We start from the raw sequence: 144,179 nt of genomic DNA, 5'->3' as shown, positions 1-144,179 counted from the left end.
CTGAGTGCCCATTCTCTTTCCCATAAGTACACGCCCCACTTACCTACAGGTTTCCAACATCCACAGCATTTTGCTTCTGTCATATATCTGGGGATATACGACAGGAGCATATAAGCTTCTGTTACAGGATTGCAGAGAAGCCAGCAGATGCTGCTGAAGCTCCAGACCTCCAGCTCAAAGAAGAGCATTCAATGGGGTACGTTGTGTGTCTGTGCTGTACTCGGGAGGATGCTCGAAATGCATACACTTTTTGGTGAATTGCTCACTGTACCGCTTGCGGGGGGGCGGGGGGAGTTCACACTGTACATTTACTAAGGGCTTGCCAGTTTGTCTCATGACCACCTGGTGACTATTCTCCTTGAGAGGTTAGTGAACAGCTGCACAAGTCAACTCACTATTGTAGACTTGGTACTCCAGACCTCAGCCAAGCAATACTCCAGTGCACTGTTCATGATGGACCAGGCAACAGGGCCCACTAAAAGAACCTCAAGGGGTAGACATATCAGTAGAGCTGGGATTCTTCCCACTTGGCTCCAGATAACTCTGAAAACCAATGCCCTGATGGATACATTGCTCCCAGCTGTACAAGCAGCAGGAAGATTACTCCACGACTGAGCTCCATTTTCATAGAGTCATAGAGTCATAGAGAGTCATAGAGTTATACAGCACGGATAGAGGCCCTTCGGCCCATCGTGTCCGCGCCGGCCATCAAGCCCTTCTGGACACAAATGCAATTACAAGGTATGGTCCAAAGCATTACGATTGTCCTCAGCTGAAACACAGCCTATGGTCAAATAGCCTGTCAACACTCATGGCCTAGGGGCATAAGAACATAGGAAATAGGGGCAGGAGTAGGCAATACGGTCCCTCAAACCTGCTCCACCATTCAATCAGGTCATGGTTGATCTTCGACCTCAACTCCACTTATCCGCCTGATCCCCATATCCCTTGATTCCCCTAGAGTCCAGAAATCTAACTATCTCAGCCATGAATATATTCAACGACTCAGCATTCACAGCCCTCTGGGGTAGAGAATTTCAAAGATTCACAACCCTCTGAGTGAAGAAATTCCTCATCATCTTAGTCTTAAATGGCCGACCCCTTATCCTGTGACTATGCCCTCCAGTTCAAGACTCTCCAGCCAGGGGAAACAACCTCTCAGCATCTACCCTGTCAAGTCCTCTTAGAATCTTATGTGTTTCAATGAGATCACCTCTCATTCTTCTAAACTCCAGAGAGTATAGGCCCATTCTACTCAATCTCTCCTCATAGGACAACCCTCTCATCCCAGGAATCAATCTAGTGAACCTTCGTTGCACTCCCTCTAAGGCAAGTATATCCTTCCTTAGGTAAGGAGACCAAAACTGTACATAGTACTCCAGGTGTGGTCTCACTAAAGCCCTTTACAATTGCAGCAAGATTTCCTTTCTCTTGTACTCCAACTCCAATGCAATAAAGGCCAACATACCATTTGCCTTCCTAATTGCTTGCTATACCTGCATGCTTTGAAGGATGGAAACTTAGGGAAGGGAATGGAGGATTGCCAGTGCCAATGTTGGGGGGGTGGGGGGGTGGGGGCAGTGGTGGTGAGGTTCTTCTTCCTAGCACAGGGACCCTGAGGTTGATTCTATTACCCCAACTGACTCAGCACAAATCAGTGAAGAACTCATGAGAGTCCAAACCAATGAGACTTATTTCAAAGGGAAAGGAACACATTTAATACACCGCACAGTTAATTGGGTTGACGATTCTCAAGTCTTGGTTACCTCACAGTCTGTGACTGCAGTCTGGGGTTCTTTCTTGGTTACCAATCTGAAACTCATTGGGCTTTTTTTTCCTTCACCCAGCCAAACCATTGGTATCTCAAAACAAAAAAAAATCAACCCAGTGTGGGGAAAAACTCCCATTTATACATTGAACCGTGTCGAGTCTCTGAAAGAAACGAGTAAACAGATCCAAGCGAGGCTGCCTCTTCCCGTATGTCATAAAATGTGGCCGGGCTAAGGAGCAATCCCAGGCATTTTCTAATATACACCATCTGCCTCACCTAATTGAAACCACCTTAAACTATAAAATATGAATTAAATCCAAATGGGAAACTATTGAGTTGAGATATTCTGAACCTTGTTTTAAAGAAAAATCTCAGAAGGAACGATTGTTACAAGATTTTGGTTTAATCCGATGAGTTTAGAAATTCCCTTTTCAGGTTGTAAAATATATTGTTTGAACTTTTTTTTTCTTTCTCTCATTATTATAAGAGATGTTAGTGTTGTGAAGTGGAAAACTGTCCATTTCAGCCACACAGGGCTACACAATAACACGTTGTACTCATGTCTACGTACTCACATCTACTAAAATTAGCAAACCGAGGGAAATATATCATAGTGCCAGCCAGTGAAACACTCCAAGGCCAGGAATAGAAAGGCTAGCAGCAAAGCTGCTGCCAATCTGCCCCAAGATTGTGCTGCCTCTCTCCCCATTTTGAAAAGCTTCCTAAAGACTAATTTCTTTGACCAATCTTTCAGTCACCTCCTTGACTGCTCCCCCCTTCCTGCCTGTGGTCCTCCAATCCCCTTATAAAGCACTTTGGGACACATCATTATGTAAGAGGCACTATATGAGTGCAAGTTACTTTTTTTTTAGAACTACCCAATGATAGAAAGATCCTGGAGGGGATAGGGGGGTAGGAGGGAGAGCCTGAGGATCTAATAACTGTATATTTCTCACTGTCTACTTTCTCGATTGAAGAATGGCTATTTGGGGAAAGGAATCAGAGAGAAAGAAAAATGGAAAGAATTTGCATTTATATAGCGCCTTTCAAGACCTCAGAATGTCCCAAAGCGTTTTATAGCCAATTAAGTATTTTTAAAGCATGGTCATTGTTGTAATGTGGGAAATGCGCCAGTCAATTTGAGCACAACTAGGTCCCACAAACAGCAACCAGATAATCTGTTTTATTTATGTTGGCTGAGGGATAAATATTGGCCAGGACACTGCGGGGATTTCCCCTACTTTTCTTCGAAATAGTACCATGGGATCTTTTACGCCCACCTGAGAGGGTGGACAGGGCCTTGGTTTAATGTCTCATCCAAAAGACAGCGCCTCCAACAGTGCAGTACTCCACTGGAGTGTCAGCCTAGATGTTACGCTGAAATCTCTAGACTTGAACCCCCAACTTTCTGACTCAGAAGCAAGAGTGCGACCAACTGAGCCAAGAACCATACCCTGCTCTAATTCCTTCCTTCATTGTCGCTGGGTCAAAATCCTGGAACTCCCTACCTAACAGCACTGTGGGAGCTTCTTCGCCACACGGACTGCAGCGATTAAAGAAGAAGACCCACCACCACCTTCTCAAGGGCAACTAGGGATGGGCAATAAATGCCGGTGACGCCCATAATCCCAAGAAAGAATAAAAAGGAAGCAAGAGACAGTGCTTTCAGAAGACGAGGCGGAAAATTGTGAAGAAAAAGATAGTAATGGAGTCAGATTGAGAATGCATTTGCATGAGTGGATGATGGCGTTAGCAGTGGTGAATCAGTCAGTAATACAGAACGAGCAGCCTGGAAAATTGAAACAAATTTGACAATTTGGAAAAAAAAAGAGCCACAAACTGGAAAAGAAATTCATTGGAACTTACAAATCTGATTATTCAGGATTTCCTGTACGTTTTTTCAAAAAAGATTCTATGCCCAGTTTGAATTCCCAGTGAGATATTCGACACTTACAATTAGTAATCCAGGACAACCTTGCCACCCTCCTCTGAGCTCCCAGCTGTCACTTCCTGCATCCCTTCCCTTGAGTTGTGATCATCTCCAACATATAACGTCCACTCACACGCGTTAACCATCTGTGATGTGAGGTTATGGCTGCGCAGCCATCCACCCACTGCTGTGGGGAAATGACTGGTGCAACTTAGGAAAAGTTCTGAAAATACCCCCACCACTGTGCAGGAAGGAAGCATGTATTAACCATTACATCTAGGATTAGATCGGCCACAGTCTGGCAGGATTTCCTTTTGGTTTTAAAATTTTTCCCCTTATATTTCCCAGTGTAGCGGATTACTGTACCAGGATGAGTTCAGATAATGCACAGTAAAGAGGCCTCCCCACCCCTCAGCCCCCCATAGACACACACTCACATACACACATACACACATTACCTAGCCAGTTACTTTATTACACTGATAAATAAGCAGTTTGTAGCATTTTCCCACGCTGCAAACTCTTTGCATTTATGCTTTAGTTTAGTTTTTCTGATGTGCATGAAACTGTTGAGGTGTCCACAGTTAAAGGAAAAAGACTGGAATTCATATCATGCCTTGTCAGGCCTCTCCGAAGCATTTCAAGACACTTTGCGTGTAAAGATTGCCTTTGAAGTTCAGTGGCTGTTGTTATGTAGAGAAGCACAGCAGCCTTATTTTGCATAAACCCAGATTCCACAAACAGCAGTGAGATGACTAGCCAGTTAATTTAGTTATGGTGTTGTTGATTAAGGGAGGAATGTTAACAGGACAGCCTTGTGCCCTTCTTCCAATATGGGCATGAGATTGTTAACATGAGGCTGACCAGTAGACTTCAATTTAACTTCTCACCCATATGGAATCACTCCCTTACGTCCTACACTGGAATGTCAGCCTAGAAATGCTTAATAATTAGAGTGGGTCTTGAACCCACAGGCCTAGAAATTGGATGGGGCCCAAAAAGGCCGGTGGCAGAACCACAGGAAATTGGTCCACCGGCCTCATTTGTATATTACCAGCATCCTGCGGGCACCAGTCGTGGCCTCAGAGGCAGCTGGGGGAAGTGAGATGGCACGGGAATATTCAGGTTGGGGGGTGGGGGGTGGGGTGTTGAGGCAAGAGGAAAGGGGGGAATGAGTGAGGGCTGACAGAGGCCCTCAGTTTTAACGTGGAGCCTAGAAAAGCACTCCTGCTCTTCCTGGTTCCGCATTCACACAAATATAAAATATTTCACTTACCTTATTCAGTGGCAGCCTCCAGCGGTCCCTTTAAGGACCGTTGATTAGGCATGCTGAGTTCAGTCGTGACCCAATGACACAGAGGGTCCTGAAACAGGCGATAGGGCCCTGGCTTGCCTGGGCAACGGGCCTAACGTCTGTTTTAGGCAGGCGCCCTGGACGACTAACCAATATGGCGGGGGCGCACTTCTGGTGCAGGCTGAGGGCGTATAAGATGCACGCCATATTGGACCCTTCATTGCCCATTTCTCACCTGAAAAAAGGACTCTGCTCAATCAAATTTCTAGGCCAGAATCTTCTGACCCAGAGGTAAGAGTAAGAGGCAGCGCGTGCAGGGGTTAATACTCCTGCGATTTCCTTAATGCGGCCGCGTTTGCAGCATGGCATCTCTTCATCCCCAGCATTTCGACATGTGGTAATGGATTGTGTTTAAAAGAACACACACACACACACACACACACTTAAACACAGCAGTAAGATCCATTGAAGTATTTCTGGGTATCTATCGCATCGGCAGGCTGACATTTCAAAAGGGAAGCTCAGCAGCTCCACACTGTAAATCTGATTTCCTGAACACAGGCTCCAGAGCATTGCAAGCTTCCAGTGTTACACCTCCATAGCTCTCGACAAATCATCTGACTAATAAAAATGACCACAGCATCCTCGCTTCGAAGGAACAATGTCACGGTGATTATTAAATTCATTGGGGACGGAAGAAAGGAAATTAACTGGCAAAAAGCCGCCATTTCTTGTGTATCTAATTTTTTCGAAGGAGTTCTTTCCTCTGTTTAAAGTAACCTTTCTGGTATAGCATTGACCTAACCCTTCTCCAAAAACAACGTTAAGAAGCTTATTTTTCTGGCCTGATTTTATCTTCTGCTTGTCTTCGTGTAATCACATACGATGCTTCACGTCAAGTCGATGGGATTATTTTCTATTTCTTGCTGCCACCAAGAGGGAACCCCTCGTTTCCGGGGAAGGAAGATGTGACAGTGTTGGGCTGGGACACCCCATACCTGAAGAAGCAGGAAATATAAATAAAGGGGAAGAAGCTCCCCAAAGACTTTAGGCCCGATTTTTACCCTGCCCACCCCACGGGAATGGTGCGTGCGGGAGGTTAAAATCGCTTCTGGGCACTTGGTGCACCACACCCAAATTATTCCCGCCAACGCCATTTTAACTGCAAAATATTTTGGGATTGGGGACAGGCAGTCACCCCAGGCAAGCGGGGACCTAATTAAAATGTAAAAAGTTGGGCTCCCATCACGTCATCCGGACCCGATGTGATTTTAACTGAAAATCACGGAAGCCTCACCCAGTCCCGGACTCACGAGTAAAACCTAACAGGATTGGCGTGTGAGAGCTGCTGAAACTGTATATAAATGGGCTCTCAGTTGCTGCTGACTGGATTGGAGGATCTTTTTGCTATTTGGTTATCCAGGAGAGTTTCCAGCTGCCCGATTACTTCCGTCACACTTTTTTTTTTGGCCTTGCCATCCTCAGTAAGCTTTCTGTCCTTGTTATAGTTGCATTTAGAGCTACTTTATTCTGGATGGAGGAAGGGTAGGGGGAGCAGCCTCAACAACCATCGCCACCAACACCTGGACCTCTCAGAAGACAACAGGTGAGCAGGGCACTGCATGCAGAAGGCCATACCCAGCACACAGAGTGTACCGCTCAAGAGTCACCTTCTTGGACCTATCTGCGGAGCAGTGCAGGAGGAGGCTGCGCCTGTCCAGACTTGGTTGTCACGGACCTCTGCAACCTCCTGCCTGCTAGGCCGGAAGGGGGCCGAGGCGGGGACTGGGTGAAGTGGGGGGGGCATGCTTTTCCAGTGGCTGTCAAAGTCACCACAACCCTTAGTTTTTTCACCGCTGGATTCGACAGGTGACAGGGAGGTAGGGTTGCCAACCCTCCAGGATTGTCCTGGAGTCTCCAGGGATTCAAGATTCATCTCCAGGACACTGCTGCGCGCAACCCTGGAGAAAAATCATAGGGGCATTAAGAAAAAATTGTTTTTTTTTCTCTTACTTTGAACACTTTCGTTTATTAGTTATAAAAATATTGGAGATGGATAAATAGGCTGTTTGACTAACAGCCAAGAATCAACTAATCAGGTGATGAAGATTTTGTTTGCTTCCCAATTGGCCGTAAGAAGATGGTGCGCCGTAAGGTTTGACTTGTCGGGCGACCAATGGCGGAAGCATGGGTGGGCGGGGCAGTTGAAGGGGAGGTCATGTGATGAAACCTCCTGGACTATGCCCAACCAGAGTTGGCGACCCCACAGGGAAGGCAGCCCACCAATCATATTAAAATAAGGTCCGGGTGTTAAAATGGCCCAGGTCTCACATCAAGAACGTCAAGCGGGTGTGCCGCCCATACCACTCCCCGCACGTCCGATTCACGCCCCGAGTTGAAATCAGGTCAAATTTTGCACCGAAGGTCTCAAACTGGACCAACGCTTTCAACGGGCGAGGTTTCTTCTGGGCCATTATGGAGCCAGAAGAGGACACTACTAGGCCCCTCTCAGTCCAACCGAGGCTTTCCGCTGCTATCTACCGCTACCCCTCCCCTGGTTATGGCGGTAACAGTAGTGGCTAGAAGGAAAACCGAGCGACCTGTCTAAGCTGATGAGGCTTCTTTGAGGGCGCAGCATATCTACTAATGTATGGCACAAATATAATGCTGAACAGTTTAAATGACTGCGTGATGGAGTGGGGGAGCACACAATCCTTTCATCTCTGAGGCCCAGGTTTGAATCCAATCCTGAGGCGGCCAAGTGTTCCACATTTAAGCCTGACATCCTCATCTTCCAAAAAAATCAATAAAAAAAATGCGTTTTATTTAACAAATGAAAAGTCACTGCCAAGATAAAGGCTTTGAACTTCTTTTGCTTTAAAATTTGCTTAAACGCTGGACCAGATTCTGGCCACCAATGTACCTTGCTTTCATTTGCCTTTTCAATATCATATTGCAGTGGCCGTGCAGTGAACTGAATGGGTATCTCAGATGTTGGAATATACCTCGAGGGACTATCAGGCACGGTTTCAGGTCAGCTTGAGGTTTTCACAAACTATAAAAGCTACAATAATGATTAGAAAACTGAAATTCAAGATACAGCCTTTGGATGGTGTAATGTACAAGAAACCCAGGGAGAATAAAGATCTGAATTCAGGACATACTAATGAGTGGGCTGAACTCCATATGCCACAGCTAACTGTTGTGTGCATTTATACAAGGGCTATAAACTATGTTGTAAAATCCAGCTGCTTAGTAGAGACAGCCTTTTTTAACGTCTGTTTAGTGTCACTGTCAACAGAAAATGAAGGGTTTAAGTGAGTCTTTGTTATAATGGTCACTTACTTAAGCTTTCAGCTTATTCTTTTCTACCGTCCTCCCCTCATTTCCTGAAGATGCCGACTCTTGCAATTCTTGCTGGGTACAGTTCCATAGGCATTGGCAATCCATCCGGTATCTCGCCCAAGTGAACCTAGACAGTGAACGGGTATTGGCGAGCTATTAAGATGTCAGCCTTGGCTCAGTGGTAGCACTCTCACCTCTATGTCAGAAGGTTATGGGTGTTCCAGGGACTTGACCACATAATCCAGCCTGGCACTTCAGTGCAGTACTGAGAGGGGTCCTGCACTGTTGGAGGTGCCGTTTTTCAGATGAACTGAGTTAAACCAAGGGCCCCGTCTGCCCTCTCAGGTGGAAGTAAAAAATCCCATGGCACTATTTCGAAGAAGAGCAGGAGAGTTCTCCCCGGTGTCCTGGACAATATTTATCTGTCAACCAACATCACTAAAACAGATTATCTGGTCATTATCACATTGCCGTGGGACCTTGCTGTGTACAAATTGGCTGCCGTATTTCCTACATTACAACAGTGACCACAGCTTAAAAGTAGTTATTTGCCTGTGAAGACCTTCAGGAGTTCCTGAGGTCATGAACGGTGCTATATGAATGCAAGTTCTTTCTTTCTATTTGACCATGGACGATACCACAGCTGAGTCTGAGGCTGTCCTCGTCTGACCTTCACGCATGTGCACTTTCCAGAAGGGAGTCACTGGATAGCAATCGAGAGCAGGAACACTGGATGATTTTGTTTCACCTCCCTTTCCAAGTGGCACTTGGGCAAATTGTAACACCCAATTCAGCCAACTCAACACAGACAGTGGACTGGCCATCCTGGTCTATATGACCTCATCCCACACTGTGAGGTGCATTTACCCAATAAGCCGCTGGGAGGACTAAAAATCTCATCTATTTAGTATAAGTTTAAAGAACAATGGCCACCACTTGCCTTAATTTTCTGAATTTACTATCAGAGACACAGGAGCCTCCAACTAACCATATGAGCATATCAAGTAACCTTTTGATCAAATAATAATCAATCATGGTGACCATTTAAGTTTGATTCAATAAACATCTTTCCTCATTTCAAGCGAATGATAATTTGGTCAAATTGATTCAAGGGCGGCAAGATGTCTGGGGCCGGCAAGTATGGCCTCCTGCTCACTGGGATCAGGGTGGGGAGGATTTGAGGCAGAACCAGGTTCCACCAAAGTTCCGCCCTGTTTTATTTTGGCCCCATTGGAAATCCCAGCATTTTCAGGGGCTAGTCCATAGTTTGCCCATCTACAAATGGATAGGCTTAGTTTAATGCAATGTAAACGAGGGAAATATGTGAGACAATGGGTTTCCCTCATTTCCGCCCATAGCAATACTGGATGGCAGGAATGCCTGTGAGTCCCTGGCTTCCAACATTGCATGGGCCATGGGGAGGGGTGGAATTTCTAAAATTAGCAGAGTGATTGATTGCATTGCCCAAGCCAGCACTAGAAGGAGAAGGGATCTTTATTATTATTCCCCTTCCTCCCATGAAATGCCTTGACCCCCCACCCCCCTCCCGCCCCCCCCCTCCCCCCCCCCCCCTCGCTCAGTTGGGTGCCCTAGTTGCACTGGAATGGATGCAAATATTGACTGATTTTAGGTGGGGTTAGGGATGTCATCAGTATTGGTGTGGGGAGGCAGTTTCTCCAGTACAGATAGGGCCCGACAAGGCCTGCCCACTGTACGCTGTCTTATGACGTTCGCAGAAACATCTGTGAAGTAATTCACGAGCAATGGATTACATAGGCGAATGTGGCAGCCATTTTGCACACAGTAAGATTCAACAGCAAAGAAATGTGTGAGCAGTGAATCTGTTTTTGTTGTTTGCATTGATTGAGAAAGGAAGGTTGACCAGGAAACCAAGAGAACTCCCTGCTCTTATCTGAATAGTAGCAAGTTTAACTTCAATCTGACCAAAGGAACAGACAGACGCACAGGTTAGCACCTCCAACAATGCTGCACTCCCTCAGTATCTCACTGGAGTGTCAGCCTGGTATATGCTCCTGTCACGGTGTGGAACTTGAATCTACAATCAATTAAAGAGGTGTCCTGGCTTAAAATAAGCTTCCATTTCCACATTTTATTTGGGATGGGAGAGTACTAAACATGTGCTTTGAGGCACATTTGAAGTAAGGGTTTAATGCCTCCTACATTGTCAGACCAATGCATAATCATAAATCTACCACATATACTCTGCTAAATATGAAGTTGCTGTGATTTATAGAACTATAGGGATTCATTAAGGGAGACCATGCTGCAATCACAGAAGAGTCTTAGGTTTCAAAACCAATGTATGATATTGAGAATCTACCCCAATGATTGCATTATATTTTGGAGTTGGCTTAAAGGATCAGTAGAAAATAATACATAAATGAAAGTTGCACTCTGTTCAACAACTTCAATGAGTTAGCTGGCACAAGTTAAGCCTGAATCTAAATGCATAAATGAAAAAAAATAAACAAGGGACAAGTGATTAAAAAAGTAACACATGTGCCAGGCCCTTCCAGAATGTGTATGATGTAAGGACGTTCACTGCATTGCCTCCTCCTCTGATTCATTCTTTCACAAGATCTCCCTACCTCTCTGAGTTTATCCCTTTCACCTACAACCTACAAGCTTGGTCTCACCTAATCACGACTTCAGTGCACCTTGAATCCTCACCCTGCTTTCTCAATGAACACAAAAGGATAGAATTCCTGTGGGGTTCTCTCAATCTCCTATCGTAACTTTGGCAGAAGACCAGTGGAAAACTAGGAGAGACTGCGTAAGTGGCCGTTTGCACCGTCTCTCCGGGACTCCTGCTGATCTTCTGCCAAAGTTACGTCAGGACATCAAGAGAACCCCTTCGGGACATATTAGAAGGGTTGGCCAACTGCATGGTCAAAGAGGCGGTCTTTAAATCGGGCCTTAGAGGAGGAGGGAGTGAGGTTGAGAGGTGGAAAGGTTTAGGGATGGAATTCCAAAGCATTAAGCCTTGACAGCTGATGGCATAGTTGCCAATGGTGGAATGAAAGGAGGGGGGGAATGCACAAGAGGTCAAAGTTGGGGGAACGGAGAGTTCTGGAGGGGGGGGCGTGGGTGGTATGGACGGAGGAGGTTACTGAGATAGGGAGAAGCAAGGCCATAAAGAGAATTAAAAATTTCAGAAATACCAAGCAAAAATACTTTGCAGAACAGACTCCTTATAATTTCAAATAGTAAACATCCATCCTTCGGATGAGGCATTATAGGAAGGCCCCATTTGGCTATTCCAAAATCACATGTCTCTGTTTGAAGAGCAGGGAGTACCTTAGCCAGCATACTTTCCTCAACCAACACCACTAAAACAGGTTAACTAACCTTTCATCTCATTGCTGTATGTCACTTGTTGTACACAAAACGGTTGCTGTGTTTGCCTACATAAGTAATTCACTGTATGTAAAGTGCTTTGAGCTGTTTCTGAGAGACATGATCAGGTTCTATATCGTTCTTTATTAAAGGAAACGCAGCAGCCAATTTGCACACTGGAAGCTCCCACAAACAACAATGAGATAATGACCAGATAATCTGTTTTTAGTGATGTTGATTGAGGGATAAATACTGGCTAGGATTTCAGGGAGAACTCCCCTGCTCTTCTTCGAAATAGTGCCATTAGATCTTCTATGTCCACCTGAGAGGGCTTGGTTTATTGTCTCATCTGAAAGACGGCACCTTTCCCAGTGCAGCACACCTTCAGTACTGCACTGGGAGTGGCAGCCTGGATTATGTACTCACAACCTTCTGACCCAGCGGCAAGAGTGCTACCACTGAGCCACGGCTGACACGTCAAGTCTATCAGAAGGGAGTCTGTAAAAGAATTTTTAAGAAAGATGTTGTCTGATTCATTCATTTTAGAGACTATGTTGAATAAGCCGGTCGGAAATGCCAGATACTATTGGAAATGGTGTCATAAGAGCTAACGGAAGGGGAGTCCTGCTCTTTATGTCATCAAATGAATGCAACATGATCAGCTCCAGATGCCCCCACTAATAACCACATAAAAACTGTGTGAGTTTCTTTAATCCTGACACTTCCTGAAAGCCACAAATCAAAGCTCAGTTCAGCCAGGATGTTCACTGCTGTACTCCAACATCCTGGTTGCACTTGCCTGCTGTTTGTCATCAGGAGAAGTTCCCCTTTGGGAATCTCTGTCTAATTTCACAACGCAGTGACGTTTTCTTCCTTTATTTTCTGGAGGATGTCATCTCAATTTGCTGAAAGCAATGTGAGTGATTTTGCGATTCACAGTGCCAATCTTCACCACATCCTACAAAAAGCAAATACAAATATCCTGTCGATCTGGCCATTAATCAGCCGCCTTTCGCATGACATCCTCTTTCAGTACAAACCTACTACACTGGTGCGTGGAAATAGATGCAGTGTGAACTATGAATCCCACAAGCCAGAAAATAGCCTGCAGCCCTTCCGAGAATGATACTTTCTCAGTCCTTTCTTCCTTGTTCAACCTTGAGGCTTTAAAACACAAGTTACCATCGCCTAACCATTGCCATTGTGTCAGCCGTGGCTCAGTTGGTAGCACTCTGGCCTCCAGGAGGTTGTAGGTTTAAGTCTCACTCCAGTGACTTGAGCACAGAATCCAGGCTGACACTCCAATGCAGTACTGAGGGAGTGCTGCACTGTCGGAGGTGCTGTCTTTTGGATGAGACATTAAACTGAAGTCCCGGCTTCCCTCGCAGGTGGACGTAAAAGATCCCATGGCACTATTTCGAAGAAGAGCGGGGGAGTTCTTCCCGGTTTCCTGGCCAATATTTATCCCTCAACCAATGCCTAAAAGCAGATTGTCTGGTTATTATCTCATTGCTATTTCAGGGAACTTGCTGTGCACAAATTGGCTGCTGCATTTTCTACATTACAACAGTGAATACACTTCAAAAGTACTTAATTGGCAGTAAAGTATTTTGGGCGTCCTGAGTTTGTGAAAGGCGCTATGTAAATACAAGTCTTTCTTTCTTTCTTTCCTCCTAATTTACCTTATCTTCTCTCCTACTCTTTTCAACCCTGCTAATAGCATGCATTATGCTTTTTGCCACTTCACCTCCATTTCTCAATTAAAACAAAGCACTTGCAAGTGGGTTAACTTAAGGCCCTGCTTCTTTTGTGTGTCCCTGTGCATAGTACACATTGACAGAAGGTTGCTACTTGATATCGTGCATGTGGCAGCATCAACTTCCACATGGTGTCAATTATGGCGAAATTTGACACTTCACCCTCAGTGTGAATAGGGCCTAGAGTCTAGTGGGCCTACATAAGGCAACCAGATGGATGTTTGATATGTCGTCCCACAAAAACAGTAAGTGCCACACATTCAGCATCCCTTATGCACAGCATAGGTAGAAAATATTTTATTCATGGAATATAAAACACTTGTGTTGCATCGTAATCAGTACGACTGCCAATATTTTTGCAGAGGGAGAAAAAAGAATAATGTTATATTGTTTAGGATCTTGTTTCAATTTAATTTGCATCTATATTCTGAATCCCCATTCCCTTCTCTTATGTCACACAAAGCTTATCCCTTCACCCTCACAGCCCTCGAGCCACTGAATAAGCTAAGGGTAAACAAACTGGCACTGCCAATGTTCATGAAGGTCTACCATGGGAACATTCCTATTTTCTTATTTGAGGGAGGAATCGTGGAATTAAAGAATGTTCCAACGCAGAAGGAGACTATTTGAAGTCTTAAGCCTGTGTTGGTGTTTTTCTCCACATGAGCTATTTAGTTTAATCCTATTCTCCTGCTCACTTCCCATACCCTTTAATATTCCTATTCTTCAAGCAATCAATTCCCCTTTAAAAGAATTTACAAATTTCACTGTAACAACAGTTTGTGGCTGAGAATTCCAAATTCTAATTAAGGGAGATGAGGAGTTCCACAGTTTTGAGGTGCTGGGAAAGAATAAATTTGAGTTTCTAACTTCTATTTTAATTATTTTTGTGATTAACTTAAATTTGTCCCTCTTGATACCGTCTTGTCAAGCAGTGAAAGAAAGAAAGAACTTGCATTTATGTGGCGCCTTTTACGGCTTCAAGATGTCCCAAAGCGCTTTACAGCCAATGAAGTACTTCTGAAATGTATGCACTGTTGTAATGTAGGGAAAGACGGCAGTCAATTTGCTCACTGCAAGCTCCCACAAACAGAAATATGATAATGACCAGATAACCTGTTTTTTAATGACGTTGGTTGAGGGATAAATATTGACCAGAACAATGGGGAGAACTCCCCTGCCCTTCTTCGAAATAGTGCCATGGGATCTTTTACGTCCACCTGAGAGGACAGACGGGGCCTTGGTTTAACATCTCATCTGAAAGAAACAATCTATCACTATTCATCTAACTATGGCCCTTTAGGACTTTTCTTTTAAATTGAGACCAAAGTCCATAGATCAAAAAGAGAAGACACATTGAATCAGTAAGTAATAATTATGTGACACCAATTCGAAGGGGTGAGGAGTTGCGTAGTCTTGAAATCCTTAGAAAGGATGAGGTCGAGTAGAAGACAATGCAATAAGTCTTGATGCCAACACAGTGAAGAAAGGCGAAGAGTACACAATAAGTAGCCAAACATGGAAGAAAATGAACAAGAGGAGAAGTGACATACACACAAACAGCATCAACAATAAGTACAAATAACAGTTACATTGGTGCAAATATAAAACAGTAAGACTAATCTCACTTAAAATAAGAAATGGAAAATTATCTATTAACCATATAATTCTGTAATGGGGAACCCACCTGTCTTATCCTATTGGAAATCTTGGATTTAGCACTGATCTCAATCAAAGGCTAATCATTTGACCCCAGACTAGGGAGGAGAAACACTGGACAGGGTTCTTTCTTGTGATCATTATTAAGTGGTGTTTGTCAGAAGTATGAGTGTGTGGATGTTGGTGAAGACCAAATTAAGCTCAGCAGCATCCATGGTCAACTAGCCTGCTGATAGTCACGGTCAAGATTGACACTTGATGAACAGCCACTTGAGGGAGGTACAAAAGGGTTTTCTGTTGCCCCCACCCTCTCTGGAACTGAAATCCCAGCAATAAGTCAATGTTTTTGGTGTGTGGAGGGAGACGGTGGCAATTCGTGGGCAAAAGCGGCAAGACAAAAGATGTCCAGGTGGCCTGTGCTGAGGTCAATACGGTGAAGTCTCCCCCCACCCCCCCCCCCCCCCACCCAATCCCTCTCTTGCCCTGCCCTTTCTCAAGGAGAATTGCCATTTGTCATGGTGCAATAAAACGGGCCAGAGGAATATTGCATTATAATTCACGCGTTTAGTTGGAATGTACCATCGCCCCCACCCAAAGCCATGTGTGGGCCCAGATAATATATTCAAAGTTACTACATATATTGATGAGGAACAATACAAAAGACCCTCCCTCCTGTGCCCAGAAGAATGAAGGAACTCTGCATCTCCCAAACCTAAGGCCTTTAAAGACTGAGAAAGAAGGTTGCCAAAGAATAGGTACTAACCACCCAGTTATCAATTTGGACAACATTTTGACCCACGCCACAAATGTGTGTGGATCTAATAGGAGGCGGGTAGCTTTCCTCAGAAATAAAAGCTCTTCAAAAGTATTATTTTTCAGTGCTTTCCAAGGACATTGCATCCGTTAGAACTGTCTTTAATGGGACCCTAGACTTCTTTGCTGACGACAGATCAACAAAAGTAAGAGCACTTTAGGAGCGAAACTAGTCAACGTGCAGCTATTTACTTCTTTGAATGCCACCGTTAATGTATCATGTCTACTTGTTGTTGGATGAAAAATGTAATTAATACCGGTTCAAGATGCCCTATTTCTCAGAACGCATGTGTCACTGTCAGACCAACCTATGGGTAACATAAGACTTGTCTCTCAACAACAAACAAAGGCAAAACCCTTCGTAACAAAAACCTGCTGTACCTCAAAAAGACTTAGTCCCACCCACATTGTCAACACTCAATACGCATTGCAATAAAAAAAACACAGCCAAAGGCCTCACTGTAAGCAGAAAGACATCAAAAACTGAGCAATGAAAGAAAAGAGGAACCAGAGAGAGAAAGAGAAAAAATATTACTTCAAAAGAAGAAAGGGGTTTCAGACCATCAGCAGTACATATATACATAAGCCACAAACCACAGGAAGCAATCTTCTACATTAATCTGGGTGCATTACATACCCCCAGTGTGTTACATACCATCAGTCCTAGAATGTAATAATGTAACCACAATTACTGCCAACGGAGGCAGCCCACAAACCACAACAAAAACACAACACAACTTGACACCCATGAAGAAAAGACCTCATACCATCAGTCTTAGATTAGGGAATCTATTAAAGTGCAAAACACAGTGATTAAGAAAACAGAGGGAAGCCATAATCTGTAGAATTAATTGAGAGTAAGTGAAGGTTTATTATCTCCATTGTGACCAAGGGCTAATAAACTCACACAAACACAGAGGGCCGCAGGATATTCTTACCCACTCAGACTCCTATCAAAGCACTAGTATTGCAAAAAAGAAAGGCACTTAATTAAAATATCCAATCAGTTGTATGCAAAAATCAGCACTTTATTATCCCTTGCACTCTTGTCTGCAAAAAAGCCCAGACCGATAAGTCGGTCAGGCTCCAGTTCGGAACTCCACTTCAGCTGTCCCAGAAGACCATAATTCTTCAATAGCAGATCATAGACTTGGCAAAACATGGATTTTGCAGGCCAAAGGGGGAAGTGACTTGGGGCCCTAGCAACGCATCCACAAATCTTTCTCCTTCCCCAGTTGTGAAGAAAATATGTGTATGTTCTTAAATTCTACCTGGAGAACAACTAGGGTGCAGGAGGCCAAGGGGAAATCCCTTTACACATAAGGCGCACTTGACTCCATCAAGTTCCCTTCTTTTTATGGTCTGTCCTGCCAACATATGAGGAAAGACTAATCTCCTGGTGTCCTTCCACTGAAACAATTTCATTTTTCTCGCCCTCTGATTAATGGCATCAGTAATTATTTTTGGACTGTTCCCTTGTGGGTGTTCACTGGCACAGAATGCAACGCACACATAAAGACTTGAACAACTGGATGAATGTCAGGTCCATTTCACTGAGAATGAATTGTCAATCATACTAATCACTTTCTTGCTCTTTGCAACACCAACAACATTTATGTTACTTCATCAACATCTGTTCTTCACATCATTGATTTTAGCTGGAAGATGAATGGTCCTTCTTTGAACTCTTTTGGTGCGTATGTAGCTATAATATACTAGCAGATCTCCTGGTAGCCCAAGACCTGGAGTGCAGTTTTTGATGTTCACCTTGGTGCTGCTGAAGTCTAAATATGACATGTAATAAATTTACCGAAGCAAATATATTGCTCCACTGACTGGAGACAAAAATATTGCATAGCTTGCTGAGACTTAATATAGGAAAATAAATACAGGAGTTGGCCATTCAGGCCCTCGAGCCTGTTCCGTCATTCAATTCGATCATGGCTGATCTGTATCTTAACTCCACCTACACACCTTGGTTCCATAGCGCCTATCACAACCTGAGGAGTCCCAAAACGCTTTACAGCCAATGAGGTACTGTGTATCACTATGCTGTTTCTACCAAGCTTCCTGTCGACTTCAGTTCATGTTCATAAATGCAAGTGAGGCAGACACTGACCTCTGCAGACAGACCCTAATTTGTAATAAAATAAAATTTCCTTTCAACAGAGAAGGAGATGGAGGTAAAGTACTGACGAGACACAAATATCTCCAGATGCGCAGGGTGGTACCCCCTTGCTAAGGATAGCATTTATAGAAAAGAGAAGTTCATTTGCTCAATACTCTTCGGTTTTCTCTCCAATACTCTTCCTTTTGTCTCCCGGAAGCACTAAGTACTGCAGAGGTGTGGGTGTTGGGTGTTGGGTGCCCTCCAATATCTCATCCAAATGGCCGTTGTTTGTGTGTAAGCCCAGACAATAGGCTGCTCTAACTTGGAGGGCATTACAGCCAAGCCCCTTTCTTGCCCTCACCCAACAACCGTGCAGGCTCACTTTACAGCATAAGTAGTCAGGAGCAGGATTCTTGGCTGATTTAAGCCCCCTCTGTAATGGTATATCAGTTTGACCATGAGCATTTAACTTAAGCATCAGTATTTTTAATGAAGCAACTAGTTAGATCCCCAAAGCACCCTTTGACTGAGAGAGTAGGCAAGAAATTACTTATCGTGGATACATAAAGCAGAAAATGCTGGAAATACACAAAAGGACCGTCGGCATCTTTAAAGAGAAAAGACAGGGGGCCGAAAATCCATGGCCCTTCTGGTGCAGTGTTGCCATAACTCCATTAAGAGAATGGTAGAACGGCCACAAATTAGGCCTGGAGCCAGATGGGCTGGGTCCTGGCCTTCTCCCGGAGTTTCCACATCACCTTGTAAGAGGTGGAGCCTCTGGCCACCCCAAACAAAGCAAAGTACTCCCAGGTCATCTGTTCCTGTATTGCCAGCAGAGTTGCAATGGCCAAAATGGGACCATATGGGGGTCCAGGCCTGGATTGTGGCCTGAATCTCCAAAGATCTTCCACAATTCGGTGAATTTTCTTCCAGCTCCTTTACAAAAGGAAAAATCCATACCGTGAGTCAAAAAGTCTGAGAAAAAAAACCAGCAGGATATATGGGCTGGTTAAGAGTTACCCCCATAAGAGTTCTGTACATGATTGCATGTAGCATAGGAAATAAAACAAGTGAGTTAGAAGCACAATTTCAGCTTAAAGGATATAATGTAGCAGATATTACAGAGATCTGGCTACAACCTGAGCATGACTGGGAGCTAAATATTCCAGGCTATAGGATCTTAGGAAGGTCAGGGAAATTGAGAAAGGAGGGGGAGTAACAATGTTGATAAAATACATAATTATCGCAGTAGGAAGAAATGATTTCAGTAAGTAATCAAACAGTGGAAACACTGTGGTTAGAATTAAGGAGTTAAGGAACAGCAAAGGATGCAAGATTCTGGTAGGAGTTGTCTACAGACCTCCTGATAGCTGTGATGTAATGGGGGGATATATAAACACGGAGATCAGGGAGGAGGGTAGCAAAAACAATGTGGTTTTAATAGGAGATTTTAATTTTCATACAGACTGGGAGAAGCAAAACGGCTCAAACAGTAAAAGCGACGGATGTCTAGAATGTGTTCAGGATAGTTTTCTTTGCTTGAGCAAAGTCCTGTACCTCCCTCATCCCCAGAATTCACTGCATTCTGTAGGCGGGCACCTGAGGTGCATCCTTATGTGCCTGGGCGCCCACACGGGATGTTTAAATTGGGTGACCTCCCCCTGACCCTTTGGCGGGGTCAGTGCCAGAGAACACCAGCGGAGCATCCTGGCACTTAAGCCGGGATTCTGGAGCTGTGGAGTTTGAGGCTCCAGGTGAGCACCCTTCATCAGAACTGGAAACAGGGAGGTAAGGGAGTCCCATAGAGGGCTGCACAAGATGAGGGGGGTATGGAGAACAACAGATACAGGGCAGCTGATTCCGATTCCAGGGAAGCAATTAGTGGATTCAGTAGTCTGTGAATAATTTTTTTTTAAGAAGCTTGAAAGAGATGAAGAAAATGCAGGACTATTCTTGCAAAGGTCATCTCAATAGACAAAAAAAAATGTTAGGTTAGATGCCAGGAAGTATTTCTTTTCCACAGGGAGTCACTGCCCTCAGGAACCGATGAACATGTGATCAGAGTGGAATTGCTTTAAATGGGAACTGGACTGAGTTAAAAAGTCATGTCCAGTTATAAGTTAGGATTTTTTATAATGTGATTGACACCGGCAAGGCAGCATGTATCACCCAACCTTAGTAGCCCTGAGAGGATTAAGAGTGAACAGCACAGGGGCAAGAGTCACATGTAGGCTCTCTTCCCTGTACAACATTAATGAGCCAATTGACTTCTAGTGATTGTTTATTTATGGATCTAGCCCACAGATTCCCATATTTATTAAATTTCGCAATGTGCAAGGGTGGGATTTGAACTCGTAACATATGGGGTGCTAGTCCAATAACAGAACCACTAGGTTATCATACCCATTGCAATTGGGAGGTATTATTGGCTACTGCCATCTCCCGAAAGTTTGATGGATTTCCCTTAGCAAGCCAGAAAGGAATTTCCAAGAGCTTTTCCTGAATATGCCGAGGGTTTTTTTGTTTGCTCTCTGTGGAGATTGTACGGTTGTGGGGTGGATGAATTGTGTAGGCAGTTGTGCTATTTCTAAGGCGGGGCAGGCTTGATGGGTCTAATGGTCTAACGGTCAGGAAAAATCAGAGAGCGAGTTATTATCTTAATGGCGAGAAACTGGAAAGTACTGCAGTACAAAGGTATCTGGGGGTCCCAGCGCAAGAAAATCAAAAAGTTAGTATGCAGGTGCAGCAGGCGATCAAGAAGGCCAACGGGGAAGTACTGAAAATAAGGCCAACAGGGAGGCATTGCTGCAGTTATATAAGGTATTGGTGAGACCGCACCTGGAATACTGCATACAGTTTTGGTGTCCATACTTAAGAAAAGACATACTTGCTCTCGAGGCAGCACAAAGAAGGTTCACTCGGTTAATCCCGGGGATGAGGGGGCGGACATATGAGGAGAGGTTGAGTAGATTGGGACTCTACTCATTGGAGTTCAGAAGAATGAGAGGCGATCTTATTGAAACATATAAGATTGTGAAGGGGCTTGATCGGGTGGATGCGGTAAGGATGTTCCCAAGGTTGGGTGAAACTAGAACTAGGGGGCATAATCTTAGAATAAGGGGCTGCTCTTTCAAAACTGAGATGAGGAGAAACTTCTTCACTCAGAGGGTGGTGGGTCTGTGGAATTTGCTGCCCCAGGAAGCTGTGGAAGCTACATCATTAAATAAATTTAAAACAGAAATAGACAGTTTCCTAGAAGTAAAGGGAATTAGGGGTTACGGGGAGCGGGCAGGAAATTGGACATGAATTTAGATTTGAGGTTAGGATCAGATCAGCCATGATCTTATTGAATGGCGCAGCAGGCTCGAGGGGCCGATTGGCCTACTCCTGCTCCTATTTCTTATGTTCTTACCCCAGTTTACTGTTGGTCGCTTGCAGGCAGTGAAGAAGCATCAGAAAAAGAAAAAGAAAGATAGACCACAGAAACAGGCAAGACAACAGAAAAGGGGGGGGGGGGGTGGGTGGGGACAGCTAAAGTCTGAAGTTATTACAGTCAATTCAGAATGCTAAGGAGGGAGATAAGATACTGATTCTTTGCATGGACTGTGTAGGAGGTCAAGTCCTAGCAATGCTGTTCTTGAGCCAACCTCTGCTGGCGATTAGTAGCAATGGGTTGCAGGCGAATTGCATTAAACAATTTGGCCTTGAAGTTACTCTGTGGGATATCAGTGCACCAACGTTCAATGCACTCATGAAATTTCGTAATCTTGGTGAAGATTCCTATGTTACAACATTGACTACACTTCAAAAGTACTTAATTAGTTGTAAAGCGCTTTGGGACGTCCTGAGGTCGTGAAATGAGCTACATAAATGTAAGTCTGTCTTTTTTTTTCTTTTTGAAGGCATCAACTTAATTATTTAAATTGGGTTAACACCTCTGCTAAAATAGTGGAGAGAGGAGTTTCAGGCAAATGAGCTAAGCTGTTTGTATTCTAGTATCCCAAGCCATGTGTTAATATAACCCTCCCCACTCCTCCAAGTTCAGATTGGGTTCAGAACAGTTGAATAGCCAAGCACAGCGTTCTCCGTAGCCATTCCCCGCTTCATGTAATACGATATAGACAGCAGATTGCTGGTAGTTTACTCTTTTAATGATACAACATGGTCTGACAGGCTTTAGATCAAATTTATATTACAGAACTGCTTCAAGTGGTTCTCTAATAGACTTGGCTGCTAGTGCTGTGGAATTAATTTCATTTACAGACAAACTGCTGCCCACACAAAGACAGGATATAAGCACTGGTTTAAAAGTCAGTCAGTATAACCTGGATGGAGGCTTAAAGGGCTCAAATGATATTTCTCTATCTGATATTTTAGCAGAGACATGAATTCATTTAAAATAAATGAGATAATGACAGTGTTAAAATGATGGACAGGCACTGAAAATAATAATATTTAGGCTTGTGACTTTCAATGCAGACATTGTAGTTAAGGAGGAGGAGTGTTAAATATTAAATGGGATAAACAGAGTGAGAGATGAAACATTAAAGGGGTTTAGCATCTTTGAAAGTAGATAAATCGCCAGGCCCGGATGAAATGTATCCCAGGCTGTTAAGAGATGCAAGGGAGCAAATAGTGGAGGCTCTGACCATCATTTTCTGGCTACAGGTGTGGTGCTGGAGGATTGGAGGACTGCTAACGTTGTATTGTTGTTTAAAAAGGGAGAAAGGGATAGACCGAGTAATTACAGGCCAGTCAGCCTAACCTCGGTGGTGGGCAAATTATTGGAAACAATTCTGAGGGACAGTATTAATCGTCATTTAGAAAGGCACAGATTAATCAAGGACAGTCAGCATGGATTTGTTAAGGGAAGGTCGTTTCTCGCTAACTTGATTGAATTTTTTGAGGAGGTAACAAGGAGGGTTGATGAGGGTAGCGCATTTGATGCAGTGTACATGGATTTTAGCAAAGCTTTTGACAAGGTCCCACATGGCAGACTGGTCAGGAAAGTAAAAGCCCATGAGATCTTAGGGAAAGTGGCAAGTTGGATCCAAAATTGGCTCAGTGGCAGGAGGCAAAGGGTAATGGTCGATGGGTGTTTTTGTGACTGGAAGGCTGTTTCCAGTGGGGTTCAGCAGGGCTCAGCACTAGGACCCTTGCTTTTTGTGGCATAATCAATGATTTAGACTTAAATGTATGGGGCATGATTAAAAAGTTTGCAGATCATACAAAAATTGGTTGATAGTGAGGAAGAAAGCTGTAGACTGCAGGAAGATATCAATGGACTGGTCAGGTGGGCAGAAAAGCAGCAAATGCAATTCAATCCAGAGGAGTGTGAGGTAATGCATTTGGGGAGGACAAACATGGCAAGAGAATACACAATAAATTGTAGGATACTGAATAGTGTAGAGGAACAGAGAGACCTTGGAGTGCATGTCCACAGATCCCTGTAGGTAGCAGGACAGGTAGATAAGAAGGCATAAAGGATACTTTCCTTCATTAGCCGAGGCATAGAATATAAGAGCAGGGGGTTGTTCTCTTTGGAACAGAAGAGGCTGAGGGGAAATTTAATTGAGGTGTATAAAATTATGAGGGGCCTAGATAGAGTGGATAGGAAGGACATTTTTCCCTTAGCAGAGAGGCCAATAACCAGGGGGCATAGGTTTAAAGTGATTGGTAGAAAGATTAGAGGGGAGCTGAAGAGAATTTTTTTCACCCAGAGGGTGGTGGGGATCTGGAACTCACTGCCTGAAAGGGCGTAGAGGTAGAAACCCTCGTGGCATTTAAAAAGTACTTGGATATGCATTTGAAGTGCCATAGCCTACAGGGCTACGGATCAAGTGCTGGAAAGTGGGATTAGGCTGGATAGCTCTTTTTCAGCCAGCACAGACACGATAGGCCAAATGGCCTCCTTCTGTGCCATAGATTTCGATGATTCTATGATTGGGCCTTCCCCAATGTAGGTCTGTACAGGCAGTGATGGATCAGTCCATTGCTGGTCCGTACAGGCAGTGATGGGACATTCCATGGCTGGTCTGTACAGGCAGTGATGGGACATTCCATGGCTGGCCCGAACAGGCAGTGATGGGACATTCCATTGCTGGTCCGTACAGGCAGTGATGGGACATTCCATGGCTGGCCCAAACAGGCAGTGATGGGACATTCCATGGCTGGTCTGTACAGGCAGTGATGGGACATTCCATGGCTGGTCTGTACAGGCAGTGATGGGACATTCCATGGCTGGCCTATACAGGCAGTGATGGGACATTCCATGGCTGGTCTGTACAGGCAGTGATGGGACATTCCATGGCTGGTCTGTACAGGCAGTGATGGGACATTCCATGGCTGGTCTGTACAGGCAGTGATGGGACATTCCATAGCTGGTCTGTACAGGCAGTGATGGGACAGTCCATGGCTGGTCTGTACAGGCAGTGATGGGACATTCCATGGCTGGTCTGTACAGGCAGTGATGGGACAGTCCATGGCTGGTCTGTACAGGCAGTGATGGGACATTCCATGGCTGGTCTGTACAGGCGGTGGGGGCCAAGTTGGACACATAAAGGTGAAATATATAAGGTGAATGCTTGAACAGCCTTGTTACAGGAAGGAGGTACACTGGAGCATCTCAGCGTGATTCAACCTTTGACTTTTCTCTTCCTCTCTCTGTCAGGAGGGGTGGGACTGACAGGGTCTTGTCATTCTTCATCCTGTCTCCACTCCAAAGCTGTCCAGGACAGAGAAAGCACCACCTTGAAGAATGGCAGACTCCCACCGTACCATGGCACAGTGCAAGAGTCCACCGATATAGCGCACACTGGGATCACCAACACACTGATAGAAGAAGAGAAGATATAAGAAGAATCGTTTATAGATTGGGCACTGGCCTAGATGTGGAATGAGAACGTGTAATGCGTTATTGGCAGTTTCCACCTGTTCTTTGTGAATTTTTGTAGTCCTCATGTGAAGAATGTGAGTGGATGGGAACGAAACACTTTCCATTTCAGGCGCCAGCATCTTTACCAAGCTGCTCACAGTTAGATGCAGAGCGAAGCCCTCTGTACTCTGTCCCAACAAGGTGCTGTAGAAGAACAGCCCCGTTCTGCACCAGTGTGGCATTTTTCTATTTTCCACGCAGCTATGTCCACAGCATCTCTGACTGAGATAGCCAATTTAGTGTTAATTAGAATCATAGAAAATTTACAGCACGGAAGGAGGCCATTCGGCCCATCGTGTCCGCACCGGCCAAAAATGAGCTACCCAGCCTAATCCCACTTTCCAGCACTTGGTCCGTAGCCCTGTAGGTCACAGCACTTCAGGTGCACATCCAGGTACTTTTTAAATGAGTTGAGGGTTTCTGCCTCTACCACCCTCTCAGGCAGTGAGTTCCAGACCCCCACCACCCTCGGGGTGAAAAAAATCTTTCCTCAGCTCCACTCTAATCCTTCTACCAATCACTTTAAATCTATGCCCCATAGAATTCAGGGCAGGTATGTGCTGTAGGCCCACGCAGACTCAGAATCTAACTGACACTGATCAAGCTCACTTCAACATGGACGCCTAAAGCCACGAACGTTCATCCCATCAGTCGTATCAGTCGAAACCTTCACCTTATCAGTCTGGCCTAGATTTCAACCCAAGTCCTGAAGGCGAAAAAGCCAAAGTTTAACCTGTGGTAACACCAAGTCCGATGGCCGCACTCAAACCTTTGGTAGTCGGTCAGCATAACCAGGCTGGCATGGACACCACAAGCCTTGCCGTCACGGTCTCACCTGCATCATCACCCACAGCTTTCTGCCCGTTATCACAGTCCATTAGATCTTCTCATACACAGTCCCACCTTGTCAGCATGTGGTCCCTGACCGCAGTCATTAATAAAGGAATTACAACAAAATGCCCGCTCTCCCTAACACTGCCGCAAACTGTGCCTCGCTCCCAGTTTGGCTCCCAAAGACAGTGTTTGCAGTGAAATGAATTTAATATCTGCGGCTTTACCCCTCTGTAAAAATCGTGTAAAACTTCAACCCCAGCTCGACTCTCATTTGGAAAACGTGTGAAGAAGAGCATGAGGCACAACAGGAAGCAGCTGCTTCCTGGGAGCCATTCTCACAGAAATAATCTTTCATATCGGGATGTGAGGGCGGAAGCTTTTAAACTATAAATCATTTCACATACAAGATCTTGGAAACGGTTTCTATCGAACCAGCCAAAGTACACTGTGTTTTCTGTAAAAGGCAAAGACTTCTGTTAGATTATAAAACCGGGTTGCCGGTTGCCAAGATAAATCGATGCACTGCCCTAGTAAACCCAGGGAGTGAGGGGAGAGCCCTAGTAAACCCAGGGAGTGAGGGGAGAGCCCTAGTAAACCCAGGGAGTGAGAGTAGAGTCCTAATAAACCCAGGGAGTGAGGGGAGAGCCCTAGTAAACCCAGGGAGTGAGGGGAGAGCCCTAGTAAACCCAGGGAGTGAGGGGAGAGCCCTAGTAAACCCAGGGAGTGAGAGTAGAGTCCTAATAAACCCAGGGAGTGAGGGGAGAGCCCTAGTAAACCCAGGGAGTGAGGGTAGAGCCCTAGTAAACCCAGGGAGTGAGGGGAGAGCCCTAGTAAACCCAGGGAGTGAGGGTAGAGCCCTAGTAAACCCAGGGAGTGAGGGGAGAGCATCAATAAACCCAGGGAGTGAGGGTAGAGCCCTAGTAAACCCAGGGAGTGAGGGGAGAGCCCTAATAAACCCAGGGAGTGAGAGTAGAACCCTAATAAACCCAGGGAGTGAGGGTAGAGCCCTAGTAAACCCAGGGAGTGAGGGGAGAGCCCTAGTAAACCCAGGGAGTGAGGGGAGAGCCCTAATAAACCCAGGGAGTGAGAGTAGAGCCTCAATAAACCCAGGGAGTGAGGGTAGAGCCCTAGTAAACCCAGGGAGTGAGGGGAGAGCCTCAATAAACCCAGGGAGTGAGGGTAGAGCCCTAATAAACCCAGGGAGTGAGGGGAGAGCCCTAGTAAACCCAGGGAGTGAGGGGAGAGCCCTAGTAAACTCAGGGAGTGAGAGTAGAGTCCTAATAAACCCAGGGAGTGAGGGTAGAGCCCTAGTAAACCCAGGGAGTGAGGGTAGAGCCTTAATAAACCCAGGGAGTGAGGGTAGAGCCCGAATAAATCCAGGGAGTGAGGGGAGAGCCCAAGTAAACCCAGGGAGTGAGGGTAGAGCCTTAATAAACCCAGGGAGTAAGGGTAGAGCCCTAATAAACCCAGGGAGTGAGGGTAGAGCCCCAGTAAACCCAGGGAGTAAGGGTAGAGCCCTAATAAACCCAGGGAGTGAGGGTAGAGCCCTAATAAACCCAGGGAGTGAGGGTAGAGCCCCAGTAAATCCAGGGAGTGAGGGTAGAGCCCTAGTAAACCCAGGGAGTAAGGGTAGAGCCCTAATAAACCCAGGGAGTGAGGGGAGAGCCCTAGTAAACCCAGGGAGTGAGGGTAGAGCCCTAGTAAACCCAGGGAGTGAGGGGAGAGCATCAATAAACCCAGGGAGTGAGGGTAGAGCCCTAGTAAACCCAGGGAGTGAGGGGAGAGCCCTAATAAACCCAGGGAGTGAGAGTAGAACCCTAATAAACCCAGGGAGTGAGGGTAGAGCCCTAGTAAACCCAGGGAGTGAGGGGAGAGCCCTAGTAAACCCAGGGAGTGAGGGGAGAGCCCTAATAAACCCAGGGAGTGAGAGTAGAGCCTCAATAAACCCAGGGAGTGAGGGTAGAGCCCTAGTAAACCCAGGGAGTGAGGGGAGAGCCTCAATAAACCCAGGGAGTGAGGGTAGAGCCCTAATAAACCCAGGGAGTGAGGGGAGAGCCCTAGTAAACCCAGGGAGTGAGGGGAGAGCCCTAGTAAACTCAGGGAGTGAGAGTAGAGTCCTAATAAACCCAGGGAGTGAGGGTAGAGCCCTAGTAAACCCAGGGAGTGAGGGTAGAGCCTTAATAAACCCAGGGAGTAAGGGTAGAGCCCTAATAAACCCAGCGAGTAAGGGTAGAGCCCGAATAAATCCAGGGAGTGAGGGGAGAGCCCAAGTAAACCCAGGGAGTGAGGGTAGAGCCTTAATAAACCCAGGGAGTAAGGGTAGAGCCCTAATAAACCCAGGGAGTGAGGGTAGAGCCCCAGTAAACCCAGGGAGTAAGGGTAGAGCCCTAATAAACCCAGGGAGTGAGGGTAGAGCCCTAATAAACCCAGGGAGTGAGGGTAGAGCCCCAGTAAATCCAGGGAGTGAGGGTAGAGCCCTAGTAAACCCAGGGAGTAAGGGTAGAGCCCTAATAAACCCAGGGAGTGAGGGGAGAGCCCTAGTAAACCCAGGGAGTGAGGGTAGAGCCCCAGTAAACCCAGGGAGTGAGGGTAGAGCCCTAGTAAACCCAGGGAGTAAGGGTAGAGCCCTAATAAACCCAGGGACTGAGGGTAGAGCCCTAATAAACCCAGGGAGTGAGGGTAGAGCCCTAGTAAACCCAGGGAGTGAGGGTAGAGCCCTAGTAAACCCAGGGAGTGAGGGTAGAGCCCTAATAAACCCAGGGAGTGAGGGTAGAGCCCTAATAAACCCAGGGAGTGAGGGTAGAGCCCTAATAAACCCAGTGAGTGAGGGTAGAGCCCTAATAAACCCAGGGAGTGAGGGTAGAGCCTTAACAAACCCAGGGAGTAAGGGTAGAGCCTCATAAAACCAGGGAGTAAGGGTAGAGCCTTAATAAACCCAGGGAGTGAGGGTCGAGCCTTAATAAACCCAGGGAGTGAGGGTAGAGCTCTAATAAACCCAGGGAGTGAGGGTAGAGCCCTAGTAAACCCAGGGAGTAAGGGTAGAGCCCTAGTAAACCCAGGGAGTGAGGGGAGAGCCTTAATAAACCCAGGGAGTGACGGGAGAGCCCTAGTAAACCCAGGGAGTGAGGGGAGAGCCCTAGTAAACCCAGGGAGTAAGGGTCGAGCCCTAATAAACCCAGGGAGTGAGGGTAGAGCCCTAGTAAACCCAGGGAGTGAGGGTAGAGCCTTAATAAACCCAGGGAGTGAGGGTAGAGCCTGAATAAACCCAGGGAGTGAGGGTAGAGCCCTAGTAAACCCAGGGAGTGAGGGTAGAGCCTTAATAAACCCAGGGAGTGAGGGTAGAGCCCTAGTAAATCCAGGGAGTAAGGGTAGAGCCTCAATAAAACCAGGGAGTAAGGGTAGAGCCCTAGTAAATCCAGGGAGTGAGGGTAGAGCCCTAGTAAATCCAGGGAGTAAGGGTAGAGCCCTAGTAAATCCAGGGAGTGAGGGGAGAGCCTCAATAAAACCAGGGAGTAAGGGTAGAGCCCTAATAAACCCAGGGAGTGAGGGTAGAGCCTTAATAAACCCAGGGAGTGAGGGTAGAGCCCTAGTAAACCCAGGGAGTAAGGGTAGAGCCCCAGTAAACCCAGGGAGTGAGGGTAGAGCCTTAATAAACCCAGGGAGTGAGGGTAGAGCCCAAATAAACCCAGGGATTGAGGGTAGAGCTCTAATAAACCCAGGGAGTGAGGGTAGAGCCCTAGTAAACCCAGGGAGTGAGGGTAGAGCCTTAATAAACCCAGGGAGTGAGGGGAGAGCCCTAGTAAACCCAGGGAGTGAGGGTAGAGCCTTAATAAACCCAGGGAGTGAGGGGAGAGCCCTAGTAAACCCAGGGAGTGAGGGTAGAGCCTTAATAAACCCAGGGAGTGAGGGGAGCGCCCTAGTAAACCCAGGGAGTGAGGGTAGAGCCTTAATAAACCCAGGGAGTGAGGGGAGTGCCCTAGTAAACCCAGGGAGTGAGGGTAGAGCCCGAGTAAACCCAGGGAGTGAGGGGAGAGCCTTAGTAAACCCAGGGAGTGAGGGTAGAGCCCGAGTAAAGCCAGGGAGTGAGGGGAGAGCCCTAGTAAACCCAGGGAGTGAGGGTAGAGGCCTAGTAAACCCAGGGAGTGAGGGGAGAGCCTTAATAAACCCAGGGAGTGAGGGTAGAGCCCTAGTAAACCCAGGGAGTGAGGGTAGAGCCTTAATAAACCCAGGGAGTGAGGGTAGAGCCCTAGTAAATCCAGGGAGTAAGGGTAGAGCCTCAATAAAACCAGGGAGTAAGGGTAGAGCCTTAATAAACCCAGGGAGTGAGGGTAGAGCCTTAATAAACCCAGGGAGTGAGGGTAGAGCCCTAATAAACCCAGGGAGTGAGGGTAGAGCCTTAATAAACCCAGGGAGTGAGGGTAGAGCCTTAATAAACCCAGGGAGTGAGGGTAGAGCCTTAATAAACCCAGGGAGTGAGGGTAGAGCCCTAATAAACCCAGGGAGTGAGGGTAGAGCCTTAATAAACCCAGGGAGTGAGGGTAGAGCCCTAGTAAACCCAGGGAGTAAGGGTAGAGCCCCAGTAAACCCAGGGAGTGAGGGTAGAGCCTTAATAAACCCAGGGAGTGAGGGTAGAGCCCAAATAAACCCAGGGAGTGAGGGTAGAGCTCTAATAAACCCAGGGAGTGAGGGTAGAGCCCTAGTAAACCCAGGGAGTGAGGGTAGAGCCTTAATAAACCCAGGGAGTGAGGGGAGAGACCTAGTAAACCCAGGGAGTGAGGGTAGAGCCTTAATAAACCCAGGGAGTGAGGGGAGAGCCCTAGTAAACCCAGGGAGTGAGGGTAGAGCCTTAATAAACCCAGGGAGTGAGGGGAGAGCCCTAGTAAACCCAGGGAGTGAGGGTAGAGCCTTAATAAACCCAGGGAGTGAGGGGAGTGCCCTAGTAAACCCAGGGAGTGAGGGTAGAGCCCGAGTAAACCCAGGGAGTGAGGGGAGAGCCTTAGTAAACCCAGGGAGTGAGGGTAGAGCCCGAGTAAACCCAGGGAGTGAGGGGAGAGCCCTAGTAAACCCAGGGAGTGAGGGTAGAGCCCTAGTAAACCCAGGGAGTGAGGGGAGAGCCCTAGTAAACCCAGGGAGTGAGGGGAGAGCCCTAGTAAACCCAGGGAGTGAGGGGAGAGCCCTAGTAAACCCAGGGAGTGAGGGGAGAGCCCTAGTAAACCCAGGGAGTGAGGGGAGAGCCCTAGTAAACCCAGGGAGTGAGGGGAGAGCCCTAGTAAACCCAGGGAGTGAGGGTAGAGCCCTAGTAAACCCAGGGAGTGAGGGGAGAGCCCTAGTAAACCCAGGGAGTGAGGGTAGAGCCCTAATAAACCCAGGGAGTGAGGGTAGAGCCCTAGTAAACCCAGGGAGTGAGGGTAGAGCCCTAGTAAACCCAGGGAGTGAGTGTAGATCCCTAGTAAACCCAGGGAGTGAGGGGAGAGCCTTAATAAACCCAGGGAGTGAGGGTAGAGCCCTAATAAACCCAGGAAGTGAGGGGAGAGCCCTAATAAACCCAGGGAGTGAGGGGAGAGCCCTAGTAAACCCAGGGAGTGAGGGGAGAGCCCTAGTAAACATAGGGAGTGAGGGGAGAGCCCTAATAAACCCAGGGAGTGAGGGTAGAGCCCTAGTAAACCCAGGGAGTGAGGGTAGAGCCCTAGTAAACCCAGGGAGTGAGGGGAGAGCCCAAGTAAACCCAGGGAGTGAGGGAGAGCCCTAGTAAACCCAGGGAGTGAGGGGAGAGCCCTAGTAAACCCAGGGAGTGAGGGGAGAGCCCTAGTAAACCCAGGGAGTGAGGGTAGAGGCCTAGTAAACCCAGGGAGTGAGGGGAGAGCCCTAGTAAACCCAGGGAGTGAGGGGAGAGCCCTAGTAAACCCAGGGAGTGAGGGGAGAGCCCGAGTAAACCCAGGGAGTGAGGGTAGAGCCCTAATAAACCCAGGGAGTGAGGGGAGAGCCCTAGTAAACCCAGGGAGTGAGGGGAGATCCCTAGTAAACCCAGGGAGTGAGGGGAGAGCCCTAGTAAACCCAGAGAGTGAGGGGAGAGCCCTAGTAAACCCAGGGAGTGAGGGGAGAGCCCTAATAAACCCAGGGAGTGAGGGGAGAGCCCTAGTAAACCCAGGGAGTGAGGGGAGAGCCCTAATAAACCCAGGGAGTGAGGGGAGAGCCCTCGTAAACCCAGGGAGTGAGGGGAGAGCCCTAGTAAACCCAGGGAGTGAGGGGAGAGCCCTAGTAAACCCAGGGAGTGAGGGTAGAGCCCTAGTAAACCCAGGGAGTGAGGTGTGAGCCCTAGTAAACCCAGGGAGAGAGGGGAGAGCCCTCATAAACCCAGGGAGTGAGGGGAGAGCCCTAGTAAACCCAGGGAGTGAGGGTAGAGGCCTAGTAAACCCAGGGAGTGAGGGGAGAGCCCTAGTAAACCCAGGGAGTGAGGGTAGAGCCCTAGTAAACCCAGGGAGTGAGGGGAGAGCCCTAGTAAACCCAGGGAGTGAGGGGAGAGCCCTAGTAAACCCAGGGAGTGAGGGGAGAGCCCTAATAAACCCAGGGAGTAAGGGTAGAGCCCTAATAAACCCAGGGAGTGAGGGGAGAGCCCTAGTAAACCCAGGGAGTGAGGGGAGAGCCCTCATAAACCCAGGGAGTGAGGGGAGAGCCCTAGTAAACCCAGGGAGTGAGGGGAGAGCCCTAATAAACCCAGGGAGTGAGGGGAGAGCCCTAGTAAACCCAGGGAGTGAGGGGAGAGCCCTAATAAACCCAGGGAGTGAGGGGAGAGCCTTAATAAACCCAGGGAGTGAGGGTAGAGCCTTAATAAACCCAGGGAGTGAGGGTAGAGCCCTAGTAAATCCAGGGAGTGAGGGTAGAGCCCTAATAAACCCAGGGAGTGAGGGTAGAGCCCGAGTAAACCCAGGGAGTGAGGGTAGAGCCCTAATAAACCCAGGGAGTGAGGGGAGAGCCCGAATAAACCCAGGGAGTGAGAGTAGAGCCTTAATAAACCCAGGGAGTGAGGGTAGAGCCTTAATAAACCCAGGGAGTGAGGGTAGTGCCCTAATAAACCCAGGGAGTGAGGGTAGAGCCCTAATAAACCCAGGGAGTGAGGGGAGAGCCCGAATAAACCCAGGGAGTGAGAGTAGAGCCTTAATAAACCCAGGGAGTGAGGGTAGAGCCTTAATAAACCCAGGGAGTGAGGGTAGTGCCCTAATAAACCCAGGGAGTGAGGGTAGAGCCCTAGTAAACCCAGGGAGTGAGGGTAGAGCCCTAGTAAACCCAGGGAGTAAGGGGAGAGCCCTAGTAAACCCAGGGAGTGAGGGGAGAGCCCTAATAAACCCAGGGAGTGAGGGTAGAGCCCTAGTAAACCCAGGGAGTAAGGGGAGAGCCCTAGTAAACCCAGGGAGTGAGGGGAGAGCCCTAATAAACCCAGGGAGTGAGGGTAGAGCCTTAATAATCCCAGGGCGTGAGGGTAGAGCAATAATAAACCCAAGGAGTGAGGGTAGAGCCTTAATAAACCCAGGGAGTGAGGGTAAACTCTAATAAACCCAAGGACTGAGGGTAGAGCATTAATAAACCCAGGGAGTGAGGGTAGAGCCTTAATAAACCCAGGGAGTGAGGGTAGAGCCTTAATAAACCCAGGGAGTGATGGTAGAGCCTTAATAAACCCAAGGAGTGAGGGTAGAGCCTTAATAAACCCAAGGAGTGAAGGTAGAGCCTTAATAAACCCAGGGAGTGAGGATAACACTCTAATAAACCCAGGGAGTGAGGGTAAAGCCTTAATAAACCCAGGGAGTGAGAGGAGAGCCCTAAAAAACCCAGGGAGTGAGGGTAGAGCCTTAATAAATCCAGGGAGTGAGGGGAGAGCCCTAATATACCCAGGGAGTGAGGGTAAAGCGTTAATAAATCCAGGGAGTGAGGGGAGAGCCCTAATAAACCCAGGGAGTGAGGGTAGATCCCTAATAAACCCAGGGAGTGAGGGTAACGCTCTAATATACCCAGGGAGTGAGGGTAAAGCCTTAATAAATCCAGGGAGTGAGGGGAGAGCCCTAATAAACCCAGGGAGTGAGGGTGACGCTCCAATATACCCAGGGAGTGAGGGTAAAGCTCTAATAAACCCAGGGAGTGAGGGTAAAGCCTTAATAAACCCAGGGAGTGAGGGGAGAGCCCTAATAAACCCAGGGAGTGAGGGGAGAGCCCTAATAAACCCAGGGAGTGAGGGTAAAGCCTTAATAAACCCAGGGAGTGAGAGTATAAGGGTGTATAATTCAGCCAGGATTATGCCCAATGGCCACAGTTAAAATCGGCCTCACTGGCAAGTGCAAGGAACAAAATGCAATGAAATAATCACAGTTTTCAATTGACTTTGGGAACGATAACCTAACTTTACGAATTCGGCTTCAGAAGGCTGGACTGTGTATCGGCCGGACGCCATTCTTCTCTGAGTGAGTTGCGGACCAGGGAGGGGGGGGGGGGGGCGGAGTGTGCAACCAATCCTCATTAACATAACCCCGCCTCCCCAGGGAAGTTGATGCTGATTAACGGAGCCTCCCTTCGACCCCCCCGTTTTATGCTTGCCAGGAATTGCAGTGCACGGTGACTCTGGTGTGACCAGGGTTCCTGCTCGCAGTGAGGGCCCCCCCAACACCAATATAGAGTCCCGCGACGTCTGGACTACAGCGTGACTGGGATCGATGTTTGTTTGCTTACACTTTTGTGGCCCGTTCCTCCCAAGTCTTTTTGCTTTAACAGTTTTAACAGAACGAATCATTTAAATAAAGCATTGACTTTCATTTAAAATGACAGCACTTGACGTAACTAATCCCGACTGGTTTCAGCTGCCCTTGTGCCCTGTGGCACTGACAATTGGAATCTAACAGCAAACCATTATTACTTCGAATTTACAGCACAGAAACAGGCCGATGTTCACGCTCCACGGGAACCATTGTCTCTCTCTCTCTCTGTTCTGTAAGTAATTCATCCTTTTTCCAAACGACTGCAGGGAAATACTGAGAATATCCAGGTGGGATCTAATTGGATTCCGATCGAGTGGAACAGCACGGCGGTGGTTAAATGGAAGGAGTGCCAACACCATTGAGACCGGTGGCCGGCAGAGGACAGTCAGGCTGTGGGCTTTATTTGTTTGTGTGGTACTTTGCTACCCTCCAGTGGCCACTGATTAAAATTGCAGGTCTATGACCCAAAAACCACAGACACCGGGGGGGAGGAATCTCGCTTTGCAACAAAGCACTGATAATGTTTTAAAAAACCCAACATAACTTTCAATTAACTTTGGGAACGGGTAGCCTGACTTTTAAGACTGCAACTTCAGTCGGCCAAGCCGTGGTTTAGCCGCGCGCTATTTTATATGGGTGGGGAGTGGCCCAGGAGTAGACCGCACTCATAAAAGATAATCTGGCCATTATCACATTGCTCTTTGTGGGAGCTTGCTGTGCACAAATTGGCTGTCATGTGTCCTCCATTACAATGTGACGGAACTTTGAAAGTACTTCATTGGCTGTAAAGTGCTTTGGGACGTCCTGAGGTTGTGAATACTGTGTTCAGTTCTGGGCACCGCACCTTAGAAAGGATATATTGGCCTTGGAAGGAGTGCAGCCCAGATTCACCAGAATGTTACCAGGGCTCCAAGGGTTAAATTATGAGGAGAGATGTCATAAACTCGGCTTGTATTCCCTGGAATATAGAAAGTTAAGGGGTGATTTGACTGAGGTTTTTAGGATTTTGAAAGGAATTGATAGGGTAGTTAGAGAGAAACTTTTTCCCCTGGTGAGGGAGTCTAGGCCCAGGGGAGCTAACCTTATAATCAGAGCCAGGCCATTCAGGAGAGAAGTTAGGAAACACTTCAATAGGTTCCCACTGAAGGCCTCAGTCAGGATTGAGGCCGTTCGCAGGTAAGTGTCTGGAGCTGGCCGGAGGGAGAGGAGACTGCTACAAAGTTCGCTCACTTCACTGGGGGATTTCAGTGCCTTCCCCCTCCCCCCCCCCCCCCCCCCGCCCCCCCTTGCCTTCTACATGTTGGGCCACAGAACTGGCGGTCATCGGGTGCAGAAAGGAAGGACGTCCATCGGGGGCTCAGGTCCCGTGCCCCCGCTGCCCTTTGCGCGCAGGGGTGGTGAAGGATTGGCCAGTGGCAGCAGTGGTAAGAGCGGAGAGGGGGGGTAATCCTGATTTTGGTGGGATCACAGAGGAGAACGCCATGATTTCCCCCTCCCCAGAGCCTTGTGCACCCATTTGCCCGCCTGAATCGACTTTCAGGCGGGCCTTTAAATGGGTGCCCAGCACTCGCGCCTAATCCTGCCACACAATACCACAACATTCCACTGCTTGGCAGACATAAGCTCTGTAGAAGACTGAAGTTATTGACAGAGATGTGCGGGGCTGAGTTTTCTTGAGGATTCCCACTCTTCTACCAACTGTTTCAACAACAAGTCCCATTTCTATTGTACCTTTCAGGTGACAACATGTCCCAATGTCAGGAAGGCTTGGTTGGAGGTAGGTTTTCAGGAGGGTCCTGAAGGTGAGGAGAGAGGTCGGGAGGTAGAGTGGGCTAGCAAGGGTGTTTCAGATGCAGTTTACATAGAGAGTGAAGGCTCCGATGCAGGAGCGGAGGGATGTACAGTAGACCAGAATCGGAAGAGCAGGAGGTGTGAGCTGGGGGCATAGGACTGGGCAAGCACCTTCAACATTTCCCTCCGTGTAGATCAGTCATGAGTTTCCAAAACTACGGACCCAATGTGTTCACCTGCATAACAGTCACTGAACTTCAAAGTAATTCATTGTATGTGAAGCTCTTTGAGATGTTTCTGAGAGAAAGAAACCTGGAGACATAGGAATTGCTAGACAATAAAAGACCATCGAGCTCGTCTTCTACCATCCTGTGGTCACATAATACAATAACAGAGTTATTGATTAATGATGACAATCAATCTCTATCAATTAGTCTACAACAGACCCAGACATGAGGGGAGGAAAATCCCAGTGGTGGAGAGATTTGGGAACCATAGGTCCAAAGTCACCTGTTCCTCCCAAGCCTGTTACACTTCCCACATGTCATGACTCAAATTAATCATATCCTGTATCACAAAATGTTATTTTCTGAAAGAAATTGATCTAATGTGATAAGGTGCTGTACAAATGTGTCTTTTTTTTCTCTTTCTTTCTGTAATTAAAAAGAGCTTGCTCTCAATACCTGTGTGCAATATCACAGCCAATCATAGAACCATAGAATATTCTAGCACTGACACAGGCCATTCGATCCCTCAAGCCTGCACTGGTTTTTTTTCTCTCCACATGACCCATCTTGTCTAATCCCAATGTCCTTCTCACTCTCCTTACCCTTTAATATTCTTGATTTTTGGGCAAATATCTCATAACTTTTTTTAAAAACTTTATGGATTCTGCTTCAGTAACTGTTGGTGGCAGAGAATTCCACATTCTAAACACCCTCTACATAAAGAAGTTTTTTTCTAATCTCCCTTTTAATTCTTAAGTTTATACCCTTCCGCTACCATCACTTGGGCTGATAAATAAATGTAAACAATCTTACAACACCAAGTTATAGTCCAACAATTTTATTTGAAAATCACAAGCTTTCGGAGGCTTCCGAATAAATGAAAGTCAGCATGGATTTGTTAAAGGAAAATCGTGTTTGACAAACTTGATTGAGTTCTTTGATGAAGTAACGGAGAGGTTTGATGAGGGTAGTGCTGTTGATATTTAGTTGGAGCAAAGTTTGGTTGATGTGTATATGGACTTTCAAAAGGCATTTGATAAAGTACCACATAATAGACTTGTCAGCAAAATTAAAGCCCATGGGATTAAAGGGACAGTGGCAGCGTAGATATAAAATAAGCTAAGGGACAGAAGGCAGAGAGTAATGGTGAACGGTTGTTTTTCAGACTGTAGGGAAGTATACAGTGGTGTTCCCCAGGGGTCAGTATTAGGACCACTGCTCTTTTTGATATATATTAATGACCTGGACTTGGGTATAGAGGGTATAATTTCAAAGTTTGCAGGTGACACGAAACTCAGAAATGTAGTAAACAATGCGGAGGATAGTAATAGACATCAGTAGGACAAAGACAGACTGGTGAAATGGGCAGGTACATGGCAGATTAAATTTAACGCAGAGAAGTGTGAAGTGATATATCTTGGTAGGAAGAATGAGGAGAGACAATATAAACTAAATGGTACAATTTTAAAGGGGGTGCAGGAACAGAGAGACCTGGGGGTATATATTGACAAATCTTTGAAGGTGGCAGGACAAGTTGAGAAGGCTATTAAAAAAGCATATGGGATCCTGGGCTTTATTAATCGAGGCATAGAATACAAAGGCAAGGAAGTTACGCTAAACCTTTATAAAACACTGGTTAGGCCTCAGCTGGAGTATTGTGTTCAGTTCTGGGCACCACACTTTAGGAAGGATGTCAAGGCCTTAGAGAGGGTGCAGAAGAGATTTACTAGAATGGTGCCAGGGATGAGGGACTTCAGTTATGTGGCTAGACTGGAGAAGCCGGGATTGTTCTCCTTAGAACAGAGAAGGTTAAGGGGAGATTTGATAGAGGTGTTCAAAATCATGAACAATTTTGACAGAGTAAATAAGGAGAAACTGTTTCCAGTGGCAGAAGGGTTGGTAACCAGAGGACACAGATTCAAGGTAATCGGCAAAAGAGCCAGAGGCGACATGAGGAAATCTTTTTTTATGCAGCGAGTTGTTATGATCTGGAATACACTGTCTGAAAGGGCGGTGGAAGCAGATTCAATAGTAACTTTCAAAAGGGAATTGGATAAATAAATAAATAATAAGGGAAATAATTTTCAGGGCTATGGGGAAAGAGCAGGAGAATGGGGCTAATTGGATAGTTCTTTCAAAGACCTGGCACAGGCACGATGGGCCGAATGGCCTCCTCCTGCATTGTAACTACTATGGTACTATGGTCTCACCAATCAGTGGAAACAATCTATCTCTATTTATTTTCCTTTACCTTTCATAATCTTGAAGACCTCTGTCAGGTCGCCACTTAATCTCAGCTCCAACAAAAAGGCCCCTTGTCCCTAATAACATCCCAGTGAATCTACCCTGCATCTTTTCCATTGCTTTCCTTTCTTTCCTATGAACCATGCACAATACTCCAACTTTAATGACCCAAGTATCTGCCACCTTTAATGACCCAAGTATCTGCCACCTTTAATGGCCCAAGTATCTGCCACCTTTAATGGCCCAAGTATCTGCCACCTTTAATGATCTAAGTATCTGCCACCTTTAATGATCTAAGTATCTGCCACCTTTAATGGCCCAAGTATCTGCCAACTTTAATGACCTGAGTATCTGCCAACTTTAATGATCTGAGTATCTGCCACCTTTAATGATCCAAGTATCTGCCACCTTTAATGATCCAAGTATCTGCCACCTTTAATGACCTGAGTATCTTCCACCTTTAATGACCCAAGTATCTGCCACCTTTAAAGACCTGAGTATCTGCCACCTTTAATGATCTAAGTATCTGCCACCTTTAATGACCCAAGTATCTTCCACCTTTAATGACCCAAGTATCTGCCACCTTTAATGACCTGAGTATCTTCCACCTTTAATGACCCAAGTATCTGCCACCTTTAATGACCTGAGTATCTGCCACCTTTAATGATCTAAGTATCTGCCACCTTTAATGGCCCAAGTATCTGCCAACTTTAATGACCTGAGTATCTGCCAACTTTAATGACCTGAGTATCTGCCACCTTTAATGATCCAAGTATCTGCCACCTTTAATGATCCAAGTATCTGCCACCTTTAATGACCTGAGTATCTTCCACCTTTAATGACCCAAGTATCTGCCACCTTTAAAGACCTGAGTATCTGCCACCTTTAATGATCTAAGTATCTGCCACCTTTAATGACCCAAGTATCTTCCACCTTTAATGACCCAATTATCTGCCACCTTTAATGACCTGAGTATCTGCCACCTTTAATGGCTTGAGTATCTGCGCACTAAGGTCCGTTTGTTTGTCTACTCAATTTAAAATCTTATAATTGAACAGTGCTTCCTGTTCTATGCTTATTTCCAAAATATATTGCTTCATATTTTCTACATTGATCTGTAGCTGCTACCAACCTGCCCTTCCTGTTAGCCTATGTCCTTCTGCAGATTTTCACAGTCCTACTCACAATTTCCTTATCTAAGGAAGCATATACTTGCCTTAGAGGGGGTGTAACAAAGGTTCACTAGATTGATTCCTGGGATGAGAGGATTGTCCTATGAGGAGAGATTGAGTAAAATGTGCCTATACTTTCTGGAGTTTAGAAGAATGAGAGGCTGAGAGGCTGTTACCCCTGGCAGGTGAGTCTAGAACTCGGGGGCATAGTCTCAGGATAAGGGGTCGGCCATTTAGAACTGAGATGAGGAGGAATTTCTTCACTCAGTGGGCTGTGAATCTTTGGAATTCTCTACCCCAGAGGGCTGTGGATGCTTAGTCGTTGAGTATATTCAAGATGTGGAGATGCCGGTGATGGACTGGGGTTGACAATTGTAAACAATTTTACCAAGTATATTCAAGGCTGAGGTTGATTGATTTCTGGATTTTAGGGGAATCAAGGGATGTGGGGAGCGGGCGGGAAAGTGGAGTTGAGGTCGAAGATCAGCCATGATCTTATTGAATGGTGGAGCGGGCTCGAGGGGTCGTATGGCCTATTCCTGCTCCTATTTCTTATGTTCTTATTAATTTGTCATACCCCCAAACCCTCCCTCCACTTTGGTGTTATCTGCAAATTCCAACATTGCTCCCTCAATCCCTAACGCCAGACCATTTACGTGTAGAGTAAATAAGAAGAGTGCCGACACAGACCCACTGTGGAACGTCATTCACCTCACGGTTTCAGTCCCGCAAACAGGCAGTTACTAACTTGGCCTCAGCACTGAAGATGATACACCGATTTCCCCCGCCCAAAGAGGTGAAAGAATTATTTCCAAACCCAACACGTCATTCAGTCTCCACTGTCTCTCTGTTATTAATAAAACCCCACACATTAAAGAAAAAAAGCACGAGACTCATGAAATGTGTTTCTGATCTTTTTTGTACATTATTCACACGTATTGGATCGTGCACTGCATAAATATAGACTTGGTGTTAATGTGGAAAAATAGCAACAGCTTGGCTTCAATCCTGTAGGTGCAGCAACAGACTCATTAGTGGAGCCAAAATCATCCCCGACTCTGGGCTCCCTTTCCTCACTTCACTGATTGCTGATTTAAGCAAACACACACAGAGCCCAAGGTAGCACAGAATGGTCTGTGGACCAATACCCTTGCCAACAAGGACTCACCAATTTTTTTGTGTGTATTCATTCTCAGGATGTGGGCGTCGCTGGCCAGGCCGGCATTTATTGCCCATTTCTAATTTCCCTTGAGAAGGTGGCGGTGAGCCGCCTTCTTGAACCGCTGCAGTCCGTGTGGTGAAGGTTCTCCCACAGTGCTCTAAGGTAGGGAGTTCCAGGATTTTGACCCAGGAACGATGAAGGAACGGCCAATATATGCCCAAGTCAGGATGGCGTGTGACTTGGATGATGTTCCCATGTACCTGCTGCCCTTGTCCTAGGGGGTGGAGCTCGGGGGGTTCGGAGATTTGTTAATAGTAACAAGGTTAATATGTTGCCTTGCAATAAAAAAATGCAATAAAGGTTAATAGCCCTGAAAATCTGTAGGGGGAGGGCATCGGTGCTGATATGCACCCACCTGTGCTCTCCACCATTGACCCCCATCAAAGGTCACAGGGTGAGGGAGCGATCCACCTGGTCTATTGAGGCGTATCTAGAGCTCCCGCCATGTTACAGAGGCTGGAAAATCCTGTGGAAGTTGCCTGACTGGGGCAATTGATTAATTAACCCATTTTTAGGGGCTCTGCTCCCCTGGTACCCTGGGTTAACTGCGGGAGATGATTTCTGATAGCTTCTATATGTAGCAATGTCGTTAACAAAGATTTCTTTGTTCGCATTTGCGATTTCACCAGAGGCACTGGCCAGAGGAAAACTTCCTGGTTCCCGAATTCGTTTCCAAAGTCACTGCACGGAAATGACTGTCAACGGAGGTCGTGATTCGAAGCTTTCGAACAAGAAGAAGAAGAAGAAGAAGAAGAAGAAGAAGAAGAAGAACAACAACAACAACAACAACAACAGCTCACATTTATATAGCGCCTTTAATGTAGTAAAATGTCCCAAGGTGCTTCACAGGGGCGTAATCAGACAAAATTTGACACCGAGCCACAGAAGGAGAAATTAGATCAAAAGCAAAATACTGCAGATGCTGGAAGTCTGAAATAAAAGCAGAAAATGCTGGAGAAGCTCAGCGAACGAGGCAGCGTCTGTGGAGAAAGAAACAGAGTTAACCTTTCAGGTTGAAGACCTTTCGTCAGAACCAGAAGATGTTAAAAGAGTTTATTACTGGAGGAGACATTAGGACAGGTGACCAAAGCTTGGTCAAAGAGGTAGGTTTTAAGGAGCGATTTAAAGGAGGAGGGAGAGGTAGAGAGGAGGAGAGGTTTAGGGAGGGAATTCCAGAGCTTAGGGCCTAGGCAGCTGGAGGCACGGCCACCAATGGTGGGGATTCGCAAGAGGCAAGAATTGGAGGAGCACAGAGATCTCGGAGGATTGCAGGGCTGGAGGAGGTTACAGAGATAGGGAGGGGAGAGGCCATGGAGGGATTTAAAAACAAGGATGAGAATTTTTAAATCGAGGTGTTCTCAGACCGGGAGCCAATGTAAACAATGGCTTCGGTCTTCCCAATATTTAGTTGGAGCAAAGTTTTGTTCATCCAGTACTGGATGTCAGTCAAGCAATGTGACAAATGAGACAGTGGAGGGGTCGAGAGAGGTGGTGGTGAGGTAGAGTTGGGTGTCATTAAGTACATGAGGAACTTGGTGTTGCGTTTTCGGATGATGTCGCTGAGGGGCAGCATGTAGATGAGAAATAGGAGGGGGCCATGGATAAAAGCTTGGGGGATTCCAGAGGTAACGGTGCGGGAGTGGGAAGAGAAGCCGCTGCAGGTGATTTTCTGGCTACGACTGGAGAGATAAGAATGGAACCAGGCGAGCGCAGTCCCACCCAACTGGACGATGGAGGAGAGGCGATGGAGGAGGATGGTGTGGTCAACCGAGTCAAAGGCTGCAGACAGGTCGAGAAGGATGAGGAGGGAGAGTTTACCACGGTCACAAAGGATGTCACATTCCTGTCTCTGCTATTTTAATGAAGGCATTAACCCAACTACAGTGACCGGGGGCAGCTCCTACTGGTTCACCCTGCACTCCCCTCCCCCCAAACACGGAATGAGATCACAGTGAAAGGATAAGATATTGGAGCAGTAAAATAACCCAGAAATCAGGCTGATGCAGTGCAAATTTCAAGGCTACTCAAAAGAGAGTTGCAGTGCCTCCCATGTCAGAAGAAATAAATAAAGCTCACATTTTATGACTGAGATTGAAAGGTCCATTCACTGCTGACATTAACTGTACAGGTTAGGGAGGACCCAGGCTCACAATTTTAAATAGTTTAAGGCCAGATCTCGGTTAGATGTCAGGAGGCGGTACTTTTCCCAGAGAGTAGTGGACGCGTGGAACAGGCTGCCAGCTCGTACAGTGGAAGCCAATTCGTGAATTCCTTCGAGCGAGAGCTGGACCTGTTTCTGGCTGGGGAGGAGATCACCTCGTACACAAGGTAGGTAATTATTGGGGCCAGAGTGATCGCCTGGACTAGTTTTGATCGCCAAAGGGGGCGAGGAGGAATTTTCCAGCTTTTTTTACCCCCCCCCCCCCCCCCCCCAAATTGGCGTGGGTTTTTATCTGGGCTTTTTTTTCGCCTCTCCCAGGAGATCACATGGTTTCGGGTGGGGTGGGGTGTGTATATGCTGTGATGCAGGTAAGGTTATCACAATCGTGTGGGACAGGCTGGATGGAGCAGCGGGTCTTTTCCTGTCCGTCGTTGTTTGTATGTTGGTGTGAGTGCCAGGCTGAGCCTTAGTGAGAAACAGACAGCACTGTGTGAAGCATTGGGACACACGGCGTCAATTTTGATCGACCGACTGGTGCAGCGCGATGGTCGGCCGCCCGTTCCAGCAACAAAGAGGCCTCATTCCCCCCCCCCATTCCCCACCACCCTGCCATTTTGAGGCCACTGCCTCATTTAAACCTGGCAGGTGAGGTGCAGGGTCTCCGTGCTGTAAAACTCTCCGATACTTTGACACCGCATCGCAATATTTTGCATGTGGCGCCTCTGCCCCCTTGTGGCCTAATCCAATAACTGCAAGCAGCAAATTAGTGTTAACTTTCTTTCGCATTACTTAGAAATTTATGTTAACACTGAGTCAAAACTGCGACATCCTGAGAAAAGAGCACAATTCTTAATCATCATTTGAAGGCGTAACATGTGCTGCCTTTAACACAGCGTGAGAATGTTCAACAGTGAGGAGGCTAGAAACATTTTTTTGAAAGTCAATTTTATTTTAGTGACCAGCTGGAGACAGACCTCATTTTCTCTCTCGTACGATGGACCCGTGCAGTAGGCCTCGGAACAGGGCAATGACCCTGACCGAGGAATCATGCTCTCCCTAAACCCCTCTGCCTCATCTCTTTTAAGACCTTCCTTAAAACCCACTCCTTTGACCAAGCTTTTGGTTATCCTTCCTAATATCTCCATCTATGGCCCAATGTCCATTTTTGTCTGATTACGCCTCTGTGAAGCACCCCTTGGATATTTTTCTACATTAAAAGTGTTTTATGTATATGTAAGTTATGTTGTCAATATTTGCAGGGGGCCCCTGAGAGTGTACCAATATTTGCAGGGGGTCCCTGGGAGTGTACCAATATTTGCAGGGGGTCCCTGAGAGTGTACCAATATTTGGAGGGGGTCCCTGGGAGTGTACCAATATTTGCAGGGGGTCCCTGGCTGTGTACCAATATTTGCAGGGGACCCCTGGGAGTGTACCAATATTTGGAGGGGGTCCCTGGCTGTGTACCAATATTTGCAGGGGACCCCTGAGAGTGTACCAATATTTGCAGGGGGTCCCTGGCTGTGTACCAATATTTGCAGGGGGCCCCCTGGCTGTGTACCAATTTTTGCAGGTGGCCCCTGGGAGTGTACCAATATTTGCAGGGGGGCCCCTGGGAGTGTACCAATATTTGCAGGGGGGCCCCTGGGAGTGTACCAATATTTGCAGGGGGGCCCCTGGGAGTGTACCAATATTTGCAGGGGCCCCCTGGCTGTGTACCAATATTTGCAGGGGACCCCTGGGAGTGTACCAATATTTGCAGGGGGCCCCCCTGGGAGTGTACCAATATTTGCAGGGGGGCCCCTGGGAGTGTACCAATATTTGCAGGGGGCCCCCCTGGGAGTGTACCAATATTTGCAGGGGGTCCCTGGGAGTGTACCAATATTTGCAGGGGGCCCCTGAGAGTGCACCGATATTTGCAGGGGGTCCCTGGGAGTGTACCAGTTTTGGCAAACATCCTTACACAGAAAAGTTTGGAAATCAATGCCCTACAATCATGTCTGACGTACACTGAACCCACAACTTTACATTCTATGGAGTGGGAGATTGTTTAGTTGAATCAATAGGGATTTTTCCACTAACCACATACAAGGCTCCTTTAATTGAAAATCATTGACAGTGCAAATCAAGATAATGATTGGTGCTCATTGTTAATCATTTAAGATCCAACTCATTTACTGCTAAACCATTTCATCTTATAGAAAACACACACACATGAGTTTATTGCAATCTCAGGAAAAGCAGAATCCTTCGCTTCAAGCTTCAATGATTGATCTGATCTGGAAAATGAAAAAAGGCCTTAATTTTATATCCAATCTCCTAATTTACAAAAATAGATTAGCTTGACTATTTCCATTTGAGGGCACCGAGTGAGCAGGTAAATGCACAGACCAGGAAACTCTCAGGTTTGATCCTAAGTCTGTTTTGAGTTAGCTGATCTCAGTTGGAGAAGTAGTGAAGGTTACACAACTGGTCTTAGTATCATAGAATCCTACTGCACAGGAGGAGGCCGTTCAGCCCATCGTGCCTGTGCCGGTGTTCTTTGAAGGAGCTAGTATCTTCAGGTGGGATAGCGAGGGAGAAAGAGAGAGAGAGAGAGGGGGGGGTGAGGGCGTGTGGTATATCAGCCAGGAGTCCAGTCCCGATCGCTGTCCAGTGACCTGCAAGAAATTGTGGCCGTCAGGTGAGGGCAGGGTCTAGCTTCACTGTGATCCCTGCCCCCCCCGACACACGGTCAAGGAACCTGCCGATTCCTGCCATCCGAGCTCACACGTAAGGAATGGTCACATGGGTGAGGTGTTGGAGGGCTTTCACCATCCATGTCACCGTAACCCGGCGGGACTCAGCATCTTCAGGAGAGGAGGGAGAGACACGGAGGGTGGGGGGAGGGGAGGGGAGGGGGGAGGGGGTGGGAAACCATTGAACAAAATGATGACAATGTGAGAGAGTAGAAAATAAATTACCCAGGAATTACTTTCAATCCTTCAGCGGTACAGTCATTTCTCCACAAATGTTCTTTTTCATTAGCTGCAGTAAAATTGGAATAAAAAAAACAAGATAAAAAGGGATTTAACACAGAGATATGCACACCTGATTTAGTCAGAAAATTACTTCTTTATTGGACCGTTAATAAATAATACTTATCTTGCCTTTTATCATGTTGAAACATTTTTTAGAGGGAATTATTTACAGTGATTGTTATTATTTAGGCAAATGCGGAGTTGTTGGATGAGGAAGGACTCTGATAGAACATCAGGACAACCCCTGCCATGGGAACTTTATCATCCAATCAAACGGGCAGACACAGCCCCCATTTAACATCTCCGCAAAGGATAGCACCTCTGACAATGTAGCACTTCATCTGTGGTGCACCGCACTGTCAACCTTGACCAGGTGCTCCAGTCATGGAGTGGTGTTTGAATCCACAACTTTCTGACCCAAGGTGGGATGGTTACCAGCTGATACAAGGTATTGACTGCTGTCCTCCTTCAGCCACCTCAGTCCCCGATTTCCTCTGCAATTACTCTAATACATTAGAGTAACCAGCGAACAAGAAGGGTTTGCTGTTCACTTGTTGAATGTAGTTGATGAACTCCTGAGAGTTTTATCTCACGAGATCATAAGAAAGATATGGATGAAGGAGACCACCTTAGCTCATCTGTCCAGAAAGAAACTACAGTCACCTCATCACAACATCCAGCTGTTTCTTAAATGATCCCTGGGATTTCAACTCCACAATTCTACCTGTAAACCCATTCCATGTATTAATCATTATTTGTGTGAAAAACTTCCTGACATCAGTCCTAAATTTGCCAATTGTTAACTTGACCCTGGTTAATTCTCATCCTCACGTTCAAATCCCTCCATGGCCTCGCCCCCTCCCTATCTCTGAAACCTCCTCCAGCCATACAACCCTCCAAGATCTCTGCGCTCCTCCAATTCTGCCCTCTTGCGCATCTCCAGTTTTCATTGCTCCACCATTGACGGCCGTGCCTTCAGCTGCCTAGACGCTAAGCTCTGGAATTCCCTCCCTAAACCCTCTCCGCCTCTTCACCTCTCTCTCCTCCTTTAAGACGCTCTTTAAAACCTATCTCTTTGACCAAGCTTTTGGTCACCTGTCCTAATATCTCCTTATGTGTCTCGGTGTCAAATTATGTCTGATAATCACTCCTGTGAAGCGCCTTGGGATGTTTTACTACATTAAAGGCGCTATATAAATGCAAGTTATTGTTGTTGGTCACAGTTTAATTTAACACAGTGCTCCAGATCTATCTTTTCTATCCTGTTTACTATTCTCCTGTCATTTGGTAAGTATTTTTATGGTGAGAGCTTGCTAAAGTTGGAGGCTGGTTAGAAAACTTAAGATTTTCTTGAAGGTCGATGTGAATATGCCCAGTATTTGAGAGGGGGAGCCTGGCTCAGTAGCTTCCTTTGAGGTTACTTGTTCAGGTGAAAGCTTTTAGCAGTTACTTGCCTCCTCTGAATTAAGGCATAAAGATGAGAACTGGAACTGAGCTGTAATTTTTTTGCTCAAGCTCTCTCCCTTTTTCCTTCCTGCTGCCCTTTTTCTAAAGGATGCAGTTACATTACATTAATCTGTGACTTCAGGTGTTTTAACGTTTGATATCCACATCCTCCAGAATATATGGTCAGTCACCAACCTCCTGTCTCCCTCTAAAGTCTTCCGATTGTTTCAGGACCCAGGCAAGCTTTGTGACGGCTGCTTCCACTGTGATATCGTGTCCACGGATGACCCCAGCCATAGCCAGTTTCTGCATGAACGTACGATAGATATAATCAATATCATTAAAGTTTTGCTGTGCAGCAGGAGTGCAGGAACTAATGAGTGACATTGGGGAAAGATTTCCTCTGAATGTCCTGTGCAACAAGATCTAAACCCATTTAACAAGAATATTTTGATGACTTCAACTACAGAGGAAATCTTTCCCTATATTTGCAAAACTCTGATAACGCATGGGGGATCAAGGCAGTCGATTGTAATCAGAAGAGCCTTTTCATGGTTACAAATCAGTCATTTATTGATCCAATAAATCGTTTCATTAAGTACTGGTTCGACTAGTTATGGTGAAGCCAAGGAAACAGAATGGGAGATGGAAGCCTTAAGGGCTGTAGAGATAAATATGGAAGTTGTTCCTTGAACTTCTTCAAAGACTGTTTCTTCACGACTCTCACAAGTCTAACCAATACCTACCTTCATTTTTGACAATCTTGGCCTCACTGTCCCCTCTGTGAGCCTCTCGCATCTCCATCATTACTGAAGCTGCCTTCAAGAAGCTAAGTTTACCCTTTTGAGCCAAATGCCTCTTTTCCTTTTAGCAACCCTTAATTCTATAAAATCCAAACAATCCTTTCAGTTTCTCCCTATTGTATTGCTACTTCTGTAGTCATTCATCCCTGAACATTCCACTTTTATTTCTCCTAAACTCCATATACATATTTCTACATTTACTTCCTCCTCCACAAACTTTCAATGGACTGAAATCATTGGACCATCTCCTACTTTAATTCCTTGCTTCAAAGGACATCAAATGAATCTCTTCCCCTGGGCAGCGTCCTAGGTCCAGCTGCTTCATCAATGACCTTCTCTCCATCATAAGGTCAGAAGTGAGGCTGTTGATTGCACGGTGTTCAGCCCCATTTGCATTTGCTTAGATAATGAAGCAGTCTGTGCCCGCATGCAGAAGACCTGGACAACATCCACGCTTGGGCTGATAAGTGACAAGTAACATTCTCACCACACAAGTGCCAGGCAATGACCATCTCCAACAAGAGAGAGCCTAACCACCTCCCCTTGACAATCAATAGTATTACCATCACCTAGTCCCCCACCATCACCATTGACCAGAAACACAACTGGACCAGCCACATAAATGCTATGACTACTAGAGCAGGTCATCTCTGACTCGCCAAAGCCTCTCCACCACCTACAAGGCACAAGTTCTTTTTTTTTATTAATTGTGGGATGTGGGCGTCGCTGGCAAGGCCGGCATTTATTGCCCATCCCTAATTGCCCTTGAGAAGGTGGTGATGAGCCGCCTTCTTGAACCGCTGCAGTCCGTGTGGTGAAGGTTCTCCCACAGTGCTGTTAGGAAGGGAGTTCCAGGATTTTGACCCAGCGACAATGAAGGAACGGCGATATATTTCCAAGTCGGGATGGGACTTGGAGGGGAACGTGCAGGTGGTGTTCTTCCCATGTACCTGCTGCCCTTGTCCTTCTAGGTGGTAGAGGTCGCGGGTTTTGGAGGTGCTGTCGAAGAAGCCTTGGCAAGTTGCTGCAGTGCATCCTGTGGATGGTACACACTGCAGTCATATTGCGCCGGTGGTGAAGGGAGTGAATGTTTAGGGTGGTGGATGGGGTGCCAGTCAAGCGGGCTGCTTTGTCCTGGATGGTGTCGAGCTTCTTGAGTGTTGTTGGAGCTGCACTCATCCAGGCAAGTAGAGAATATTCCATCACACTCCCGACTTGTGCCTTGTTGATGGTGGAAAGGCTTTGGGAAGTCAAGAGGTGAGTTACTCGCCACAGAATACCCAGCCTCTGACCTGCTCTTGTAGCCACAGTATTTATGTGGCTGGTTCAGTTTAGTTTCTGATCAATGGTGACCCCCAGGATGTTGATGGTGGGGGATTCAGCGATGGTAATGCTGTTGAATGTCAAGGGGAGGTGGTTAGACTCTCTCTTGTTGGAGATGGTCATTGCCTGGCAGTTGTCTGGCGCGAATGTTACTTGCCACTTATCAGCCCAAGCCTGGATGTTGTCCAGGTCTTGTTGCATGCGGGCACGGACGATTTCATTATCTCAGGGGTTGCAAATGGAACTGAACACACATCAGCAAACATCCCCACTTCTGACTTTATGATGGAAGTAAAGTCATTGATGAAGCAACTGAAGATGGTTGGGCCTTGGACACTGCCCTGAGGAACTCCTGCAGCAATGTCCTGGGGCTGAGATGATTGGCCTCCAACAACCACTACCATCTTCCTTTGTGCTCCTTGTTCTCAGAGTGTTATAGAGGTGGAAGTGGTTACAGAAATAGGGAGGGGCAAGGCCATGGAAGGATTTAAAACAAGGAATGAGAATTTTAAATTTGAGGTGTTGCTGGACAGGGAGCCAATGTAGATCAGCGAGCACACGTGTGATGGGAGAATGGGCAATAAGGAATGGATAACAAATGGTGGGTAACAAATGGTGGGTAACAAATGGTAGTTTGCCAGTAGTGCCTGTAACCTGAAAATAAAAATTTAAAAATTCTGTGCTAATCTTTCCTGCAACTCCACGTTTGAATCTACCCAATCAAGTTTTTGCCCTGCCACAGCAGCAAAACAGTCCTAATCAAAGTCAAAAATGATTTCCTACGTCACTGCAACCTCCTCCAGTCCTACAACCCCCTCCCCAAATGCTCCATTGCTCTGACTCTGGCTGCTTGTACATCCTCCCCTCCTTTTGCCCCACCGTTGGAGGCTGTATCTTCAGCTATCCAACCCCACCCTCTAGAACTCCCTCCCCGAACCCCTCTGCTTCTCCATCACCCTCTCTTCCTTAAAGACCCTTCTTAAAACCCACCTCTTTGACCAAGCTTTGGGTCACCCACTTTGTCTCCATCAGAGTCTGCATTTTTGTCTGATTGCAGGTCTGTGAAGCGCCCTGGGACTTTTTTGGACATTAAAGACTCAGTATGTAACAGGTAAGTTCATGAAAGGTTCATTCTATTGAGAGAGAACAGGCATGAGGAAAAAATAAAGAAATACTATAACAGACAGAGATTTGTCATTCCAATGTCCCAGTGACAAGCATAAGCATCCCAGAGAGAGGTGAGGCAACTAACTGTACTGTGACGACTCAGAAAGGACAAAATTATATAAAGTCCTGGAGTCGCTGCTAAACCTGTGAGGTTACTAGCAATAAGCTGAACTAGACTTTAATATATCTAACAGACTTGCTGTCCAAAGTTGTTAACTTGTCAGCGATAAACAGATTCAAGTTTAAATTAACCTTGCTGAATTTATGTCAGTCTTGGACATTAAGTAGGACATAAGAACATGGGAACAGGAGTAGGCCATTCAGCCCCTCGTGCCTGCTCTGCCATTTGATAAGATCATGGCTGATCTGTGATCTAACTCCAAATACCTGCCTTTGGCCCATATCCCTTAATAACTTTGGTTGCCAAAAAGTATAATATCAATTTGTAATAAATGGAGCCTACCTGACGCTGAGTTACTGTGACACACCTGAACTGCCTCTGTAACCTCAGATATTAATCCCATCACTGAATGATATCTATCCAAGTACCTGAGTACTTTTAATGTTTAATATTAAGATGCTGCTAATTGTATTATCGTTAATTTGTTAATAAACATTAGTTCATGATTTCATGGTCCGATTTCCTCTATGATAACTTTGGCATGAAGAGGTTAACTCATTCACTCAGTAGTTTACATATATCCTAATAGAGTAGTATCAATATTAATCTAATTTGGACTGCTTGATCAGACATCTGGTACTTCCCTGGAAGTGGATGGTAAAGTTCCAGATGGTTTCTTGATGAGGAGTTAAAGTGAAGGGGTTAAGCATTTTGTCTGGTGTCGTCTGATTAATATTTCTTACAAGGTTTATTGGTCTACAGTTCCCCACGTTCTTACAGAATATAGTGACTGTTGTGCACTCACCTCACCATCTTCAAACACAGCGCCTCGAAAGCACTGGCTACGGTTGATAATCAAAACGCCAGACTGTGTTGCTTTTCTCAGCAAATTGATAAACCAGTCATCAGCAGGAATGCGGCCACTTCCATATGTTTTCAGTATCACACCACTTGCACCATCCAGAGCCTCTGAAACCTGACACACCAACAAAGGGAGACAAACTCAAAGGGGCAAGGTAGAAATTTAATGATGAAATAATTTGATTGCGCAAGGGAATCTTTTCACATTCTTTGAAGGAGCTACAATGTACTGGGCTTAACCGGGGTTTCTTCACAACACTGATACAGGACTCAACACCTACCCTTTTCCAGAAGCAGTTCTATTTGTGTTGAAATGACGTACTTCTTTGTGGTGATTTAAGTACCTTCTTTCTTTGTTCCTCTTGCTTCCTCTCACTCACATCAAAAAAACATCCCTGGGCCCAGCAGGCACACAGACAACTTGCTCCCAAACTGTTACTGATGCCTCTCTTGACCAACTCTGAGGAAAGCCACCACAGCAGTGATCAATGCTAGACCATGAGATAGATATGGATGATTAATCCCATCGATCAGATCAATATACCTTCTGGTTTCTGGGGGGGTAGGGTAGAGGGTAGATGAACCACGCGACCACCTAGAAAGTGAAGATGAAACTTTACCCTTACATCACAGGAATATACTTACATATTTTTCATCAATTCCAGGAAAGAGCTGGAGGATTCTTAAGTTTGGTTTCTGCTCCAAGGTGAACATTTGCAAGTCACCGTTTGCTGCTTTCTTTGTGTCACAGTTCACTGATGCGTGTATATAAATATATGAAAAGAAAACAATGTTTATTAATTGACATAATTTTTTGCGATGGGCACAAAAGCAAGTGATAGTATACAGTAAAAGTAGAGGGGACGTACTGGTGACTCAGAGGTGGTTTCCGTCTCTGAGCCATTCTGACCGGGAAGGTCGCAGGTTTGATCCCCGGTTTGTGTTGAGTTAGCATTACAATCGGCTGCAGTACTCCCAGGTTAGGGATGGGAATATCGGACCAGGGATTCTACTCTTGACCGGTATCCATTGGTCTCTGCTGAAAGTTGGGTGTGGGCAAGGGTTGAGCTTGGCGAGGATGTCCTCCACAGTCAGAGAGCCTCCTGGTGCTCGCTGCCAAGGGTCACAAATGAGCAACGGCCACCCGAGTGAGACTCGGAAGCGCTAAGTGGCATCCATGGAACCATCTCCCAGGGAGGGAGTCAGCACCTTTCAGGAGAGGTGGGGATGGGTGAAAATTGGAAATAAATCAAAAGGGGGAGAAAAAAGGCAGCAGTAAAAAAGAAATGTGGGGAATGCACTGCACTCAGGTCAGTCAGCGTCTGAAAGAGAAAGATAGGTTGATATTTGATTCATGATGAAGGACACCAGCTGAAACCTACGCCTGAGTTTTAGTCTTTGTGGAAACTTGGAAGGCTTATTGGCCACATTATTTTTAAGTCAGATTAATTTGCACACTTCTCAAGCCACCAATACATGCAGATTTTGGCATTCCCTAGGGTTGTATTCCCTGGAATTTAGAAGATTAAGGGGTGATTTGATCAAAGTTTTCAAGATATTCAGGGGAACTGATAGGGTCGATAGAGAGAAACTATTTCCACTGGTTGGAGAATCTAGGACGAGGGGACATAGCCTAAAATTTAGAGTCAGGACTTTCAGGAGTGAAGTTAGGAAACACTTCTACACGCAAAGGGTGATAGAAGTTTGGAACTCTCTTCCGCAAATGGCAGTTAATGCTAGCTCAATTGTTAATTTTAAATCGGAGATTGATAGATTTTTGTTAACCAAAGGTATTAAGGGATATGGGGCTAAGGCAGGTATATGGAGTTAGGTCACAGATCAGCCATGATCTGATTGAATGGCGGAACAGGCTCGAGGGATTAAATGGCTGACTCCTGTTCCTATGTTCCTGTGTTCCAATTTAGGATTTATCAATCAATGAGGGGCATGCACTCAATAGCCATTCCAAATTTCCAGATCCACAAACCAACGAGTGAGAAATATCAGCACAGATAGAAACGAAACCTGGGCTTTAGTGGGTCAGATTGTCAGTGCTCAGAGGCTGCTCATTGCCCATGGGCCATTGTTTGGACACCCCTGCATTATCTTTGTCTTCCAGATGACAGCAAATAGTGACTGAAACCAATTATGAGAAGATTTGACACTAAAAGTTGATCGGTTTGCAGTCCATAGGAACTAGAAAATTAATCGTTATGAATCGAGTCAAATATTTGATTTGTTAAAGCAATATTTCTTCAGAATATTTTTTTGCCGGTTGCTAAAATCATTATTAAAGTCCCCTTTAAAAAAAACGTTGCCAGGTGAGATCAGCAACTCCTGTGGTGCGCAATCATGGGGAGAGCCTCACATCAGTGACACAAGACGTTAATGAATTAATGCACTTTAGTACCTGAACTCTCATATCTATTTTGATCCATATTGTTTTTGTTAAAGTTCTTTTGCTCCCCCCCAACACACCATTCTTTCCCTTTATGTCACTGATATTTGCTACACGAGAGATCTACAACAAGTTTGCTGTTTCCTGGACGACCCCCTGTATACATGTGTCAGCCGTCAGTGGGTAGCACTCTCACCTCTGTGTCAAAAGGTTGTTTGTTCCCACTCCAGGGACTTGAACACAAAATCTAGGCTGACACTCCAGTGCAGTACTGAGGGATTGCTGCACTGTCAGAGGTGTCATCTTTAGGATGATAAGTTATACCGAGACCCTATCTGCCCTCTCAGGTGGACGTAAACGATCCCACAACACTAATTCGAAGAAGAAGGGGAGATTTCATTGGTGTCCTAGCCAATATTTATCCATCAACCAACATCACGAAAAAAGAAAATCATTATCTGGTCATTATCTCATTGCTGTTTGTGGAACCTTGTTGTGCGCAAATTGGCTGCCGAGTTTCCTACATTACAACAGTGACCACACTTTAAAAGTACACTATTGGCTGTAAGCGTTTTGGGATGTCCAGAGGTCGTGAAAGGCTCTATATAAATGCAAGTCTTTCTTTCCCGTGCACCATAAGGGGTTATTCAGTAGCAAAGGTCTCCCACCTCTATCTGTCCCTCACACAGTAGTCCCCAAATGGCAACCCAACGGTATATATATGTAATTTCTTTCTTTCTTTACTTTGCAATAAGGGTCACTGGAAAACAATCAGGAGCTCAGGTTGGAATTTTCCCCTCACTGGCTCAGAGATACTGAGGCCAATTGTAACATCCTGTATTGCCGTGACAACTGACGTCAGCTAACTTAGCACAGAGCAGGGATTGAATCCCAGACTTTACTGGCCTATCTGGCAGGGGCAGTGCACATACTACTGAATTACATCAGGGGAAGTTCTGACCTATACTCTCATGGACTTACCTTTGACCTGTACGTTCAGTTCCACAAGAGGGTGCTTGTTGGGTGAGCCAAAAGCATCAAAGTCCTCGGAGCTTTGTTTAACCACACGATTTCCCTGGAAAAGCTTGGAGTTGAAAAATAACGAAGCCTACAAACCAAGGTGTGATTGGGTTATTGGAAATTCTGATGTGTAAAAACCAAAAGAGGTCACTTTCTGGTGACAGAGAACCTCAGCCACTGCCACCAAGTACTTGCAAACTTACTCCCAAAGTCCTTGCCACTCCCCTTCTGGCTCAGGGGATTCATGCACCGAGTAGCCCAACCATACAGACCATGAAGATCACGAGTTCAATCGTGGTCAGTGCTGAGTTGGCGGAACTCAGCCAGAGCGGTAAAGGTGCTGCAATTGGCCTCGGCACCACTCGGTTAAGGAGCTCGGGTTCTTGCTCCTGATTGCTATCAGAAGGACCCTGCTAGAAGTGTGGGCCTAGCATTCAAGGTCCGCATTATGAAAAAAGACAGGAGATACTTGGGATTTTCTCTCCGGAATAGAAGGCACCTGAGAGGTGACCACATTATAAGACAGTCAAAGGAATGGAAAAGGTAAATCCAGAATATTACTTTAACTTAAACTGGGAGAATAGGAAGTAGCAAAAAGTAACTTTAGGACTGATACCAGGAAATTCCTGTTCACACAATGAGTGATCAACATTGGAAGGAGCTTCCAGGAAGAATATTGGTGGCAAAAAAACACTAGAATCATTTAGGAAACAACCACATGATTAAATGGGGGGACTTCAGAATCCTTCTGAATTAATAAATTTTGCTAGGCTGAATGGCCTTTCTCACCTGTAGCTACCTTGTGATGTCAGGTGAGTTGAGCTGCGATGATGTCCCTCCCCCACCCCAACCCATGGTCAAACAACCTGCCGACACTCAAAGTCGCGGCTGGCGCTTGGCAAATGGCCAGTTGGGTAAAGTCTGAAGGGATTCGCAAAATTTCACATGTTCCCCCCACCCCGAAGATTTATTGGAGTTATTAAAGAAACCCTGGTGTGACTGTTTTAAAAAAAATCCAAGGTCTCTCAAAATGGCTGCAGTCAGACACATGGCCGAGGACCGGCAGATTTGAAATTGCATTCTCAACAACTCGGCAGGCTTCGTGTTTCAGACAGGTTTCTTTAAACAATGCAGCTGCATTCTAGCCCTGAGGCAAGCTATCAACATGGCCGGCCAACACATCAAAATTCGAGCAGGAAGTGATCGCAGGACAAAAGGTGAACCATCAAGGTACATTCGGAACAATGGTAAAGCAGTTAGCGAACAGATCGATACAGGAACCGAGCATTAATGTAAATGGGCCAGAAATTAGGTCCTTTGTCTTAAAGCAGTTATGGAACTCAGAAATACAGGAATTGGCCATTAATGTAAATGGGCCAGAGATGGGGTCCTTTGTCTTACGTTTCGTGCTTAAATCAAACAATGAAGCAAGCTGATGAGGTATGAAAAAAACCTGTTACCAAGAGGGTATAACTGGGGCTGCCCAGTATCTCTCTCTCTCTTCTCTCTTCGCCTCTTGGCCCTATCCTGTCTGTCTGCTAGCAGCTAAGAAGGAAGCCATCCAGTAAACCTCGCAACCACATGTCGACGGCAACAGCAGGCACAGGGGCCAGGCCTTTTCATCTGTTTTCACCGGTGAGCATTAATTTTCTGGCCGCCACAAGACAACCTAGCATAAGTGTAAGGGTGGGGGGTTAAAGGGGATATTGCTAAACTTGTGATTTTAGAATTTTCCCTCGATGTGTCCGTTTCTTCCAACCCGTTAAGCGTAAGACTGTATTACATCCATAGCGATTTCTTTTTATCTTCTGTATTATACTGTTTACCTTGTAGTTTTAGTTTTCTTATTAATAAACATTGGTTTTCCTTGTACCAATCCACTGGTCTGTTTGTCTGTCTTTGTTACCACTCGATAAGTCCTCAGCTCAGAATCAGGAAGGGGTAAGCGATTCGCAACCGCACTGCGGGCAGGGCAGCTCAGGAAAACATAACTGGCTGACCTATTATAAGCCCGAGATACAGTAAAAAAAGAAACCCCTTTACAAGTCCCAGAGGACAACTGCTAACCATGGGCCTGTACCCCTGTACAGAGTCAGCACTTTCAGGAAAGGAGAGAAAATTAGCAAGGAATAAAATATTAAAATCCCTCGGTTCCATATGCAGATCAAATATGAATTCTATTCTTCTTCCTAGAGGTCCCCCCAGGAGATTGGTAGGTCCTAACTTTATTTTCATATGTTTTGGTGTAACGGTGATATAGGTTTATGTTCGTTGGACGATATATGCAGCGGAGATAAATGATTGATTCAGCCTGCTACACAGTACACCCATATATGTTACTATCCCCGTCAATATTTCTCCCCTTCTCTTCTGGAGATGCTGGGGTAAATTTCCACAAGCACCAACAGCCTTCCTCGGCCTTGTTCAAGCTCATAGCGTCATGGAGCACAGAACGAGGCCATTTGGCCCATTGTGCCTGTGCCGGCTCTTTGAAAGAGCAATCCAATTAGTCTCCCAGACCTGCAAATTTTTCCATTTCAAGTATTTATCCAATTCCCTTTTGAAAGTTACTATTTAATCTGCTTCCACCGCCCTTTCAGGCAGAGCATTCCAGATCATAACAACTCGCTGCATAAAAAAAAAATTCTCTTCATCTCCCCCCTTGGTTCTATTGCCAATTATCTTAAATGCAAAGTTGCCATTCTTTATGTGTGAACCAAGACTGCAAGAGTTCTTATTGTAGCTCAGTCCCTTAGGTCATGCTCACTAGATATTGTACATTGGCGAGACCATGCAGACACTGCGACAACGGATGAACGGACACCGCGCAACAATCGCCAGACAGGAGGGTTCCCTCCCAGTCGGGGAACACTTTAGCAGTCAAGGACATTCAGCCACCGATCTTCGGGTAAGCGTTCTCCAAGGCGGCCTTCGAGACACACGACAACGCAAAATCGTCGAGCAGAAGTTGATAGCCAAGTTCCGCACCCATGAGGACGGCCTCAACCGGGATCTTGGGTTCATGTCACGCTACACGTAACCCCACCAGCAAAAAGGGGGAAAAAAATTATGTTTTTTAATATTCTCTCTCTCTCTCTGCCATTTTGGGTTTCTTTCTGCCTGTCTGTGTAATTGACACAATGTATATCCAGTGTACTGGGACGTGCTGTTCTCCGTGACTGGCCTGTTTGAATAACAACGACACCTTTTGATTGGTGTGATGCTGTCCCAGCATAGTATAAGATATGCGATTTGAGAACCTTTTCACTCATTCATCTGACGAAGGGGATAATCTCCGAAAGCTTGTGATTTTAAAATAAATTTGTTGGACTATAACCTGGTGTTGTAAGATTCCTTACACTAGATATTGGGCAGTGAAAGCACTCTGAAGATCATAAGAGACACAATGGGGTAGATTTTGTTCTGGGCCCGTTTTGGGGTCCAGACTCGACCCTGCAGAGGCAGGGGGACCAAAATCATTTTAAAGGGGTTCCTGATAGTAAGACTCACTCTTTAAATATTATTATATTTCAACCTACCCCTTGGATGCTGGGTACGTGAGACAAGTAACCTGCGATCAAAAGAGATCCAAGGATGTTGTCCACTGCATCATTTCTGTTCTGAAACAGCGGTATCTGTTTAACGGAATAAACACAATAGTATTAAAAATGGAATTGGCCTTTTGTTTGCTCTTTCTGCACAGAACACTTTAATATCTCCCTCCCAAATATCGCTTTCTGCTCAGAATTGGAATGAATTCATTAGGTACAGATTCAGACCATGATAGCACGCAGTCAACAACCTGTTTCACTATCGAGGAGTCACTGAAAGATCAATCCTGAATAAGGAGGGCACTTTGGAATAAACATTAACTCTGTAAAGATTAAAATGAACAAAAGGACAATTGTCTTCATCACAATAGAAGTTTACAACATGGAAACAGGCCCTTCGGCCCAACATGTTCATGTCGCCCAGTTTATACCACTAAGCTAGTCCCAATTGCCTATAGAATCATAGAAGTGATTGAGGAAAAGGATTGATGAAAGGGGTCATCACCCTCCTTGCCATTTTACCTGCTGACAATAGTTTGAAAAATGCCTTTCCAGTCTTCGTGTAATCCATGTCTACACCAAATATTTGTGTAAGTATGTCGACCTCTCTGAGTAGCTGTGGGCTACTCGAGATCCATTTCCAAACATATTAGTTGTCTTCACAAAATCACATGATGGGCATGGGTGAGGAAGCCTATTTTTTACATCTTACTGGAGTGAGAGAACATGAAGGCTCCATTGATGGGGACCCTGAGGAAATTCTACACCAAATGCTTGACCGAAGTGAGGCCTACATTGACAGGCTTTCTGCTGGTTAGACAACCTGACAGTTTCTTGAAGGTCAGTTATGGATATTGGAAAGGCAGTGGGGAAGTCTGGTGCAGTAGCTGTCTGGATGGTTATCTATCCAGGTGAAAGCTTTTGGTAAACAATGGGAATGTCCTTAAAGCCTAGATTATCAAATAATTGGGGAGTGCGGTTTTAATTCCAGTATGAAAGTGGGTGCAGCCAAATAGTCAGTTCCCTGCTGGAGCCTGTGTTTCATTCTAACCAAAGCTGGTATAATAAAACAACAACAACTTGCATTTATACAGCGCCTTTAACGTAGTAAAAACGTCCCAAGGCGCTTCACAGGAGTGTTATCAGACGGTACGGTAGCGTAGTGGTTATGTTACTGGGCTAGTAATCCAGCGGCCTGGACTAAAATCCAGAGTCACGAGTTCAAATACCGCCACGGCGGCTGGCGAATTTAAATTCAATTAATTAAATAAAAATCTGGAATTAAAATACTAGTATCAGTAATGATAGCCATGAAACTACCGGATTGTCGTAAAAACCCATCTGGTTCACTAATGTCCTTTAGGGAAGGAAACCTGCTGTCCTTACCCGGTCTGGCCTATATGTGACTCCAGACCCACAGCAATGTGGTTGATTCTTAATTGCCCTCTGAAATGGCCTAGCAAGCCACTCAGTTGTAAAAATCTCGCTAGGGATGGGCAATAAATGCTGGCCTTGACAGCGACGCCCACATCCCGTGAACTAAAAAAAAGACAAAATTTGACACCGAGCCACATAAAGAGATATTAGGACAGGTGGCCAAAAGCCTGGTCAAAGAGGTAGGTTTCAAGCATCGACTTAAAGGAGGAGAGGGACAGAGAGGTTTAGCGAGGGAATTCCAGAGCTTAGGGCCTGGAGCAGCTGAAGGCACGGCCACCAATGATGGAGCGAAGGAAATCTGGGATGCGGAAGAGACAAGAATTGGAGGAGCACAGAGGTCTCGGAGGGCTGCAGGGCCGGAGGAGGTTACAGAAATAGGGAGGGGTGAGGCGCCACGGAGGGATTTGGACATAAGGATGAGAATTTTAAAATTGGGGCGTTCCCGGACCGGGAGCCTGTGTAGGTCAGCGAGCACAGGGGTGATGGGTGAACAGGATTTGGTGCGAGTTAGGATACAGGCAGCAGAGTTTTGGATGAGCTCAAGTTTATGGAGGATGGAAGGTTTGGTTCTACCAGTTGTAAGACCACAGCGTCAAATAAACTTGGTTAATGTCATGCGGGAATGTCAACTGGGTGCTAAATGTACGTGATTCGTCAGTAGAAAGCTTCCCATAATTCAGTACTAGGTGAGCAATTGAATTCAAGCAAGTGATCAGGAAAGAAGGTTTCCTCCGTTTGATATTTGGCGTTCAATCGTAAACATGCTCTTTACACTTGCATTTACTCTATTGCTAGTGATAGCGATTAGGGAAAATGTTAGCAGGTGTGAAACGTGTGTATCTCACCCTGGTGCAATGGGGAGATATTTCTCAGGTTTGGGATAAGTTTTTCTAAAAGTTTTTCTTTTACGGTGGGGAGGGATGTTCTTGCAATGTTTTCCCTGTTCTCTCCCCTTCTTTCCTGAATGCTGGGTTGTGTCTCCATGGTGCTGGTCTCCTTCCAGTGTCTCATCCAAATAGCCTTTCTTCATCTGTGAGCATAGACGGCCAGTGTCAGCAAGCTATTTGACCATGGAGGGATATGAGAGCCATGCCTGACCCTATCCTTACCCCACATCTGCACGTGAACTTTTCTGCAGGGGTCACCAGCGACTAGCGATCCAGTACAGGAACCCTGCCTGATTTGTTTCTTCCTTAAGGGGTGATCTCATTAAGATGTTTAAGATGATTAAAGGATTTGATAGGGTAGATTGAGAGAAATTATTTCCTGTGGTGGGGGAGTCCAGAACAAGGGGGCATAACCTTAAAATTAGAGCCAGGCCGTTCAGGGGTGATGTCAGGAAGCACATCTTCACACAAAGGGTAGCGGAAATCTGGAACTTTCTCCCCCAAAAAGCTGTTGAGGCTGGGGGTCAATTGAAAATTTCAAAACTGAAATTGATAGATTTTTGTTAGGCAAGGGTATCAATGGTTATGGAATAAGGTGGGTAAATGGAATTAAGATGCAGATCAGCCATGATCTAATTGAATGGCGGAACAGGCTCAAGGGGCTAAATGGCCTACTCCTGTTTCTATGTTCCTGTCCCAGTTTGAGGTTCTTGGGCCATTTTCCAAGGAAAGGATGAGCTATTTTGAAAAGTGCTTTGAGCAAAAGTTTATCGACAAGGGCTTGTGCATCTGGACCCAGATATGTGGAGTTGGAAGTTGATTCTTTCAGAAACTGATTAATAGGCGATTCGCAAAATAGGAAGTTGTTCTTCTGAGAATACTCAATTTGTGAAAAGGCAAGTTGTTTCTCTCAGAAAACAATCAATAGGTAATTCATTAACATGTGTGGCTACTCAAAAAGACACCTCGCACGTAAGTGTTGGAAAACCCTTTTGATCTCTGCTGGTCTATGAGAGCGACTTTTAACTTCTTTTCCCAGACAGTAGTCAGCCTCTGGGATGCGTTGCTGGCTGGTGCTGTGTGTACTGACTCGCTGCACGCCTTCAAAAAGGAGCTGGAGCTGGGGCAGGGATCGTATCATTTAGAAGGTAAGTGGATTAACGGTTAATGTGTGCGTGGTCCATGTGATCTCCTGGACCGGCTTTGATCGCCTGACGGTGTCGGAGAGGAATTTTCCAGAGATTTTATTTTCCTTCTTGGCGCTGGGTTTTTTTCTGGGTTTTTTTTGCCTCTCCCAGGAGATTTTATGGTCGCGGGGGAAGGGGGTAGGAAGTGTCTGGTCATGATGCTCAGGCCATCATGAGGGTGGGGCAGGCTTAATGGACCAGCTGGTCTTTTCCTGCCCGTCATTTTTGTACGTTAGTAAAATCAGAACCCAAACACTGAAAAGGGAGTGATGCAATGCAGTGCTGCAGGAAGTTTGAAAGAACAGATGGTTACAGGGGAACAGGAAAGTCCTGCTCTGAGCTTGTATTCTGTTTAAGTAAGGTGAAATAGTGATCTTATTCTTTTTGGTAACATTACGGAAACATAAGGTTTATCGACTGAACCAAACAACTCGGACCATACCTGATTACCCTGCACATTTACACCTTACTGTGGAATGAAACAGTCTACAAATTGAATCAAACTTCACCTCAACTGGCATTAACACCGCCCGAATTCAGTGAGAATACATAGAATTTACAGCACAGAAACAGGCCATTCGGCCCATCTGGCCTATGCCGGCATTTATGCTCCACACATGCCTCCTCCCACCCTACTTCATCTAACCCTATCAACATATCCTTCTATTCCTTTCTCCCTCATGTACTCATCGTACTTCCCTTTAAATGCATCTATGCTCTTCGCCTCAACTCCTTGTGGTAGCAAGTTCCACATTCTAATCACTTTCTGGCTAAAGAAGTTTCTCCTGAATCCTTACTGAATTTATTGGTGATTATCTTATATTTGTGGCCCTTAGTTTTATACTCCTCCACAAGATTGAAGGAGTATATGTGCAGACGACACAGATAGCCGATCCAGATCAAAAGGGAGATTCATTGTTACATTTCTGGGTCCAACTACCATACATATAGATACAGGGCAATGGGAGTCAACTCCTACGAGAGTAATGCTCAAACCAATAATGGGAGTGACTGACGCCACTGAAACTGAGACGGTATCTGCATCAGAGCCGAATTCGTAATACTTCCCTGGTCTGGGCCGCTGAGGCCTATTCTAGGAGCTGTTTCTCTGAGTTTCTACCTGTGGTTAATCACATCCTTTCTGAGTCTATTGAGAACAAGTCTGTGACGTTATAAACTCTGCATTGAGTGGACCAGATGGGCTGCATGCTGCTTTCTTCCACCTCAGTTTTTTTGTGTTTTAATCAAGCCCATGTTATACCTGACCTGGGTGCAAAAAGTGAATAAAATGATGTCAATTTGTTAGAGTTAGAGCTTCTGGCAAAGTCCTCCTTGATGGGATGGGGTATGGGGGGGCGGGGGGGGGGGGGAGAGTGGGGCTGAAGATCGGACAATCGGGGGTGGAGGTTAATGAGCCCCTCCATGTTTCCTGGTCTTTAATGTCAATAACTAGAAAATCAGGAAGACTGAGTCATGTCTGTTGTCCTTCACCTTTGATATCTGATCTGTCCTCCCAAAACAGCAAAGCTCCACGCCAGAAGATTAACTCAAAAAATTGCCTTCAATCTTCCCTTGCCCACACATTATTCAAAACATAAATGAACATTTCTACCCAGCAAAAATGATTCATCCCGCACCTTGGATCCTGTTAGAATGATCGGTTTCTTCAGTGGTTGAAGTAGGAAGGATAAGGCAGAGGAGGTGTAGGCCATGGTGTCTGTTCCATGAAGGATAACAAATCCGTCATAGTCATCATATCGATCCTAAAAATTAGTTTGATATATGATGTTAACCGCTCAATAAATTGTCAACCAAAGTTTAAACTGCTTCATTGGCTATTTTGAATTGGAAATAGAAAGATAGAACTTCCATTTATATCGCACCTTTCACAACCTCAGGATATCCCAAAGTGATTTACAGCCAATTAAATAATTTATAAATAAATAAATAACCATAAAAATAATTATCTGTATATTAAATTACCACTGCACCATTTTTGTCCAAAACTAACAAACTTTTTTTTATATAGAATACCTCTGCAGTTTTTTTTTTGCATTTCCTGCTTCTATTTCCAACTATTGAAAATGTAAGAGCAACTGAACACTTAGTTTTGTACTTGCCAAACACTGTATTCATTTAACAGTTCTTAGGGTGACCAATTAAATGATTTTGAAGTGTAGTCACTGTTGTAATGTAGGAAACGTGGCAGCCAATGTGCACACAGCAAGGTCCCACAAACAGCAATGTGATAATAACCAGATAATCCGTTTCAGTGATATTGTTTGAGGGGTAAATATTGGTCAGGACACCGGGGAGAGCATCGCTGCTCTTCTTCGAAATAATGCCATGGGATCTTTTAGAGATTTGTTACAATTTTTTTTGTAAACAATGTACTCAATGACAAATTGCATCAACAAATTGTTGGAACAAAGTCGCTTGGGAGTTATTAGATTTTAAAATAAATTCTCGATGAACAAATCAGTCAGATATTTTCCATTTTCTCATCACTGGCAACAAAAATTCATTCGATATATTAAAACGTAACAGTAAAAATTGCTCCATACATAAATTCTTTTTGCCAAATCCTGCCAATGATGAGGTTTCATCTTGGACGACTCGATTGGATCCTTTATCCCCTCAACCATGTATTTCAAGTCTCGTTTGGGATTGGGAAATCCTCTTGCTGAGCCTGACCTGTGTGCACAGAATGTGTCAGATGCAGAACAAAGAGGAAGTCAAAGTTCAGTTTAACAGATCAAGGCAAAGGTTAATTTTTAAAGCAAAGTACGTTGTTTCACGTGCCTCAGTTGTCATACTGTAGCCTGTGTATAACTAATTAAAGGGGTCTCCACACGGTTTCATGAATGGGCATATCCCAGAAGAGCCATGATGTATTGTTATTCTTTTTTTTAATTCATTCTCGGGATGTGGGCATCGCTGATAAGGCCGGCATTTATTGTCCATCCCTCGTTGCCCTGAGAAGGTGGTCGAGGGTCTTCTTCACCCACTCCTGACTTGCTAAGCCACTTCAGAGGGCAGTCAAGAGTCAATCACGCTGCTGTGAGACTGGAGTCACACATAGGCCAGATCGGGTAAGGTCGACAGGTGGGCTCACCCGACATAGGGAGTACCAGCCCCCAGCCCTGCCCCCTCCTATGATATGTGGAGTCTCCATGCCTGGTCTCAACCCTTCCTATCTGATTGGCTTAACGCTTCAATTTCTAACTTATGTGCCCTGGTAGAGTGAATCCGATACCATTGTGAAGAACTGGTCTAAAAGCAGCAACATTCTTGTTGTATATTATTCCTGTTGTATATTATTATTATTTCTTTAGGTACATGTGTGAGCCTGGTTGAGAATGGGGTCATTTTTGATCCCAAATGAAGTTCTGGGATCATCTATAGTCAAATTCACAAAGTTGATAGGGGAGAAATTGGTTTTGGCCCTTTTTCAGGTCTGAGTTAGGCCTCAGGCCCGAGATTTGTCCCAAATTTGTCCCAAATTGGGCCTCGGGCCTTATTGGATTAATTCCGGCAAACTTTGGATGCCAATCAAACATCCAGAGGTAGCTCACCGGTTTGCTGGGCATTAATTTGGGCCGGCTGCAATGCCGGAAGCAGCTCTCAGGTAGGTCCTGTGAAGGAGGGGCATGTGAACGGAAGGAGGGTGAGCCCAGGCTCGCAGTGACCTACAGTACTGTTGTGGAGTCAAGACGAGCACTCCCCCTCCTGGCTTCATAGCAAGGCAAGTAAAAAACTAAAAACACACTGTTTTTGTTGGCGGCCTCCAGCACATGCAATTTCTGACCAGGGTCCTTAAACAGGTACCACCATTAGCATATGCAAGGGGCCTAACACCTTTCTAAGGCGGCCAGTTGGGGTGCCTGAATATTAACCAAGCAAATATGACGTTGGACATATTTCAGGCACCCTTGGGGATATAACCAGCGAAATTGGGCCTTTTTTTTTACACGTTTCGCGCCCGAGAAACAGGCAAAGGGAGATCCAATTTAAAAATCTGTAACAAGAGCAAGCCCTTGAGGGACACTGGATAATGAAAATTACAATAACTCACGTTCCACTGGACAAATTGTTTGTTACAAGATAGAGTGGCTTTGTGTTAATCCTCGGGCTGATGCTGTCTCCTCAAACTGGATACAGATGTCAGCTTCCTTTGTGGAACAGGGTGGTGATTAGCGAGATAACATTATAGCCCCTTTGTATAAAGCAAGTTTGCAATAGAACGTGCCACCATCTTGAGTGGTATCTCACTCTTAAGATGGCTGTTCCTGCTACCCAGATGCCTCAGTTGGCAAGTGCACTATTTGACATAGTACTGAGCAACATAGACAAAAATGGTGCCAGATTCAATGCCTGCTATACATTGAGTTAACTCTTTTCAGACAGGGCAGCAGTGGGGACACTATAATTGACTTCAGCACACTAATACAAGGGAAGAAAAATGAGCCAGGGTTAAAAACAATCTTTTTAAAAATACAATATTCGTCTTACAGTTATTACCCCATCAAACAGACTAAGCATGGTTTCTTGATGGTGTGACAGTTGGATTAATTGCCTTCATTCATTGGTTGTCTTGCTCTCAGATGATCTCAAACCTAGATCTGCATAAAAGGCACCATAAAGGTGCCAGCCGTGGTTCAGTGGGTATCACTCTCACCTCTGAGTCAAAAGGTTGTGGGTTCAAGTCCCACTTGAGCACATAATTCAGGCTGACACTCTAGTGCAGTACTGAGGGAGTGCTGCACTGTCAGAGGTGCCATCTTTTGGATGAGATGTTAAACTGAGGCCCCGCCTGCCCTCTCAGGTGGATGTAAAAGATCCCATGGCACTATTCGAAGAAGAGCAGGGGGGTTTTCCCTGGTGCCCTGGCCAATATTTATCCCTCAACCAACCTCACTAAAACAGATTATCTGGTCATTATCACATTGCTGTTTTTGGGAGCTTACTGTGCGCAAATTGGCTGCCACGTTTCGTACATTACAACAGTGACTACACTTCAAAAGTACTTCATTGCTGTAAAGCACTTTGGGGCGACCTGAGGTCATGAAAGGAGCTATTTAATAACTGTGAGTCTTTCTTCCTTTCTGTCTTTAAAACAATGCGTAGATGTGCACGAGGTAGATGTACACAAGACATTGGTGGCCCTTCACACTTTGGACCTCAGTCATCAATCATATAACCTGGGAAACTACTTACGGGAGATAAATCCAACCATTGTCATCAGATTTAGAGTGTAGTTCGGGATAAGTTTTCAGTCTTTTAATAAACACTTCAGGTTCTACAGGATTCTCTACAAGAAGAAAAAGACAAAAGACCCCAATTTTAATGCGGGAAAACCCAATGAACAGTTGTTCAGAATGAAATCACTCCTGGTAACATCCTTATACTTGTTATGGCTCAGTTGGTTGCCCTCTGCAAAAATTCCAGTGATTGAAAGCAATATTAAACAGGTTCCCCTGATGGTTGAGCGAGATTAATCATGAGCAATGCAAACCAGGAAGGTTCTAGTTTTGATCCTGCTTCTGTCTGATCTCTGTTGTGACGAGTGTGCATCTAATACAGTTGGCCTCAAAACTACTGATTATGGGATAAGGAACTCAACTAGAAGCTCCCTGCTCCTGATCGCTGTCCGGTGGCTCCATTGCTGGAGATGAGTTTGTGTGGACATCAAGAGAGGGCTACATTGGCCTCCCTTGCGATATCTCCATGGTAAAATATCCTGCATAATAATTATAGGCACTGGACATGGGATTAGAGGGCGCTTGATGCCTGTGGAACTGTACCCCTGCAAGGAGTCAGTGCGTTCAGGAGAGGAGGGGAGGGGCGGGGAGAAAATTAACGAGAAAAAGGGCAAAGAAAAGAATATTAAATTTCCATGTAAAGTGCTATTGTTTAATAGCGTAAAATAGATTTTGTTTAAATATATAAAACTGGGTAGTGTCTAACACATTCACCCTGAGCATCTCGACACTACAAGAAGTATTTAACAATGCACCCAAGGGGGAGCTGCATTTCTAGAAATAGGAAATGCTTCATTCCCCTGACTCGTTCCCTCACCTTGATAAGCACAAAGAAAAGATAACTCAAGTGGAAAGTTGGGATGATATGGTGCCTAGATTTGGGAATACATTTTTTGAGATTTTTTGAGAGTCTACTGCTCTCACACTGACTGGAATTCCCTCCTTGGACCTCTCTGCCTCTCCACCTCTCTCCCCCTTTAAGACACTCCTTAAAGCCTAACTCTTTAATCAAGCCTTTGGTCACCTGTCATAATGTATCCTCCTTTGGCTCGGTGTCAATCTTCTTTGTCTGATAATCGCTCCTGTAAAGCGCCTTGGGGCGTTTTACTACGTTAAAGGCACTGTATAAATGCAAGTTGTTGTTGTTGACATTATTGGCCTTGATGATCAAAAATGTTCACCCAGAAAAGCATTTCATCATTTTTTTTTAAACAAAAAAGAACCAACTTTAAGTCAGTTCAGTTAGAAAGCCCTTAATCTGTTGCGGAGGATGTCATTTTGGAGCCAACTCGATCTCAAAGGCAACCTGTTTATTGTCCTTCCGTCCCAAAGAGTATAGGCACTCGTTATCCATTAGACACCTGACAATTGTGGCTTTCAGGCCTCTGAGGCCAACAGCAGAAACCCCCCTCCCACTCCCCCCAACCCCCCTCGCCGCACCTGCACCAACATAAGCAGCATATAAATAGCATGCGAACAAATAAAAGAACCGTCAAATTAACCCTGACCCATCGCCCCATTAACGTGGTATTCCACTGCAAAAACACAGGAATTCACAAGTACTGATCAAAAAGAAGGATGAACAAATCGATCATTATAACTGAATTCCACTGGACTTCAATTGATTTTAGAAGTCCAAGTTCAGCTGAATTTTTGGTAAAGCGCAATGGAGTAACAATTTAAATATAAAAATATAATGCATGAATATTTAAATATAAAAATATAATGCATGAATATTTAAATATAAAAATATAATGCATGAATATTTAAATATAAAAATACAATGCATGAATATTTAAATATAAAAATATAACATGACTATTTTCAGAATTGGAAATATCCTATTATAACCAAATGAAAAATACATTGGTCCCATATAAATCTTAAAAATCATTTTAAAAGAGCACCACGTAACTATTTTGCCCAGAAATTGCTGTTGGTGATGTTGGCAGGGGGTATTAACCTTTGAATGCTTTAACATTCCTGTTTTAGCAGAGTTATTTAAACCCATTAAAAATAAACTGGTTAACCCCTCCATTAAAATGTCAGAGGAAAGTCAAACGTATAAAACATTCATATGCTAGAATCACAGACAGTAATTTTCAGGTCCACGTATTTTAGAAGTTCATAAACTTATCCTCACCACTCTCAAAAGCTCCGATTCCAATGGTCCCACCAGTGTAGCAGAGGTAAACCTTGTGTTCTGACATTGCAGAGTCCTGCTTGCTTCAGCAATGCTTCAGTGCAGCTGGAAGCACTTTGGACTGGGAGTTTTTAGCAAGTGACTTATGTATTCAGAGACTAATGTGTAGAACTGCTAGGGTCAGAAATCAAAAAGATTTGATTTTTGTAAGTGCATGCTCAGACAATTCATTTCTCTCAGTTGACGTTTCAGGTCTTAAAACCCTTCCCCAGAATTAGAAGGTATTTCAGATGAATAGCATCGAAAAAGGAACAGAACAACAGGAATGGGGGAAGGGAGAAAAGTACACACACAATCCACACACACAGTCCACACACACACACAATCCACACACAGTCCACACACACACACAGTCCACACACACACAGTCCACACACACACACAATCCACACACACAGTTCACACACACACACAATCCACACACACACAGTCCACACACACACAGTCCACACACACAAAATCCACACACACAGTTCACACACACACACAATCCACACACACACAGTCCACACACACACAGTCCACACACACACACAATCCACACACACAGTTCACACACACACACAATCCACACACACACAATCCACACACACACAGTCCACACACACACAGTCCACACACACAGTTCACACACACACACAATCCACACACACACAATCCACACACACACAGTCCACACACACACAGTCCACACACACACACAATCCACACACACAGTTCACACACACACACAATCCACACACACACAGTCCACACACACACACAGTCCACACACACAGTCCACACACACAGTCCACACACACACACAGTCCACACACACACACAATCCACACACACACAGTCCACACACACAATCCACACACACAATCCACACAGACAGAATACACAAACACACAGTCCACACACACAGTTCACACGCACACAGTCCACACAAACACAATCCACACACACAGTCCACACGCACACACAATCCACACACACAATCCACACACACGGAATCCACACACACACACAGTCCACACACACAGTCCACACAGACACAGTCCACACACACAATCCAAACACACACAATCCACACACAGTTCAAACCCACACAATCCACACACAGTCCACACACACACAATCCACACACGCACAGTCCACACACACACAGTCCACACACACACAATCCACACATACACAATCCACGCACACACAATCCACACATACACAATCGACACACACACACAGTCCACACACACAGTCCACACACACAATCCACACACACAGTCCACACACACAGTCCACACACACACAGTCCACACACACACAGTCCAGGCACACACAGTCCACACACACAGTCCACACAAACACAGTCCACACCCACACAGTCCACACCCACACAGTCCACACAGATACAATCCACACACAAACACAATCCATGCACACAGTCCACACAGACACAGTCCAACCACACACACAGTCCACACACACACAGTCCACACACACGCAGTCCACACACACAGTCCACACACACACAGTCCATACACACACAAAATGCACACACACAGTCCACACACACACAATCCACACACACACAAAATCCACACATGCACAGTACACACGGACACAGTCCACACACAGAGTCCATACACACACAGTCCATACACACAGAATCCACACATACACAATCCACACACACACAATCCACACACACAGTCCACACACACAGAATCTACACACACACAGAATCTAGACACAAACAGTCCACACGCACAATCCACACACATAGTCCACACACACACAGTCCACACAGACATAGTCTACACACACAAAATCCACATACACAGTCCACACACAAACAATCCACACGGACACAGTCCACACACACACAATCCACACACACACAATCCACACACAGTCCACACACACACAATCCACACACGCACAGTCCACACACACACAGTCCACACACACACAATCCACACATACACAATCGACACACACACAGTCCACACACACAATCCACACACACAGCCCACACACACAGTCCACACACACACAGTCCACACACACACAGTCCAGGCACACACAGTCCACACACACAGTCCACACACACAGTCCACACAAACACAGCCCACACAGTCCACACACACAGTCCACACACACAGTCCACACACACAGTCCACACACACAATACACACACACAATCCACACACACAGTCCACACACACAGAATCTACACACACACAGAATCTACACACAAACAGTCCACACGCACAATCCACACACATAGTCCACACACACACAGTCCACACAGACATAGTCTACACACACAAAATCCACATACACAGTCCACACACAAACAATCCACACGGACACAGTCCACACACACACAATCCACACACACACAATCCACACACAGTCCACACACACACAATCCACACACGCACAGTCCACACACACACAGTCCACACACACACAATCCACACATACACAATCGACACACACACAGTCCACACACACAATCCACACACACAGCCCACACACACAGTCCACACACACACAGTCCACACACACACAGTCCACACACACACAGTCCAGGCACACACAGTCCACACACACAGTCCACACACACAGTCCACACAGTCCACACACACAGTCCACACACACAGTCCACACACACAGTCCACACACACAATACACACACACAGTCCACACACACACAGTCCACACCCACACAGTCCACACAGATACAATCCACACACAAACACAATCCATGCACACAGTCCACACAGACACAGTCCAACCACACACACAGTCCACACACACACAGTCCACACACACGCAGTCCACACACACAGTCCATACACACACACAGTCCATACACACACAAAATGCACACACACAGTCCACACACACACAATCCACACACACACAAAATCCACACATGCACAGTACACATGGACACAGTCCACACACAGAGTCCATACACACACAGTCCATACACACAGAATCCACACATACACAATCCACACACACACAATCCACACACACAGTCCACACACACAGTCCACACACACAGAATCTACACACACACAGAATCTATGCACACACAGTCCGCACAGACACAGTTCACACACACATAATCCACACAAACAAACAATCCACACACACAATCCACACACACACAATCCACACACAGTTCAAACCCACACAATTCATACACAGTCCACACACAAACAATCTACACACACACAGTCCACACACACAAAATCCACACACGCACAGTCCACACGGACACAGTCCACACACACAGTCCATACACACACAGTCCACACACACAATCCACACACACAGTCCACACACACACAATCCACACACACACAATCCACACACAGTCCACACACACACAATCCACACACACACAATCCACACATACACAATCGACACACACACAGTCCACACACACAATCCACACACACAGTCCACACACACACAGTCCACACACACAGTCCACACACACACAATCCACACATACACAATCGACACACACACAGTCCACACACACAATCCACACACACAGTCCACACACACACAGTCCACACACACAGTCCACACACACACAGTCCACACACACACAGTCCACACACACAGTCCATACACACACACAATCCACACACGCACAGTCCACACACACACAGTCCACACACACATAATCCACACACGCACAGTCCACACACACACAGTCCACACACACACAGTCCACACATACACAATCCACACACACACGATCCACACATACACAATCGACACACACACAGTCCACACACACAATCCACACACACAGTCCACACACACAGTCCACACACACACAGTCCACACACACACAGTCCAGGCACACACAGTCCACACACACACAGTCCACACAGACATAGTCTACACACACAAAATCCACATACACAGTCCACACACAAACAATCCACACGGACACAGTCCACACACACACAATCCACACACACACAATCCACACACAGTCCACACACACACAATCCACACACGCACAATCCACACACAGTCCACACACACACAGTCCACACAGACATAGTCTACACACACAAAATCCACATACACAGTCCACACACAAACAATCCACACGGACACAGTCCACACACACACAATCCACACACACACAATCCACACACAGTCCACACACACACAGTCCACACACACACAGTCCACACACACACAGTCCACACACACACAATCCACACATACACAGTCCACACACACAATCCACACACACAGCCCACACACACAGTCCACACACACACAGTCCACACACACACAGTCCAGGCACACACAGTCCACACACACAGTCCACACACACAGTCCACACAGTCCACACACACAGTCCACACACACACAGTCCACACACACAGTCCACACACACAATACACACACACAGTCCACACCCACACAGTCCACACCCACACAGTCCACACAGATACAATCCACACACAAACACAATCCATGCACACAGTCCACACAGACACAGTCCAACCACACACACAGTCCACACACACACAGTACACACACACGCAGTCCACACACACAGTCCATACACACACACAGTCCATACACACACAAAATGCACACACACAGTCCACACACACACAATCCACACACACACAAAATCCACACATGCACAGTACACATGGACATAGTCCAGACACAGAGTCCATACACACACAGTCCATACACACAGAATCCACACATACACAATCCACACACACACAATCCACACACACAGTCCACACACACAGTCCACACACACAGAATCTACGCACACACAGTCCGCACAGACACAGTTCACAAATAATCCACACAAACAAACAATCCACAGACATAGTCTACACACACAGTCCATACACACACAAAATCCACACACAGTTCAAACCCACACAATTCATACACAGTCCACACACAAACAATCTACACACACACAGTCCACACACACAATCCACACACACAGTCCACACACACAATCCACACACACAGTCCACAAACACACAATACACACACACACAAAATCCACACACGCACAGTCCACACGGACACAGTCCACACACACAGTCCACACACACACAATCCACACACAGTCCACACACACACAATCCACACACACAATCCACACACACACAATCCACACACAGTTCAAACCCACACAATTCATACACAGTCCACACACAAACAATCTACACACACACAGTCCACACACACAAAATCCACACACGCACAGTCCACACGGACACAGTCCACACACACAGTCCATACACACACAGTCCACACACACAATCCACACACACAGTCCACACACACACAATCCACACACACACAATCCACACACAGTCCACACACACACAATCCACACACACACAATCCACACATACACAATCGACACACACACAGTCCACACACACAATCCACACACACAGTCCACACACACACAGTCCACACACACAGTCCACACACACACAATCCACACATACACAATCGACACACACACAGTCCACACACACAATCCACACACACAGTCCACACACACACAGTCCACACACACAGTCCACACACACACAGTCCACACACACACAGTCCACACACTCAGTCCATACACACACACAATCCACACACGCACAGTCCACACACACACAGTCCACACACACATAATCCACACACGCACAGTCCACACACACACAGTCCACACACACACAGTCCACACATACACAATCCACACACACACGATCCACACATACACAATCGACACACACACAGTCCACACACACAATCCACACACACAGTCCACACACACAGTCCACACACACACAGTCCAAACACACACAGTCCAGGCACACACAGTCCACACACACACAGTCCACACAGACATAGTCTACACACACAAAATCCACATACACAGTCCACACACAAACAATCCACACGGACACAGTCCACACACACACAATCCACACACACACAATCCACACACAGTCCACACACACACAATCCACACACGCACAATCCACACACAGTCCACACACACACAGTCCACACAGACATAGTCTACACACACAAAATCCACATACACAGTCCACACACAAACAATCCACACGGACACAGTCCACACACACACAATCCACACACACACAATCCACACACAGTCCACACACACACAGTCCACACACACACAGTCCACACACACACAGTCCACACATACACAGTCCACACACACAATCCACACACACAGTCCACACACACACAGTCCACACACACACAGTCCAGGCACACACAGTCCACACACACAGTCCACACACACAGTCCACACAGTCCACACACACAGTCCACACACACACAGTCCACACACACAGTCCACACACACAATACACACACACAGTCCACACCCACACAGTCCACACCCACACAGTCCACACAGATACAATCCACACACAAACACAATCCATGCACACAGTCCACACAGACACAGTCCAACCACACACACAGTCCACACACACACAGTACACACACACGCAGTCCACACACACAGTCCATACACACACACAGTCCATACACACACAAAATGCACACACACAGTCCACACACACACAATCCACACACACACAAAATCCACACATGCACAGTACACATGGACATAGTCCAGACACAGAGTCCATACACACACAGTCCATACACACAGAATCCACACATACACAATCCACACACACACAATCCACACACACAGTCCACACACACAGTCCACACACACAGAATCTACGCACACACAGTCCGCACAGACACAGTTCACACATAATCCACACAAACAAACAATCCACAGACATAGTCTAAACACACACAGGCCATACACACACAAAATCCACACACAGTTCAAACCCACACAATTCATACACAGTCCACACACAAACAATCTACACACACACAGTCCACACACACAATCCACACACACAGTCCACACACACAATCCACACACACAGTCCACAAACACACAATACACACACACACAAAATCCACACACGCACAGTCCACACGGACACAGTCCACACACACAGTCCACACACACACAATCCACACACAGTCCACACACACACAATCCACACACGCACAGTCCACACACACACAATCCACACACACACAGTCCACACACACACAATCCACACACAGTCCACACACACACAATCCACACACGCACAGTCCACACACACACAATCCACACACACACAGTCCACACACACACAATCCACACATACACAATCCACACACACACAGTGCACACACACAATCCACACACACAGTCCACACACACAGTCCACACACACACAGTCCACACACACACAATCCACACACAGTCCACACACACACAATCCACACATACACAATCGACACACACACAGTGCACACACACAATCCACACACACAGTCCACACACACAGTCCACACACACACAGTCCACACACACACAGTCCAGGCACACACAGTCCACACACACAGTCCACACAGTCCACACCCACACAGTCCACACCCACACAGTCCACACAGATGCAATCCACACACAAACCCAATCCATGCACACAGTCCACACAGACACAGTCCAACCACACACACAGTCCACACACACACAGTCCACACACACGCAGTCCACACACACAGTCCATACACACACACAATCCACACACGCACAGTCCACACACACAGTCCACACACACACAGTCCACACATACACAATCCACACACACACAATCCACACACAGTCCACACACACACAATCCACACACGCACAGTCCACACACACACAATCCACACACACACAGTCCACACACACACAATCCACACATACACAATCCACACACGCACAGTCCACACACACACAATCCACACACACACAGTCCACACACACACAATCCACACACAGTCCACACACACACAATCCACACACGCACAGTCCACACACACACAATCCACACACACACAGTCCACACACACACAATCCACACATACACAATCCACACACACACAGTGCACACACACAATCCACACACACAGTCCACACACACAGTCCACACACACACAGTCCACACACACACAATCCACACACAGTCCACACACACACAATCCACACATACACAATCGACACACACACAGTGCACACACACAATCCACACACACAGTCCACACACACAGTCCACACACACACAGTCCACACACACACAGTCCAGGCACACACAGTCCACACACACAGTCCACACAGTCCACACCCACACAGTCCACACCCACACAGTCCACACCCACACAGTCCACACAGATGCAATCCACACACAAACCCAATCCATGCACACAGTCCACACAGACACAGTCCAACCACACACACAGTCCACACACACACAGTACACACACACGCAGTCCACACACACAGTCCATACACACACACAATCCACACACGCACAGTCCACACACACAGTCCACACACACACAGTCCACACATACACAATCCACACACACACAATCCACACATACACAATCCACACACACAGTCCATACACACACACAATCCACACACACACAATCGACACACACACAGTCCACACACACAATCCACACACACAGTCCACACACACACAGTCCACACACACACAGTCCACACATACACAATCCACACACACACAATCCACACATACACAATCCACACACACAGTCCATACACACACACAATCCACACACACACAATCGACACACACACAGTCCACACACACAATCCACACACACAGTCCACACACACACAGTCCACACACACACAGTCCAGGCACACACAGTCCACACACACAGTCCACACACACAGTCCACACAAACACAGTCCACACAGTCCACACCCAAACAGTCCACACCCACACAGTCCACACCCACACAGTCCACACAGATACAATCCACACACAAACACAATCCATGCACACAGTCCACACAGACACAGTCCAACCACACACACAGTCCACACACACACAGTCCACACACACGCGGTCCACACACACAGTCCATACACACACACAGTCCATACACACACAAAATGCACACACACAGTCCACACACACACAATCCACACACACACAAAATCCACACATGCACAGTACACACGGACACAGTCCACACACACAGTCCATACACACACAGTCCACACACACAATCCACACACACAATCCACACACACAGAATCCACACACACACAGTCCACACACACAGTTCACACGCACACAGTCCACACAAACACAATCCACACATACAGTCCACACGCACACACAATCCACACACACAATCCACACACACACAATCCACACACAGTTCAAACCCACACAATTCATACACAGTCTACACACACACAATCCACACACGCACAGTCCAAAAACACACAGTCCACACACACATAATCCACACAAACAAACAATCCACAGACATAGTCTACACACACACAGTCGATACACACACAAAATCCACACACAGTTCAAACCCACACAATTCATACACAGTCCACACACAAACAATCTACACACACACAGTCCACACACACAATCCACACACACAGTCCACACACACAATCCACACACACAGTCCACAAACACACAATACACACACACACAAAATCCACACACGCACAGTCCACACGGACACAGTCCACACACACAGTCCACACACACACAATCCACACACAGTCCACACACACACAATCCACACACGCACAGTCCACACACACACAATCCACACACACACAGTCCACACACACACAATCCACACACAGTCCACACACACACAATCCACACACGCACAGTCCACACACACACAATCCACACACACACAGTCCACACACACACAATCCACACATACACAATCCACACACACACAGTGCACACACACAATCCACACACACAGTCCACACACACAGTCCACACACACACAGTCCACACACACACAATCCACACACAGTCCACACACACACAATCCACACACGCACAGTCCACACACACACAGTCCACACACACACAATCCACACATACACAATCGACACACACACAGTGCACACACACAATCCACACACACAGTCCACACACACAGTCCACACACACACAGTCCACACACACACAGTCCAGGCACACACAGTCCACACACACAGTCCACACAGTCCACACCAACACAGTCCACACCCACACAGTCCACACCCACACAGTCCACACAGATACAATCCACACACAAACACAATCCATGCACACAGTCCACACAGACACAGTCCAACCACACACACAGTCCACACACACACACAGTCCACACACACGCAGTCCACACACACAGTCCATACACACACACAATCCACACACGCACAGTCCACACACACACAGTCCACACACACACAGTCCACACATACACAATCCACACACACACAATCCACACATACACAATCCACACACACAGTCCATACACACACACAATCCACACACACACAATCGACACACACACAGTCCACACACACAATCCACACACACACAGTCCACACACACAGTCCACACACACAGTCCACACACACAGTCCACACAAACACAGTCCACACAGTCCACACCCAAACAGTCCACACCCACACAGTCCACACAGATACAATCCACACACAAACACAATCCATGCACACAGTCCACACAGACACAGTCCAACCACACACACAGTCCACACACACACAGTCCACACACACGCGGTCCACACACACAGTCCATACACACACACAGTCCATACACACACAAAATGGACACACACAGTCCACACACACACAATGCACACACACACAAAATCCACACATGCACAGTACACACGGACACAGTCCACACACACAGTCCATACACACACAATCCACACACACAATCCACACACACAATCCACACACACAGAATCCACACACACACAGTCAACACACACAGTTCACACGCACACAGTCCACACAAACACAATCCACACATACAGTCCACACGCACACACAATCCACACACACAATCCACACACACACAATCCACACACAGTTCAAACCCACACAATTCATACACAGTCCACACACACACAATCCACACACGCACAGTCCAAAAACACACAGTCCACACACACACAATCCACACACACACAATCCACACACAGTCCACACACACACAATCCACACATGCACAGTCCACACACACACAGTCCACACACACACAATCCACACATACACAATCCACACACACACAATCCACACATACACAATCTACACACACACAGTCCACACACACAATCCACACACACAGTCCACACACACACAATCCACACAGACACAGTCTACACAAACACAGTCCATACACACACAAAATCCACACACGCACAGCCCACACGGACACAGTCCACACACACAGTACATACACACACAGTCCACACACACAATCCACACACACAATCCACACACACACAGAATCCACACACACACAGTCCAAACACACAGTCCACACGCACACAGTCCACACAAAGACAATCCACACACACACAGTCCACACACACACAATCCACACATACACAATCGACACACACACAGTCCACACACACAATCCACACACACAGTCCACACACACAGTCCACACACACACAGTCCACACACACACAGTCCAGGCACACACAGTCCACACACACAGTCCACACAAACACAGTCCACACAGTCCACACCCACACAGTCCACACAGATACAATCCACACACACACACAATCCATGCACACAGTCCACACAGACACAGTCCAACCACACACACAGTCCACACACACACAGTCCACACACACGCAGTCCACACACACACAAAATGCACACACACAGTCCACACGGACACAGTCCACACACACAGTCCACACACACATAATCCACACAAACAAACAATCCACACACACAATCCACACACAGTTCAAACCCACACAATTCATATACAGTCCACACACACAGTCCACACACACACAGTCCACACACACACAATCCACACACACACAATCCACACACACACAGTCCACACACACACAATCCACACACACAGTCCATACACACACACAATCCACACACACACAATCGACACACACACAGTCCACACACACAATCCACACACACAGTCCACACACACACAGTCCACACACACACAGTCCAGGCACACACAGTCCACACACACACAGTCCACACACACATAATCCACACAAACAAACAATCCACACACACAATCCACACACACACAATCCACACACAGTTCAAACCCACACAATTCATATACAGTCCACACACACAGTCCACACACACACAGTCCACACACACACAATCCACACACACACAATCCACACACACACAGTCCACACACACACAATCCACACATACACAATCCACACACACACAATCTACACATACACAATCTACACACACACAGTCCACACACACAATCCACACACACAGTCCACACACACACAATCCACACACATAGTCCACACACACACAGTCCACACAGACATAGTCTACACACACACAGTCCATACACACACAATCCACACACACACACAAAATCCACACGCACACAGTCCACACACACAGTCCACACGGACACAGTCCACACACACAGTCCATACACACACAGTCCACACACACAATCCACACACACAATCCACACACACAGAATCCACACGCACACAGTCCACACACACAGTCCACACACACAGTCCACAAACACACAATCCACACACACAAAAAATCCACACACGCACAGTCCACACGGACACAGTCCACACACACAGTCCACAAACACAATCCACACACACAGAATCCACACGCACACAGTCCACACACACAGTCCACACGGACACAGTCCACACACACAGTCCATACACACACAGTGCACACACACAATCCACACACACAGAATCCACACGCACACAGTCCACACACACAGTCCACACACACAGTCCACACACACAATCCACACATGCACAGTCCACACACACACAGTCCACACACACACAATCCACACATACACAATCCACACACACACAATCCACACATACACAATCTACACACACACAGTCCACACACACAATCCACACACACAGTCCACACACACACAATCCACACAGACACAGTCTACACAAACACAGTCCATACACACACACAATCCACACACACAGTCAACACACACATATCCACACACATACAGTCCACACACACAGTCCACACACAGTCCAAACACACACACGCACAGTCCACACGGACACAGTCCACACACACAGTCCACAAACACAATCCACACACACAGAATCCACACGCACACAGTCCACACACACAGTCCACACGGACACAGTCCACACACACAGTCCATACACACACAGTGCACACACACAATCCACACACACAATCCACACACACAGAATCCACACGCACACAGTCCACACACACAGTCCACACACACAGTCCACACACACACAATCCACACATGCACAGTCCACACACACACAGTCCACACACACACAATCCACACATACACAATCCACACACACACAATCCACACATACACAATCTACACACACACAGTCCACACACACAATCCACACACACAGTCCACACACACACAATCCACACAGACACAGTCTACACAAACACAGTCCATACACACACACAATCCAGACACACAGTCAACACACACATATCCACACACATACAGTCCACACACACAGTCCACACACAGTCCAAACACACACACAGTCCTCACACACAATCCACACACACAGTCCACACACACACAGTCCACACACACACAATCCACACACACACAATCCACACACACACAGTCCACACACACACAATCCACACATACACAATCCACACACACACAATCTACACATACACAATCTACACACACACAGTCCACACACACAATCCACACACACAGTCCACACACACACAATCCACACACATAGTCCACACACACACAGTCCACACAGACATAGTCTACACACACACAGTCCATACACACACAATCCACACACACACAAAATCCACACGCACACAGTCCACACACACAGTCCACACGGACACAGTCCACACACACAGTCCATACACACACAGTCCACACACACAATCCACACACACAATCCACACACACAGAATCCACACGCACACAGTCCACACACACAGTCCACACACACAGTCCACAAACACACAATCCACACACACACAAAATCCACACACGCACAGTCCACACGGACACAGTCCACACACACAGTCCACAAACACAATCCACACACACAGAATCCACACGCACACAGTCCACACACACAGTCCACACGGACACAGTCCACACACACAGTCCATACACACACAGTGCACACACACAATCCACACACACAATCCACACACACAGAATCCACACGCACACAGTCCACACACACAGTCCATACACACACAGTGCACACACACAATCCACACACACAATCCACACACACAGAATCCACACACACACAATCCACACACACACAATCCACACACAGTCCACACACACACAATCCACACATGCACAGTCCACACACACACAGTCCACACACACACAATCCACACATACACAATCCACACACACACAATCCACACATACACAATCTACACACACACAGTCCACACACACAATCCACACACACAGTCCACACACACACAATCCACACAGACACAGTCTACACAAACACAGTCCATACACACACACAATCCACACACACAGTCAACACACACATATCCACACACATACAGTCCACACACACAGTCCACACACAGTCCAAACACACACACGCACAGTCCACACGGACACAGTCCACACACACAGTCCACAAACACAATCCACACACACAGAATCCACACGCACACAGTCCACACACACAGTCCACACGGACACAGTCCACACACACAGTCCATACACACACAGTGCACACACACAATCCACACACACAATCCACACACACAGAATCCACACGCACACAGTCCACACACACAGTCCACACACACAGTCCACACACACACAATCCACACATGCACAGTCCACACACACACAGTCCACACACACACAATCCACACATACACAATCCACACACACACAATCCACACATACACAATCTACACACACACAGTCCACACACACAATCCACACACACAGTCCACACACACACAATCCACACAGACACAGTCTACACAAACACAGTCCATACACACACACAATCCACACACACAGTCAACACACACATATCCACACACATACAGTCCACACACACAGTCCACACACAGTCCAAACACACACACAGTCCTCACACACAATCCACACACACAGTCCACACACACACAATCCACATACACACAGTCCACACAGACACAATCCACACACACAATCCACACACAATCCATACACAGTCCACACACACACAGTCCACACACACACAAACCACACACGCACAGTCCTCACACAGACACAGTCCACACACATACAATCAACACACACACAATCCACACACACACATTCCACACACACAGCCCACACACACACAATCCACACACACACAGTCCACACACACACAATCCACATACACACAGTCCACACACACACAGTCCACACACAGTTCAAACACAAACACAGTCCACACACACAATCCACACACACAGTCCACACACACAGAATCCACACACACACACAGTCCAAACACACACACAGTCCACACACACAATCCACACACACAGTCCACACACACAGAATCCACACACACACAGTCCAAACACACACACAGTCCACACACACAATCCACACACACAGTCCACACACACAGAATCCACACACACACACACAGTCCAAACACACACACAGTCCACACACACAATCCACACACACAATCCACACACACAGAATCCACACACACACAGTCCACATGCACACAGTCCACACAAACACAATCCACACACACACAGTCCACATGCACACAATCCACACACACACAATCCACACACAAACAGTCCACACACACAATCCATACACAGTCCACACACACACAAAATCCACACACGCACAGTCCACATGGACACAGTCCACACACACAATCCACACACACAATCCACACACACAGAATCTACACACACACAATCCACACACACACAGTCCACACAAACAAACAGTCCACACACACAGTCCACACACACACAGTCCACACACACAGTCCACACAGACACAGTCCACACACACAATCCACACACAGTTCAAACCCACACAATTCATACACAGTCCACACACACACAATCCACACACACACAATCCACACACAGTCTACACACACACAGTCCACACACACACACACAATCCACACATACACAATCTACACACACACAGTCCACACGGACACAGTCCCCACATACACAATCCACACACACACAATCCACACACACACACACAATCCACACATACACAATCTACACACACACAGTCCACACGGACACAGTCCCCACATACACAATCCACACACACACAATCCACACATACACAATCTACACACACACAGTCCACACACACAATCCACACACACACAATCCACACATACACAATCCACACACACACAATCCACACATACACAATCTACACACACACAGTCCACACACACAATCCACACACACAGTCCACACAGACACAGTCTACACACACACACAATCCACACATACACAATCTACACACACACAGTCCACACACAGAATCCACACACACAGTCCACACGCATATAATCTACACACACACAGCCCACATGCACACAATCCATGCACACAGTCCACACAGACACAGACCAACCACACACGCAGTCCACACACACACAGTCCACACACGCGCAGTCCACACACACAGTCCATACACACAGAATCCACACACACAAAATCCACACACACACAGTCCACACACACAGAATCCACACAAACACAATCCACACACACACAATCCACACACACAATCCACACACACAGTCCACACACACAGAATCTACACACACACAAAATCCACACACGCACAGTCCACACACACACAATCCACACACACACAAAATCCACACACGCACAGTCCACACACACACAATCCACACACACACACAATCCACACACACAGTCCACACACACACAATCCACACACACACAAAATCCACACAAGCACAGTCCACACACACACAGTCCACACACACACAATCCACACACACACAATCCACACACAGTTCAAACCCACACAATCCACACACAGTCCACACACACACAATCCACACATACACAATCCACACACACACAATCCACACATACACAATCGACACACACACAGTCCACACACACAATTCACACACACAGTCCACACACACACAATCCACACACACACAAAATCCACACACGCACAGTCCACACGGACACAGTCCATACACAGTCCAAACACACACAGTCCACACACACAATCTACACATACACAATCCACCCACACAGAATCCACACACACAGTCCACACGCAAACAGTCCACACAAACACAATCCACACACACAGAATCCACACACACACAGTCCACACACACAGTCCACACGCACACAGTCCACACAAACACAATCCACACACACACAGTCCACACACACACAATCCATACACAGTCCACACACACACAATCCAGAAATGCACAGTCCACACACACATAATCTACACACAGACAGTCCACATGCACACACAGTCCACAGACACAGTCCACACACACACAGTCCACACACACACAGTCCACACACGCACAATCCACACACACACAATCCACATACACACAGTCCACACAGACACAGTCCACAATCACAATCCACACACACACTGTCCACACATACAGTCCACACACACACAATCCACACACACAGTCCGCACACACAGTCCACACACACACAATCCACACACACAGTCCGCACACACAGTCCACACAGACACAATCCACACACAAAGTCTACACACACACAATCCACACACACAGTCCACACACACACAATCCACACACACAGTCCACACACACAGTCCACACAGACACACAATCCACACACACACACAATCCACACACACACACAATCCACACACACACAATCCACACACAGTCCACAAACACACAGCCTACACACACAGTCCTCACACACAATCCACACACACAGTCCACACACACACAGTCCACACACACACAATCCACACACACACAATCCACACACACACAGTCCACACACACACAATCCACACATACACAATCCACACACACACAATCTACACATACACAATCTACACACACACAGTCCACACACACAATCCACACACACAGTCCACACACACACAATCCACACACATAGTCCACACACACACAGTCCACACAGACATAGTCTACACACACACAGTCCATACACACACAATCCACACACACACAAAATCCACACGCACACAGTCCACACACACAGTCCACACGGACACAGTCCACACACACAGTCCATACACACACAGTCCACACACACAATCCACACACACAATCCACACACACAGAATCCACACGCACACAGTCCACACACACAGTCCACACACACAGTCCACAAACACACAATCCACACACACACAAAATCCACACACGCACAGTCCACACGGACACAGTCCACACACACAGTCCACAAACACAATCCACACACACAGAATCCACACGCACACAGTCCACACACACAGTCCACACGGACACAGTCCACACACACAGTCCATACACACACAGTGCACACACACAATCCACACACACAATCCACACACACAGAATCCACACGCACACAGTCCACACACACAGTCCATACACACACAGTGCACACACACAATCCACACACACAATCCACACACACAGAATCCACACACACACAATCCACACACACACAATCCACACACAGTCCACACACACACAATCCACACATGCACAGTCCACACACACACAGTCCACACACACACAATCCACACAGACACAATCCACACACACACAATCCACACATACACAATCTACACACACACAGTCCACACACACAATCCACACACACAGTCCACACACACACAATCCACACAGACACAGTCTACACAAACACAGTCCATACACACACACAATCCACACACACAGTCAACACACACATATCCACACACATACAGTCCACACACACAGTCCACACACAGTCCAAACACACACACGCACAGTCCACACGGACACAGTCCACACACACAGTCCACAAACACAATCCACACACACAGAATCCACACGCACACAGTCCACACACACAGTCCACACGGACACAGTCCACACACACAGTCCATACACACACAGTGCACACACACAATCCACACACACAATCCACACACACAGAATCCACACGCACACAGTCCACACACACAGTCCACACACACAGTCCACACACACACAATCCACACATGCACAGTCCACACACACACAGTCCACACACACACAATCCACACATACACAATCCACACACACACAATCCACACATACACAATCTACACACACACAGTCCACACACACAATCCACACACACAGTCCACACACACACAATCCACACAGACACAGTCTACACAAACACAGTCCATACACACACACAATCCACACACACAGTCAACACACACATATCCACACACATACAGTCCACACACACAGTCCACACACAGTCCAAACACACACACAGTCCTCACACACAATCCACACACACAGTCCACACACACACAATCCACATACACACAGTCCACACAGACACAATCCACACACACAATCCACACACAATCCATACACAGTCCACACACACACAGTCCACACACACACAAACCACACACGCACAGTCCTCACACAGACACAGTCCACACACATACAATCAACACACACACAATCCACACACACACATTCCACACACACAGCCCACACACACACAATCCACACACACACAGTCCACACACACACAATCCACATACACACAGTCCACACACACACAGTCCACACACAGTTCAAACACAAACACAGTCCACACACACAATCCACACACACAGTCCACACACACAGAATCCACACACACACACAGTCCAAACACACACACAGTCCACACACACAATCCACACACACAGTCCACACACACAGAATCCACACACACACAGTCCAAACACACACACAGTCCACACACACAATCCACACACACAGTCCACACACACAGAATCCACACACACACACAGTCCAAACACACACACAGTCCACACACACAATCCACACACACAATCCACACACACAGAATCCACACACACACAGTCCACATGCACACAGTCCACACAAACACAATCCACACACACACAGTCCACATGCACACAATCCACACACACACAATCCACACACAAACAGTCCACACACACAATCCATACACAGTCCACACACACACAAAATCCACACACGCACAGTCCACATGGACACAGTCCACACACACAATCCACACACACAATCCACACACACAGAATCTACACACACACAATCCACACACACACAGTCCACACAAACAAACAGTCCACACACACAGTCCACACACACACAGTCCACACACACAGTCCACACAGACACAGTCCACACACACAATCCACACACAGTTCAAACCCACACAATTCATACACAGTCCACACACACACAATCCACACACACACAATCCACACACAGTCTACACACACACAGTCCACACACACACACACAATCCACACATACACAATCTACACACACACAGTCCACACGGACACAGTCCCCACATACACAATCCACACACACACAATCCACACACACACACACAATCCACACATACACAATCTACACACACACAGTCCACACGGACACAGTCCCCACATACACAATCCACACACACACAATCCACACATACACAATCTACACACACACAGTCCACACACACAATCCACACACACACAATCCACACATACACAATCCACACACACACAATCCACACATACACAATCTACACACACACAGTCCACACACACAATCCACACACACAGTCCACACAGACACAGTCTACACACACACACAATCCACACATACACAATCTACACACACACAGTCCACACACAGAATCCACACACACAGTCCACACGCATATAATCTACACACATACAGCCCACATGCACACAATCCATGCACACAGTCCACACAGACACAGACCAACCACACACGCAGTCCACACACACACAGTCCAAACACGCGCAGTCCACACACACAGTCCATACACACAGAATCCACACACACAAAATCCACACACACACAGTCCACACACACAGAATCCACACAAACACAATCCACACACACACAATCCACACACACAATCCACACACACAGTCCACACACACAGAATCTACACACACACAAAATCCACACACGCACAGTCCACACACACACAATCCACACACACACAAAATCCACACACGCACAGTCCACACACACACAATCCACACACACACACAATCCACACACACAGTCCACACACACACAATCCACACACACACAAAATCCACACAAGCACAGTCCACACACACACAGTCCACACACACACAATCCACACACACACAATCCACACACAGTTCAAACCCACACAATCCACACACAGTCCACACACACACAATCCACACATACACAATCCACACACACACAATCCACACATACACAATCGACACACACACAGTCCACACACACAATTCACACACACAGTCCACACACACACAATCCACACACACACAAAATCCACACACGCACAGTCCACACGGACACAGTCCATACACAGTCCAAACACACACAGTCCACACACACAATCTACACATACACAATCCACCCACACAGAATCCACACACACAGTCCACACGCAAACAGTCCACACAAACACAATCCACACACACAGAATCCACACACACACAGTCCACACACACAGTCCACACGCACACAGTCCACACAAACACAATCCACACACACACAGTCCACACACACACAATCCATACACAGTCCACACACACACAATCCAGAAATGCACAGTCCACACACACATAATCTACACACAGACAGTCCACATGCACACACAGTCCACAGACACAGTCCACACACACACAGTCCACACACACACAGTCCACACACGCACAATCCACACACACACAATCCACATACACACAGTCCACACAGACACAGTCCACAATCACAATCCACACACACACTGTCCACACATACAGTCCACACACACACAATCCACACACACAGTCCGCACACACAGTCCACACACACACAATCCACACACACAGTCCGCACACACAGTCCACACAGACACAATCCACACACAAAGTCTACACACACACAATCCACACACACAGTCCACACACACACAATCCACACACACAGTCCACACACACAGTCCACACAGACACACAATCCACACACACACACAATCCACACACACACACAATCCACACACACACAATCCACACACAGTCCACAAACACACAGCCTACACACACAGTCCACACACACACAAAGTCTACACACACTCGATCCACACACACACAGTCCACACACACACAATCCACACATACAGTCCACACACACACAATCCACACACACAGTCCAAACAGATACAGTCCACACACACAATCCACACACATAGTCCACACACGCACAATCCACACACGCACAGTCCACACAGACACAGTCCACAATCACAATCCACAGACACACAATCCACACACAGTCCACACAGTCCACACACACACAGTCCACACACACACAGTCCACACACACACAGTCCACACAGACAGTCCACACAGACAATCCACACACACACAATCCACACACACAGTCCACACACACAGTCCACACAGACACAATCCACACACAAAGTCTACACACACACAATCCACACACACACAGTCCACACACACACAATCCACACACACAGTCCATACACACACAATCCACACACACACAATCCACACACACAGTCCACACACACAATCCATACACATACAATCCACATACACATAGACCACACACACACAGTCCACACACACAGTACACACAGACACAATCCACACACAAAGTCTACACACACACAATCCACACACACAGTCCATACGCACACAATGCACACACACACAGTCCACACACACAGTCCCCACACACACAATCCACACACACAGTCCACACACACACAATCCATACACACACAGTCCATACACACACAATCCACACACACAATCCACACACACACAATCCACACACACAGTCCATACACACACAATCCACACACACACAGTCCACACACACAGTCCCCACACACAATCCACACACACAGTCCACACACACAAAATCCACACACACACAATCCACACACACAGTCCACACACACACAATCCACACACACAATCCATACACATACAATCCACATACACATAGACCACACACACACACACAGTCCACACACACAAAATCCACACACACAATCCACACACACAGTCCATACACACACAGTCCACACACACACAAAGAGTTGAGGATCCCTGCCTCTACCACCAATTCCGGCAACGAGTTCCGTACACCCATCACCCTCTGGGTAAAAAAGTTTTTCCTCATGTCCCCTCTAATCCTTCCGCCAATCAGTTTAAATCTATGTCCTCTAGTTCTTGAACTCTCCGCTAGGGGAAACAGGTACTTCCTGTCCATTCTCTCTGGGCCCCTCATAATTTTGTACACCTCAATCAAGTCTCCCCTCAGCCTCCTCTGCTCCAAGGAAAACAACCCCAGCCTATTCAATCTCTCCTCGTAGCTGCAATTTTCAAGCCCTGGCAACATTCTTATAAATCTTCTCTGCACTCTCTCCAGAGCAATTACGTCCTTCCTGTAATGTGGTGACCAGAACTGTGCACAATACTCCAGCTGTGGCCTTACCAGCATTTTATACAGATTCATCATTGCATCCCTGCTTTTGTATTCTATACCTCGGCTAATAACGGAGAGCATTCCATATGCCTTCTTCACAACCTTATCTACCTGTACTGCCACCTTCAGGGACCTGTACACATGCACTCCAAGGTCTCTCACTTCCTCTATCCCTCTCAATATATTCCCTTTTACTGCTTGCCCTCCCTAAGTGCATTACCTCACATTTCTCCGGGTTGAACTCCATTTGCCACTTTTCCACCCACTCCACCAACCCATTGATATCTTCTTGGAGTCCACAGCCATCCTCTTTCCATCAACTACATGGCCAATTTTTGCGTCATCTTCAAATTTGCCAATCGTGCCCCCTACATTCAAGTCCAAATCATTAATATATACCACAAACAGCAAGGGACCCAACACTGAGGCCTGTGGCACACCACTGGAAACGGATTTGTGTACTTTCAGATGAGACGTTAAACCCGAGACCCTCTCAGGTGGATGTAAAAGATCATATGGCAATATTTCGAAGAAGAGCAGAGGCTTCTCCCTGATGTCCTGGCCAACAACAATCCCTCAAACAACATCACTAAAAACAGATTATCTGGTCATTACCACATTGCTGTTTATGGGATCTTGCTGTGTGCAAATTAGCTGCTGTGTTTCCTACATTACAACAATGACTACACTTCAAAAGTACTTCATTGGCTGTGAAGTGATTTTGGACATCTTGAGATTGTGAAAGACATTTTTTAAATGCAAGTTTCTTTTGCGGGGAAAGAAGAAAAGAAGGAAGGACAAGAACTTGCATTTATATAGAACCTTATTACGAATCTCAGAAATGTCCCAAAGCATTATTTTGAAGTGTGGTTACAGTTGCTATGTGGGTAGACGTGGCAGCCATTTTGCATAAGGCAAGGCCTCACAGACAACAATGAGCTGAATGACCAGTTAATCCGTTTATTCTTGATAGTATGGTTAAGGGAAGAGTATTCAGACAGAATGCTGAGAGAATTCCCGAGAGACAGATTGTGAGAGAGAAAGAGAGAGAGAGAGAGGTTAGTAAAGAGTAAGAGCAACAGAGGAAAAATGGAAAAGAGGAAAGGACAAGAAAATAATCAGAAAACAAGCAAATAGAAAGAAAAAGTCATCTGAAATTTCTGTGGGAGTTCTCTGATAGGAGGTCTCCTAAAGTCCAGTGAAACAGCGTAAATGGCTAAGAATGAGCATCCAGGATTCCCACTGACCTTGCAACAAAGTTATGCCAGGAAATCGTAATAACTCCACAGGAATTCAGGAGCCAATATCTACAGCCGTGGATTAAAAATTTCTGTCTGAGGAAAAATCGAGGGAAAGCAGAATGAAAATGACAGGGAAAATAGAGCAGAAGAGTCTGTGATCATCATGTGAGAGTAGCCAAGTATCCTACTGTACACTTTTGACCTTAAGTCACAGGACATCAGCCTGACTGAAGCAGCTCATGATGGAAAACAAACAGACTCTTTGTTGCCCGATTGGATGATTCTTGACTCTCAAACAGCCTTTTTCCATCATTTCCAAACATTTTTATAATTAATAAGCAAAAGTGTTCAAAGGAAATTTAAAAAAAAACACAATTTTTTGATGATTTTCCTCCCTGGTTGCTGGCAGCAGTGTCCAGGAGATTAATCTTCAATTCCTGGGGTCTCCAGGTCAATCCTGATTATATCATGAGCTGTGATATATATTGTTAAAAAAACAAATCGTCACTGACTTTTCGTCTCAAATATCCCACCCAATGCATCCAAGATTAATTGATGTAAATTTACAAGAACAGTTTATGCTTCATTTATATAGTGTTCCTCAAGTGAAAAAGATCTTCTCAGAACGCCTTACAAGGGAAAGAGAGAGAGACACCGAGTCAGGGAATTTAAAGGGGGATATGGAAGGTACAACCTTACAGAGATAGATTTATAGAAAGCCTTTGAAGACATGGAGAGAGATAACAAGGCAAAATTACTGCAACCTACAAACTGGAGAATCATTGCCCACCATGCTTAATAATTAACCACTGAAATATTTTTTTAATAATGGTTGATCCACTGGTGATCTTGTTGCCTCGGTTACATACCTCTGGAACTCTGCTTTTGAACTATTTGGGGAATCATTTGTCATTGTCTTGGACATATCAAAAGCTTTTGACAGGGTCTGCCATCCAATTGTTGATAAGGTGGCTTACCCATAATCTTATGTCATCTTTGACCCTGTCTGTTTCCTTTGTACCTCTGAGTGTCTCTCTCTCTCACTCACTCACACACTAGGGCTGCCAACCCTCCAGGATTGACCTGGAGACCCCAGGAATTGAAGATTAATCTCCCGGACACTGCTGCCAGCAACCAGGGAGGAAAATCATCAAAAAATTGTGGGTTTTTTTTCATTTCCTTTGAACACTTTCGCTTATTAATTATAAAAATTTTGGAGATGATGGAAAAAGGCTGTTTGAGAGTCAAGAATCATCCAATGGGCAACAAAGAGTCTGTTAATTTCCCAATTGGCCGTGGAAAAGCGGTGAGTCATGAGGATTGACGTTTTGGGCATTGACCAATGGCGGGAGATTGTGGATGGGGCAGTTGGAAGCAGGAGGTCATGTGATGAAACCACCAGGAATACGTCCAACCAGAGTTGGCAACCCTATCTCGCTCTCTCACACACACACACACATATACACACACACACACATATACACACACACACACACACACACACACACACACAAAAACAGACACAGAACCGAAATTCCATGGATCTTCCAGCGCACTCCCACCATAGCTCCAGCAGAAGTGCATCAGACTCTTACGGCCTACTTTAACTACTCTGACAGGATTCACTTCTAAATAAATTATCAGATGCCCTCCCACCAAAACTGTGTTCGTGACCATTGCAGTCCAGGATTTCTTCAACATCAGTTTCTCACCAAGTGGCTGGATGACAGTTTCCATAAGTGGGGGCGTGTCTTTCATGATCTGAAAGCTGTATCCTATACCCTGTTGCGTTACCACAGCGTTACACCCAAAGTGCGCTTCACCTGCAATGATCTGAACATGCCTGGCCCGGACACTCCTGGAAGGGGGGAGGGGAAGGTAAGCTGCAGCACCAGCAATAGCCGCCCGCCATGGCCTAGGCCTTCTGCTTGCTGTCCAGAAACAACAGCTGGAAGGCCCCGAGACAATCCCCGGCTTGAAGTCCTTCGAAAGAAGAAAAAAAAGCATACCTGCAGAGCCGCTGCCTTCTCCTCTCTGATGGTCCGATCGAACAGCGCTGGGCGCAAGGCCTTAAGGCCTACTTTTCCTGAGCAGATGGGCACCTGGTTGGCAAAGGGACAGGAAAATGGGTGGGGTGGGAATGCCAAATATGAATGTTTTTAAGATTTTGTGAAATATAACACCAATTTATATCAAATGATTATATAATTTACCTCAGAATTTCATTTCCCATGTCACCTGTTCTGAAGCCTGGTGTCCATACTAGGAGTTGTCAACTGATTACAGGGGTAAACATGGTGGGTTACCTATCTTAGTCTGGAACCACTGAGTGGAACAAGGCTGGGCTTCAAGTTTTATGTCATTCATCAACCAATCCAAATATCTGATAATGCAAATCTCTTTTTTTTGTGCCACTTTTAAAAATGATTTAATCTGAGCAGTTCAAGTTACTGTATGTTCAGTTGATTTACTTCAGTCGCTAATTTAGCCTCAAGTTGTCTTTTCAGCTACAACAATTATTCATTTCATTGCTTTGTAAAAAAATGAACATTTTACTTCAATTTGTCACAAATTTCCAGCAGCACTGGAAGAACTAAATTGTGACAGGGTGTGAGACCTGGGAACGATTGCACGCATCATGGCCCATTGATACGTACCTTTACACAGGTATTCTGCAGTGCATGTCGTGTTATATTTATGTGTCGACTACGAAGCGGTATTGGCTTACCGGATAATTCTTATCATAATGAGGAGCGATGAGCCACTGCCTGGTATCCATAGCCACCTGCTCAGTGGAGGAGCAATGTGATATTCACTGCCTGAGCTGTTTGCTGGCTCTTGACTTGCATTGTTCCTCACACGGGGATTATCATACAACGGGCTCTGGCAACGGTACCTTTCACTGCGGTTTCTTCAAGACCAGTGCGTCCTGCTGGATTAAGTCATGTATTTTCTCTGAGTTTGTTTTATAATCTGTGTGAGAAATGTCTTCCACAGAGGTAAGTTAGAGAGAAATAACTAGGGCCACCAAGGTCTGGCCTGAGGTTCAATCATTTACAGATCTGTTACTTTGTAAACAAAAATGTGGCATCTGAGAAATGCAGGTTGATCAGTCTTCTTCAAGCTCACCGAGTTTAGATATGACTGTTGAAGAAAGAAAGAACTTGCATTTATATAGTTCTTTTCATGAGCTCAGGACATCCCAAAGCACTTTACAGCCAATGAAGTACTTTTGAAGTGTTGAAGCAGCAGCTAATTTGCACACAGCAAGGTCTCACAAACAGCAATGTGATAATGATCAAATAACCTGTTTTATTGATGATGCTTTTGAGGGATAATATTGACTAGGAGAACCCCCACCCCCCCGCCTCCCGCTCTTCTTCGAAATAGTGTAATGGGATCTTTTACATCCACCTGAGAGGGCAGGCAGGGTCTTGGTTTAACGTCTCATCTGAAAGATGGCACCTCCGACAGTGCAGCCCTCCCTCAGTACCGCACTAGAGTACTGTAGGAGATTTTAAATCTTACAAGAAACCTAGATGAAAAGTCAATGCCTTTTAGGACATCACCAAGGTTGTAAAGATGAGGTGAATCAAGAAGTATTGGTTAGATGTCATCAGGACTGGGTTTTAAATAATTGTAGACTGCAGGAAGAAGGGAAAACTGAGGGAGATAAGTGGTTCCCTTTTTTTTGAAGTCCCGAGAAAGAATGAGTAGAACATAGCATGATGAGTCTTGACTTCAACGCAATGAGGAGGGACGAGTGTGTAGAATTTTGTATTTGGAGCCTAGGAAGAATGAAAGCGCTTCAGAGGGGAAATTACCGTCGTTACTGCAGGCCCTGCGTAATCTATAACGCATCAAAACTCCGCCTGCATACCGTACAGAACCTGCATCCCATTGCGTGCAGTCCTGCCCCCATCATCTCTGTCCCTGCTATCCGCCATTAGCTCCCTGACCCCCAAAGCACTGAATTCGAACTCACTTACAAATCCCACCATGTTTTTTCCCACCTTACTTCTACATCCTCCTGTAACTGAATCACCCAAATCAATTATAGGGTAAATTCACCAAACCGATGCTCCCAGTTGAAGGCTAGCGAATCAGCGCTACAGTGTTGTAACCCAAGCTTCAACTCAAACTCCCGTAGAGTGCGACTCCCCGCTGGGATTGTGAGATCTTATATTTTGAGAAAGGCCAATCTTTCAACTAATGTACTTTGGTTCTACTGTTCAGCAGTATTGTGTGAATGAATGAATTTAATGAATATTTTTTTATTTCATGGACAGGTACAAGCTGAGACACCAGAGAAACCAGATAATGCAAAAATAGAAATAGTGTCTGTCACCGAAGATGAGCTGCCTACAATCGAACTCCCCAATGCTACGCAAAGGGTCCCCAACATTCTCGAAGCAAAAGTATTGCCGATTGAGACAGGTAATGTGCTTGCTTTTCTTTCTTTGTTCTTGTGCCATTTAGCATGTGGTCGTGACATTAAGCGGTTACATAGAATTACATAGAACGTACAGCTCAGAAACAGGCCATTCGGTCCAACGGATCCATGCCGGTGTTTATGCTCCACACGAGCCTCCTCCCTACTTCAGCTTATTAGCATATCCTTCTATTCCTTTCTCCCTCGTGTGTTTATCTAGTTCCCATTAAATGCATCCATACTATTCACCTCAACTACTCCTGAGGTAGCGAGTTCCACATTCTAACCTCTCTCTGGGTAAAGAAGCCTCTCCTGAATTCACTATTGGATTTATTAGTGACTATCTTATATTTATGGCCCCTAGTTCTGGTCTCCCCCACAAGTGGAAACATCTTCTCTACGTCTACCCTATCAAATCCTTTCATAATCTTAAAGACCTCTATCAGGTCTTCTCTTTTGTAGAGAAAAGAGCCCCAGCCTGTTCAATCTTTCCTGATGGGTATAATCTCTCAGTTCTGGTATCATCCTATTAAATCTGTTTTGCACCTTCTCCAGTGCCTCTATATCCTTTTTATAATGAGACCAGAACTGTTCACAGTACTCCAAGTGTGGTCTAATCAAGGTTCTATATAAGTTTAACATAGATTCTCTGCTTTTCAATTTATGAATGAACCCCAGTGCTTGGTTTGCTTTTTTTATGGCCTTATTAACCTGCGTCACTACTTTTAGTGATTTGTGTATCTGCACCCCCAGATCCCTCTGCTCCTCTATCCCATTTAGACTCTTATTATCCAAGCAGTATGTGGCCCCCTTATTCTTCCTACCAAAATGTACCACCTCATACTTATCTATATTGAAATTCATTTGCCAATTACACATCCCTTCTACAAGTTTATTAATGTCTTCCTATATTTTGTCGCAGTCCTCCTCAGTATTAACTATCACCCCCCAATTTGGTGCCATCTACAAATTTTGAAGTTGTACCTCCAATTCCTGAGTCCAAATCATTTATGTAAATGGTGAATAACAGTGGTCCCAGCACCGATCCTTGTGGAACACCACTTCCTACCTTGTGCCATTCTGAGAAACTACCTTTAACCCTTTTCTCTCTGTTTTCTGTTTTGTAGCCAGCTTTCTATCCATTCTGCTACTTGTCCCCTGACTCCACATGCTCTGACCTTAGTCATGAGTCTACTCTGCAGTACCTTATCGAAGGCCTTTTGAAAATCTAATATATTACATCTACTACATTACCCTTGTCTACCCTTTCCGTTACTTCTTCAAAGAATTCAATAAGGTTGGTTAAGCCCAACCTTTCCTTCTGAAATCAGAGCTAACTATTCTTTATTATATTTTTGGTTTCTAGATGTTTTTCTATTACATCTTTGAATAAGGATTCCATTATCTTTCCTACCACCGACGTTAAGCTAATTGGTCTATAGTTCCCTGGAGTTGTTCTAGCTGCCTTTTTAAATATAAGAATCACATTAACTGTCCTCCAGTCCTCTGACACTATTCCCTTCTCTAATGAACTTTTATATATATGTAATAGTGCCTCTGCTATCTCTTCCCTAACTTCTTTTAATATTCGCGGATGCAATTCATCCAGACCAGGGGTTTTATCCTCTCTAAGCTTGAATAGTTTATCAATTATCTCTCCCCTTTCTATCTTACATGTCTCATTACCTTTTTTGATCTCTTCTTCTAATGTCATGCCCACCTTGTTAGTCTCCTTTGTAAATACTGAGGCAAAGTAATTATTTAATATTTCTGCCATTTCGCTGTCACCACCTGTGAGTTTATCGCGTGTATCCCTTAGTGGCCCTATCCTCACCCTGATTTTTCTTTTATTATTTATGTGTCTGGAGAATATTTTGCCATTTCTCATTCCAGTGAGAACATACCGAGCAAAAGCTAAAGTCCACTCCCTTCTGATACAATATGGCCGTATGATTTTGATGATTTTAGCTCCTCCACAGAATATACAGGGGACAATTTTCTTTCCTATTAATGGGTGGGAATGGGGCCGTATTGTGGTGACAATTGTGCTGCTGAACTGACCGCCCAGCTCCCACTCCCGATTCACCATTGGAGCCATTACAAGAGCGGCCCAGGCAGGAGTCTAATTATAATATGCAAATCGAGTCTACACCAGTTGTAGGATTCCAATGCAATTTTGATGTACCAATGGGCAGGGGATTTTAACCCACCTCACCAGGCGGAAACTGCGCTGTTAAAATGCCCCGGGTTACTTACCGGCTAGAAAGTTGCCCAGCTCCTACCATTTCCGGTTTTAACAGGCTGAGATGCCCACCCAAAGCTGGCGGGGTTCAAATTTGCGTATGTTAATTGGGGTCATCGGGTACTGGCAGCGATTTTAACTTCGACCTGAACAAGGCTTGAACCGTGTGAAGCTGAGGAGGCCCTTACGGTAAGATTTTATACTTTCCTTTTTGGGATCAGAAGACCAGGATCAGCCGAGTGGCCTGTTTCCATGTTGTAATTTCTATGTAAATGTTTTGCGTTGTTTATCGCTGCTCCAGCGTCAAGTGTCAAATCTTCTCGCTCCCAGGCCCTTTTCAACCTCAATTATTTCTACACTTTCCAATGTTGGCTGGTGAGGGTGAATAATATACAGGCGTATCCCTAGTGTGCATCTCATTCCACAGCTTAGGATGGTGGTAACCAAACAAAATTCAATATTCTGATCACTTAAGAGAGTGCTTTTGCTATGATCTGGAATGCACTGCCTGAAAGGATGGTGGAAGCAGATTCAATAATAACTTTCAAAAGGGAATTGCATATGTATTTGCAGGGCTATGGGGAAAGAGCAGGGGAATGGGACTAATCAGATAGCTCTTTCAAAGAGCCGGCACAGACACGATGGGCCGAGTGGCCTCCTTCTGTGTTGTATGATTCAATGATTCTGATTCTATGGTTTTTCTAATCTTGTTTAGGAAATCAGGACAGAACCTCTTCAAAGTGCCATATTTTTACATCCAAGAAGAATCTGATTTTAGTTGCAGTAGGCGTAATGATTGCTACAGTATTAGTTATAATAGCCATCGCTGTGGGTGGTAAGTACAATGTCACTACACCCCTCCATATTCGAGCTGTATGTTTTTGGTGATCTCTCTTCTGAATTGAAAATCTCCTATTTATATAATTTTTGAGGGTCTCAATCCTCTTTTTAGAATCTCCAGTCCTCCCAGCTTGGTTGGGCGGGGGGGAGGAAATACCCTCTGTCACCATCCGTTAGTGACGTTGTTACCAAAGCAGTTAAAATTCTTACGTTTGCTAGTTTGAGTGAGATTGTAAAGGCTTTTTTGTGTCAGCCGTGGCTCTCACCTCTGAGTTGGAAGATTCAGAGACTTGAGCCCATAATCTAGGCTGTCACACCCAGTGTCAGCACTTAGAGAGTGCTGCAGTGTTGGAGGTGCCGTTTTCCAAATGAGTCATTAAACCGAGGCCCTGTCTGTCCTCTTAGGTGACGTAAACGATCCCATGGCACTATTGGAGAAAAGCAGGGAAGTTCTCCCTGGTGTCCCAACTAATATTTATCCCTCAACCAACATCAGAAAAACAGATTATCTGGCCTTTTTCTCATTGCTGTTTGTGGGACCTTACTGTGCGCAAATTGGTTGCTGCATTTCCTACGTTACATCAGTGACTACACTTCAAAAAGTACTTCATTGGCTGTAAAGCGCTTTGGGACATCCTGAGGTCGTAATAGGTGCTATATAAATGCAGGTTCTTTCTTTCTTTTCTTTCGAAGACAGATGGAGTTGAATTTCTGCCAGGGTTCTCCCGATCGTCCACCATAACTTCGGCCGGAGAGCTACAGGAACCGCGAAGAAACGTTTACATTGTTTTCTCTGCAGTTTCCGCAGATCTTCTGCCAAAGTTACGGCTGGCGATTGTGAGATCCTCCGTGGAAATTCAACCCCAAGTGGTATCAAGTTTGCTCAATGAGACAAAGTATTGATGCTCTGTTTGTAATACTGCCCGCCCACAAGGCAGACAGCTGACCTGATCCTAGGTCTCTGTCATTGCTGCTCCGAGCTGGTTGCTAGGAGCTGTGCGACAGTGGCTGGGTGAGGATGACCGTCTAATTTCCCTCCCCCTAGGCTCTATTTGGTGTCTTCTCCACAGATGTGCAACTAGGAATTTTAAAAGTCTTCACACAAAGAAGCTCCTCTCCTTGCAGCCGTATAGCACCTTTAATGTAGAAGAAAACATCTGTTTTCTTCTACATTCTACATCTGTTTTCTTCTACATTAAAGGTGCTATATGGCTGCAGGCTATTGTTGTTGACTTTCTGTCTGTCTTAGGGCAGCAGGCTGTGTTGAGACGGGCAGTTTCATTGTTACATAGGATTTTACAGCACTGAATCAGGCCATTCGACCCAACAGGTCATTTATGCTCCACACAAGCCTCCACGAGTGGGAACCTTACCTCATCTCACCCTATCAAAATATCATTCTATTCCTTTCTCCCTCATGTGTTTATCTAGCTTCCCCTTAATTGCATCTATTCTATTCGCCTCAACTACTCCATGTGGTAGCAAGTTCCACATTCTAACCACTCTCTGGGTAAAGAAGCTTCTCCTGAATTCACTATTGGATTTATTAGTGACTATCTTATATTCATGACCCCTAGTTTTAGATTCTCCCACAAGTGGAAACACCTTCTCTACGTCTACCCTATCGACCCCCTTCATAATTTTAAAGACCTCTATCAGGTCACCTCTCAGTCTTCTCTTTTCTAGAGAAAGGAGTCCCAGCCTGTTCAGTCATTCATGCTACGTACAACCTCTCAGTTCTGGTATCACCCTTGTTAATCTTTTTTGCACTTTCTCCAGTGACTCTATATCCTTTTTCTGGTATGGAGACCAGAACTGTGTGCAGATGTTGTTTTTGGACTGGTAATTCACACACAGATTAGACCTATTTTACCCACAAGTGCAGAGGGCACTTTCTGTCTAAATACTGACACCACTAAAAACACTGCTGAAAAAAAAATTCTGTTTCCTTTCTACCTGCTCAAGGACGAAATTTGATTCGGATTTAACGATCGACTAGAGGGATTGGAAGTTAGTAGAGAAGTCCAACATGGCACATGCAGTCTGACGAGGCTATTGGGAAAGCAAATAAGGTTCTCGGTTGCATTGCTAGGACCACCTGATATAAAACTAATAAATTCTATACTTTGGCTGTGCAAAGCTTTGGTACGATTGCATTCAGAGCATTTGGTCTAGTTTTGGTCCCCACCTAGAGATGGTACAGAGGAGAGGCAACCAAAATTATATCAGTCTTATAGCTCTTAGCTGTCAGTATAGTCTCCAGGAGTTGGGGTTACAATCATTAGAGAAACATGGGCTAGGAAGAGTTATGAATGAGGTTTTAAAATATTGAAGGGAATAGATAATGCCCAGTTAGACAGGATATTTAAGCAAAAAATTAGGTTAGACGCCAGGACGTATTTTACTTCACAGGGAGTCAGCACCCTCTGGAACAAATTACTGAAGCAGGCGGTGAGTAAAGATTTCCTGCAGTCCTTTAATAGGGGCTTGGGCAAATTTGGAGTCAGCTAATCCAAGAATCTAGCTTCTTCCCTCAAAATCACTCCTCAATACAGCAACAAGGTGATCCAACTATTCACTCAGATGGACAGACTTTCATAACTCGATTGGCAAGTCAGGTTGTTTCAGGGTTTCAGAGAACCCCTTGGGGTTGTAGGGGGGAGGGTTTAGAAAGTCACATTTCAAGGAACAAAAGAACTATCCCCACTTCACATTCAGAAAGTGAGTTTCCTATGGGAAATCCTGGGTTCATGGGGAATAGGAGATACTTGTACATTGAGAAGCATGGATACTGAATGAATTCTGGTGTAAGGTTAAGAAAAAGGCCATCCACACAATACTAATTATATCACATGAGGCTGGGAGGGAAAGATTGTTTAAATATGTGGTGGAGGCAAGCCAACCACAATAAGGAATTTAAAAACAATGCAGCCTGCCTCCTACATATTTTTCAGAGTTCACTGAACTCAAGCCAAATCCCAGAGGATTGGAACATAGCAAATATGGCTCCCACCTTTAAAAAAAGGGGTGGGGGATAAACAATCAAATTATAGACCTGTAAGCCTTGCTTCCATTGTTGGGAAAGTATTTTGAAGGATAATATAATGGAGTATCTTGAGGCGACTAAGCTAATTCAAGACAATCAGCATGGTTTTAGGAATGGGAGGTCACGTTTGACTAATTTATTGGATTTCTACAAACAGTTGACAGACTTGATAGGGGAGAGACAGTAGATGTTATCTATCTGGATTTCAGGAAGGCACCTGACACTATCCCACATAATAGGCTATTACATAAGGTCCAATCTCATGGAAATGTATTACAACAAATTGGTAAATGATCGACAACAATGAGTGGACGGGCAGTGCACGGGCAAGTATCTGGTTGGCAGCCGTTGGAGTGCCACAAGGTTCAATGTTGGGGTCACTGTGGATTATTATTTTCATAAATGGAATTGTGTCAAAAATGTCCACATTTGCAGACAATATTAAATTGGGAGCAGTGGCAAGTGATGAAGATCAACGTGCAAAAAGTGAGCGGAGAAAAGGCAGATGCGATTTAATACAGAGAAATGTATGGTTATGAGATTTAGCAAAGGGAAGGTTGATGTGGATTATATGCTAAATGGGATTGTATTTGAGGTATCGGTGAAGGAGAGCGATCTTGGGGTTTTAGAGGGCAGGTCACTAAAACCATCAGCACAATGTTCTCAGGTTGTTAAAAAAAAAAGCAAACAGTTTGTTGGGATGCATAGCAAGAGGGATAACATATAAATCAAGAGAGGTTATTTTAAATTTGGCCCTGGTGAGACCACATCTGGGGTACTGCGTGTAGTCTTGGCCTCCCTATTTCAAAAAGGATAACTAGTCATTGGAGGGGGTAGAGAGGAGGGCCACACAGTTGATCCCAGAACTTAAGGGAATGACATATGAGGAAAGATTGACCACCCTGGATCTTTTCTTTCTTGAAAAGAGAAGATGGATAGGGATTGTGACTGAAGTGTTTAAAATTATGAAATGTTTGGACAAATTGGATCCAAGAAAGCTTTTCTGCCGTGTATAGAATTTAAGCACAAGCGGCCGCATTTACAAATTATGAACAACAAGAGAAAATAGGAACTGCAGCAGGAACTGTTTCACTAAAAGGGTGGCATGTATGTGGAACTGATTATCGGCACGGATGGTGGAACAAGAAACCTTGATGGGTTTCAAGAGGGAACTAGACAGCTTCTGGTCAACAAATGGGATTTAGGGTTATTGGAAATGCATAAAGGGCATTTATTTAGCCTCTTTCATGACCTCAGGGCCTCCCACAGTGCTTTACAGCCAATGAAGTACTTTAGAAGTGTAGTTACTGTTGTAATGTAGGGAAACACGGCAACCAATTTGCGCACAGCAAGCTCCCACAAATCAAGCAAATAAAGGTGAATTGATAGCTTGCCCGGATGACTCTGTTGGTAAAGTTGACGTGTTACTGAGCCGTGTAGACCAGAAGGTCCTAGGTTGAATTCCTGATCTGTGCTGAGTTAGGTGGCCTCACTGAGGTTAACAAGGGGTGATACAGTAACCCTCAGTGAATCTGCATCAGGGAGGGGAAATATTTCCACATCTCTATTTTCTAGTGAGTTGACATGTGAGGCCCCACACCGTCAAATACCCTTGTTTGTTATTGATCTACACACAGGAAGAATGGTTACTTGGGTCAAGTACCAGAGTGCTGTTAATCAAATTTCAAAAATAATTCCTTGTTAGATATTAGGTTGCTTTAAAAAGAAAAGCTAAACTTGATCTCTGTTCATCTAACCTCAGTAAAGTCATCAATCGGTCATTCTATATTCCATTGTCCCTGTTATGTCACTTGATCTCTCTCACTCACATCTCTCGACAGCATTACCTTATTTTCAAAGCATTTGGAAACAAACATACTATTAGAGTCATGTTGCTCTGTTGAGCTTTTATAAGATCGTATTTAATACTTTTCATTTAATCATTCACCTTATTAGTTCAGAATCCTGGGTAATACAGGCAGCATAACAGAATTGGGATTAACATATCTTTTTGAAATAGGCCTAGTTATTGGCTTTAGCAGGTCTGTATCTCTCGTAAGTCAGCGAGCTGGTAATGAATATTCCACCAATTTAAATTCTTTCAGTCACACAAAGTTGCATTGGGAAGTTCCAATGTCATGCATCCTCGTCGTGTATATGGTACACAGCCCGGTGTGACGGTGCTAAAGACTGCCCTTCAGGAGAAGACGAGCTGGGATGTGGTAAAGTAGAAAATTAATTTCTTTACAAGTACATTTTCTTAATGAATGTTTGTGTTTGTCACAGCGTGGGGACTTCATTGCTGGAGAATGTAACATATTTCCAATTCAAACAATGAGTTGGACCCACTCACATGACAAACGAACAACAGACTCTTCAGGATGGTGTCACGTCTGTTTGGTTTGAAGAGTTCTGTAAGACCAAGGCTACTGTTGATGCCTTCTACTGTCGGCTGTGGTTTTGGGGGAACATCTGGTCCAGCTGTAACGTTGCCCTCTTTCTTTTTTGCGCTTGGCTACGTCAGTGCGAGTCAGTGGGAAGAGTTCAGTGGTGCAGATTTACACTGGCGGTACATGGAGGACGGTGTGTTGGGAGGGTTGGAACGCTGTACATGGAACCGCTGCCTGTAAACAACTCGGATACAGCAGGTAAATTTAATCAGAATTTTTTTTTTGATTGATATTCTTCCCCCTAACCTTGACTCCTAAAGTCTTTCGGATGAGACGTTAAACCAAGGCACCGTCTGCTCTCTCAGCTAGACTTAAAAGATCTCACAGCACTACGAGGAAGAGCAGGGGGTTCTCCCCGGAGTCCTGGCCAACATTTATCCCTCATCAATTATCTAGTCATTATCACATTGTTGTTTGCGGGATCTTGCTGTGCGCAAATTGGCTGCCACGTTTCCTACATTGCGACAGTTCCTACACTTCGAAAAGTACTTCACTGGCGGTAAAGCACTTTGGGAAGTCCTGAGGTCATGAAAAGCGCCATATAATTGCAAGTCTTTCTCTCTTTTTTATCTTTTTACAGTTCCACTGCAAAAACAGCACTCTCTGGCACTTTGTCCAAACAGCCCTAATACTTGTAAGAGCCTCGATAGTAAGCATCAGCTGCCAATTCAGCTGGGGAGGTCACGACAAATGAATGCAATCTCACACTTACCCAATTTCTATACCCAATGGGGGTAATTATGACTTTCAGCGATACTGTATAATGGGCGATATCGGACCAGACATTCTTCATACATTTTTCCCTTTTTCATTTCATTCGGGAGAGACATATACCGGGCAGCTGCTCTGATATCGCCCGTTATACACTATTGCCCAAAGTTCAAACCCCCAATTACTTCCACTAGGACTCACTGGATAGCAATCGGGCAGAGGGGACTCTTGTTTATTCCCCCCTCCCTAGCTCAGGGACGGTGAGAACACCTGTAGTGTTCCTAGCACCATCTCTGATGAGCTTAACTAACTCAACACCGAAGAGGGAGTGAACCTGGGACTTTCTGGTCTACGTGTCTCAGTACAGCACCCGGGGAGGGAGGCAATGCTCACTGAATTAAGAACATCGAAGAGCATCTGGAGGAGCTGAGTATGTGACACAGGCAATCACACACGAGAGAGTCAATGGAGAAAATAATATTAAAAAAGAAACACGAAAGGAGCCTCAACTTGTGGGGAATTGATCAACATGAAGCCTAGGTAATAGAAATCTGGAACTCTCTCCCCCAAAAGGCTGTGGATACTGGGTCAATGAAAACTTTCAAGACTGAGGTAGATTGATTATTGTTGGGTAAAGGTATCAAGGGAAATGGATCAAAGGTGGGTAAATGGAGTTGAGGTACAGATCAGCCATGATCTAATTGAATGGCGGAACAGGCTCGAGGGGCTGAATGGCCTGCTTTATTACCACACGGTGCAGCATTCTCACATACCACTGCAGGTAGGGCAAGCGATTTATTAATGGTCAGATCCACTCAGACTGGCACTTTCACTGCCCCTGACATGTGATAGTTGGACAGCACATGTGCTACCTCATACACAAGGTAGGTACTGCATAGAATGATCAGGCCCAGAGTGATCTCCTGGACTAGTTTTGATCACCTGGGGTTGGCGGGGGGGGGGGGCAGTGTCAGAGAGGAATTTCTCAGATTTTTTTCCCCCCAAATTGGCCTGTGTTTTTATCTGTTTTTTTTTGCCTCTCCCAGGAGATCACATGGTTTTGGGTAGGTGGGGAGTGTATATATTGTGATACAAAGGTATCGCTGTTGTGTTGGACGGACTGGATGAACCAGAGTGTCTTTTCCTGTCTGTCATTGTTCGTATGCTCATGATAATGTGGAAATTCCCAGGATTTGCCCCAGGATGTCATGTGGTGCCCAGTCACTTGCCCAAGACTTGGCTTCCCAAGTTGCGTATAGATTTAACATATTTTTGCATCTTATTTGAATTTTTATTTGGATGGTTGTAAAGTACTGTTGGTTTTGTTTTTGTGGGCAGTGAGACCTTTACCTTGCGTCTCCCCTTTGTGTTCCCAGCTATATAAACTCCACAGAGCTTCCCATCGCATCCATCGAGGAGAAGCTGAAGCATAATTTTGTGGAAGTAAATTTTAGCCAGCACAAAATCTACAGCCCCAAGATACAAATGATGATTTCACTGAGGTACTTTTCTCAAGCTTAGTAGTCCTGCTGCGTTTTATTAGCAGTCGTATAAATTATTTTGTCTTGCTATGGCGTTAACATATTCATTTTAAATTTGGAAACATTCCCAGACATTAACTATTGAAAATATTACTAGGATAGGAAGCCTGTGGTTCAATAATCTAATTAGTGTATGATAGTATTAATTTTAGTCAAACTTACCTGTTACGGTTTATTATAGTCACTGCTTTTTCCTTTAGAATTGATTTCCTTCCTATTACATTACAGTCTAATGGAGAGTTTATTGTAAGTTGAGAGTCTCAGATGCTGTTTGAAGTTACTGTGGTAATACCGTGATCATAAGGTCTCAGGAACAGTTTTGGATGAAGAAAGCTCTGCAGTCCATTTGATCTCACCCTTCCAGGATATCAACTCATTACAGTATCCAGACTGTTCTCAAATGAGTTGGAGGAGACGGGGGGTACAATTTGAGGTCATAGGTTAATTTAACTGGACTTATAGTAGGACTTGTAATAGTGCCAGGTTATTTTAACAGCATATGGAGGATGCGTACAGTAAATGGATACCCAGGAACGATTACAAAGGCATTCAAAGTTCATTTCCATTGGAATAAAATTAAAAGTGAAACTTAAGAGAAACTCAATTATCATTTTTTTCCCACAGTATTACTCAATCATCTTAATATTACAATATAAATGTATTTATTCAGTTTTGATTTGTTTACTGTTTTGCTTTTCTTTCCAGCAGTGAGTGTAATTCAGGCAAGGTGACCTCACTAAAATGTTTAGGTGAGTTTCATAGACAGAAGGTTAGATTCAAGTTATGAGAAGTCCTGGATTATTATTAACAACAACAATTTACATTTATATAGTGCCTTTAACATAGAAAAACGTCTCAAAGTGATTCAGATAATCAATGAAAAATGGACAGAGAGCCAAAGAAGGCGATCTTGGAACAGGTGACCAAAAGCTTGGTGAAAGAGGTGGGATTTAAGGAGCATCTTAATGGAGGGGAGAGAGGTAGAGAGGCAGAGGAATTTGGGGAGAGAATTCCAGAGCTTAGGGCCTAGCTGGCTGAAGGCACGGCCGCCAATGGTGTGGTGAAGGGAGGAAGGGAAGGTAAAAGAGGCCGAAGTCAGAGAAAAGAGAGCCCTGGTGGATGGGGGCGGTGGTAGGGCTGGAGGAGGTTACAGAGATAGAGAGAGATGAGGAGATGAAGGGATTAAACACAAAGGGGTCAAGGTAAGTCAACAAGGGCAGCGGTGATGAGTGAGCGGGACTTGGTGCAGAATCGGAAGCAGGCAACAGAGTTTGGAAGAGCTGAAGTTTAATAAATCTACTCCTTTCTTATTCAGTGTTGGATTTTAATGACACCCCCAAGAAACAGTGAACTTAATACAGAGGGAGGCAAGACTGGTCAGTTGGGAGGGTGCACAAGGCAAAGCAGACAGAGCAGGTGGTGCTGTGATACAGCTCAATGATGCACCAAGAATGCATCGGAAGTGGGAGAGTGTAACTCAACCAATCTCAGGACGAATTCTAGACATACGACCTCTGCCCTGCCATTATGGGGCCGCCTGAAGCCTTCCCGCAGGAGATAAGACAAAATGGGAAGGATTGGCAATGGAAGGCCAGTAGTAGAGAGAAATATATTAAAATAGATGAGGTAAAATTACTTGGTGCGACATTTGGCGCTTGTGAGATTCCTTTGTTGTTTTCTTATTTGCTGAGGGCGTTATTAATGTCTGTTCAAATAGCAGACAAAGGAATTTAATACAGATGCATTAAGCTCCAACATCACACAACACAATTTTACTCTCCTCCCAAATCAGAAGTTCCTTTTAAAAATTATAAAAAACAAAACCTCGCATTTAAATAGAACCTTTAACAGAGCAAAATATCTTAAGGCCCATCGAAGGTGGGGACCATAAAGGATGCTTGTAGAAATTAGAGAGACTAACAAAGATGTTCCAAACGAAAACATCAAAAGAAAGTGATTAGCAGTCAGAAATGTAAATATGCTGTAAATCTCAAAAAGACAAACACCCCGCACACTTGGTAAATTAAATAAAATTGAGGGTGTCAGGTCGCAGTACCACTCATTTCCTTCAGGTGTCACTGTCTTTTAATGGTGCAGCAGCGCCACCTTTTGGAAAGTAAATTGAACTGTTGCTTTTTGTGGTCTTGGGGTTAAAAATGTGCAGATACCATGGGGGCGATTTTCATCCTCATTTTCGAGCAGGAAAGGGGCAGGGAACAGGCTGAAAAATGCGATGCACTACATACCGCCCCGTTCCCGCTGGCATCCGGTCCTGCACAATTTTGGAGCAGGCAAGGAAACAGGGGAGCAGCATTCCCGGCCGAAACAGGCGGGAGCCTCCTTACATTTGCAGATCGGGGTCGGAGCGAGAAAGAGTGAGAGAGGGAAAGGGGTTGAGGGTGGGTGAGAGAAGGAGTAAAGGTTAGAGAAGAAGTAAGTGAGGGAGGGAGAGAAGGAGGGAGGAGTGGGGAGAGGGAAAGGAGCGAATGTAAGAGAAGGAGTGAGAGAGTGGGAGGGAGGGAGAGCGTGCAAGAGTGAATGAGGGAGAAGGACAGAGGGAGGGAGAAGGACCGATTATAAGAGGAGTGAGAGTGAGGTAGGGAGAGTGGGTGTGAGGGAAGGATAGAACACAAGAGTGAGTGCAGGACTGACGTATGAGGAGAGATTGGGTTGACTAGGCCTAGTTGCGAAGAATGAGAGGTGATCGCATCAAAACATATAAAATTCTAACAGGACTAGACAGACTAGATGCAGGGAAGATGTTCCCGATGGCTGGGGAGTCCAGTACCAGGGGACACAGTCTCAGGATACGGGGTGTGCCATTTAGAACCGAGATGAGGAGAAATTTCTTCACTCAGAGGGTGGTGAACCTGTGGAATTCTCTACCACAGAAGGCAGTGGAGGCCAAGTCATTAGATGTATTCAAGAAGCAGACAGATATGTTTCTTAATGCTAAAGGGATCAAGGGATATGGGGAAAAAGCGGGAACAGGGTACTGAGTTAGATGATCAGCCATGATCATTTTGAAAGGTGGAGCAGGCCCGAAGGGCCGAATGGCCTACTCTTGCTCCTATTTTCTATGTTTCTCTATATTTCTAGGAGAAGGTGGGAGGGAGGGAGATGGAGTGATTAGAAGAGGAATGAGGGAGTGAGAGTGAAGGAGAGAGCGTGTACAGGAGTGAGGGAGGGAGAAGGAGTGAGGGAGATGGAGTGATTATAAAAGAAGTGAGGGAGTGACAATGAGTGAAGGAGATGGAATGAGAGAGGTACAAGAAGGGAGGGAGAAGAAGTGACAAAACAAGATGGAGGGAGGGACAGGCAGTGAGCAGAGAAAGAAGAAAATAATCTAAAGTGTGAAGTTTGCCCTCATATTCGTGTGACTTCCCTTGTGCAGAGTGTGGCTCCAGACCCAGATACTCTCCTCGAATTGTTGGTGGGAATCTCTCGGTGGCTGGTCAGTGGCCATGGCAGGCTAGTCTTCATTTCGATGGACAACACCTGTGTGGAGGATCCATCATAGCCTCGCAATGGATCGCAACAGCGGCGCACTGTGTTGTCGAGTAAGTCACACCTCACAACTCAAACCAAAGGTCGGGACGAGTGGAACGAAGCTTAGCCATTAATTGATGTATCAATGGGATTGTGGGCTTCCAGTTACAACATGAAATCATTGATCTTTCAGCAAATCACATACCTCCCCTGTGATCGGTGATCATATCCGACTCTGCGATTTACCTTTCCAGTTCCCCAAAAACTCCCCCTCCCCCCACAACTGCCAGCTTAGAGGTTGACTGAGTTGAAGCAAAGCACTCCCCTCATGAGCAAAATTCCACCCCCCCCCCACTTTACATTTCCTCTATGTCCCATTTTTATGGGAAATCATACAGGTTGCACATTGAATGTGCTGACCCACTCACCTTAATTCCTGATGCGTGCTCCCATCGTATAAAACTCTGCACCTGGAGCTCCAACTCGTAAAATTTACCCCAGAGAACCCGGTGTGAAGGGAAGCCACAGAAAGTGGCAAAGTACAAAGAGAATCATTTGTAATGGCCCTCACTCCCCCCCCCCCCCCCCCCCCACTGCTCCCCTTAGTGGCTCAGTTGGTAATGATGCTGCCTGGTGTGATACTGAGCCATACAGGACAAAAAGATTCAATGGTCGGTCTGTGTTGAGCCTCACATTCCCTCTCCTGATCTCAGCCCGGGTGACCCTTTCTGGAACGTGCATACATATTCAACAGGTGAGTTCTGGATCGACCTTGCTGGAATAGCCTGCAAACACTAGTCATTTACAGCAGCAACTTGCATTTATATAGCGCCTTTAAAGTAGTAAAACGTCCCAAGGCATTTCAGAGGAGCGATTATCGGACAAAATTTGACACTGAGCCACATAAAGAGATATTAGGACAGGTGAGGTAGGTTTTAAGGAGTGACTTAAAGGAGGAGAGAGAGGTAGAGAGGCGGAGAGGTTTAAGGAGGGAATTCCTCGGCAGCTGAAGGCACGGCCGCCAATAGTGGAGCGATGAAAATCGGGGATGCACAAGAGACCAGAGTTGGAGGAGCGCAGAGATCTCGGAGGGTTATAGGGCTGGAGGAGGTTACAGAGATAGGGAGGGGCGAGGCCATGGAGGGATTTGAACAGAAGGATGAATATTTTAATATCGAGCCATTGCCAGTCTAGGAGTTAAGGTAGGTCAGCGAGCACAGGGGTAACGGGTGAACAAGACTCGGTGTGAGTTAGGATAAGGGCAGCAGAGTTTTGGATGAGTTCAAGTTTACGGAGGGTGGAAAGTGGAAGGTCAGTCAGGAGAACATTGGAATAGTTGAGTCTGGCCTCATGCATGGTGATTGGCAACTTTGGCAACGTACTGGAGGGCAGCTGTGAATGCTGTACCTCATTCAGCACCTTAAAGGGGCAGGGGAGAGGAAACTAGGAGAGCAATAAAAACCATCTACCTACATCGATATTCTGACTCTATGGGACTAATTCTGCAAACACACACTCACTGTGAGTGCGACTTCCCGCTTGAGGGGGTTGAGGGAGGAGGAGGTAGGATCACAGAATTAGCCTTTCTAAAATTTATAGTCTAATTAAGTTCTGTCCATTCTGGCCTCAGGTTTATATTCCTCTCCTCGTGGAAAGTATATGTTGGCATTGTAGAACAACCTTTGACTGACAGTTCATCCTACATTGTGGAGAAGATCATACACCACAAGAAATACAAAGGACGGACCTACGATTACGATATTGCACTCATAAAACTGGAAAGGTTGTTGACGTTTAATGGTAATTTTGTTCTCAAAAGCTCATGGAAAGAGCCTTAACTTTGGTTTTCGGACCCTTTCTGAAAATTAAATACAATGTTAATTGTGTTATGGAGCACATTAGCAAGCTACCGTTTCACATTCATGACCTGGGTCAAGATTTAATCCAGACTGATGAGGTGAAAGTCTCTTCTCTCTGCCAGACTATAACATTGCTATGTGAAAATCTATCTGGCCATACTTTCCACACAGTTCCTACTGAGCCTGGACCCACAGTACATAAGCTATTCATAATCAGACACCAATTGGCACGATACTGTCACTATCATTCAGAGAGGCTACACAAAAGACTAATGTTGGAAATAGGCATCTCACAAAAGTGCTCTTCTGAGATTAAAACCTTATCAAAATTGACTGTGCCTCAACTCAGCCAAATGCAGGTTCACTCAGGGATCAGGAGGATTGCTAGTGTGGGCTATGGAACTCTCACTCAAGTGCAACAGGTAATCTTTTTCCAAGGATGGAGGTTGATATGCGGGCAGAGTAGAGGGAGCTTTACTCTGAATCAGACCCTGATCTGTTTGACTTGTAAAGTGCACGATGGGTGAAAATATGGCTCCATTCTCCGCGACTGACATCACTCAGGAACTCCCAGAGTGACGCAGGCAAGATTCAGAGTCCTTGTTACCTCCTGGTGATCAGCTATAGAACGGGATGGGGAGAAGCAGGGGAGCAGATCATCTGGTATTTCAGCGAGGCATAGTACAGGGAGACAGAGAACTGGGTAAATGGAGAAAGAGAAATTAATTTATCCACTGTGTTTCTACCCCCTACCCCCACCCACCCAAAAAAAAGCTCATCAACTCAACGGAATCAAAGGCTTGTTTTTCAACCTGTGCTATTTTAAGACTTTTTAAAATTTCGTTTTGAAAAGTCCTTCCAGATTTCAGACTTCCAGATTTGTTTTTTTAAACACAGATTGGATTCAGCCCATCTGCCTTCCCAACTCGGGGCAGGACTTTGCAGAAGGTAAAACCTGCTGGATCTCAGGCTGGGGTCTGACCGACGAAGGAGGTAAAGAGAGTTTTAGAAACGATTACGTGATCTCAACCAACTGGGGCAGTACAACTGGGCTCAATGTTGCTGGGCCAAGGAGGTGAAAGGTCACTGCTCCTGATTAAGTAATGACCCCCAGCTGAAAAACGCACAGAGTGGAGGCTTTAGACGGAGACAAAAATCCACCCTCATGGTCAAATAGCCTGCTGACACTCACGTGCAAAGAATGGACACCTGCAAGCGATACCGGAGGGCTGCTCTACCCATAGAGCTGCACTGCAGAAAGAGTCAGCACCTTCGAAAGAGGAGGGGACAAAGTTTGAAAGGGGAAAATAGCTGACATCCTACTGGGGGTTGGTACAATGACGCAGTGCATTAATGCACAAGTATGTGTCGTACGTAGGGTGGGTAAGTTATGGGAGTGCCTTGTGATTCCCCCATACAAAATAAGTCAGGCTTAATATTAGACAGGAAATAATCAGTTAGGGTTTCAGCTTCTGATCCCTATCCATGCTCTAAACATGTGGACGTTGGGTTAATGAAACTTGGCAATGACGCTATTTCCTGTGCATTAGTCCACCTACACTCACCGCCCAGGCTCACAGATAAACAATGCTCACTTACGTGAGGTATTGGACAGTGACTGTCACCCATGGAACTGTAGCACAGCAAGGAGTCAGTGGGGGTAATTTTGACTTTGGGGCCATAGTGTAAAAGGAGCGTTATCGATTCAGCCTCCCGTTATACGTCTCTCCCGATTTTCCTTTCCGTTGAGGTCACTGAAGGGAGATGCTTAACGGGCGGCTGAAACAACATCGCCCGGTTTAAACTATCGCCCAAAGTCAAAATTACCCCCAACATCTACATGAGGGGAAGAGAAGGGGAGGAATTAGGAAGGAAGAAAAAAGTAGTCAGTTTCTAACGGTTGCCGATAAACCAAGCGCTAATAAATTATTTAACATTACCACAAAGGGCATGGATTCAAGCTCAGGAGAGGGAAGGTGAACAGACTGTGGGTAGATCTTAGCTTTGTGCGATGGTATAAAACAGGAGATAGCAAGTCAGAAGGCCATTTTACTTCTCTCCTGATATTTACTTCATGATGTGGAGATATTTACTTCCATTGAAGTCAGTTTAGAATTAACAGCTTCACACAGGAAGTAGTGAATGCATGATAATTTAAGAGGGAGCTGAATAGTTTCTTTTGGGCAAGAGATATGAGTGAGGCGTAGAAGAGATAATGGCCCCAATCTTAAAGGGAGGGCTGGTGGATATGGTGCGATCGAGGGAGGTGGGGCAGAGGGTGGGGTGTGGGGACCCCAAGGCTTCCTTCTGGGGACCAAAGGGGTATTCCTGCTCCTCCCGGCCCACAAGGAAACCTAAAAATAAAATTTTAAACCTTATCTGATTGCACCTCTTCTGGCCCATGATCCAGTCATCACTGCTCTCCCCGCTCAGGCCTTTAACTAAAATTGCAGATCGGGTCCCGATGACATGATCAGGACCCAATCTGCATATTTAAAGCAGGACCCCGCTTCCTTCCTGTGGGTCTCCCGCCCACCTACTCAAAATAGCAGGTTAATATCGAGACACAACGGGAGGGCAGTAGGATCACAGTGGGTAAGTAGTTCCCCTCATTTCAACTGCCCCGCTGCCTGGTTTCCACAAGGCGGGAGAAGTTAAAATCGGAGCCAGAATGGGTGATAATTTTTGAACTTTGCGACCAGCTAGATCAACTGTAATGGGCTTTTCCGATCCTGTGCATCCCTCTGTAAATTAAAATTATTTTTTTTTTTGAATGTGTTGTTCAATTAGGTGAAGTGTACTGAATGACGTGCATTTGTAATCCAGCAGATGAAATTTCGCTCAGTCTGAGAGAGGCCCAGGTTCCGTTGATATCCAATCACGTGTGCAGCTGGCCTGAAGTTTACCATAAGAGGATAACCTCCAGAATGATTTGCGCTGGGTACCTGCAGGGAGGGATTGATTCCTGCCAGGTACGGTTCCCACCTGGACCAGGACTTTACTCAAAGATTACAATTCCTGTCAACTGGTCAGTCAAATGGGTTTACAGACCATTGTTAAGGAGGATATCTCATCATTAGGGTTCTTTTCAATAATGATCAACTTTGGTATCTTGTGTAGTTTATAAAAATTCGCATCACTTGCTAATGCCTATCTCTCACAGTGCAATGACCGGATCACTAAATATTTATTTCCATGACTTTCAATGCCTAAAAACATTAGCTCTAAATTCCCTCAGGGCCATGGACACACATGGAGTGGAAGTCTACTGAAGACAACAGGCGGGGCCAGGAAATGGGTGGGAGTTGCTGACACTAGGCCAAAGGCATCTCATCAGGAATTTTCACAGTTCAGCCTATTGAAGGCCTGCGTGATTTTTCACTGCTCCTGCCTCCTCTGCCCCAGTAAACATGGATGCCAGCAAGGTGCTGGTGTCTAGACTGTGTCAGCCATGGCTCAGTTGGCTGTACTTCATTACCTTTGAGTTAGAAGGTTGTGCGTTCAAGTCACACTCCAGAGACTTAAGCACAAAATCCAGCCTTGATACTCCAGTACTGAACTGAGACGACCTCAGGACGTCCCAAAGCTTTACAGCCGTTGAGTACTTTTTTGAAGTATAGTCACCGTTGTAATGTAGGAAACACAGCAGCTAATTTGCGCACAACCAGGTGCCACAAACAGCAATGAGAGAATGACCGGATAATCTCTTTTATTGATGTTGGTTGAGTGTATTGGCCAGGAAGGATGACAATTTTGGCAATGCAGCACTCCTTCAGTGCTGCACTGGAGCGTAAGAGTACTGCCAAATGAGCCTTACTGATACTAAGCAATTACAGATCAGTACAGAGAATAAGCAGCTTTATAGAATTATAAAATCATAGAACCTTTCAGCACAGAAGGAGGCCTTTCGGCCCATCATGCCTGTGTCGGCTCTTTGAAAGAGGTATCCAATTAGTCCCACTCCCCTGCTTTTTCCCCATAGCCCAGCAAATTTTTTCTCTTTCAAGCATATATACAATTTCCTATTGAAAATTACCACTGAAACTGCTTCCACCTCCCTTTCAGGCAGTGCATTGCAGATCACAACAATTCGCTGTGTAACAACATTTCTCTGCATTTCCCCCCAAATTATTGGCATAATTTTGCCAATTATCTTAAATCTGTGTCCTTTGGTTCCCGAGCCTCCTGCCGGTGGAAACAGTTTCTCCCCATCTATTGTATCAAAGCCCTTCATAATTTTAAACACCTCTATTAAATCTCCCCTTAATCTTTTCTGCTTTCAGGAGAACAATCCCAGCTTCTCCAGTGTCTCCACATAACTGAAGTGTTATGTTTTAGGGCAATTGAATCAGAGAGTTCGAATTTCCCGTGCTCAAGGGATCCACCCCATTAGTCAATATGGCCCTTGCACTGCAGAAGATTTGAATGTGCCTTAGTTCTGCTCCCCCGGAGCTCGATGCATATGTGTATTTGCGTACATGCATCTGTGTATCTGTGTATGTCTGTGTTTGCATTTGCGTTTGTGTGAGTTCCAGTTTTATCGCCATGTACACGCACGCGTCATGTACATGTGTACCCAGATTCCCATTTAGAGGGAAGTTTATCCGTGATTTTCTGTTCACCTTCGCGTTTTCTGTTTGGGTTTAAAACAGGGAGACAGCGGGGGCCCTCTCGCCTGCAGTGAGAACAATGCTTGGAAATTAGTTGGAATTACAAGCTGGGGAGCGGGCTGTGCAAACGAGAACAAACCCGGAGTGTACGCCAGGGTCACCGAATACCTGGACTGGATCCACGAGCAAATGGAGGTACAGGCGGAGGAACCCGGACTCACACGAGTTTTATTTTCGCTGTGCTCCCCGTTCTGTAACAATGTCTTTTCCCCGCTATCTCTGCCACTCCCCATGTCCCTGAGTGAGTGGGCGTGGAGGTAACCTGAGCCCAGGCTTCTACCCATGCCAATCTGTACTCAGTTAGTAGGAAGTGGCCGTAATAGAGCTGCCAGCCAGCTGGTTTTTAATTGGATAGTCTAGTTTACGAGTGCACCATATGGAAAATTTCGGACATCGAAAGTCTGATTTTTAAAATGTAATTTTTCTTTGTGCCTCACAACAAAATCATTCAGATTATGACTTAACGGGAGTAATTTTCAGCTTCGCCTGCTGATTTCAATGGAATGTGAATCGGGCAGGTTAAACAATGGGCGGGTTGAACAACAGGCAGATTCTACGACGGGCAGAGATTGTGATGGGCGGTTTCTACTACTGGTGGCCAATCCGCTTCACCAGGTTACTGCTCAGATGGCGGAGATGAATTTCATCCCCAGTAATTAACCAAGTATGCAAGCTGTCATGGGGGAGCTCTGTTTTGCCTGGCCAGAGAACAGGCCCAAACCAGTACCTTTAACATAACATATGAGAAGTCTACGTTCTCCACATACACCCTGTGCTTCTCCGATGCAAGCTGGAAACCTTCCGCTCCACCACTAGTGGCTACTAGTTCAGCCATTACACCCTTTCTCTGTGGATCTCCCTGCCTTAATCTCTCTTAATTGCCGCCCTGCTTCTGGTGTCAAAAGGCCTCCTAAAATTCCCTTTCTTAGGAACATAGGAACAGGAGTAGGCCATTCAGCCCCTCGTGCCTGCTCCGCCATTTGATAAGATCATGGCTGATCTGTGATCTAACTCCATATACCTGCCTTTGGCCCATATCCCTTAATATCTTTGGTTGCCAAAAAGCTATCTATCTCAGATTTAAATTTAGCAATTGAGCTAATATCAATTGCGGAAGAGAGTTCCAAACTTCTACTACCCTTTGTGTGTAGAAATGTTTTCTAATCTCGCTCCTGAAAGGTCTGGCTCTAATTTTTAGACTGTGCCCCCTACTCCTAAAATCCCCAACCAGCAGAAATTGTTTCTCTCTATCCACCCTATATGTTCCCCTTAATCTCTTATAAACTTCGATCAGATCACCCCTTAACCTTCTAAACTCCAGAAAATACAACCTCAATTTGTGTAATCTCTCCTCGTAACTTAACCCTTGAAGTCCAGGTATCATTCTAGTAAACCTACACTGCACCCTCCAAGGCCAATATGTCCTTCCGAAGGTGCGGTGCCCAGAACTGCTCACAGTACTCCAGGTGCGGTCTAACCAGGGTTTTGTATAGCTGTAGCATAACTTCTGCCCCCTTGTACTCCAGTCCTCTAGATATAAAAGCCAGCATTCCATTAGCCTTCTTGATTATTTTCTGCACCTGTTCATGACACTTCAATGATCTATGTACCTGAACCCCTAAGTCCCTTTGGACATCCACTGTTTTTAACTTTTTACCATTTAGAAAGTACCCTGTTCTATACTTTTTTGATCCAAAGTGGATGACCTCACATTTGTCCACATTGAATTCCATTTGCCACAGTTTTGCCCATTCACCTAATCTATCAATATCGCTTTGTAATTTTATGTTTTCATCTACACGGCTTACAATGCCACCAATCTTTGTGTCATCGACAAACTTAGATATGAGACTTTTTATGCCTTCATCTAAGTCGTTAATAAATATTGTGAATAATTGAGGCCCCAAGACAGATCCCTGCGGCTCCACTAGTCACATCCTGCCAATGTGAGTACCTGCCCATTATCCCTACTCTCTGTCGCCTTTCGCTCAGCCAACCTCCTAACCAAGTCCGTAATTTTCCCTCGATTCCATGGGCTTCTATCTTAGCTATGTTATCTATCTTCATCCGTGCCTCCTTCCAAATCTGTCCATTCTCCCGTTCTTCCCCCTGCTCGGTGTCCACTGTCCTTTCTCAACCCAACAGTGGTCTGAGATGTCTCTCTCTAAGGAGCAGTGTCAAATAGGCAAGTTGTTGTAGCTAATCATGCTTTCAATTTTTTTATTTCACAGAAAGAAGAGACAAGTGGCTGAAGACAACAAAAAATAAAATATTTTAATAAAAACATGCCTAAGCTTTGTCCTAATTATAAAAGTAATCATATCTATTGACGTACCATTTGAAATTCGCCAAGTGTTTTCTGTGATTTCTTTTAGCATATCTTCACGCTCTTCCCCTGGAGAATAATGTGAAGTGGTGGAAGGATTCGCAGTCTGATTACTGGTCTGACAGGCTACAGTGGGTGGGTCCTACATCGGGCGGGTTCTACAATGGGCGGGCTCTATGACGGGAGGTTCTACATCGGGCGGGTTCTATATTGAGTGGGTTCTACAATGGGTGGGTTCTACAATGGGCGGGTTCTACAATGGATGGGTTCTGTACTGGGGGGTTCTATAATGGGCGAGTTCTACAATGGGCGGGTTCTATATTGAGTGGGTTCTACAATGGGCGGGCTCTATATTGAGTGGGTTCTACAATGGGCGGGCTCTATGACGGGAGGCTCTACATCGGGCAGGTTCTATATTGAGTGGGTTCTACAATGGGCGGGTTCTACAATGGGCGGGTTCTACAATGGGCGGGTTCTACAATGGGCGGGTTCTGTAACGGGGGGTTCTACAATGGGCGGGCTCTACATCGGGCGGGTTCTAAAATGGACAGTTTCTACTTCAGGCGGTTTCTACATCGGGCAGGTTCTATAGTGGGGGGGTTCTATAACGGGCAGCTTCTAAAATGGACGGGTTCTATAACGGGCGGGTTCTATAACGGGTGGGTTCTAAAACGGATGGGTTCTACAATGGGCTGGTTCTACATCGGGTCGGTTCTACAATGAGTCGGTTCTACATCAGGCAGATTCTAAAATGAGCGGGTTCTATAATAGGCAGGTTCCACAATGGGCAGGTTCTACAATGGGTGGGGTCTAAAATGGGCGGGTTCTACAATGGGCGGGGTCTATAATGGGTGGGGTCTATAATGGGCAGGTTCTACAATGGGCGGGGTCTATAATAGGCAGGTTCTACAATGGGCGGGTTCTACAATGGGCGGGGTCTATAATAGGCAGGGTCTACAATGGGCAGGGTCTATAATGGGTGGGGTCTATAATGGGCAGGTTCTACAATGGGCGGGGTCTATAATAGGCAGGTTCTACAATGGGCGGGTTCTGTAATGGGCGGGTTCTACAATGGGCGGGTTCTGTAATGGGCGGGTTCTGTAATGGGCAGGTTCTAAAACAGACGGGTTCCATAACGTGAACACTCCTTCCATGGCAGCAACCATCCCAGCCAATAGGATGGTTAGTTCTATAAGCGGGAGGGCTTTTACGGGATCACACAGCCCACCGGATTCGTCTATCCCACTGGTTGTCAAGCCAGAGCTCTGGTATCTGCTCACCGGGAATAATCTGTGTTTAATAAAAAACAATATTTTGGGAATGTGAGGGAATTATTTACCTCTTTCCAGGTAGAGTGAGTTAGGAACTTAGGAGCATAGGAACAGGGATAGGCCGTTCAGCCCCTCCAGCCTATTCCGCCATTGAATTAGATCATGACTAATCTGTATCTTAATTCCATCTACCCGACTAGGTTCCATAACCCTTAATCCACTTGACTAACAAAAATCTATTAATCTCAGTTTTGAAATTTTCAATTGACCCCCAGCCTCATCAGCTTTTTGGGGGAGGAGAGTCCCAGATTTCCACCACCCTTTGTGTGAAGAAGTGCTCCCTGACATCGTCCCTGAACAGCCTAGCTCGAATTTCAAGGTTATGTCCCCTTGTTTCAGACTCTCCCACCAGAGGAAATCGTTTCTATCTACCCTCTCAAATCCTTTAATCATCTTAAATACCTCAATTAGTGCACCCCTTAATCGTCTATGTTCTGGGGAATACAAGCCTAGTCTATGCAAACTGTTCTCATAATTTAACCCTTTTAGCCCCAGTAGCATTCTGGTGAATCTGCCCCGCACCCCCTCCAATCCCTGAGATCCGGTGCCCAGAACTAAATGCAGTACTCCAAATGTGGTCTAACCAGAGCTCTGTACAGCTGTAACATAACTTCCACCCTTTGTATTCCAGTCCTCTTCAGATAAAGGCCAACATTCCAGTAGCCTTTTTAATTATCTTTTCTTCCTGTCCACTAGCTATTAGTGATTTCTGTACTTGGATCACTGAATCTCTCTGGTCATCCACAGTGCCTTCTCGCCATTTAGAAAATACTCTGATCTATCTTTCTTAGGTCCAAAGTGGATGATCTCACACTTTCCCACATTGAACTTCATCTGCCACAGTTTTGCTAACTCACTTAGTCTATCGCTGCCCTTTTGGAACTCTCTGCTCCCATCTACAATGTTTACTGTACCACCTAACTTAGTGTCATCAGCAATCTTAGATATTTGGCTCTCTATTCCTTCATCCAATCATTTATAAATATAGTGAAAAGCTATGTCCCCAGTACAGATCCCTGGGGGACACCACGAGTCACATCCTGCCAATTTGGAGTCCATACCTATTATCCCTACTGTCTGTCTCCTAACTCCTAACCAATTCCCTATTCAAGCCAATAGGTTTGCTCCAATTCCATGCGCTCTCATTTTTGTTAACAGTCTCTTATGTGGAACCTTGTCAAATGTCTTCTGGAAGTCCATATAAATAACATCCATAGACACTCCCTTATCCACCACTTCAGTTATCTCCTCAAAAAATTAAACTAGGTTCGTTAGATGTGACTTACCCTTTACAAATCGAAGCAGACTCTCTCTGATCCATTCATATTTATCCAAATGACCAGTCATTCTGGCCCTAATAACAGATTCTAGTAATTTCCCCTTAACTGACGTTAGAATAATAGGCCTATAATTTCCTAGTTTATCCCTCTTACCCTTCTTAAATAGTGGAGTGACATTGGCAATTTTCCAATCCAAGAGTACAATCCCTGAATCAAGAGAATTTTAGAAGATCATGACTAAAACACATCAACAATTTCCTCATCTACTTCTTTTAATACCCTGAGGTGGAAATACCCTGGAGATTTGTCTATCTTTAAAAACATTAGTTTCTCCATCACTATGTTTTTACTTATATTGAATCTAATTAGTTCCCCCCAACTTCATTTATTTTTTTTTAGTTTTATCTCCAGTATTTTAACCTCATCCTCTAGTGAAGGTAGAGTACAAAATAACTATTTAGTAAGTCTGCCATTTCCTGATTTCCAAATACAATGTCACCTACTTCTGTCATTAAGGAGCCGACATTAGACTTAGCCAGCCTCTTTCTCTTAATATATTTGTGAACAATGTTAGCATTGTCCTTGATATCCCTCACAAGCTTTTTCTCATATTCCCTTTTTGCGGCTCTTACTACTTTCTTTGGATCTTTGTAAACAATTTTACAACACCAAGTTATAGTCCAGCAATTTTATTTTAAATTCACAAGCTTTCGGAGGCTTCCTCCTTCCTCAGGTAAATGTTCAGGAGCTCCTCGAAGCCTACGCTTCAGGAGCTCCTCGAAGCGTAGGCTTCGAGGAGCTCCTGAACATTTACCTGAGGAAGGAGGAAGCCTCCGAAAGCTTGTGAATTTAAAATAAAATTCTTTGGATCTGTTTGCTGTTCTTTTTACCTCTCCCAGTCCGTGGGATCTCTATTGTTCTTTGCCTTCGTACAAGCAAGGCACTTCATAAATAAATATCAGGCATTTTCCTGATAGAGTTAAGTTATGGGGGAAAGTTAAGGCCATTGGGCTTGTTTACTTTGGGTAGGAAAGAAACTTCAAAGATTATAAGAGGCAAGATTAACCGAGGCAAATTGTTTACAGTGGTGAAGGATAAATTCCAGGGGACATGAGGTTAAAAATGAGGAAATTAGGAGCAAGAAGGAAAGTAAGCTGGAATATTTTATGCAAAAGGGGAATGGAGTTGTCATCGTTGACGCAGACATGTGGGGTAAATTTTCATCTTCACCTCGTGGGCAGTAATCTGATGAAATGGATCTCGGGCCAATTATAGAATCCGCCATGATTTTCATTCAGTTGATATTTTTCTCAATTATCACGTTAAAAATCATTGATGCACATTTTTAATGTTAAACTGTTTTAAAATCGAGAGTGAACATAGGAACATAGGAATTGCTAGACGACAAAAGGCCACGGTCCATCTAGTTTGCCTTCTACCATCCTGTAGTCACATGATACAATGATAATGGAGTTGTTGAATAATCATAGCAATCAATCTCCATCAATTAGTCCACAACAGACCCAGACATGAGGTCAGGAAAACCCTGGTGGTGGAGAGCTTTGGGAACCATAGGTCCAAAGTCACCGGTTCCTGCCAAGTATGCTACACTTCCCACACGTCATGTCTCAAATTACTCATATACTGTATCTCAAAATATTATTTTCGGGAAGAAATCTATCAAATTTGCATTTGCATTTGAATGAATCAATACTAGCTGCTTCCACTGTCTCCATAGATCGCCCACTCGCTCACTGAAATATTGGGCATGATGCAGGCAGAGGAGAGCAGTGGGGGAGGGGTGGATTTTCAGGTGCGAAACCTGGAAAGGAAGTAGGCGGGTTGTGATCGCAATCAATGCCTCTTCCGGGTTTCGCACCCGGCAGCCAGCCTGATTGACAGGCTAACTGCCTGACAGCAGAGAGGAGCTACACATCCGAGATGGGGGCGGAGGGAGAAAGAGAAAGAGAGAGACCTCACTGGCCATTAGGAGAGAGATGGGGTGGGGGGGGAGACATCGGAGATCGGAGGGTGGGGGCATCCAGACGACATCGGAGATCGGAGGGTGGGGTCCAGGCCACATCGGATTTCAGAGGGGGGGGTCCAGGTGACTTCGGAGATCTGAGAGTGGGGGAAGTCCAGGCGACATCAAAGATCGGAGTGGGGGAAGGGGGAAGTCCAGGCGACATCAAAGATCGGAGTGGGGGGGAGGGGGAAGTCCAGGCGACATCGAAGGTCGGAGTTGGGGGGGGGGTCCAGACCACATCGGAGATCATGGGGTGGGGGGTCCAGTCAGCATCGGTTTTAAGGTATGTTTGTTGACGTTTTTTACAATGGAGAATGTCATTTTATTTAATTTATTTAGTGAATTTTTCACTGATCCGGCCCTTCCCACCTGCATTCACCAGGCGTGAATTGGAAGCGATGGGCAAGCCGCCCAGGTAAGGTTAAAATCATTTTAAGTGTCCAATGCACAAAATATAAAGTACCTTAAGTATCTCAATGAGGTACATTGCCCCTTTAAGTGTCAACCCGCTGGATTTAAGTGGGGCGGGACTTCCTGGTGATTGATGTGCTCATGCAGACAGATTTGCCTGAATCAAATGCAAAAATGGGCGGGTTCTAGCTGGGATGTCTGCCCGCTCCCAAAAACATTGATTGTGTCTGCCCCTGCCCCCAACCCACCCGATCTTGGGGTCTAAAATTGTGCCCATTGTTTCCACAGATTAGTTTTGAATTTACCGCCTTTCAAGTGCAGGCCGTGTTCTCTGGTTCTACTGTTCTGGACAAGGCGAAACAGCTTGTCATGGTCTATATTATTTAGTCCAGTGAAGGTTTTATGGTCCAGTTCACGTGTGCTCTCCTGCTCTCAATGGACTATCTAAATGATGATGCCATGATTTGAGGAGTCTAATTGCTTTAAAAATGCGGTTAACAGAATGTTGGTTAATCACGTAACCATTTCCTTTGCCTTTTCTGGTTAACACATTTGATCATTCAGTAAAGCTTTGCTTATGAAAAAGTGGGCCAACTATATGGTAAAATATTCTAATCTCCTGGTTAAATATTGGGCATTTTTCTGGTAGTTTGTTTTCTACCCTTCCTTTTGGGGGTCTCACTCAGTCAAGGGAATGGACTGGGGACCTGCTCACTAGTCTCTGCTAATCTATCACTAAGGAATCTTACAACACCAGGTTATAGTCCAACAAATTTATTTTAAAATCACAAGCTTTCGGAGATTATCTCCTTCGTCAGATGAAGGAGATAATCTCCGAAAGCTTGTGATTTTAAAATAAATTTGTTGGACTATAACCTGGTGTTGTAAGATTCCTTACATTTGTCCACCCCAGTCCATCACCGGCATCTCCACATCAATCTATCACTAGGCACTGGGGACCAATGGAGAGCAATCCCTTGCTGGTTCTTTCTCTGATGTTTTTTTCTCATTCTGTGAGGAAGGACCTTGGTTCTGTTGGTGTCTTGCTATGATGACATAGCCGTGATGAGGAAGTCACGGGCTCAGGCCTACATGTTATCTCTCCAGGGCACCGGACCTTCAGTGTGGTGTGCTGCCGTGCTACCTTTATGTGATTGTAGTTTCATGAGCATTACCTACCACTGAATGACACAGCACGGCAGTGGGCAAATTCTTTGGATTGGACCAGCATTCCCAATTGTTGCCGTGTTATGTTTTCCTAGTGACAGCACCCTGCGACTATCAGAAACAATTTTAACCTAACTTTAGGAACCATAGGATCGTTTTACAACCTGTCCGATATTACTCTCTATTGGCTTCAGTGGAAAGTAAAATCGAGCGGGTTGTAAAACCAGTGTTACACCCGATCCTGTCAGTTTCCCAACGGGCGGGTTAGGTTGACCCCAATGTTCCAAGGAGTTCAGGGTCGGCAATTAAACAGAGCAGAGAAATCAGGTGAAATCTTTTCACCCAAAGGCTAATGGAGCTGTGGAATAAGTGCTAGGGAAGGCTATAAAGGGACGATATGATGATATTTGCATTTATTTAGTGCTTGATTGATTTGAAGCATTTCAAAGTCCTTCACTCAATAAATTAGTTTCAAAGTCCAATGACTGCTGTTATGTTTGGGATTCAAGAGACAATTCGATGCATTTCTGGAAGGAGAAGAGATTATGTGATATAGTGAGATGATAGTAGGTGGTATTGACCGATGGAAAAGGGGCAGATTATTGGGCCTAATGAGCTCTTCCTCTTCCAAAAGAGCCTCGAGTTCTTATCACATTTTTCAGCAATGTAACTGTAGCAATGACATCTCTCAGTTCTTGTTCAATAACACTCCATTGCCCCTATTGCTGCACATAATGAAGGAAGAATTTGCACAAAAATGGCTGATTCCAGGTGATCTCTGTATAAAATATAGGAAAGGTGACTAAGAGATACCGACATAGATATCTCTCTTTGCGGTATTTGAGATGACTGCAGTTCTCCGCCAACACATTAACGTGGCATTTATTAAAATGTCCACAGATAAACTTAGAACCAGAGAACAGAATTCTTTTTGCATGATCCAGTTGTGCATCCAAAGGTAATAGTCAGTGGGAATGATTAAAAGGGCAACTGGAGCAGAAATAGAATCAACAAATTCAAGGTCAATTGATACTTCTGAGATTCGAGTCCAGTTATGACTAAGAGAACCAGAATAATATCACAATGGTAATATTTCCTTTTGAAATGAATAATTAGGCTCCATTTTTCAGTGGTGTGTGCTACTGGCAATGATGACACCAACTGATAGTCATTGTCTCTGGGCCAGGCCATGTGCATTCATCAGATGCACTTGACTCTGCGTGGAAATCTTCACCTTTGGAAATGTGTTGTGCATTGAATTTCTGTTTTCTTTCTATTTCCCAGGAATGTGCGACAAAAGCATCTCTTAACTTCATTCTAGTGCAGTCCAATTGGGCGTTTGAGAGTTGTCATGACAACAGAACACTCTGCTTGATAAATGTACATTTACAATAGCTCCCACCGTATTTTTGTTTGATTTCATTTTAAGGTAGTTTATTATTTTCTCCATAGAATTGAATCATAGAATCATAGAAAATTTATGGCACAAAAGGGGGCCATTTGGCCCATCGTGTCCGCGCCGGCCGAAAATGAGCCACCCAGCCTAATTCCACTTTCCAGCCCTTGGTCTGTAGCCTTGTAGGTCACAGCACTTCAGGTGCACATCCAGGTACTTTTTTAATGAGTTGAGGGTTTCTGTCTCTACCACCCTTTCAGGCAGTGAGTTCCAGACCCGGGTGAATAAATTTTTCCGCAGCTCCCCTCTAATCCCTCTACCAATCACTTTAAATCTATGCCCCCTGGTTATGGACCTCTCTGCTAAGGGAAATAGATCCTTCCTATCCACTCTATGTGGGCCCCTCACAATTTTGTACACCTCAATTAAATCACCCCTCAGCCTCCTCTGTTCCAAAGAGAACAATCCCAACCTATCCAATCTTTCCTCATGGCTAAAATTCTCCAGTTCTGGCAACATCCTTGTTAATCTCCTCTGTACCCTCTCCAGTGCAATTACATCCTTCCTATAATGCGGTAACCAGAACTGTACACAGTACTCAAGCTGTGGCCTAACCAGTGTTTTTTACAGTTCCAGCATAATCTCCCTGCTCTTATATTCTATGCCTCAGCTAATAAAGGAAAGTATTCCATATGCCTTCTTAACCACCTTATCTACCTGCCCTGGTACCTTCAGGATCCATGGACATGCACTCCAAGGTCCCTCACCTCCTCTACACCTTTCAGTATCCTCACATTTATTGTGTACTTGCTTGCCTTGTTTGCCGACCCCAAATGCATTAACTCACACTTCTCTGGATTGAATTCCATTTGCAACTTTTCTGCCCACCTGACCAGTCCATTGATATCTTCCTGGAGTCTAAAGCCTTCCTCCTCACTATCAACCACACGGCCAATTTTTGTATCATCTGCAAACTTCTTAATCATGCCCCCTACATTTAAGTCCGAATCATTAATATATATCACAAAAAGCAAGAGACCTAGTACTGAGCCCTGTGGAACCCCACTGGAAACAGCCTTCCAGACACAAAACACCCGTCGACCATTACCCTTTGCTTCCTGCCACTGAGCCAATTTTGGATCCAACTTGCCACTTTTCCTTGGGTCCCATGGGCTTATAGTTTTTGACCAGTCTGCCATGTGGGACCATGTCAAAAGCCTTGCTAAAATCCATGTAGACTACATCAAATGCACTATCCTCATCAACCCTCCTTGTTACCTCTTCAAAAAATGCAATCAAGTTAGTCAGATACGACCTTCCCTTAACAAATCCATGCTGACTGTCCTTGATTACTCCGTGCCTTTCTAAGTGACGGTTTATCCTGTCCCTCAGAATTGATTCCAATAATTTCACACGCCTCCTCCTTAACTACAATCTCTGCATCGTCCCTTTCTTTTGTGAAGACAGATGCAAAGTATTCATTAAGAACCATACCAACATCTTCCGCCTCCACACATAGGTTACCTTTTTGGTCTCTAATAGGCCCTACTCTTTCCTTAGTTATCTTCTTGCTCTTAATGTATTTATAAAACATCTTTGGGTTTTCCTTGATTTTACTTGCCAGTTAATATTAGGGTAGTTGAAATCCCCTACTATTACTGCCCTACTGTTTTTACACTTCTCAGAAATTTGCCTATATATTTGCTCTTCTATCTTCCTCTGACTGTTTGGGGGGTCTATAGTACACTCCCAGTAGCGTGACTGCTCTTTTTTTTGTTCCTTAGCTCAACCCATATGGCCTCATTTAATGATCCTTTTAACACATCATTCCTCCGTAATTGTCTCTTTAACCAATATTGCCACCCACCTCCTTTTTTATCCCCCTCTCTATCTCGTCTGAAAACCCTGTAATCAGGAATGTTGAGCTGCCATTCCTGTCCCTCTTTAAGCCATGTTTCTGTAATAGCTAAGATATCGTACTGTCAAGTGGTCTATCTGTGCCTTCAGCTCATCTGCCTTATTCACTATACTCCTTGCATTCAGGTATGTACTTGTAAGCACTGCCAAACTCCCTTGCTCTTTATTTTCTAACCTTTGTTTCCTCTGCCTTGCTCAGTCACTTACTAATTTTCTGCAAAAGGCAGCAAACATTGGTGGGAGTAGTTTATAGGCCCACTAACAGTAGTTATAGTGTTTGACAGCCTATAAAATCTGGAAATTAGAGGAGCATGTAGCAAGGGTAATGCAATAATCATGGGGGAACTTTAATCTTCATATAGACTGGGCAAATTCACCAAAGTTGTTTGGAGGACAAGTTCATGGAATGCATTTGGCACAGTTTTTTAGAACAATATGTCGAGGAACCAATTAGGGAACAGGCTATTTTAGATCTAATGTTGCGTAATGAGACAGGATTAATTAGTAATCTTACATTTAAGGATCCTTTGGGGCAGAGTGATCATAATATGACAGAATTTCATATTGAGTTTGATAGTGATGTAGTTAAGTCCAAAACTAGGGTCTTAAAATTAAACAAAACCAGAGGACGAGTTGGCTAAGGTAGATTGGGAAATTAGATTAAAAGATATGATGATAGAATAGCAATGGCAAAGATTTAAAGAAATAATTTATAATTCTCAATGAATATACATTCCCTTGAGGAATAAAAACTCCATGGGAAAAATAATCCAACAGTGGCTAACTAGAGAAGTTAAGGATAGCATTAGATAAAAGAAGATGCTTACAATGTTGCCAAAAATAATAGTAAGCCTGAGGATTGGGAGGGTTTTAGAAATCAACAAAAGGTGACCAAAAAATTGATAAAAAGGGAAAAAATTGAATATGAGAGTAAATTAGCAAGAAATATAAAAACAGATTGTAAGAGCTTCTACAAGTATATAGAAAGGAAGAGATTAACAAAAGTAAACATGGGTCCCTTAGAGGCAGAGACAGGAGAAATTATAATGGGGAATAAGGAAATGGCAGAGATGTTAAACAAATATTTTGTGTCTGTCTTCACAGTAGAAGACACAAAAAAGATACAAGAAATAGTGGGGAACCAAGGGTCTAATGAGAGTGACGAATTTAAAGTAATTAAGATTAATAAAGAAAAAGTACTGGAGAAATTAATGGGGCTAAAAGCCAACAAATCCCCTGGACCTGATGGCCTTCATCTTAGGGTTTTAAAAGAGGTGGCTGCAAAGATAGTGGATGCATTGGTTTTGATCTTGCAGAATTCCCTAGATTCTAGAATGGTCCCTGTGGATTGGAAAGTAGCAAAAGTAACCTCGCTATTCAAGAAAGGAGGGAGAGAGAAAACAGGGAAGTACAGGCCAGTTAGCCTGACATCAGTATAGGGAAAATGCTGGTATCTATTATTGTGGACATAGTAACAGGGCACTTAGAAAATCACAATTTGATTAGGCAGACTCAACATGATTTTATGAAGTGGAAATCATGTTTGACAAATCTATTAGAATTTTTTGAGGGTGTAACAGGCAGGATAGATTAGGGGGGACCAGTGAATGTAGTATTTTTGGATTATCAAACGGCATTGGATAAAGTGCCACACACGAGGTTGGTGGACAAAATGAGGGCTCATGGGATTGGGGATAATATATTAGCATGGATTGAGGATTAGTTAATGAACAAAAAACAGAGAGTAGGAATAAATGGGTCATTCTCAGGTTGGCAGGTTGTAACTAGTGGGGTGCCACAAGGATCAGTGTTTGGGCCTCAGATGTTTACAATCTATATTAATGACTTAGATGAAGGGACCGAGTGTAATGTATCCAAGTTTGCTGATGATACAAAGCTAGGTGGGAAAGTAAGCTGTGAGGAGGATGTAAAGAGGCTGCAAAGGGACATAGACAGGTTAAGTGATTGGACAAGAAGGTGGCAAATGGAGTATAATGTGGGGAAATGTGAAATTATCCACTTTGGTTGGCAGAATAGAAAAGCAGAATATTTTTTAAATGCTGAGAGACTAAGAAAAGTTGGTATTCAGAAGGATTTGGGTGTCCTTGTACACAAATTACAGAAAGTTAACATGCAGGTACAGCAAGCAATTAGGGGTTGCAAATGGTATGTTAGCCTTTATTGCAAGGGGGCTGGAGTAAGCAGAGCTTGCTGTAATTATATAGGGCTCTGGTGAGACCACACCTGGAGTACTGTGTACAGTTTTGGTCTCCTTATCTAAGGAAGGATATACTTGCCTTAGAGGGGGTGCAACGAAGGTTCACTAGATTGATTCCTGGGACGATAGGGTTGTCCTATGAGGAGAGATTGAGTAGAATGGGCCTATACTCTCTGGAGTTTAGAAGAATAAGAGGTGATCTCATTGAAATGTATAAAATTCTTAGAGGGCTTGATAGGGTAGATGCTAAGAGGCTGTTTCCCCTGGCTGGAGAGTCTAGAACTAGGGGTCAGAGTCTCAAGATGAGGGGTCGGCCATTTACGACCGAGATGAGAAAATTATTTTTCACTCAGAGGATTGTGAATCTTTGGAATTCTCTACCCCAGGGGGCTGTGGATGCTCAGATATTGAGTATGTTCAAGATTGAGATCGATGGATATTTGGACTCTAGTGGAATCAAAGGATATGGGGATCGGGCGGGAAAGTGGAGTTGTGGTGGAAGATCAGCCATGATCTTATTGAATGGCGGATCAGGCTCGAGGGATCGTATGTCTTACTCCTGCTCCTATTTCTTATGTTTCTTACATTCTTCAATGGGCAGCAGAGTTTTGCACGAGCTGAAGTTTACGGAATGTAGAGCATGGAACGCTGTCCGGGACAGCATTGGAATAGTCGAGTCTGGAGGTGACAAAAGCATGGATGAGGGTTTTAGCAGCAGATTTGCTGAAGTAGGGGTGGAGGTAGAAGTAGGCTGTCTTTGTGATGGAGACGATATAGGAACATAGGAACAGGAGTAGGCCATTCAGCCCCTCGTGCCTGCTCCGCCATTTGATAAGATCATGGCTGATCTGTGATCTAACTCCATATACCCGCCTTTGGCCCATATCCCTTAATACCTTTGGTTGCCAAAAAGCTATCTATCTCACATTTAAATTTAGCATTTGAGCTAGTATGGGGTCAGAGCAGCAGCCGTCCTCAGCTCGCCGATCTAATTTAAATGAGGCATGAGGCCCAATTTCGGTCGGGCCTCATGCTGCGGTCAGTCGGTTATCAATTTCAGAAAGGGGCCTGAAACAGGCGTCAGGCCCCCCGACTTACATAGTCAACGGGCATAAACCAGCTTCAGGTAGACACCTAGGCGACTTCAGGGTGCCTTAACCAATATGGCTGGGCGGCACACTTCCAGCGCGGACTGAGTGTGCGCACATTCTTCCATTCAACGTCCATTTTTCACCTGACGAGCAGGTAAAGCAATTGCAAGGCCAATGTGCATTACATGGAATAACACTCCCGTCCGTGTGAAACAGCACATTCTCTGACTTACCATGACTAATGCTGCTGGTTATGCAAAGAACCTGTATATTTTTACCTCATTAAGAAAACTTTTTTGCTGAAATGTAATTGCTTTTTCGTCGACACAAATTAAGGATGACAGGCCTAATTTGCTATGGAAGTTTCACATATTCCTAAAACTAAACAGTGTCATTTTGCCTGCCTGTTGTTTCAAGGGCTCCTGAAGAATTACAATTAAAGCTTGTCCTGTGTACTGCTGGTAATCTTCATAATTGTACTGACTCATAATTAGCACAGGTTCAACTTCTCTATTCACCATATAATCTGTCACGAAACCTACTTTGAATGAAATTCTGCTACTTAAGCCAGAGCAGTTGCATTCAAGGTAAAACTTCCTTAAAGTGGAGAAGGTTAAGGGGAGATTTGATAGAGGTGTTCAAAATCATGAAGGGCTTTGATAGAGTAAATAGGGAGAAACTGTTTTCCACTGGCAGAAGGGTCGGTAACCAGAGGACTCAGATTTAAAGTAATTGGCAAAAGAACCAGAGGCGACATGAGGAAAAATTTTTTACGCAGCGAGTTGTTATGATCTGGAATACTCTGCCTCGAAGGGTGGAGGAAGCAGATTCAATGATAACTTTCAAAAGGGAATTGGAAAAATACTTGAAGGGGAAAAATTTGCAGGGCTATGGGAAAGAGCAGGGGAGTGGGATTAATTGGATAGCTCTTTCAAAGAGCAGGCACAGGCACGATGGGCCGAATGACCTCCTTCTCTGCTGTATCATTCTATGAATTCTATGAACCTGGGAATGGATAAGAACCTGGCCGAAGGTTAGGAAGCAGTGCGTACTACTTGTTAGGGGTTGGGAGAGTGCTGAGTGGAGTGCCCTAGGGATCGGTGTTGGGGCCTCTCTGGTTTATAATTCACATCAATGATGTGGATTCAGAGGCTCATTGCAAGCGAGTCAAATTCACATTCAAGGAAACAGTGGGGGAAGGAGTTAATTTGAATCTGAAGAGGATGCCAAGGAGCACAAAATGAGTGAGATGAAATACGTATACGTGCAGGATAATGGCAGATGAAATTTAACACATACAAGTGCAAGGTATTACAGATAGGAAGAAAAAAAAGACAAATTAGGATGAGGTTAATATGCTTATAGGACATAAAACAAAAACTACAACAGCTGTGTAATCAGTACAGTCAGTTTCTCTCTCTCACACACACACATCTACACATAGAATCATAGGGCACAGAAGGAGGCCATTCGGCCCATCGTGCCTGTGCCGGCTCTTTGAAAGAGCTATCCAATTATTCCCATTCCCCTGCTCTTCCCCCATCTGCAAATGTTTCCTTTTCAAGTATTTATCCAATTCCCTTTTGAAAGTTACTATTGAATCTGCTTCCACCACCCTTTCAGGCAGTGCATTCCAGATTGGAACAACTCGCTGCATTAAAAAAACTTCTCATCTCGCTCTGGATTTTTTGGCAATTATTTTAGAACTGGTTACCGACGCCTCCTGCCAGTGGAAACAGTTTCTCCCCATCCAATCTATCAAAACCCTTCGTAATTTTCAACATCTCTATTAAATTTCCCCATATCCTTCTTTGCTCTAAAGAGAACAATCCCAGTACCTCCAGTCTCTCCACATAATTGAATTCCCTCATCCCTGGTAGCATAGCCTCTGTTAAAAACAAAAACGCTCAACATTAAATTTACCTCAATGAAGCTTTTATTCAAAGCAGCTGAGCAGAAAATTCTAGAAGATGAAGAAAAATATTCCAGCAGTTCTTCTGACTAAATGGTACTAATGCATGTCGGGAGATTGGGCAAATTGCACATGCTCAGACCGCACAATGAAGGCCAGAGACCCAATGGGGAGAGGAAACAAAAAAGAAACTAAAAATGCTCAAAATCTGAAATAAACATAAAATGCCAAACATACACGGCAGGTCTGTGAGCATCTGGAAATAGAAAAGGTGGGTTAGTGTTTCAGACGTAGCCACTGTTAAAACTGCCTATCTAGTGCTTGACAGAGGTGACTATGTAAGGGAACCTGGTGCTGTGCAGAGTAACATCATAAAAGATGAGGCGTTTTTTGAAAGCGGCAAAAAAAAGACACAAGTTTCTTAAAAATATCGATTTTTATTTAATCGTTCCCATTTTAAGCAAACAAAAGTGATATAACTGGCCAACATCAGCACATTTATCCATTCCCCCCACCCTGCCCGATACATATAAAGTGAGTACTGAGATACGCTTGACATCTCAAAAAGCATTAAAACATGTTTCGTACTAAAATTGTTCATACGGGTGTCTAAAAGTAGAGGACAGTTCTGTCGCCAGGTCTGTCCCAGCTGTTCGGCAAAACAATGCAAATTTTGAAGTTGACAGATGTTGCCTCTAAATGACTGGAACTTTCCGAAGAACCTGGGTAAATAAGAGGTGAATTGCTTCAAAAGAAGCAAGCACACGGCCTGTAATACTGCCCAAGCAGCCTGTCCGAGTCATATTTCAATGTCCCACCGAGTATTTGCAAGTGACTTCAGTGTAGGTCCTGTGAGTGAGGACCTTTGTTTACCCGACCAATATAAGTGAAGGCCTAGAGAAGAAATACTGTATTTCATTGGTTTTATGCTGTTGCCATGACAACATTTGAAGCCTGAATTGACCGAACAGCACTAGGCCCAAAATGGCTTTGAACGCTGGCGCTCGCCGACTAGGGTTGCCAACCCTCCAGGATTATCCTGGAGTCTCCAGGAATTAGAGGTTAATCTTCAGGACGCTGCTGCCAGCAAACCCAGAAGAAAAATCATAGGGACGTTAAAAAATAACTGTTTTCATTTTCTTTGAACTTTTTTATTTATTAGTTATAAAAATATTCAAGATTGGAAAAAAACGCGGTTTGACAGACAGCCAAGAATCATCCAATCGGGAATTGAAGATTCTGTTTGCCTTCCAATTGGTAAACCGCGAGGATTGATGTGTTAGGCGATCAATGGCGGAAATGTGGGGTCAGGCAGTTGGAGGCAGGAGGTCACGTGATGAAACCTCCTGCAATACGTCCAACCAGAGTTGGCAATCCTAGTTCTCTCTATCTTGAGAACTCTTGTATTTTTAACTAGTAAAATAATATATTTAATTCTTCATGACAATATGCCACATGCATCGATAACATAAACCCAATAAACAAAGGGCTGAAGGGTAGAACTAGACCCATGTGGATTCATGTACAAGTAGCATCCTCAGCTGATTATAGGAGGCACTGTCTACACGAGAAAAATGATGGCAAATCTTTTTTGCTGTTTGTTTTAAAGCACGATTACACATCACTGTGGCGCTAGCATTTCTTATCTCTGCGACAAAGGCCCTTCTGACGTTTACTCTTACCCAGAGGGTGCGGAAAGGTTTGGCAAACACTTCTTACAATTTTTTGTAACAAAGACAGTGACCGTTTAACCGTGCTCCAAGAGAGCAGATTTCATAAATAATTAAATCTTAATCTGTGAGGTAATACCCTGGGGATGCAGGTCCAGGAGCCATTCATGACATGCTCCTAGTTCTAAGAGCATTGTCCTGTTGAACCATGGTGGTCGCTACTTGCTTGACTTCTACTCTATCTGGCCACCAATTGATGTCCATTGGCCAGTTGTCCAAAGACGTGACTGAGCATTGTGGCACTGAGGAGGAGGGGCTGGAGGTTTTTGCACGACAGAGCTCATCGTGTAGCATGAAAACCTGACTTAGCAACCTCTCGTTGGTTAGATCCTTTGCTCCTGGAAGGTCTATGAGAAGACACCAAACACAACATGCCACATCACCGCATAGACATACCAGTAACTTTCACAAATCATCCTGCCACCAGTGGCCCATTGGGGGCCTAATGACAAGACTACATCCATCACCATCCCCCTCCCCCTCACCACCTCTAAATCAGTCTGACAATACAATCCACCTAAGAAGATGCAGCATCATCATAAGACAGGACAGCAAGCCTCTGACAAGACAATGCTCTGTCTACGACACAACTGCATTGTAACGTGCAAAGAGATTCAAGTAACGTATGTTGCATTCTAAGTACCTAAACTATTTACAGTAATGTAAATGTGCCCCCCTCTCGAATTGGATTGGGGGAGGGGAGGGCACTGCAAAGAATATCTCTGTAACATCACTCCAGTCATGAAAAATACAAATTATATTTCACCTTAAATAAATGTTTTGTTTGCATTGATTTTTGCTTGTGTCTCACCGTTAGCCATTTCAATTGCCAGTACGCATTCTCAGACAAGGTTCCATGTGAGCAGTGACAGCAGACTGGCCTACAGCAGATGGAATATGGCTGCTCTGCATTATGGGTGTGCACCATGGCTGCGTGACCAACGCCAGGAGAAATGTTAAGTACGCACTCTAATTTTTTTCTAGGAAGTGTAACTGGTGCTTTCTCTGCACTCTGCAAGAGCCTTTTTTTAAAATCCATGCTCGTCAGTTTGGTCCCTGGGCTTTCAAAATTCCATTTCTGCGCTTTCATTATTAAGAGGAAGCAAGATAAGTTGATGAGGGAGAAAGGAATAGAAGGATATGTTGATAGGGTGAGATGAAATAGAGTGGGAGGAGGCTCGTGTGGAGCATAAATACTGACAAAGACCAGTTGGGCCAAACGGCCTGTTTCTGTGCTGTAAATTCTGTGGAATAGGTAATATTTTTGAAGAACCATAGAAGTTTACAGCACAGAAGGAAGCCATTCAGCCCATTGTGTCTGTGCTAGTTCTTTGCTGGAGCAATCCAAAACTAATCCTGCTCCCCCGCGCTCTCCCTACGGCCCTGGTCTTAAAAGGTGAAGAATGTCAAGTGTTGGAACTCTTGGCATCCAGTGTCAGCATCAAGCTCACCCAGGGCTGACATAAAATGTAGAGTGAAGCTTTGACTTTGCCCAGGAATCACCCTCAACGCTAAGCTGAGAACAGCGCCCTCTCTGCACTGTGACCTCCCATTTCATACACCAGCTGTTCCCATGGCCCTTCAGAGTGAAATTTTAAAAAAACAGGAAATGCTGGAAATACACGTGGACCCTCCATCAAAGGTCTAAAAGAAAGAACTTGCATTTATAAAAGACCTTTCGTGTTCTCAGGATGTCCCAATCCGCCTCACAGCCAATGAAATGCTTTGTGACATATCGTAAACAATTTTACAACACCAAGTTATAGTCCAGCAATTTTATTTTAAATTCACAAGCTTTCGGAGATTTTCTCCTTCCTCAGGCAAATGTTTCAACATCTCCTTGAAGCCTACGCAAATGCGTAGGCTTCAAGGAGATCTTGAAACATTTGCCTGAGGAAGGAGAAAATCTCCGAAAGCTTGTGAATTTAAAATAAAATTGCTGGACTATAACTTGGTGTTGTAAAATTGTTTACAATTGTCAACCCCAGTCCATCACCGGCATCTCCACATCATGACATATCGTAGGCAGCCAATTTCGCACACAGCAACACCAATGAGATGAATGAGCAGTTAATTTGTTTTTGAAGTTGGTTGAGGTCGGAATGTTGGCCGGGGCACTGGGAGAACTCCCTGCTCTTCAAATAGCACCATGGGATCGTCAACATCCACTTGATCAGGCAGACGGGGCTTCACCTTAACATTTCGTTCAAAGGATGGCGCCTCCAACGGTGCAGCTTTCCGATGGTGCAGCGTTCCCTCATTACTGCACTGAAATATCAACCTGGATTAGATGCTCACATCCTGGAGCAGGCCTTGAACCCACAACCTTCTGACTCAGAGGTAAGAGGTGGTATCACTGAAACTAAACTGACACTATACCCAAAACATTAAAGTGTCTTTTTTTTCTTCTCAGATGTTGATGCACCTGCGGTATATTTCCAGCAATTTCTTCAGAATTCCAGTTTTTTCTTTTTTCATTACCGCCTTCCTGAGTGGAACGGACAATCTAGTCCCTGAGGGTGATCAGTCCTGTGCTGTAGACTCACTCTAGCTCAGGCTCACTTGACTTCGGGCCCTCACAGCCAACAGAGAAAGAAGGCGACTTTCACTCGATCTACTTGGGCTGGAATAGCAGCCAGGGTCCCAGCACTGAAAGGACAGATGTACGAACCCACTCTTACACCCGTCTCCCCTCGGCCTAGCAAAAGGTAACAACCAGTTTGCTGACTTTCCCCTCCCACGCTGGCGTTCCATGGGCACTGACCCAAGCCCTTTACAGCGGCCTGCTTTAGCACAGAGAGATGCCATTTTGGAGAGCCACGTCAGAAAATACAGCAACTGCTGTTAATATTGTCCGTAAAGTCACTCCGGATTCGGTGGACACCTTCTTGCACACTTTTTTTTTGTTAGCCTGTCACACACGGAAATCCGTCACCATGTTTAAGAGTCTCTGAACCAAACTCTTGAAAAACCCACGTAAATACGGTATCCCTTTGCCTGACCTAAGTCTAGAAGTAATGGCGGCCATATTACTGTATAAACGCAAGACATGTTTATCCAAAATTCCTCTCCCCGCTATTTTAATGCTGGCGTTAACCCATTGTACATTAACACTGCCTGCAGATGCTTCCACGTTACAGAGGGTGTACACTCTCTCTCCCACCTACCTGAGGCTCAGGAACTTGGCAAGAGCCAAGGTCTAGGAACCCTCACCTCCCCTCAAAGTTCTATTCGTTCTTGTGTATGGAACATAGGAACAGGAGAAGGCCATTCAGTCCCTCAAGCCTGTTCTGCAATTCAATTAGATCATAGCTGACCTGTATCTTAACTCCATCTGCCCGTCTTGGTTCCATATCCGTCAATACCCTTGGCCAACAAAAATAAGCACAGGGTGGAATCTTGAAACCTTGTCCAATTTCACAATGCGTTCTTCCAGTCGGAGGATCGTCACTCCCGCGTGGTAGAGTGATCATTTAAAAGCGCGGTTTTAAATAGAAGCTACTCAGCGCTGAAAAAAAAAAGAACGCAGCTTTCCGCTAGTACCCGGCAGTGCTGGAAGAGATTGGAATCATTCAGAAGGAAAACCTCCACTGCAGGAACTCCTGAGCAGTTGACTTCGACAGAAAGGAAAGGAAAATCGGGATGAGTTGTACGACTTGCAGCTGATTCGATATCGTCCGTTTTACACCGGTCGGTGCCGAGAGTTAAAATGGCCGCCGCTCAGCCTGAAGCCAAAAGCTTTTTGAGATGCTCTTGAAAGCGAAGGTTTTGATTCTCTCAGGTGCGGCACTGCACTGGTCCGTGGGAATCAAAATAAATCGAATAGCTCAGTCGCTGTTAAGCGATCAGCTAGAAGTTTGAAATGGAGATGGTGCGAGTGCCTAATATGGGGGTGTTAAGAGCAAGCAGGGGCTGGTGAATACGGCACAGGGAGGAGGGCGTACATTATGGGTCTTTTTCAATTGATAAGTCCATTCAGGGCAATCACCTCCACTCCGCACCCCCCCCTTGCCCCCCCCCACCTCACCTATTGGCCAAGAACTGTCCTCGAAGGGAGGTATCCACTTACCCAAGTCTAGGGGGTAGCAGCACAGTTGGCGAGAGGTTGCTCAAGGGTATCCATATGTACACAGAGAGGGGGGGAATCTCCTCCGGTTGGACCAACCCAGAACCCAGGTAGGACAACCCTACCCATTAGGGCAATGGCTTGTAGGTTTAAAAAAATTTTGTTTGAATTTGAGTCAATTTGTGGAGTTAGAAATCCCCCACTCCCCATAGCCCTGTTACTTGCTGAATACCTTTCCGGCCCAAGATTGAGATAGTTCTGTCTGGGCCAGTTGGTATAAAAAAGCGTGGGGGAGGAGTGAGGAACAGAAAACACAGAGCCCTGGCTTCTTGTCACATCACGATTTTATATTAGGGCGGGGGGTTATTTTAATCTAACCCACACAGCGTGAAACTGATGGGATCAGATCGAAGTCAAATGGAAAGAGAAAAGGTCATCCAGCCCATTCCTGCTACAGATCATGAAGAATCTACAGCGTTTCCCAATGTGCAGCCTGATGAAACCCTCTGGAATACGGAAGGTATTAAGATGAAGATTAAACAGATGCAGAAACTGACGCACACTTCACCACACACCTGCCTTGGGAAGTGTGGAAACTAGAGGGGAATTTTAACTCGGAAAACTGACGGGATCTGATCGGACTCCTGGCT

The 144,179-nt window shown here is 45.4% G+C and overlaps 2 protein-coding genes across 10 annotated transcripts; one reads left to right on the top strand and one right to left on the bottom strand.

Annotated features, from left to right (window-relative positions):
• Window positions 1-41,997: 41,997 nt before the first annotated feature.
• LOC137327478 (L-asparaginase 1-like) lies at window positions 41,998-98,373 on the bottom strand. Of its 6 annotated transcripts, none has more exons than XM_067993344.1 (14): window positions 98,107-98,373; window positions 97,388-97,480; window positions 95,385-95,471; window positions 69,985-70,158; window positions 67,798-67,891; window positions 65,145-65,274; window positions 64,218-64,343; window positions 59,058-59,153; window positions 55,480-55,606; window positions 52,746-52,855; window positions 52,045-52,215; window positions 48,021-48,131; window positions 46,323-46,386; window positions 41,998-42,181 (listed from the first exon to the last, which is right to left on the bottom strand). In XM_067993344.1, the coding sequence occupies exons 4-13, from the start codon at window positions 70,049-70,051 to the stop codon at window positions 46,336-46,338; spliced, it is 1,083 nt and encodes a 360-aa protein (XP_067849445.1). In that variant the 5' UTR covers window positions 70,052-70,158; window positions 95,385-95,471; window positions 97,388-97,480; window positions 98,107-98,373; the 3' UTR covers window positions 41,998-42,181; window positions 46,323-46,335. The 6 variants fall into 6 exon arrangements, with proteins under 6 accessions (XP_067849445.1, XP_067849446.1, XP_067849444.1 ...); XM_067993345.1 differs by lacking the exon at window positions 41,998-42,181 and adding an exon at window positions 43,625-45,638 and having other exon boundaries at window positions 46,334-46,386; XM_067993343.1 differs by lacking the exon at window positions 41,998-42,181 and adding an exon at window positions 43,625-45,638 and having other exon boundaries at window positions 98,107-98,372.
• Window positions 96,447-122,929, top strand: tmprss3a (transmembrane serine protease 3a). 4 transcript variants are annotated; one of them, XM_067993341.1, is made up of 13 exons: window positions 96,447-96,684; window positions 99,668-99,815; window positions 102,768-102,887; window positions 108,044-108,160; window positions 108,463-108,586; window positions 110,476-110,601; window positions 111,346-111,389; window positions 114,035-114,200; window positions 115,760-115,929; window positions 116,886-116,981; window positions 118,818-118,960; window positions 120,641-120,793; window positions 122,890-122,929. In XM_067993341.1, the coding sequence occupies exons 1-13, from the start codon at window positions 96,598-96,600 to the stop codon at window positions 122,908-122,910; spliced, it is 1,515 nt and encodes a 504-aa protein (XP_067849442.1). In that variant the 5' UTR covers window positions 96,447-96,597; the 3' UTR covers window positions 122,911-122,929. The 4 variants fall into 4 exon arrangements, with proteins under 4 accessions (XP_067849442.1, XP_067849440.1, XP_067849439.1 ...); XM_067993339.1 differs by having other exon boundaries at window positions 96,448-96,684; window positions 111,349-111,389; window positions 118,815-118,960; XM_067993338.1 differs by having other exon boundaries at window positions 96,449-96,684; window positions 118,815-118,960.
• Window positions 122,930-144,179: the final 21,250 nt, after the last annotated feature.

The sequence above is a fragment of the Heptranchias perlo genome, chromosome 11, assembly GCF_035084215.1.
Source record: "Heptranchias perlo isolate sHepPer1 chromosome 11, sHepPer1.hap1, whole genome shotgun sequence".
NCBI classification, from domain to species: Eukaryota; Metazoa; Chordata; class Chondrichthyes; order Hexanchiformes; family Hexanchidae; genus Heptranchias; species Heptranchias perlo.
Note: the sequence above shows the minus strand (reverse complement) of the source record. Positions and strands in the feature narration are given on the sequence as shown.

Coding starts and splice junctions, on each gene's coding strand:
- tmprss3a (XM_067993338.1), top strand. CDS start 96,598: ATGATGGAAAAAGGCTGTTTGAGAGTCAAGAATCATCCAATGGGCAAC. Junction 108,161..108,462: donor AGAAGACGAGCTGGGATGTG/GTAAAGTAGAAA, acceptor TGGCTACGTCAG/TGCGAGTCAGTGGGAAGAGT. Junction 120,794..122,889: donor GGATCCACGAGCAAATGGAG/GTACAGGCGGAG, acceptor TTTATTTCACAG/AAAGAAGAGACAAGTGGCTG.
- LOC137327478 (XM_067993344.1), bottom strand. CDS start 70,051: ATGTCAGAACACAAGGTTTACCTCTGCTACACTGGTGGGACCATTGGA. Junction 59,154..64,217: donor TCATTCTAACAGGATCCAAG/GTGCGGGATGAA, acceptor TCCGTTAAACAG/ATACCGCTGTTTCAGAACAG. Junction 48,132..52,044: donor CTGTGTTTGAAGATGGTGAG/GTGAGTGCACAA, acceptor ACGTTCATGCAG/AAACTGGCTATGGCTGGGGT.